The following is a 144,179-nucleotide window of genomic DNA, read 5'->3' as shown; positions in this document are numbered from 1 at the left end:
TACATTTGATAGTCTTGTGCTGCCAACAGACCATCTGTCTTTTCATTTATCTCTGTCACCTGCATAGTTATGATACAACGATACACACACATGCACACACACACACACACACACACACACACACACACACACACACACACACACACACACACACACACACACACACACACACACACACACACACACACACACACACACACACACACACACACTTTGTTTCCCATGTGAACCAAAATAAAGTGTCTTTGAATACTAATTGGAATCCATAACCATAACAAAAACCTTGACCAAAATATAATTAACTCATAAATATATTCCTCAGTTTTGGCATCGAATGTATTACTGTTTCAATAATGAGCGTATTCATTAAATGTGTAGGTTTGGAGTATAAATGGTATTCAATACTATAAAGTACTTCATTTGAAGTGAACAAACCACAACAATGAACAATAGCTGCTGTAGGGAGGGTGATTTAATCAGTATCTACCTGAGCATATTACAACACTTCAATTTGGTGTTTGAGACATTTTCAAGAGCCATTTTCAAGAGCCATTATCTCTAACCAACACCACTTTGTTGTTGCTTCTCTGCAAAATCAGTACAGGTTGCCAGCAAGCCCTCATATCTCCACCATTGCCATGCATGGAGGTGAGATGTGTGTAGATGTCAGTGGCTTTGATTCATCTTTAAGCACAATCCTTATCAGCCATTGCATTTTATGATGGATTTTGTTCCCTTAAAATCACTAAAAGTCCAGGACACTCAAGCTGAGGGGAATATACATAAGACAGAGAAAAAGACAATGGAACTTAACATTGTGTGATCTGGAAAGAGAAAATTTGAAAAATTAGTGATACTGAAACTGGAGTCTTAAGGTATTATAAGACAAAAGGGAAAATTAAATAAGGACTATTTTGAACCGCAGCACTATGCACTAAATGCATTTTTTTAGTTAAGTTAATTTAAAGTGTTTTACTTTTCAAAATATTTCTCTTATCTACATTCTGTTTTATTCAGAGTGACTTTGTCATTCCACCTCAATGTAAAATGTGGCATATAAATTGTTAAAATATTGTTTAATCATCATTTAAAAGTCAGTTACTGACTATATATGTATTTAAGTATATACTGCACTGAATAATTTACAGTGTAAGACATCATGGAGTTCTGGAACTTAGTTTGAGGAAACGTTACACTGTGTGCCAATTAAGTCTACCAGCTTTCCACGACTCTCTCTGTGTTCCTCAGTAAAGCAGTGTCACCCGGCGACATTCACACATTCGCACACGACAAATTGTTCATTTTATGTCAATACAGGCAGAGGAAACAGTCATTCTCCTCCCCTGTGTCAAAACCGACCTCAACACCACCGGGTACTGCAGTCTTCTCGTTAATGTCCTATCTTTCAAAAAAGACAATTCATCTACATCAGTATCTATACCTCATCTCGTCTCAAGGTGTCCCCCAGGGTTTAATGCTTGGTCCACTTCTATTCATTTTCTGTATCCTCCCTTTCAGCGACATAATCGGTCATCATTACCTCAATGTTCACTGCTACACCGACAACATCCAGATATAAGAAGTAGCTTTAAGTTCTCTTGCTTGCATCTTAACACAAGGTCCCAAACAACAACACCAGTTGAACAATTGATGCATTGGCCATCATCCTCTACACTGTGTAAATCCATGGCTGCATGCTCATCAATAACAATCTGTGTTTCAATATCACACATCACACAATCTCATAAATAGTCCATTGTGCAGATAATGCACTTATACAAAGTATAGCCCGCCCCCGCTGGATATATATCATGCAATTATGGTGAGCGTATGGAATAAACACATCAAGCAGGAGGCTCAATCTGACAAAACATTTCACGAGGCACCCTGACAATACATGAGGAATATGAATGAACAATTTATGTGCTTGGAAGAAAAAGGTTCTCAGGGAGATGGGTTTGATGGCTAAATGGGACTTTGTGAATGCCTTAATGCAGCTGTGACAGAGTCATATCCCATAAATAATATACAGGATAATCTCAGTTGTTACACATACAAGGCATGGTAATTTGTTCAATAGGCTCCTGTCAGAGCTGACAGTGAAACACTGTCCATAAATCTATGACTTAAAAAAAAAAAAGTTCTACAGACAACATCCAATGTTTTGAATGGAAAAGACACTATAGGATTCTGGAAGCTTTGTGAATTCTCTGGGGCCTTGTACTCAGAGTGAGGTCATGCAAAGCTGCAAGGCTTGTCCTGATTAGATGGGAAGTTGCATAAAAATTTCAGTGTGCAGAGACACAGATGTCTATTTTTAAGGGGAAAGCTTGAATTGAAAACACTATAGTGAGAGCAGGAAGGCAGAACCAGAGGCGGGCTACTGTTCTTGAATTCTTACAGCATGTTACAGTCATGCGTTTGTGCTGCATTTGGAATTATTTTGCAGAGAGTTTATTAATTTCTGAATGTCCTATGTGTAAGAATTAGCAACATATAATGCTGATAGTGCAGGTTACAAACAGAACTGAGCATCCTTAGCATACTGGAAAGCAAGCAAACACTTTTGCATCTCTCTCCGACTCTATCTGCTGTTTCCTCCTTCCTCCACATTGGGTTCATTGGTTCTTTGTTTGTGTAGCAAGCTTTCTCTTCAAAATGCAAGCAACACAGCTGATGTGTCCATTCAAACTGCTGGAGAGAGCCAGGCTCTGTAAAGCAAAACTATTCAATTTCTGCCAGTAAACCGACCTAAATGTCACGCACTGGACGTTCAGCACAGAGTTAGCATATGCTCATGTCTGGTCAGCAAGAGAGAACAAGTATTTTCACTCTGACAGAACATAATTTTTTAGACTTTATGTAAATGGGAAAGGTGTTTTTATGATGTATTCAAATGGTAAATGGAATATAATTACACTCAGAATGTGACCTTCGCCCAAAGAATCTTTGATATGCAGACTGGAAGACCCCGGGATTGAACCACAAAACACTCTACACTGTACAGTTTGTCCTGAGACACAGTCAACACACATGATACAAGATGAGCTCTAAAGCTACAGGGTACGTCATTTTGTCTAAAACTATTGATAGTTTTAGACAAAATAGCAGATTTTTAGAAATCTGAAGAAAATTCATGGTGTCTGCAATCCTGGAATAAATATGATCGACCGTTATCCATATTTGGACTATATCGGCTGATGTACTGTACTTGCCTGTCACTAACCAACCTGTGCTGACCTGCCTGTGCTCTCAGCGAATTAATTTCGCTCTGCAGACACGTCTGGCAAGGACACTGTTTTGGCTAATCTCCTAAAAAGGGAACAATCACAAATCCCTGGAGCACGAGAGTTGGGCTTAACGAGATGACGACAGAAAAGCAACACCGAGCAGCTTTTGTATACAACATGGCTTCCACCAAAGAGCATTTGGGTTTCGATTCAGCCGTCGCTCCCATTTTAAACAACTTGCTCTACGGATCTCCCTTGGGCAAAATTCCTTGCTATGCTATTACTAGATCACCATCACCCCTATAAAACTGCTACTACTACTAAACACTTGTTTTTATATGTTTCCTCATTGCTCTGCATTCGTCGTCATCCAAGTCATTGGTCTGATTGGTTGCAGGTTATTTTAATCGCATACAGAGGCATTTTCTATTATTATTATTTCTATTATCTACATCCATTTGTCACGCCTTTGTGTGAGGTGACTACACCTTTCCTTTGACTGGTCAGTGGACATAATTCCTGCCTTTTTTTCTTCCTCTACACCTACTCCTATTCCTATGGCTGCCACGTGTGCCGTTAAACATTAATACCAACCAACTGACTTCAAAATATATTTTATATCATCCTTTACGACTTCCTATTCTAGTAATTTTCAAGTTGAGAGTTGTGACATATAAGCAAACCTTCTACATTGCATGTTTAAAATGCCGCAGAGCAACATCTGTGAGAGAAATGTCCAAACCTAGATAAAAGAAAAATAGAAATGTTGATTTAGAGAATATACAAGACCTTGAAGGACTGTAAAGTAAAGCATGTGATGCAATGTTCTGAGAGGCACACACAGCAGATAACTGCAGGCACATTTAATGAAAAATGCATGATTTTACCCCCTCTGCATTATGCAGAACTCTCTGCTAAAATGAGACAAATGTTTCGTAAAATCAGTTTGCAATTTTGATGAAAGTAAGACCTGCATATCCTTTTTCTGCATTTATCAGTATCATCACTCGCATTGCTATGCCACTGTTTAATGTGTAAAAATACTACAAACAAAACATTATTTCAGGTCTCTAAAGCATTATTTCAGGTCTTACCTCATATTCACACATAAGATATAGATAACTCTTTCAACAGTCATTAATACAGCTCAAGTTTTGCATATGCACAAAAATACAGAATAAGTGAAACTTAATATTTCCATAATTAACTTCTATTTCACAGCAAAGTTCCCTGTAGGATTGAACAATTTGGGGGAACATAACCAATTGTGAGTTCTCTGACAGATATTGTAACTTTGATCAGATATGCAATTTAAAAAATCAAGACAGGGTTTAGTTTAATATTCAGTGTGCAATAAAAAAATTTTGCATACAAGATTGTTCAGAAACAGAAGAATAAAAATACGGCTTTTGCATTTTTCTAATTGTGTTGTTTCATATGAAAACAATAGGTCAGCCCTTGTTCCCCATGGATCTACTGCTATACCACATTGCTAACCTGAACCATAGTTTACCATAACATAGTTATCCATATGGCACAAAACCAGAAACATATGGTTGTTTCTCTCAGGATTGTAGGGATTTGTGAGTACAGCATGTTTACTTATGTTATGTTTTCCTTCTTCTACTGTAAAACCACTTTCCAAAAGTGGTTGCAATTATGTGTTAACTTTCTTGACAATTTAGAACGATTCTTTGTTGTGCTTTGGGAGGCTTGTGTGTTGGTTTCCTTGCAGCCTGTGGGACCTATAGAGACATTTACATGTTTACCACATTTCCATCCAAACAGTGTAAACAAAGAAGCAATTACACTGCCTGAATATGCTGAGCGACTAATGCTGAAAAAATTACAACCAAAATTATTATTTTTTAAATTGGGTATTTGTATAATGGAAATCAGGGGTCTTTTTTATTTGATTTTCGAAGAAGAAGAAGATTTAAGAATATAAATGAGGTTTAAACAGAGCAATATTTCCATCCATTGTGAGGAACAGATGAAGAACATGATGTGAACAAATGAAAATGCAGCAGGTCTAGAAGAACTTGACAGAGGAGCGGATGGTCAGCCTCAGGTGATCTGTACTGTATTATTCTGATTCCTGCAGACAGGGAGTAAGACAGATTTGTCTCTATGTCAGATCAATGGCTGCCTCTCCCGTGACACTTTCTCCCTCATTCATCTTCTTGACTTTGATTTCATTGTTGAGCCATAACGGAGGATATCTCTTCATGAACGTAGGAGCTCAGCAGTTTCAGCGCTCATCCAGCTCTGCTGGATTCCCCATTAGTTGTCTTCTTATTTACTTGCTATTGATGTTACCATTGGATGCAAAATGTGCATTTTTTTTTTTTAAGAAGGTCTTTATTTCTGCATTAACATATTCTTTGTCACACGGTTGGTATAGTGGTTAGCACTCTTGCCTTTGCAGCAAGAATCAGAATCAGCTTTATTGGCCAAGTATGAGAACACATACACAGAATTTGACTCCGTTTTTTCTTACATAACATAACATACGTTCAATTCAAAAGAACAAGGACAACAAAGAACAATACGTTAAAAAGAGTGCTTTAAAAATGAAATGAATAGGGAAATTGTACAGCGGTCAAGCCTGTGGGCCTGTGTTTGTGACCCGGTCAGAACAAGGGACTTTCTGCGTAGTTTGCATTACGTAAGAAATGTTGCTGTTTTTTGACAGGAAACATAGTGCACAAGCCCATGCACCTTCCTTTGCGATATGTCAAATGCAATTATAAAATCCACTGGGATGGGCCTTAAGTTCTTTCCAACTGCAGGGAGTGACCTGACCAAGGTAGGCACTTTACCTTTTTTGCTAATGACCAAGAGGAACTATTGTAATGACTTGTGGGCTCATTACCCTATACCAAACCCACTCTGTTACCTGCCAGCTGTTCCCAAAACAATAAAGGTCATTACGTGAGCAGGATTAAGCGTCATCCTTGAGAGGGGCTACAGCCAAGTGCTCATCTTTAATAAACCACAAGACACTGGGCTTACTGCATGGCCATTACTCTCCCACGGGGAGATGGACATAATTATAATGAATAAAGTGTTGTGTTAATGCCAGTTATGTCTTTATTAGTTGTTGCTTCACTGGTCTCACACAAACCACCGAACAGTAAGACCATCAGACTTAGTTATAATGACCTTTCGGGGGGACAGTATCAGCATGTTTCCCTGTCATTGCTCAGTTTCTGTCACCCCTTCTGAAGTCAAAAAAAGATTTCCTCTCTGTGGTGATGAAAACAATGGCTTACGGCTATGTAATTAAATGGAGCCAACGTACAGCTTTATCTCACCACACAGCACAAGGACACCCGTGGCCAAATAGTTACAATCCTCCCAATTTGATTACTGTTCTTTTCAAAATAAGCAGCAAACCAAGATGGATTCATTCATTTAGACACAAACCCTCGGAGGTAGAGCAGATGGTAAGAGAAGTCTATTTCTGAGAGGGCTATTGATCAACTTTTTTTGAAGTTACCAACAAATCAGTAAGACGGAAACACATACTGCCAAAGGGGAATCGGGCAATTACGGGCCTTGCTGTAAGATGTTCATCAGCTCATGTAATGTCAGGACAACTTATATGTAAACCAACTGCCATTTAGAGAGGTGCTGTGCTCATGGGCAGCTGCCAATCAAAGTCGCCCAGAGTCTCACACAGGCAGGGTTGATCCAACCTCTGTGTGGTTCACCACAAGATCCATCAGCTGCCCACAGCCTATAAGCCCAATGACCTTCACTCATCAGGGTTCTATAGGGTCAGGACTCTACACTCTTCAGTATCATTTCACATTTAAATGCTCATTCTGACGAGGCAACTTCAGAATTAAAAAAAATATAATCATGGATGGGCCCAATTGAGAACTGCACATGCACTACACACCTACAACCATGCAGTTTTTGGCCAGCACTCCCTGTCAATCACACACTCCAACAAGACACACCGGAATGTTCTCATGACGCACCAAATCTCAACTCTTTTGAATGCAGTGCATCATTTCATACTTCGGCCAAAGAAGGCGGTCAAACTGGTCAAACTTTACTCTGAATTAAATTTTGAACCATCTTCCAAACGAAGCTCCTGATTTAGTTGATGAATCAAACAGAAAAACTGGGGTGAAGGAAAAGCAGCATTGGCAACATCTTTTATTAAAGCTCCCATAGAACGGAAGTACCAATTTACGCTGTTTTTTTGGTGTGTATCTGCGCCAATTACCTCATTTATGAAGCCCTGAAGGTTCGAAACAAACAGTTCAGTCATTGCTGAGAACGCTGTGTTTTATTGTAATATTGGGCTCAGTGAGATCTCTGAAAAAACCCGTTCTGATTACGTAAACAACATTTCTCCTGAACAGCAGATCCTCCTGCTCCGGGCACTAGTCCGGGCACATCCGGTTACGTACATTGAACCGCTGAAGAAAAAGAATGTCCGTTGTGGAGGTGACAGTGTCTTCTGACTCTGTGTCTGTCTCCGGGTCAAAGAGGTAAAAGGGACTGCGGCGGGGAGATGCGACAAAGCCATTTTTAAACATTGTTAAAATAATGTTTTGATAATGAGGAGCAGTGCATCCACCGTTCCAGAGGGGGGAGCTGCACTTCTGAGAGCTGGTGTGCTAATAATATCACTTCCAGGTACTGGCCAATCACAAGACAGTTGGGAAAGCCCTCGCTGGCCAGCCAATCACAACACAGTCTGTCTTCTGGGTGTGAGATTTCAGTCTGAAACTGACGAGAGCTTCAGTGAGGAGAGATTACTATTGGCTCGTTTCCAGCAACTAGGAGGTTTTTGACCATAAAAACAAGTTAATGTATGTAAGTAGACCTCCATAACTCACATATATGTGCTATAGGACCACTCTATAGGAGATTTAGTTTCATTATTTTTAGTTTAGCGACTTAGTTTTTAGTGACGCTGCAGCAACTTCAGTCATATCTGCATCTCCAAGGTTTTGATTATGTATTAATGATGGAGACAACAGAACATCCTCACAAGTTTAGATGCTACATGTGAATGGCTCCTAATATGGCAATTCTGCAATAAATTTGAACTCCACAAGGTTTGTAATGTAAAGGTATTTATTTTATTCAATATCTGCTATGATACTATTATAGTGCGGGTTGATGAATCACACAGTCTCAGCCCTGTGGTTGAGATATTCCTACCAAGGAGCAACAATATCTTTAATCATATTTATTTGCAAGTCAAATCGCCCTAATGTCTTTCGTTTATTTATCTGTGCTGTATGTAATGGCAGGGAGACTTCTCTGATGTATTGGCCAAAGCTGAGTGGGCAAATCAGATCCATTACACATCCACTAATGCAGGTCTTTCTTATTTTAAGCAGCCATTTATCTCAGCCACCCTCCCTCCTCTAATGCATAACTCAACAGTTTCACCCGCAAAAAAGCCACTGCTTTGGATGGGGTAAAGGTTGGTTACACAAATGTATGTATTATTTTTTGGGATAATAAATATTCAGATGTTACTCATTGTGCCTGAAAGGCAAAAACAACACTTTTGTACAACATGTTGGGAAAAATGTCATTATGTTTTACAAAGGTTGGATGAGATGATTACATATAAGCATATACAGTAGTTAGCAGCCGATCACCCATCAAATAAACAATCCTTTAAAAGAGCTTTTAGTGTCTAAACAGCATTGGGAACATGGCCGCAGACTGGCTTTAAAAAAAAACATTGTCAATAGAGATCTTTATTAAGTTATTTCATACATACAAGTTTAATTTCCTACTGTTTAATTTTACTTTGTAAATAGCCACAGGAAGTGCAAAGTAATCAAAGTACATGCAATGTAATTACCACTTAGCAGAGGTTACATATTTTCAACAATTAATGGTAGAAAAAGGCATAGGAAAAATCCTGATCAAGGCACTCATGCATGGCTTTAAAATATGTTTTGGGTGCAGAGTAGAGCTGCAACTAACGATTATTTTCGTAATCGATTAATCTGTCCATTATTTTCTCGATTAATTGATGAATCGTTTGGTTCATAAAATCAGTGTTTGTCAAACCTGGAAATGACGATGTTCTCGAATGTCTTGTCCACAAAACAAATTGATTCAATTTTAATGATTTCTTTGTTATGTGGAGCAAAGAAACAAAAAAAATATGCACATATAAGAAGCTAAAACAATCAGAAATCTTGTTTTAATAATGAAAAAAGCTTCAAACCGATTAATTGATTATCAATATGGTTGCCGATTAATTTAGTAATCGATTAATCGTTTCAGCTCTACTGCAAAGCATTAAAAAACACACATAAATGCATTTCGACTCATGTCTTGTTGTCAGTATGGATAATTATTTTATTTTTTTATTTTACTTGTATAGCACCAAATCACAAAGGCACTTGTACATTGTGAAGCATTTCAAAATATAAATGTGACACATGTTGAGATTAAAACATTGATGTCTTCCTTTATCGATGTCAGTGTGGCACTCTGGATAACAAAGTTGCCCGACCTTGGTCTAAACCAGTAGTCTCAGACACACGGCCCGCGGGACAATATTTTGTGGCCCCCCACTTGATATCAAAGTTTAATATAAGTGACGATAAAGGAGAGCTGCGCAAGTGGCATTTTATAGTAGCAGCTGCTGATTCAAAACAAAGCAGATAGAAACACACACACACATCTATATCACAACGTCTCAGCTGTCGTCAAGTTACTATAGCAGCCTATATGTTTTCGCTTATACATGCGTCTTCTATATTGAGACCGGAGTGAAAACAATGAAAAGTGCGCTCTTGAGAATCTGTCAACACATTTTACTAAGATCTACTCGGATCTCCTGTATTTCATCGCTACTGTACTCGAACCTCGTCATAAAGATCATTATGTATGTGTCATATATGGATGTGTGGATAAAACTGCACATAGAGAAATAATCCAGTCTGCGTTGGATACAAGAACCCGCTTGGAGCGGCGCACAAAGTAGGAGCGAGAGAAGAGCAGAGTCAGCAGCGGCGGTGCGGAGAAAAGCCCAGCCCAGCCCAGCCTCACCCTGACTCATGCGGCCCCCAGGCAAATTGAGTTTGAGACCCCTGGTCGAAACCAAACCACAAATCCCTCACTTGGCGAACTATCCCATTAAAGGGCATGTGCACGGTAATTTGTGATATACATAACTAAGAACACAAATTAATTTACGTTGGACAAGATTGAGTTTCAGCCTCGAGTTTGACATTATGGCCAGTGCCCTGTTAAGTTTTTATATCAGGAAGAGAGGGTGTCAGCCAGAGTTCACACTCACCTACAATTGCAACCTTACACACATTGCATTGTATTGTCAATCACACCCTTTCCATGCCCTAATTAAAATGCAATGCTTTATTGTCTATTGTTCTCCAAACAGGACTATCATTTACTGTACGAAAGGGATGCCACCCTGTATTGAAGAGGACAGGAAAATAAGGATTGGGAGGATAAACTCCTCAGGAAGTTGCGAGAATGACTTTTTATCTGAGACACAATCTGTTTCATATTGGCTTCATTTTCCAGATACTGAGAAACATCTGCATTTGTTTATCAGAGAACAGTCATTCACAATGATCCACAGTGGCCAGAGGCAAGAGTGTGCAGACTGGAAGTGGCTAAAATCTAATTTAGAAAACCTGCTTCTCTTCTATGCCATTAGCAAGTGGCTGAAATTCAATTGCTATCCTTCACAGATGTCCGATTATCTCCTGATAATATGCTGGTATTTCTTTCAGGCAATCCACAAAGTAAAACCACGAATAAAACACTATTATTATATATTATTATCAAAATAATTGCATACTTATTAATTAATTAACAGCTGAAAGTACAACATGACACAGCAACATGCTAATGTGACGGCCCTCTGCTGTGTTATGGCCTGCGTTGTGTGTTTGTGTGTCCCTCCCTTTCTGTCTGCAGGTATCTCAGTGGGCGGGGCTTGAAACCAGGAGCACCTGGCCAGTCTCCTGCAAGTTTTAAAAGCAGACCGTCTCAGTCGTTCTCGCTCTCTCACACCAGAAGGACCTGGTTATCCTCCGTGGTCATTGTATTGTTTTGTTGGCTGCGGCCTGGTTTTTACACTTTACAACACCCTGCATTCATCACTCACACGCATCCATCGGCAGACACACTGATAACCAAACATTCACACTTCATGGCATTATTTGATTTGTGCACTTTATTTAAATAAATATTGTTAATTGTTACTTTATCCGCGTCTCACTATCTTTTGTCATGGCTTTTTGAGCCGGTTGTGACACTAATTATGACATGAGGCATTCCTTTTTTTCCTGTTTCTCATTCCATGCGTAACAATTTATTTCTTTTTTTTCTCCTACATTTCCTTCCATCCATTCACTTCATGTCTGTGACAGGAAGAGTGTTTCATTTACGTGTCAACATTCACACTTTGCTGGGGAGGACTGAGGATGATGTGTCGCCATGGCAACCCATGTATTAACTCTGCAGATGTTCACATACAGTACGCAAACACGCACAAACACACAAATGCACACACGCACCCCATCTAGTTGTGTGTATGTGTTTGCAGATTCACTTTTGTGTGATGTCCAGTCACGTCAATGGGGAAATTGGTGCCTTATGTTTTTTTTTTCAGGATGCCTCTAACTCAGCTCTCCACTTTTACAGAAACAAATAGCATATGGAATAAAAACTATATGAATTCATCATAGCATTATTTGAATTGGAACATAAAGGGTAATTGAATCTTATTTTGATGCAGCTTCAGCTGTGTTTACATTGCCAAACCCTTGGACTTAAACCAAGATAACTGGTCCACAACTTTCCAATGTTAGGTTTGCATTCTGTTGGGTACCACGTATAGTGGCCCACTGGCAACAAGATTGAGTATGAGTCTGGAACCTCCCATTTTCAAGAGTCAGGACCAATGGACATAGAGCAGTATGGCTCTGTTCACAATTGGATAAACCTACAACCAAACAGACCAATGATCCAGATGATGGATACTAGGATGGAATGGAAAATGTCTATTCAATAATGGCATCTAATGACTTCTGTCGCTTTAAATGGAAGCTACAGCCAAATCAAAAGACAGGCCACCATGTTAGATGTATACAAAAGCTGCTAGTTGTCACCTTTCTGTTGTCTTTTTTAAGCCCTCCTCTAATGTGCGAGGGGTTTGTGATTGAGCCTGGAGCCACAACCCCCCGCCGCACCGAAGCTTGGGAGCGGCTGCCATACCCGCTTCAGTGCTACAGGACGGCAGCCTCCAAAACTGAGGGAACAGTTCAAAACAGAACTCGACAGTCGAGCTATGATGCTAACGTAGCCAATTCTGCATCCGTTTTGAAATTCCTCTCAGCTTTCAACTTTCTCCACCGTTCAAAAGCATGTCCTATATAGACCCTCGCTTTGCCGCAAACTTTATCTTGGCGTTTTTGACATTCATACCGAGGTATGTTAGGTTTCCTTTCGTTTCATTTCAATTGCAGCTACGTAACTGACAACCCATGGTTGCTCAGCAGCTGAGACTCTACTGACTGCAATGATTGGTAGACGGCGGTAGGTGGCGCCTCATGCCAACACATCATTTCAAAACATAAACATACATTTTGCGGTCCGGAAAAAAATTATTTTAATGTGAATATTTTGACTGTACTGTTGTTGTTGGTGAGTTCAGTTTGTTATATGAATATTATTCCTGAGTCTCTGTGACACAGTAGGAGGATTTTATGGCCAGTTGCTTTAGATTTATTACATAATGCACCTTTAATGCTGTCCACCTGTGATTGGATCTGTCAGGACAAATGTTCAAAACAGCTCTGAACAGAGTTAGTCTCTTGTACTATTGTCTATGTAGAAAATGAACAGAAATGTTCAACATTACTGTGTGAAATACAGCCATGTTTGTTTCAGGTTTTAAAGCAACTGAATCACCCCATTTGGGACAATGATTTAGATTGAAAAAAATCCATTACACTGTGGAATTTTAATGGTTTTACAAACATTTTCCAGAGGAGTCATTATGACCTTGAAAAATTGTGTGCAAGTGCAGAAGGCTTTACAATATTTCAGACTGAAAGTATTTTAAGAGGCGAGCCATTGTGCTCAGTTGAAACTGTGATAAACTGTTGATGATGATACTCTCTTCTTCACCTCTCAGTGGCTCCTGAGGTGTCTCATCTGTCTGACACTCTCCTCCTCTTCTACTCCCTCCTCCTGTTCTCCTGCAGATTTAGCCCTAAACCACAGCTACACACACACACACAGAGACATCACATCCAGTGATATTATATAATTGTGTTGCACCAGCCTGATACACACAGGGACACACCTCCAGACCAGTACAATGCAGCTGCAGAAAATTCTTTCCACAGACGCTCAAATAGATGGTGTCCTTGACATGGCTTCTGTGTGAATACACTGAAGTTAGCACAATGTGATTCACAATGACAAATGTTAATGATCATAAAGGTCTGTGCATGAGTTTGAGTCTCCCAGAAACGCTGACTGGAATGTCAGTCTTTCTCCAGGGTCATGTATTTTTTAAAGCCTTCCTAACTTGCTTTTTTTTCACATATGTACAGAAACAGCACAGTGAGAGACAGATGGGGGAAAAAGATAGAGAGAGAGAGAGGGTGAGCTGTCAGCTGGAGGCAGCCATCTTGGACTCGGTTAAAAGCATAATACTGGTCACAGTGTATCAGCAACAGAGGAGAGATAAGGGAGCAAGGGAATGCCAAGGCTGGGAAAGCCCTCTGCAGAGAGAGAGAGAAGGGAGGGAGGGAGGGAGGGAGAGCATGGATACTGCAGATATTGTTGCAGGCAAATGAAAAGCCTGGGTAGGAGGAGAAATAGAGGACAGTCTCTGGGGCCATTCTGGGGTAATATTCACAGTCTCATTATATCTGCATCATCTTTCACACAGAAGACACGTCTAAGTAGATTAATATACAGCAGGGATGCATGGTCCCGTTCCACTACCAGACCAACCGATTGTGTATGTGCAAAGTAAAAGAGAGTTTGCGAGAGGTAAATTAATTGTATGTGAGAGGTAAAATTGTGTATGTGCAAAGTAAAAGAGAGTATGTGAGAGGTAAATTAATTGTATGTGAGAGGTAAAATTGTGTATGTGCAAAGTAAAAGAGAGTTTGTGAGAGGTAAATTAATTGTATGTGAGAGGTAAAATTGTGTATGTGCAAAGTAAAAGAGAGTATGTGAGAGGTAAATTAATTGTATGTGAGAGGTAAAATTGTGTTTGTGCAAAGTAAAAGAGAGTTTGTGAGAGGTAAAAAAAAAAAAATGTATGTAAGAGGTAAAATGTGTATGTGAGAGCTACAATTGTGTATTTGAGAGCCAAAAATAGTGAATGTGAGAGGTAATATTGTGTATGTGTGAGGTAAAAAAGGAATTATGGCCTACAAAGCCCCCCATAGAAGAGATTGCCAGGTCTAAAATATTTACTGAATTTACTGCAGTGACTTTGAGAATTAATGGTTGAGTTAATCTAGCTTCAACATCAGTTGTCCAATATAATCACTACCCTTCCTCTGCACATGACCAAACCATCTCAACCTCGACTCTCTGACTTTATTTCCCAACCGTTCGACCGGAGCAGTCCCTCAGATATGCTTCTTTCAAATCTTCTAACAAACATCATAGCAGGCCTCACTACCTTCCTGTAGACCTTCCCTTTCTATTTAAGACAACACAGTCTGTGTGAGGTCACAGTGACCTCAAGCTTCAGCGACCAAAACTGAATTCAGTGAGCATGTGTGCCAAATTTGAAGACATTTCTGACACTTTTGAGATATTGTGTTCCCAAGTATAGGATGGAGGGACTAAATGAAAACATTATGACTCCAGCCTTGGCTGTGACTGGCAGTGAGAGGAATAAAAAACGTTATTATTCACTCCATGCATCAATATGCTAAATCTGAAGCTTTACCTCACGTTGATATACATTTAGTTTCTCTGACTGTGATCTGGCAAGACTATAATTCTTCATGGATTTTGTGACATGTTCCTACTTCTTGCTTGGTTTTTTACTTCATCTTTAATTCCTCACCTTATCTAACACACCACAACACAACAACCACAGGCAGGATACAATGATTTCTCTTTTCTAATGAGCTGTTTAAGGCCAAGAAATGCCTTCTCTGGCTGATGAGCAACAAAGCGAAAATGGTTTATACTGTCAGCTACAGAGATGATGCTGGTAATGGGACATTTTTGCAGAGAAGAACTGCCCTTGGCCAGAGTCCCTGCAATGCCTAATTAGCTTGCCATTTACTCAGCGGCATCTTTGGTAAGGGTTGGTGTGTGTTGGTTGGACATCAGTTCTTGTTGTAATCAGGAGACAAAAGAAATGTGGTGTACATGTGAAAAAACACAAGGTCCCACAGAGATAAGGATATGTCTGCAGGAGCACACACACAATTGGTGTAAGCGAGTGGTAAACTACTGCTGTTGCTCTTGCATTTCCTAGACTTGTCACTACAGTAAACTGCGTGTGTGACAGAAGCAGAAGTTAGCTGTGATCGTTTTTGTTTTCCACTCCTATTTCAGGAATTCGAGGCCCATATCCTGTGTTCCATTTTTAAACCACCTTCTTCCCTCGTTCATCTTCCTGCTGCTACTTTTTACTTTTTCTCATTCAAACGATGCAGATTGCAGACCTACAACGTGATGCAAGCAGGTCAGGTTTCACGGCGATGTTTGTGTGCCTTTTTCTTCTTTTGTTTGAATAAAACCTGAAGTCTCCAGCCAGTCAGTTTGATTAATATGCTGTATGCTTCGTTTATCTGTTAGGTGCCTGACACTGACCTCTGTTGATCCCTCAACAGAGGTCAACAGTAAAGTCAGGCATATGAAGAAGTGAATTTCCTGTTTTCTTCTTAGCTCTGCATGCAGTTTGAAGTAATAAGCAATTCTTAATATCAGCAGTGCTATTGATGAGCAGAAAACTAATTACACACAATGCTACAACTCATTCCTTTAAATGTCTGACTTCAAGTTGCCGCTGCAGCTGTGTTTACACCAAGCTGTATCAGTGGATTGCATGCAGCCCACTGTTAGGTTTGGAAAGAAAGACACTGTGATCTAGCACATGATAGCTACATCAGTGTCATAAAATGGCTGACCCCAAGTTCTGCACCTACTGGCTTGTCCATGTGTCACTGAAGAGCACTGTTTGTTAAAAAAGTAACACAGAGTGTATTTGTCTAAAGTTCTTCCTGGTATAACCACATATGGATGATAAAACCATTAATATTATCGGTATGTTTGGTTGGTATGTTGTGTGATTATTTGCACAGAAGAGCAAATAATTGCTCTTCCGAAATGAACCAAACTGTTCCTCTTGCCCCCAGTAAAATTTGTTCTCCGCACATTTACAACTGTAATTTCATCTCTAATTTCTGCCAAATGAAAACGGATTTGGCCTCAATTTAATTGACATTGAATCTGCAAGAGCAAAGGAGTGAACCACAGCTGTGGTGCCGTCTGCAGCTGCAGCAAAAGCACGGACATGGCAGAGCGGCTTGTGAAAACTGAATGCTGAATAATTGATTGTGTAAGTAAAGCAGAGACTACAAGAAGAGGGCGGAATAAGAAAGGCGAAGGAGAAATAAATCCATAATCGACTACAGCGGAGAATCACTCCAGCAGCCACTTATTCATAATTTGCTTTGTCTTATCTGCACTTTTCCACCAACAAACATGATTTGGTGACTTGAATGAATTAGGGTAAATGTCATCTGGAATTTTGTTTTGGATGTAAGTAAGTACAGGTGGATGGTTTTGCCAGGTGTGATGATATTACTGGTGCAGCTATTTCTGCTGGCCATGTAGTTTCTGGATCAATACACAGCATTTGTAATGTTTTTGTTAGTTTATTTTTGGCATTAGAGGCTACAGTATGAAAAAAAAATATGATGAGATTACATTCCCCATCTTCAAATCCCATCTGAAAACCCACCTTTTTAAACAGGCCTACTCCCTCTAACTCTCTACCCGTTGTTGTTATTATTGTTATTATTATTTTGTTGTAAGGTGATCTTGAAAGCCCCAAAGCTTTCTCCTGATTTTTGGAACGCGTCGATATAAAGACTCAGGAGGCCCTACGCACGACCAAAAAGAAGTAAGATATTACTATTGTGGCTACTAGGGGGATGTCATTGGAGTGTTGTAGAGAAAATTGAAGAAAAAACTTATGGCGCCATTTATGTGGACTATCATGTCAGCATTTCAGGGCCCCAGGTCATGGCCGGCTTTGACGACCCGCTTGCAACACCATTATATATTTATGATATTACAGTACATTGACAAACCACGACTGTGCAAATATGAAGTACTGATTTAATCGCACATTATGTAAACTGTACAGTACATGTGAGAACAATGTCCAACTAAAGCATGCCAATAATGCATTTCATTTTATTTGAACTCCATGAATTCTAGGGCTGTTCAGTAAAAACAGTTTCACATCAGTGTAGTTTTATTCCATACAATTATGCAGCGAACAAACTCACTCAGTCTGTTGACCAAGTATTTGATGTTTAAAGTTTTAAACCACAATTAACTCCTGAAATAAAAGGTAAAAAAAAAAACCTGCAACCTGGTAAAAATAAGAACTGAATGTCAGATGTGGGACCAAGTCACTGTTTGGCAAGTCCCAAGTAAGTCCCAAGTCTTAGCAGTCAAGTCCAAGCCAAGTCCCAAGCTTTTTCAAGTCCTGAACAAGTCATCATGTACTCTTCACTTAATAATGGCATTATTAGACTAAGGATCATAATTTCAACATATCAATCTAATCTACATTATTTTTTTTTATAAATACAAATTAAAATTAGTGCTTTCAAGCGATGTGTGATTAATTAATTATGATCTGTAATTAATTAATCTCATTTTTAATCTCACCTAAAAATTGCTGAGAAAAGCCCTCAACTTGAGGTATTTTCATTTAAATTCATTATTACATTATTGTGGCAGATCAAAAGATTGATATATAACAAAGTCATTTATTATTTTGACAAAGCCATTTACATTCTGCTGTGTTATTGTCAAACTCTAAATAATTAGAAAATACAAATTAAAATCAAGTCCATATAATGTGCTGCAAGTAAACACGGAAAAAACAGTAAGCAGTAAGAATTTCTGAGCAATACAACACTGAACTTGCTTTTTCTCTGATTCAGATAATAAAAAAAATAAAAAACAGTCCCATCAAAGTTAGCACGTATTCGCCCTTCTCTAATCAGAACTATCTAATTTCGCTCTGGAATTATCAATCAGACCGGGATTTGTCCCCAAAGCATGCTGGGAAGTTAAGATCTTCATTAGAAACGGTTTTGTGCCGTTGGAAATAAGTTGTTTTGATTATCAGCAAAAGTAAGACATCATATCTGCTTGTATTTCTTGAAAGTCAGTTGTTGTTTTGCTCTTATTTTGTGGCTGGATCCGTGAATCTTCTGTCGTAGAGTGATAAAAAAAATGGTACCGCTGGAATCTGGGGATTCTCCGTTGCCGGGATGAGAGATTAACGCGATTAAAAAACATAACTATTCTCGGCATGGGCATCTTCATCAACTCTTCTGCAAACAGTACACGTATGATGTACAGTATATGGTAACATTTTTCTTCACAATAACAGAATGTCGAGAATACATCTATTCATGTTTGTGTTGGACTGTCGGCTCTTACCTGGCAAAAGTATTGTTCTGTTACTCCAACATCATCTCCTGCACATTGCCTCCAATAATTATGTCACAAATACATCAGAAAATGTAATTTAAAACGCAATTTTTTTTTTTTCAATTTCTGGAGATATCATGAGAAACTTCACAAAAGCTTTTGTAGCTTGAAACACGTAATTGCTGCCATCAGGATAGAACCTTTATCTTTTAGACTCAAACCATCCATCAGGTCAACTTATGGGTCAATCTCTGCACACATCCTTGTTAAAGTGAATGAAACTTGTCTGCCATGATCCAAACACAAATAAAATCTATGTCAGTCCTCCTCGACACAGCAATCAGACAAACAATCCCAGCGTTTGATTTCCCTGAGAGGCTGACCTGCGTGTCTCGTAAAAAGGAAATGCCACATAAAACTTCACTCATCGATTAAGTATAAACATAAAACAAATCTGCTCCGTATATAACTGAGCTGACACTAAGCAGAGAGCTTTTGCATCTAATGGAGTTCCGTGAGAGGGTTGTCCAAGATACTTCCCCAGAGAGGGCAATGATAGACAACAGTCCATCATTCCTGTCAGAGCTCAGGCCTGGGAATTCAAAGTAAAAGCCGCTGCATCATTTTGCAATAAACTGTATTAAAAGTGCCAGTCACTAATGGTTGTTTTTTTTAATAGCCATTTCAGGTTACTCAACAAAATAGAGCATGGTCAATATAGTATATTGTGTTTCTGTAAATTTAATCAAAGAAAACAGATCAAAATACTTTTTTTCTATAGGTTTTTCATTGTTAATTAAACTAAAGTGAAACTAAAAGCAGGGAAAGTCAGAGCATGTGAATCAGGTGAGGTAATGTGACATAAATGTCAATGCTTTAAACTCATAGTAGTGGTAGGAAACAATATATGTATTTAATTACATCACATAGGTTTAACAACATTCAGGTCAACAAGAATCTTAATTAAGATCATCATAAAACACAAGGTCCTGGAATGACTGGAAATGCACAGGCCTCTCCTTGTGGTACTTCAGGACAAATCACCACACGCATTTAATCACAATTAATGTATATTCAGCACAAACGTATGGTGAGAGTATCATGATGCACAATAATATCATCTTCCCAGACTTTATTGGCAGTATTCATTTGAGACAACCATTCAGCCTACAGAGACCATGATTAAATAACGACTAATGTTCCTTATATATTATAAATTATGGTTTTAAGCCAATTTACACACCTGAGAATTGTGATGTTTACTTTGTGCATGAACAACCTTCTGCCAAATATCACAATTTACTCCTTAGAAATGTTGCCAGAACAGCTGCTACGCTGTGTGCAGCTAAGATGATCCTGACCATGGGTGAGATTGAAGGACAACGTGTAGCTCAAGGACAATTCCTTTTCTGTTTGACATTTAAAAAACACAAACAAAAAAAAAACAGCTACAGATAAAGAATATGTACACAGGCAGCGGTTTAGGGTTCTTGGTTAAAATCCCGTTTTTGCCATAGTTTGGAGTTTCGATGTTTCTCCCAAGTGCATATAGGTTTTCTCCTGGTACTATCCAAAGACAATTAAATTCAGTGATTGCCTTTTTTGTGAATTTTGACATCAAAGATGCGCAAGAAACACAACAAATGACTGTGCCCCAGGAGCAATGGAGGTTGGATGCCTTGTTCAGGGTCATCCCAGTCTAGGATTTTAACTGGTGACCCTCCGGTTACAAGTCCAAGTCCTAACCCAGATGAATGTGCCTCATACAGAAGCACTGAGCCGGAAATGGTGCAGATGAAGAAATTACTGATGCACTGATGCCCACTGGTGCATTGCAGAGTCATTTGACCCACGTCGTGAATGTCAAACACATTCCCACTGGTGAAAAGCACCTTTAAACCAAAGATTAGATTTGATTCCAGTGGGAATGGAGTATAGACCATAGTTGTGAACATGAGGGTTAATGGTTGTTTGTCTCTGTCAGTTTGTCCCTGTGATACACTAGTAAACTATCGAGGGTCATAGCCTAGTCTTTCACACATTGTCAGCTGGTATGGCTCCACCTGCCCTCATGACTCCTATGGATGGCTGGAGGTGTCTGTATTTAGTAAATAATGCAGTTTGTACATATATATAATAGTTTTCCAGTCTTGACGAAAAGGCTGAAAGTGCTGAACACTGTGTCTAAAGGGCATAAGGAGACCTTTACCAAGGACACCAAAACATCTCATTATATATTGTTGTTCTGGATCTTGGCATTGAATATGATGGAACAATGCTTCTTCCATTCCAATCAATGCACACAGACATACACTTCATTATGCTACAAGCCCACGACTACAATGTAACCCTGGATTTTCACTGGACGCGTTACGGCGCGGTTCTGCTTCGTCCTCTGCCCAGCGTCAATCCCCACCGGGCGCGTTACGGCAGCGGTGCAGTGCCTTGGGAGCCAGCGGTATTCGGACGGACGTGAGTTCGCGAGATCCCACGATAGACTGTGTGTATAAAGGAAACAACAACAACAGCTTCTTTTCATTCTCCGACGTGGAAGAACTGTTGATCTGGTGTCATAAATGATTTTATGTTTCTCCACTTCAACAATCAGTCTCTCGTCGTACATTATGACTCTCCGAGACGCTCTGATTAATTGACTGTTGACCTGGCAGCACCGGTCACGACCTAATGTTGATGTGAAGTTGTGACAGGCTATATGACCTGCGTATTGTGTTTTATTTTGAAAGGGGCGTGGAAATGTTTTACTTTGAGTCTGTGTCGCACTTCCTGTCTGGTGCGATCTGCTCTGTTGCAATTTACGCGGTTCAGCAGCGGCAACGGCAAAAATAGAACTGCTACCTATCGCTAACGCTGCGGCGCGGCGAGCCGCTTCTGGGACGCTGCCATTCACACGCATTCATCCATCTGCGGTGCATTTTTTCTGTCACTCATCTGTCATTCCCACTCACACGCCGTCGGCAACACACACATTCCCCGGCCACTCAAGTATGTATAGCTTCTTTTAGCTGTTGCACTAAATCACACCATAATGCGCACATAGGAAAGCAAATGCATAAACAAATGCCCATTCACAAACAGTCACATGTGAACATATGTGTGCCACCGTAACACATTTTGCTCAGAGCGAGACTTTGGTCCATGCCACACAACTGCACCATTGACGTGTCACATTTTTCATAACAATCGATCTGTTGTGAGAGAGAGCCATTGTGAGAAATGATGCATGGCACGGCCTGAACACACTCACTGGGGCATATCCATGGATGTGCCAATTTTCTGCTCCACTGTGATATGTAAATCATTAAAAAAAGCACTGTGGCAGACGGGGCAATTTATTCACTCCCACTGAAATTACTTATCTGACAGTGACAAATCAGAATGAAATGTTTCGCTGTATGTGTGACAAGGGACGTACACTTATTATTTGTCCAGTTGCATGTGTTGAGGAGTAGAAAATGAGCTTGCAGGGAAAGAGATACAACAAAAAGCACATCATTGCTGTGAACCAAATAAGACACAAGTGCTATCAATGATAAAATAAGCAGTGTTTGCCATGAATGCCAAGTCAGGGTTGAGTGTTGAGGCCATGACCTCGGAAATTCGTACAAATGGAATGTATCATGTGGCCTGTTATCTGTTAAACGTCTCACTTTGTTACTCTCCACTACTACCTCATCATTCCTGTAAAAATTGCCAATGCTTCTGGCGATCCTGCCCTTGTGTACGGACCGTGTAGTCTGGTGAGGCAGAGGTTTTTTAATAATGAATTTATAATGAAAACATAAATTAAATTAGTCCACTTGTCTGTACAATACATCTGTTTTCTGTGTGAGTCCAATCATTTTGATAATCTTTATACTCCAAATCTCTAAATTTGGGTTTTAAAAATGCGTGCCTGTTGCTGTCTCTCTGTATGCTGCCAATTTAATGTTTGCAGATAACACACAAAAATGATAAGTTTCTCCATTTTGAGCAGAGTCTTGCCATTGGCAAGCATGTGATATCATCCGGAGAATCTCAATGCTGATTTTTCATTGCGTCATCGCAATTCTTTGCCATGGTTGAACATTTTCTACTCAAGCTTTGGTGCAATCGCACACGTCGCACACATCGCACAAATTGCACCCCATGGCCTGTCCAACATGACATTCACTCTACTAATGTCTGTATATTGACTTTGCGTCTGGTCCAGAGTGAACACATCATAACTTGTTTAAATCTCGATATAAATACCTGAAAATAAAAACTGAACTATCTTGGGGTGAATTCCAATTCCTAACCCTGAGGGGCAACGTGTGGGCCTCAATGTTGAGATTTTCCGAGACCACCCTTGGGAGCAAGGGCTACCCAGAATGCAACACATTAAGTATTTTCTTTGTTAATAGAGATATAAAAATGATGAAAACCATTGTATAATCTTAGTTAAAGCCCATATTATGGATTACTTACGTCATTGTTGGGTAACATTTATTGTTATTTTACGATCTTTTGTCAATAACCGGCCGGTGCGGAAAATCGATCGTTTGCTATGGTTTACTTTTCAATAAGCCGTGGTGTGTGGTAACTGTCAGCTGAATATGTCCGTGGTTGTGGTATTTGTATGAGTATCATCTTATAACTAACTGACAACCTAATAACTTGACTGACAAACGGATCGTAATAAATAATCCTGACGTAAATGTGTTCTTCTTCTTCTTTTTTGGAGTTGACAGACTGGACGCAGCTTTCGCGTTATTCTGCCCTCTACAGTCTGAAGACATATCTGCATTTAAGGGGTGTCCCATTTCTAAGTCACAAAATAATCCTCAACACTTGGTTTTGAGGGCCAGTTAAGATTAAGGGTTGGGCTTGAGGGTTAAGAGAGGAATTGGAATTGGCCCTTCGTCTTGTATTCATCTGCATCTTCATCATCATCGACAAATCTCCTCACACTTCCAATACTCTTGGAGGAGAGTGTAAATGTTTAAACAGCAGCAATAATATCTTATGTATTTTATTCACAGTCAAATAATTTTTTTTTTTTTGCTGTATTGGTAGTAAAATGAAATACTCAGTATTAAGTAGTACTGAGATTTAAGTGATCACACTTGTACTCGGTCAGAATAAAAGTGATATTGATGCATCCCTCGCTGCCACTATTGGTTTCTTCTCAGCTGTCTGTACAAATCAACAGATTTATTTCACAGCTAAGTTAAACTTGAAGTGTGCATTTACATGCATGAGCACATTCATCTCCTGGTAAGCCTGAGTAAATAAAGGAAACCTTATTTCATCACTGTTTCTCTCGAGCACACTTTCACACACCAGCAAATCCCCCACCTGCACACACTGCACACACACACTGCACTGCACTGTCATTAGTCATCCACCCGAAGACCCACCCCCACAGCTAACACACAAACATGCAGAAATGCACACACACCAAAGCACATTTAAACACAGACCACAACAGCAATCCCTCTCAAGTATTTCCCCAGGGGCCCCTATAATGTTTCAGACTAAGGTGGAAATATATATTATCTGGGCTGGTCCCTTTATAGCATGTTGCTGAGATAAGTGAACACTTAAAAACAACCTCCATTCATGTATAAATATGTCAGAAAAATGTTCTGAGCTTTACCCAACTTGGAATATATATCGACCAATAACACAAATCTTTGCTTTCCAAACATCAGGTCAGGGAGATTATGCATCATGGTTTTGCACCATACACCATGCTGCTCCAAGTGAAAGAGACAGGTGATGATGTAAATGAGAGGCTGCTCAGAGTCGCACTGTAGGTGAATGTGGAGCCAACTTCTGTGTCATGATGCGAGGAAGCTGTTTACCCGGAGCGAATGTCTGTAGAATATCCAGCTTAAAACTAACTTCACTGTGGTGCATAACCAATGCTTAAACGTAATGCTTGCACAACGTTTTGTGACAGGCTGAAATGTACCGAAATACGTTTGTTTGCCGTTGTGTATTGAACCGGACAGAGCGTACCGAACGGTTTCGGTAAAATACCGAATACCGTTGCATCCCTAGTCGCTACATCAACAAATTTGCTCTCGTCACAGTTGATATTGTGATCTTTGCATTTGTCGATTGTGATGAGTTTTCAGCAGCCATGCTCATGAAAAGTACATGTAGCCCCACAGGTGGTTTTCTTACTGGTGCGTCTCTAGGACAGTGACCCAACCCTAATACACCTGGAACAGCAGGACCTTTGTGTCCATGAAGGTCTTTGGCCTCTTTAACATCCGCTGTATTTACCCCTTAAGGATTATATTCAGGCTGACAATATGGGTCCCAAGTGGGTTTGTCTGTGGCCCTACCCATGTTACTGAAACCTGCATAAGTTTCCCACTTCAAGCCCATGCCCACTTAGTATCCAGGTATTACCCAGTTAGCCTGGAAAGGCTATTAAAGCCCCTTTTCCATCTAAGGTCCCAGCTCGCCTTGCCCGTGGGGCTGGGTATCATCTCTGTACGGCTGCACGATACTGCTGTGACTTTCATTTTTTTGGCAACGGTTTTACAAACAAAAGAGTGACTAGTGACTTGTAAAGCAGTTTTCAGTGTAATGAATCATGAGAATCAGTTAATTAAAGTATTTGTTCAGTACTTCCTCCTCGACTGGAGCACAGACATTTGCTCATGCCCCTTCCAGTGATGGAATTCTGACCAATCATCACACAGTATAGCCTCAGCTCGCTTGAAACAGTATCAGGTGCTATCGATAATGGAAACGCAAAATAACCGCGCTGTACCGAGGCACGTCGTGCTGTGCTAGTGGAAAAGGGGCTTTCGTTCCCATGTAGTACGGAAAGGCAACGAAGTGGGCATGGTCTTTAAGTAGGCAAATATGGGAGAAGCCACCAAGGAAGCTTGGGGTAAACCCACTTGAGACCTAAATTGTCAGCCCAAATATAACCCTTATGAGGACCGCATGGACATGCTGGCTGAACTACCTACTCAAAGATTAAAGGAGGAAGAGGAGAAGAAGCAAGGAAGAGAAGCCAATAATGCAATGTCCATACCCCAGTTTTTGCAAAACACCAAACCAAACCAAACAGAGGACCTACTTAAAATGCAACTGCTGAATCAAAATTCAGTATTACAGCTTCACTTATTATTCACCCTTTCCAGCTGACTTCCTCAAAAAAAAAAAAGATTTCATTTAGCAGGCGAGCAACAGGAGACTGACCTTGTTAACAAGGTAATGGGAATCTGCTTTAGGGAGAAATCTGCCATGTAACAGAATTATGAATAGGTGGTGTGAATCAAGGTGACAGTGAACAGAAATTAGGAATCGTAATGAGCAGATGGAGTAAAAGCAGCTTTACTCTGCAATGCATTATAATGCGAGTCTGTAGTTATGGTTTGCTACTGAGAGGATGACCACTCCCCAGCATATTTACAGTACACTGCATTGACAAATGAACAAGTCAAATGATCTTTGCCTGGGGTGGGTTGGAGTGCAATGCAATTGAGTGGTTATTGATTCTGGCATTACCATCTAACCCCCTGCATTTTGTCTGTGAACCCTCACACGTGTCAGCCTGGGGTCACCGGAGGTTTCTAGTGGCAACAAACAGCTTCCAAAGACATTTGGTACAACGTACCACTTCTCCGACGGAGTTCATTAAAATTGGAGAGCTGATATAGGCCAAAGATGGCAACAGAGAAATATGCAATATCTTCAGTCTTCCTCCCACACCGTTAGTCAGAGATCAAAGAGAATCAGAAAGCAGTGAAGCCAGCAGAAAAAGAAGAGATGTTGTTTTTCAACAGGCCGCGGAGATGAGATAGATACCGGTTTTCTTTAGCAGTTCATCAAAACAACATAACAACCAGCTGTGTAACCACTTCTGAAGGTGTTCAAAGTACACAGACCTCAGACTGATTTATCTTTTTATAGTATGCACTTGCATAGTCAAAGTACGAAGGCAACTAGGCAGACAAATGATAAACAACGTTGCTCTATGAATAGCAAATATGGCAGAGATGAGTCTGTGAAGGAGAAGCTGCATCTCATCCCATTTTGTAATCAAATAATTTTAACTAAACTTATAAAATATCATTTGAATATTACTAATTTGGAGAGAAACTACCTTTGAAGTATTTATGGCCTCTATTTTCATAAATTTTGGGGCAAAATCAACACTTGGCTGCATACGTCGCAGATTATGAACTCCCCGTGGCATTCGCTTCACACCAAAGGACATTCTCTCTGATTCTACTCGATCCTCGGTCATAAAGATCATTATTTGTATGTAGGGATAAAGCTGCGTGTAGAGAAATGATCCAGTCTGCGTTGGATATAGAGAGCATGCTTGGCGACAGAGAAGCGCACGGCACAGGAGAGGGAGAATAGAACAGCGCAGGGACGGTGCGCAGAAAAAAAAGGGCAGTCTGTCTGCACCAGATCAGGGGGCACTACCACTTTATTATTTATGTTGATTTGTTTTACTTTTAAATGTGACCAGCATGGCTCGTTTTAAGATTCACTGCCCGATTACTTAATTAGGATTTAACTTACTGTAAGTGAAAACAAGTGATATTATTTTTTTTAATTTCAAGAGTGTGTAATTTTTTTTACAAAAACACAGTGGGCTCCCCGCGAGGCCCTACCACCAGGCTTAACAGGGAAACCCTGGACAGGATTAACATTTACACACATCAGTGGCAACAATTAAGTTATGAAAACAGTGACGTTTGTGGAGTATTGAGGCAGCGGTGATGGTGGCATTCAAATGTATCTGAACTAATTGCAGGTCAATGTGACAGCCCCAATATCAGCTACAAACAGACACCTATTAGATCGTACAAGCTTGATCCCATTAGTGTTCACTCATATGTGCTGATGACCAAAAACTGGGATTGAGAGCATTAACTCATCAGAAGAATTGCCAGTGATTTTAAGTAAGGGGGAGGTTAATTTTTTCACAGTTCAAACATTGCAACTAGTTGAGTAGCGCCCTGGTGGCTAACTGCTACTTCCTTCCTACTTACTTGACTTGACTTTTTTTTATGTCCACTTTTTGATGGCCACACAATGTGGGACACAGCCAAAGCAATTTGCTAAACCTTTGTATTCTGCATATTCACATGCAGAATAGCTGTGAATTGATATGTGTTAATTAATATTTTATTGAGCAAAAATGTAAATGCACTAATAGAAGCATTAGAATGTATCTATTATTTTTTGTACTAAGGATGCTACAGATTTGCTCTGAACCTCCCATGATTCATCTCAGCACTTCTTTAAACAAACATTCCTCAGCTCCTTCATTAAAATGCTTCAATTCAAGCAAAGTCCAAACAAGACGTCTTAACTCATTCCATCAGACCGCCTCTGTCTGTTGTCAGGGTGCTCCCCTGCTGTGTTGACGGTCCCCGGGGTGTAGCCGACTATATTTTAGAGCTTTATGCTCTTATGAGGAGAGTTGAGACTGACACAGTGACAATTTTATAATCCAGTATGGTTAGCCTTTATGAAGAGATGACTGAAGGAAAGAGGGTGAAGGTAAAGGAGAATGTGTGACGCAGATCCTCGCAGAGATAACATATTTATTCATATAAAAATTTCAGATTGGATATTGCAACTAGAAGTTCAGAGGTGTCACCTGAAATTATGGCATTGATTGGTTTTGCCCCTCAGGTCATGCTTTGTTGTTTATTTTCCATTAAATAGAAACATAACTTAGAAAGTTCACATGTTTGAAGATGACCTTGGGAAGTGTTTACCAGCATCATGAATCAAGTGAGAAATGTTCACCTTGAACTTTCATTCAAATTGAGTTTTAGTTTTTAGGTTGTTTTTTTTTTGCAACCAGTAAAGTCGCCCCCTGGTTGCCATCTGCTACTTCCATCCTACTTCCTAAGCCTCAGTTTTCAAACCAGAGAAAATCAGTTTTCTATATTGATGATGGAATCAAAATAGCCTAATCAGTTGGACTTGTGACAAATTGATTCTTATGCTCTAACCTTTTTTTTTTTACATGCAGCAGCACATATTCTGGATTGTCTACATTTTTTGTGTGACATTTTAGTGGTCAAAAAGGCATGTGCATGCATGCATGCTTTTGGTTTATACATACTTTATTTAACAGGTTTTTTTTTGTTTTTTTGTATTCCCAATGATCTCTGCATTATGAACCTATAATCACTGACATTTATGTCATGCTATTAAGGCAATAAATAATGAATGGGGACCAACCAGCTTGTAGGCAGTTAAAAGCATGTTCAGGAACCGGCCATGCATAATATCAGTCATTAGCATTTCCATAGCAATGCTATGCTGATGAGTGTCACAGCTGTGACAGTAACTCACTTTTTTTTTAAAGACGAATTTGCTTGACTAAATTAACATCTCTTATGCTAATGCTAAGATAAAGCAGCCTTCGCATGTAACACATATGCGGCCATATAGTCACATATGGCCGCATTTGTGACTATTTAATGGAATGTTTGCTCTCAAAACGTGTTGGGTGGTGAGTTCCTATGAGTCATGTCACACAACAGAGAAGCTATGTTTAGCCTGATGGGGAGTCCACATGTTAACCACTCTTCATCTGCTCTGCATTTTAGTTTCTGTTGTTCTAAACCACAGGTGGACAAGGGATGAGCCAATAATATCCATCCATCCATCTTCTACAGCTTTATCCTCCACATGAAAGTCGCGTGGAGAAGAAGGGTTGGTAATGGGCCGTATTTATATAGAGCTTTCCTCCTCTTGATGAGCTGCTTTACACTACAGCTTTCACCCATTCACATGCTGCAACATGGGGTTAAGTGGTTTTCTCAAGGACACACATAGACGAGCAGAGCCAGGAATTCGAACAAACAACCCTCCAGTTAAAACACTGCTGAAGCCAAAGTGAAACAAACACAGTCTAAAAAATACAGTCTCTGCAGATCTGGAGAAGCACACAAAAGTTATATTTCCCTGTAGGTTCAAGACTCTCTCTGACCCCTTTTTGCACTACAATTTTTCATCCAATGTAAAGTATAAAATATTAAGAAGTGCAGTTTCAAGTAGAAGATTGAACAAATGAACCCATCACCGGTTTGGCCTTTCTTCTCAAATACCTTGTTTTCTCTGCTGTCGCCATCTCAAATCCAATTATCTGTTACTTTCTGAGACAAAATAGGAGTAGCTCTTTATTTCTTTATTTTGTTTTGCTTGAGGCAATCCTCCCTCAAGTGCTTGATAATGAGGTCATGAATGCAAGGGGGAAGTAAAATAGATCCAGATACTATACTGATACAATCAGGACTAAAAGGAAAATGTTGGATGCTTTAATATAAAACCTGCAAATGGGGGAAATAATATGTGGGATTAGAGTTCAGTCATGTAGACTGATGATAACAAGTATATGCAAAAAAGCCTAATTGAAAATCTTGATATTTGGTCACACGCCAGAGTACAAAGTACAGCACATGATGTCATCACAGTACTGGAGGTAAAAGTGGATATTTGATATTGTCTTGATGATTCCCTGACACTGGTATTTGGGATTGCTAAAATTGCTTTTTCCTTTTTTTTAATCTCACATTACTGCTGGGATCGGCAGTTCATTTGAGTGTTCTGAATCACTAAAATCTGTTCATTAAAATGATTTGTTCAAAAGATATGTTCACCGAATCATTCAGTGCTAAGCAGGAGCCCAGTGCCCTGCTACGTGACTCACGTCCTCCCTGAGTGCAGTACGTTCGAGCCGCGGGTCATAGAGTGAGTGACAGCGCGAACAAGATTCATGTCCTCAGCCACAGTTCACCAGTTCTCTGTGTGTCAGTTTGTTCGCAACGCGAACGAGATTCACGTCCACAGCCACAGTTCACTGTGTGTCAGTACGTGCGCTGGTCAGTGAGTGAGTGACAGCGCGAACGAGATTCATGTCCTCAGCCACAATTCTCCAGTTCTCTCTGTGTCAGTTCGTTCGCGAATCATGACTGAGTCAGTGACCGACGGCACGAACGAATCACAGCAGCACGGCAGACACAGTCCTTCTTACTTCTTCTTACTAGTCACTCCCTCCCCGCTCGGCGCACGTTGGCTGGCGTCGTTTGCCCGAAGATTCACAAGTGAGTGACGGCGTCGGCGAACGACTTCACAAGTGATTCACAGAACGCAGCAGTTCCACTCCCAGCCACCACACTTGCTGCTGAGCTCAACTGAACTAAGAAAGGAACGAATCAGTTCATGAAGTGATCCCAGTCAGTTCGTTCACTCAAATGATTTGTTCTTTTGAACGAATCATTCATGACCGACACAACACTATCTCACATTGCAGCATAACTTGTTACCAATGCTAGAATACAGATTTATCCACTGAAGTACACACACAAGCTGCTACTTAGTAGGACAGCCAATAGAGATGCCCTCTCACTCTGAAATGGCCCGTGATTGGTCAAAGTGTCATGTCACGGGCCAGGTTGCAGACCGCAGAGGAGGTGAAGAAGAAGAGCACTCTTTCAGGTCACTCGATTTACATAATGCTGAAAAGATAATGTGGGATTATAGATCAATAATTCCCAAAAAATATCCCCTGTTTAACACAAATACAATGACTAATTGATATGCTCTTGTATCTATGACTCTTTGAAAAATGAAGATAATATAACATAACATTCACATCACATCTCTTCATCATCATATGATCGAATTCACACACTATAATGTGTGCCAAACTGTTAGGTTTGTGTGTGTGTTGGACACTGTTCATAAGCTGAATTGTCCCTTTGCCCTTTGGGTTGAAGCTTCAGTCTCAGAAGCCGAACAAATGACAGCATTTCTCAAAAAAAAAAGAACCAAACTGGCAAGGTGAGTCAAAGTCAAACATGTCACGACAGCATTCGCCTGCAGGAGAGAAACAGACCCAAACAAATTAATCCAAAAGATAACGAGGGGCTGAGGCGCTGAGGGACGGACTGCGGGGACAAAAGCGTGAAAAAAAGGAAAGAAAACTCGAGAAAATAGGTGGAAAAAAAATCTCCCTTTTCTCTCCGTCTGTGGACACTAAAGCAGCACAACTGGCAGCAAAGGAGCTCTTAAATAAATGAACCCGATTCCCAAGTGTGCCTTTACCGGGGCAATTTGCCAAGCCTATTGTTACTGCTTTAATGTCACTTATTGATTAGCTGCACATTTACATCAAGGTGAACCTTTGGAAAGATTACAAGCTACAGTACGTTGGATAAGCCGTTACACTGTGTGCTTTTCTCCTTCTTTTTCTGGCAGTGGTGGCACGTGGCCCAGGACAGAGCTGATGTAAGGATGCTGAGTCTGCTGTCATTTTAAGTTGAATTAGGAGTAAACATTTGGCAAGAAGCCTCTCTTGAAATGATCAGTTATAAAGATAAAAACAGAGGGTAAAAAAGACAAAAGAAATACATTTGGGACGGGGAAAAGAATGAGAAAACCAAACACAATGGGCCATATCCATGGAGCATCACATATGTTCTGCTTAAATATAAGCCAGCTGCTTAACTTCCGGTCAGTTGTTGCCAAGGGGAAAGTTGGACGTAAATAATTGATTAAAACTGAATTCTGTAATTTGTCACACATGCACTTGGTAATTTCTGTACCGACTGTAAAACATCTCTGCATCTTTGACTGATGCTATAAATGGGGGCTGACTTATTTAAATCCAGGAAGTGACTGAACATATAACCAATTATAAGGAGAAAAGAGGAAAATAATAGCGATAACAATGAGGGAATTCTCCAGTTTATAGCAATAGCCCCATGTGGCCTCTTGTGAGCCTAATAACCTGAGAATAGAATGTGTTTTTCTTTTTTTCCCCTCTCTGTCTCGGGGCAAATTGCTGATGCAGCAGCCTGTGCCCTACACAGATAATCCTCAATGCTAGCTGGCACATTCAAAAAGTCACCGTGCCACTTTTTTTTGCAACTATAAGCTGCCAGCAAACAGCAAAAGTGAATCAGTGAAAGTAAATGAGAAATATGAACAAGCTCGATACAGATGTAGGGAAACTGATAAAAGCTCAGATGAGTGTATGGAACTGTTCCATCTATTCAGAGGAGGTGATTTTGCAGCAGAGCTCTTTCATTCAGGTGCTCACTTTACTGCACTGTCTCTTAAACGAATATCTTGTAATATGAGGAACATCGCAGCTAAAGCCTAACAAGGACCATGTGTTATAGCTGTACAACGATTGATAAACAGACATGGCAGGCTTTGCAAATGTAAAATACTGTTCACAAAATAATTAATTTCGATTTTCACATTCACAAAACGTGCATATCAAAACAAACACAGAAAATGACTATGAGACATCCCTTCAGGCACAAATACACCAAGTAGAGACACATGTAAATTACAAACATGATTCCATACATTTATGAATGTAACTTGGACAAAACATGTCACATAACTTTGGGCACAATTTATTCTCCGTGTTCTGTGCAACTTGTTCTCCAACTGAAATGTTGTCATTATGGTCAACCCCAAAATAACTGATGGGCACGTTTTACTGCATCTGTATATTTTCAACTCAACGAGGCACACAAGTGTTACCAAAGTACACACCGAAGTGCAATGGGGGAGCATCATCGAAGCAACTTGATGACGACACACACAAGGCACCAGATTCCTGTTATCTATACTACTGCTAGAGGAGCCTATTTTAATACAACATTGCATACGACCCATATACGTTTCGTTGGAGGACAGTTTCGTTCTGTGTCCAGGATTTTATCTCAAATACTGTAACTCAAGCTCCACAAACAACAGGGGATGCTGTAGTTCAACCTGTGTGTTTGTTGGTTAGGTTGGTCTTGATTTAACTCAATATAATATCCTTTTAACAAAATATAGTTTTGGGATAGTTTGGGAATAAAAAAAAAAAAAAAGAGTTGTATACTTATGTAACTATGCCAAATTTGAAGATGTTTTATGTATTTATGTGTGCAACTTCCATGCAGCCATTTACCACCGCTTTATCCTCTCTCACACTCACGGTCAACAATGTCCAATTTACCTAATCCCATATTGCAGATTTTTGGACTGTGGGAGGAAACCGGAGAACCTGGAGAAAACCCACGCACACACGGGGAGAAACATGCAAACTCCATGCAGAAAGGCCCCTGTTCAGACCTGAACATTTGAGTAAACGAACTGACTGGGATCACTTCATGAACTGATTCGTTCCTTTCTTAGTTCAGTTGAGCTCAGCAGCGAGCGTGGCGGCCGGGAGTGGAACTGCCGCGTTCTGTGAATCACTCGTAAAGTCGTTCGCCGACGCCGTCACTCACTCGTGAATCTTCGGCAAACGACGCCAGCCACTGTGCGCCTAGTGGGGAGGGAGTGACTAGTAAGAAGAACTGTGTCTGCTGTGCTGCTGTGATTCGTTAACGCTGTCAGTCACTGACTCAGTCGTGATTCGCGAACGAACTGACACACAGAGAACTGGTGAACTGTGGCTGAGGACATGAATCTCGTTCGCGCCGTCACTCACTCTATGACCCGCGGCGCGAACGTACTGCACTCAGGGAGGAGGTGAGTCACGTAGCAGGGCACTGGGCTCCTGCTAAGCACTGAACAATTCGGTGAACTAATCTTTTTAAAAAAAAGAATTTTAATGAACGGATTCTAGTGATTCAATACACTCAAATGAACTGCCGATCCCATCACTAGTGCCATTATTGATAATCCTACACAATGTGTTTTACCTGATGTTTGTTTTAGTCATGTGTCATTTAGTCCGCTTATGTGGGTGCAGCAACTTTAAAGATCTGCCTCCTGTATTATTAAATCCCTTTATTTTGTTATACACAGTTGTGTCCTGAAATTAAATTCACATGTCTTTTATCACAGAAATGCATAAAGACATGATAGCCGCTGCAAAATTTCACATCTTTGTATTCACATCACGCTGCATTTACTGTGTTTTTATTTACAGAAAGTGCTTTATCTTGCTATCGTGCTGGAATGTTTTTTTTCTCTTCACAACCCAAAAGCAGAGTAAAATAAACAAAAAAAAAAAAACCTGCTTTAGTGTTAGAGGTCACTGCTCCACACATTTGTGCCTGCAGCAGTGTGGGCAACCATCTGGCATCAATTTTATACAGTAGGTTAAAGCCAAAGAGGATGAGAGCGGCTGCTTCAGACAGCAGCGCATCGATCTGTGATTCATCTTAAATGTACAGGAGCGAGGAATCCTGCATGTGTGGGCTTTTCTCATGAACATGAGCCTAAAGCAGAATACGGTGCAGATGTACAGTATGTGCACAAGCTGCATTCGCAACGCTGCACACGTGAAGATCCCACTGGACACAGCTGAAAGGCAGCATAATGAGGAGACAATCTCATGATGAATCCATACAGCATGAAAACAATCAAATTAAAGACTGTCATCTAGTGGTGAAGCTGAAAGTTACATATGTGAAATTGGATGATCTGAGCCAACAGACTGTAAAGTGGATAGACAGCAATTTATTGCCTGGGTTGCATATTTTAATTAGTCTTGTGTTTTATCTAGATGAAAGGCATCTCAGATCAAGTTAATCTAAATAGTGTAAACAACCATTGCCATGAAGGAGGTGATACATCAGATGTTACACATCATTTATACTCCACTTGTCAGTAGGTTGTGGTGATAATATGATCATTGGGTATACAGCAATATCTAAAAACAACCACATTATTAATGACATAATGAAAACAAATATGCTGCACAATTTGATTTATTTGTGAGTCTCAATATTAACCTCTTCCTCCCTGCTCCTCTTTTTGGGGCCTGTGGTTGAAGTTCTTCAGTAGACATATTATACCCAATGTCTACAAGTAACCTAGTTCCCTGGCATGGGCGGAGCTACGGGCTGCCCCCCCCCCTACCTTTTGTGTTTTAAAAATTTTACTCGTCAAATCATCCGCCACTATGTCCACAAGCTTTTCAAAGTAGTGAAACAAACAATAAATTGACCAAAATCAGTAATTGTAAATATAATCTTAGGCCCCTGACTCACTTAGCTACGGCCATGCATTGTAAGAGATTAGATTTTATTAGTTTTGATTTTAGTAAAGACAACAACAGCTTCATACAATATATTAAAACCTGTCTTGTTTTAATCCATTACGTTTACACAGGGCTTTACGTTACAACACACTACACAGTTGTAGCTAGATGATATAGATTTGATTAGCTAATCGAGCTGGTTGAGTACCGACTCAATTGGATCTTTCACCCGTGTCTTTAAATTAACCCATGAGTCGTGAGTCTCTAGTATCATTAACCCAGATCAGTTGAGTCATACTACAATTTAATTTAAAATGATAAACAGCACCACACACAACACAATCTTGCAACATTAGCTACTAGTCCTAGCCATCTTAGCTGCCAAAAGTTGTATAACTTACAATTTCGAAGGCAACCACAACTCAAGACCGTTTGAATCGTTTATATTTGAATTTGAATTGCTTGAATAATTGCATTTAAAAAACTGAATTTGAATCAGATAATTTGAATTTGTATTGTTTAATTTGAACTATTGCATTGAAAAACTGAATCTGAATAGCGTCTTTTGAAATTAAAATGTTTGAATTCAACAATTCTCACAATTCAAATTCAGTTCTCAAAATTCAGATTCAGTTCTCAAAATTTAGATCCAAATTACTGTGACAGACATCCGGGTAGTTCAAGGATGAAGGAAGAACAATCGAGCGCAGATACAGGAGAATCGCCTTGGTTTTTAGCCTGAACACAGCAGCAGAGAAAACAACTAAAAAGCTGAAATAAATATTTTTCTGTGTCCCAGAACACGGTTTTAAGATCATTTCAGGCGAGAAATTAGTGATTTGGAATTCAAAAATGTGGTTTGTGTATTAAGATGTGATGTATTTATAGTTTGGCAGTGACTTTGTAGGAGGTGATCAGCTCCGTCTCTGTGGACGCTCGGTGCGCACAGTGGTCAGATGGTTTCATAACCTGGATGATTAATAATGGAAGCAGCTCTTTATCGGACTAGTTAAAGCCTCTTTGATGCTGTTTTCAGACTCATCCAGCAGGCGAAACACAAAACTATGCATTACATCTCTTTGAAGCTGGGTCACATGAAGGGACGCGAATCGACACAGATAAGTGACGGGCACTCTGACACATGGGAACGGACACATGACCTTCTTCATATTGCTTATCCTATAGCTGCACCAAAGATGTGCTGTGTATACAGTTGGTGTGCAAATAAACTCTAAATAAAGAACATTTAACATTGACAGCACATAGAAAATGTACAGTCTGTTAGCCTATAAACAAAGGGTATACAACATTGTGGCTAAATCAGTGATGAAATGGTTAAGATATGTATTCCCTTGCATGTTATTAGTGGTATGTCACATATAAACATCAGGGAAAACAAATTTTTGCTAAACTAATAACAATTAATCTTTAGCATATCAGCATAGATAGACATATGAGTGTCCAACGATAATACATAATACTGAAGTTGAAGTTTAGGTGAATAGGCAAATAGGATAATGAGATCATTCTTCATGTTTTTGTACATACACTGATTCTGTTGCCTCTAACTCAACACGCTTCGATAAGTAACCCGACAGTGACACACATGGCTAACCTTGTTACTACACATTACAATAGGTCTTAGAAACACAACTTATCGACAGCACCCATTGCAATGGTGCTCCCTTGCTATTGTTGCTATTATTTTGTATTTATTTAATGTGTTACTTTTGAGTTAGTCAGGAGAAAATGTGCACCTTTCCCAGATATCCCAAAACTTGGATACTGCCCAAACCTTCTCATCAGTGCTGTGCCTCTGTCTGCCTGCTACAAAAGGAATATTTGCATAACTAGCAATCACCATCACTGCAATTAAATCCTCAGGCTGTATTGATCAAACTGAAGTGATCAATATTGTTCTAATGTGCAGCCACAACTAGTGGGAGTCGATGTTTAATGCATTTAACAGATAAGGAAACAAGCAAGAGACTCTGGGAATCAATAATTAACTGTGGACCCTACATTACTAAAATGACTCGCTAGTAAGCTGAGCTCACCGAAGCACTAGAGAAAGGAAACGACCCAGAAACTGCAGCGAAGGAGTCAGAGCCACTGCACTTTAAATCCAGCAAGAACGAAAAAAATCAATTGGGTAATGATGGCAGTAAATTACACTTTATGCACGTTAGTGATGTTGTGATCCACCCTCACACGGGGCACCATGATGTTAGGATCAACAATAGTGGCAATAATTTGACTGATAAAAATAAAAGTAATAAACATTAATTCATTAATTTTAATGATTAATTAACTTTAGATCGGGCACCAGCCTGAAATCAGGGAAAAGACAATCAATCTATGCCTTTCAAAATCAGTCTAAATAATCACTGTTATTGACTATGATATCAAAGTTATCCCAATTGAACAGTAATGAAGGTATGAATCCGAGCACTGACTCTCTCAACCCCCCGTTTGTCACAATATTCATATACAAAAGACACAGACATACCTTTAAGTGAACAAAAGTAATTGATGCTTCACCAACATTAAATATCCAAGGCCAAATTGAATGATCTAAATCAAAGAACAATAGATCACAGCCACCTGGCTTAGGTCCCAACAGTGATACTTGCCAGGAATAAAACAACAACAACAACAATAATAATAAAACAGACAAAAGCTATTTTCAGACAACACCTATGCAAGAGCACAAGATTTCTGTGATATTTTAAGACTTTTTCAAATTCAAATTTCCATTAAAAATGTTATACATAAATGTGTATAAAAACAGGCTGATAGAAATACAACCTATGTGCCACAGTTATCCAAAGAGGCAGCAAAAGACCAGCAGCTCCAGTGTCCCTGCAAGCAAATAACATTTATTTTCAGTAAGAGTGAAGGCACTGGGCTTGGCAGCATCTTACAGAATGTTTAAGTCGTACTTCAGTCGTCTTGAGTTATTTGCCAGGAGAAAACTCCATCATCAATACCAATGTAACCACCATTTTAGAAACACTCTACATAAATATTAAAATGTTTGCCCTTAAAATCCACCATCTATGACCCACCAAACACACTCACTATGTCTAATAATAAATTCAAACCTGCAAACCAGCTTTCCGTCTCAGTTCCCCTTGCAGCTGGAGTTCACTGATGCCTGTGGTTCTGGGGTTTGAGCAGGAAGGCAGCATGACGGGTACATATTAGCTTATCTAGCAGGACCAGACTCTCTGCTTGATTGCCAGTGTCTGTAAACCTCCTATAAATATATGCAAATCTTCAGGAGGGGTTTGAATAAATGGGTGTGTGGGTTTGCATGTGTGCATGTGTGTCTTATCCATGTCTGTGGTGTCACTGATGTGGGACACAATGCATGTGGAGTTTTTTTTTTTTTTTTTTTAAGTTACAGTAGATAATGATCCTTTTTATGATATTAGATGAATCATTTCGAAAAGGACTACAAGACTTTTTCTGCCTCATTCTGACGACATGAAATGTGTGACATTTAAATGCGCGAGGCCCAGACTGTCCTCTGTGCTTCAGCAAAGACTGACTGATGAGGGAAAATGACCTCGGATGGATTTTAAGCCGTCCAGGTGCCTGTTTACAAACGCTGGACAAAAAAAACTCTGACTTTCTCCGCGTGTCTGCCATGCGTCTTCTCTCTGCCTGTTGACATTTAATGAGGTGACCTTATGGATGGCAAGAAATCCGATCTTCCTGACGGTCATGAGGAGAAATGGCGCATTCAGTCAAGAATCACAGAGGATTACCTTTGAGATATCAGCAGTACAGGGCAGATGACACATCCTGGGCAACAGTGTGATATTATATATATATAATATTATACTACTGGAAGTGGGAAATACAATTTAAACCTTAAAAATAGATACTTAAGAAATAATAATCTTAATTTTCTATCTGCTATCATTCAGCCATTTATTTATTTTTCTAATCAGGGTTCGCAGCAGCACTCGTACATACGGGGACAAGACACATTTAACCAATCAAACACACTTTTTCAAAAGCATCTAAAAAAAACGTTCATGATTTCATTGTCCTGGCTTTCCTGGTGCAAGGTCTATCTGTCTTGATATAAAAAGAATCACTTCATGTGCGCAGTGCGGGAATGTCATCAGGCATCACGAGAGAGAGAGTCATGTAGAACTGTTTTTATATATAGGGCACACCGGATTATAAGGCGCATAAAATAGAAGATATTGCAGTCAAACGTTTGACTGGGGTTGCGTTATGCATCCACTAGATGGAGCTGTGCTATAGGGAATGTCAACAAAACAGATAAAGTCAAACTTTACCAATTAATCCTTATATAAGGCGCTCCGGATTATAAGGCGCACTGTTGTTTTTTGAGAAAATTAAAGGCTTTTAAGTGAGCCTTATATTGCGGAAAATATGGTACGTATGCCATGCAGGTCATAAACTACATAAAATCATTTTATTTCATTTCAAAGTCTATTGAAGAGTTTTCTTTTTGTAGTTCTAAAATGTCATAAATGGGACAAACTGTAGTTCTTTAAATATAGTGTATGTGTAAAACTTTATTCATGATATTAACTTAATTTTAAGATTCAAAGTTTTTTGTGGCTCCAGATTAATTGTATTTGGGTGGAGAAGTGATAAAATGGCTCTTTTCATTCTAAAGGTTGCAAACCCCTGACCTAAGGCTAGCTTTAGTTAGTTTAGTTAGTTTTTATAAAACTAAGAAAAAAACTGGAGCTATGTAAGGAAAGGATGTATCAGTGTTTAACTGTCCTAAATCAAGTTGGAACCATTAGCCTGATAAAAGTATTGATGCAGCTTTGTGTTTAAAATAAAATAGTGTACGAGTATATGAGGAAAAACAATCATCACAGTTAATTAGTCTAAATCGAGTACTAGATATAATCGAGTAATATAGGAATCACTGAACATTAAAGCTTATATAACCAGTATCTTACTCTTGAACTCTTGTCAAAGCTCTGCCCTAAAAACACGAGAGAGCACTGGAACGACAGCTTCAATCACGACTGACCTTATTCACAGAAGACATGTTGATGTATTTCAGCAGGAAAGTGCTCAGGTGTTACGGATAAAAATAAAAAAATAAGGATCTGTTACGTTCATGTTTGTCAGGATACCTTGATACCTTGAAGCCGAGGAAGCTGAATGGAACTCAGCCACCATTCATTTAACTGATGTGAGTTTTCTATTGTGAAAAAGGCCCATGATGACATCATGTCTGAATGACTTATACAACATAAAATGTTAAACATGTGATGATAATGACTGTATTTTTTTTTTTTATATTTTGAGATAAAATAAAATAACATAAGATAAAATAATCTCAGAAAGCATTTGCAGACTCAAGCTTTAAAGGTCCAGTGCGTGAACATTTGGCTTTTATTGGCTTTTATTGGGAGTTTTCAAAGCCTCAACATAAGCTGTTTATATGTAGTTTAGGAAAAGGGTCTTGCTTTATGGCGATACAAACTGGACTTCTCTACAGTACAGAAGCTTACTACGCAAAGGAAGAAGAATGATACTCATCGGATATGCAAAGGTCATTGGAGTTCCCTGAAGTGCTACCACAGTCTACAGTCGAATTCATTCTAATACACTGGACCTTTATTTGTGGTATTTGAGGTAATAGTTTTGAGGAAAATGCAGAGTTTCACTTCTATCTATTATGCTAATGTAAGATAGATATTGTAATTTGTGTTAAATATTCTTATATACATTACCTGCTGTTAGTTTTTGGAGCCATGGCAGATACCAGTTTTTTTTTAATGACTTTAAACCAGTAGCTGATTCACCTAAAACTGTTGACTCCAGGAAGGTAACAGCAAAGCAGCAGCACCATATCTGATATTGAAGCAGTAATTCTGTTTTATTTCAGTGGCTTGAGAGCCTTGGGGCATATTGATTAAATCATTAAGGCTGATCTGTCCGCATCACAGGAATGGCCAGCACAGCATCTGGGCAGCTCTGCTATAACCATTCACAACTTAAGAAGACTTGAATCATTAGCCTGTAAAGAGTTAAACGATTTTCAAGGCAAGGAATTTTAAATTAACGACATTGAGCTCTGATTAAACTCAGCCTAAAAAGACAAGGTGTCCCTTTGGGTTGGATATATTTGCTGCATCATATAGTATTTACGGGGTCGTATGTTAAGTGTGTACTGTAATAATTGCCAGTTGTTAACCATTAACAATAACATTAACCTTTACAATTGGTTTTAAAACTCAAATTCCCAATTCTAACTCTGGATATATGCCATTTTGGATTTAAAAAAAACAGTGTTCAACACTTTAAAGTCTTTGACTTTGTCATCCCACACACATCCTACTATCCTAACCTTGCCAAATGTAAAAGTTGCTCAATGTTTAATTATTATCATTTGGGTGATGACAGGTTTCTCACCTGTAGCTGCAGATCCACCTTCTGGAACCTTTAGTTTGTCCAAACCATTGGTTCTCAAAGTGCGGCCCGGGTACCAATGGCGGCCCACAGAAACATTTCTGGTGGCCCGCAATGAATTACAGTTGATAGTTTTAATCCAGGAGGTACTAAGCTTGTTAAATGTTTATTGGACATTACTGGATACAGACCAATAAGTGTAAACAAAAATACTGGGTATTTACCTGGTTTCTATATGGTGAATTTTAGTGTATTATTGGGTTATAAGCTGGTAATAAGCAGGTAGCTACAGCCCCCAATTACTAACTATTTACCCAGTAAATATATGGTAACAGAAATGTGTTACTTGGTATTAACCTGTAATTAGAAGGTAAGAACAATGGCCAAAATACTGGGTAATTACCCAGTAAATTATAAAGCTTTATTATATTAATGCTTAAATTACATTATTTTAACGCTTATATTACTTAACGCTAAACTGTAGAACTGCAATCTGGTCATTAAAATTATTAGAAATGAGATTTCGTTCTGTTTTTTTTTCCTTTGGCGGCCCTCAGTCCAATGTTGGGTTCCTAAATTGGCCCTCAGGTATCAAAACTTTGAGAATCCCTGGTCCAAACACTTCTTCTTCTGTGTTGTGCTTCACTGTTGATGAAACAGTCAGTTTATCAACTCAACAGACAAAACCGCTGAAATGCTGCTCACCCCATACATGTTTAAAGTAATACAGTATATTGCTGTTGTCAGCTGCAGTCACTGATAAAAAGTTAAATTGTGCCATCTGCTGGTCAAACAGCTACACTACATCTTTATACAGTGAAAAAAAAATGTGTGACACTGCTGCACTGAGGTAAATGAGACAGATCAATGCTAATGTTGCCCCCATAGGACGTTTTTTTTTTATTTCAAGAAAAAGAAAAGAAAAAAAAATTGGTCAAAAAATCTAAAGTAATTTTAATACATGCAGTTATCACAACCCCCTTAACTGTTACACCACTGCATAATGATACATACATACATAATACATAATGATTTTAAAATAAGGAGAAAAAAAATGTTTACAAAATCATACAAAATGGATTACAGGTTGCCGTGCAACTCCATATTAAATCCCTGCTGGAAACTGAGCACATTATGGCTTTGGCACATTTCCAAACAAGAAATTAGACGCTGCCATATTCACTGCTGCCTCATTATCTGGGATATTTTGGGTTCAATTATTTTTACAGTATGACGAAGTGGAGACATAATCGTCCTGAGTGTGTGCGAAAGTCTGTATGTGATTGAAATCTGATTGAAAACTACTAACGCTCCCATACCAGTGTCCGTATCTCAATTGTTACCTAACAGACATTTGGGAGTTGTTGTTCTACTGCCGCCTCCTTTCATAATCATAACATATATCTATCTATCTATAAAGCAAGTGTTCATCACATTTAACAGTAACTTCATGAAGTTACTGATAAATGTGTCGAACACGCAAATTAGAATTGAATATTGTAGTGACGGGAGCAGTACCGGTTGCGGACAGTGAGCGCCGATGGCGCAGAGACTCATGGGAGTTGGTTCTTATGTGTTGACAGAAGTGTAATTGTTGTGATGTGTTGCAGTTTGATGTTTGGTCTGCATGTTCTGAGTGTTGTCGTTATGCCCTGCTGTGTTCTCGGGATGTTTGCTGTTGAATTGGTGATAGACAGTGATTTTGTGGTGTGGCACCATGACTGATTGTGATGGGGCGGGGGATCATGTCCATCAAATGTTCATGTCTTTAGATGTTAATAAAGTTACAGACTTACTCGCTGCTGAGAATATAGCGCGAGAGCCGTGTTGAACTACCGATGTCTCTCGAGACTTCATTCTGCTTGAGAACATATTGAATGAAAGAATCGGTAGTTATAGAACTACTTAAACACGTTTTTAGTATTCCTAATAATAATGTGTATATTGATTAGTGTATAATTAATAATTTAACTAGTAATCACGGTCCTAATCGCCGTATTTTCAAAATCTGTTTTCCGTTCACTTCCGTTGTAGGTCACTTCCGTTGTGGCCTTTGCATTTGTGTTGTGGCTTTTGTGTTTGTGTTGTGGCTTTTTTATTTGGCCTGACACCTCTGGGCCACCGTAGTTTTCACTTAAAGGGACAATGTGTAGTATTTATGGGTTTATATGACCCAAAATCCACTTTTTTATACATATAATGTGCTCCTGCATTGTCTCGTCGCTGTATAATAGTTTTTGTTTCATTTTCGTAGTGTTTCAAAAAGTCATGTAAAATAACATGGTCGCGGACCGCGGTTGCATAGCCACTGTTAGCAGCGAGACGCCATATTTCTACCGGAGCCTGTAAGGACAAACGCGAGAGAACAAATCAAGCGTCTCTTTACTTGTAGCGGAAGTCCCGCCTCCACTCTCTCCGCTTCGTCTGCTACGGCCGCGGTAGCTCGCCCTCTCCCTCGCCTCACGAACCTCATCTGCTGACACGGAGAAAGACGACGAGGACGACATTTGACCAGCTGAGGATACCGTAGCGCTCAGGGAAGGGAGGGGGTGAGCAGAGGAGCAGTTCTTTGTTGTGAATTTCAGCCTCTCCTCTAGACGGCACTATAAACTACATAGTTCACCTTTAAGTCAACACTAAATTTCCAAAATAATACATTTAAATTTACTGATGTGGATTTCAAATGTGCTGCGTGAAGTGATGTAAAATTGCAGATTTTCTCAATGAGCGGTTTCCAAATCGAAATTAAAAATCAGTTTCCGATTCAAAAAGGCAGGAAATGGTGAGATGAGCAACAAACATGATGTCATGGCCTTAAGATTATTTTGGTTGACACTTTGTTAGGTTGCTAACTTTTGTCCTTTGTGTCCACGCTGACAGCTACGTCTCAGGATAGTTAGGCACAGAGGGTAATAAATGTGTCAGTAACACTACAGGAGGCCTGATAGTCACAAACTCTCTAGATGGCAGTTCAGTGTTGAGTCTGCCTCTTTTTTAATATTACTGGCAATATGATGCGCTTTGTCTCACTGTGAAGGAAAGTGAGAAGAAATGACCATTAAATTAATTGTAAAAAGGCTTTTTGCTTTTTGGAATATTTTTTTTTCCACTATCTGCCCGGGCAGAAAGATATCCTTTAAGGCCTCAGCACAGACTTAAATGTGGGTGTGTAGTTCTTTCATTCATTCATTCATCATCTAACACTTCATACTCCACATGTGGGCCATGGGGCCACCAATCCCAGCTAACATAGGGTGAAAGGTGGGGTACAGCCTGGACAGCTTTTACAAGATGTTGATGTATGACTAATGTTTAGTTCTTGGTGATCATGGTTGTATCACCCAATAATTAGTGTTTTATATTGGAATTAATTATAGCATCAGTCAAAATCATCAGCCATGGCCATGTGGTAGATGTTACATCCCAGTATCTGCGAGTATTGACCAGCTGTTGTCTTGGTGATGATGTGGGAAGAAGACATTTGATGGGACTTCATGTTGGTCATAATGAGCACATAGAATGAAAGATGATGGCCATCATCTTTCATACTTTAATACTTTAATATTATTATAAATCCATGGTTAGCCATCGTTTACATTAGAAAACTGTTTACTTACAAACATGGAAAGTGGCTCACATTGTTTATTGCATCAAATTAAAAGAAAACACACCTCTCGAAAGACTACTATTTCATGCAATTCAGCTGGATTGTCCTGCATACACTTCTTTACAGTACAGTAAAGTTGAGGTTCCTGCTCTAATTTAAGTTGCTGACAATTTATAAAAAGAGTCAGAGGGTGGCGCCAGCCCCACAAATAAATTGTATGCCTATCTGATATGGCAGATAGTTCAGTTTAGCAAGTGCAATGTTTTTCCTTTACTTGTAGAAAATGTATTAATTAAATCAATATTTTTATTCATTTATTTATTCAGCGTTTCCTATTGAAATTATCCCTCTCTATTTTCAGGGTAGGTGGTCAGATCTGTGTATTTGTATTTCAACATAATGAGACTTAATGGTGATTTGAGATACTTCAACCTGGCCTCCAGGAAGTACACATGAAAATATACATAAAATGTAATATAAAATGAAGCGTTCATTATCATGTCCATGCAACAGCAGACTTTTGTGACTTCAAAAGTCAGAAATGTAGGCTGACTTCTCAAAAGTTGCAAGCACAAAAACAGAAAACATTTGGTTTCAGTCAAGCTTTAGACCTGAAAACAGAAAACATACAGAAAACTGTATGATTAATATAATCTAATACTTACACACACACACATATATATATATATATATAATAGAGTTAAATATGATATGTTGAAAATTACGCCTGTAACAACAAGTTTAGTTGGGATTTAAAGATTCTAATTGCTGCAGGTAAACAGTTGCAGTGGATTGTTTGACCATTCATGCATGCATGTATGCATCCATGTGGTGTTTGCTGATTCTCCTCTTCATGGTGTGTTAGATCTCAACTGTACACCATTAAATTAACGGTCGATCACTTAAAACCCATTTTGTTATAGACAGGCATTCTTATCTAGCTGAACCTTTATATTGACAGTTGTTATTATCTGTGTTATCAAGTGCTTTATTTTTGTTCAATCCTTTAGAACCATTATTATTGTACATTTATTCCCTTGTTGTTACTTTTTTCATTGAGGTCATTGTGTGTGTCTGTGACAGGCATATCTCGCTGACTGTTTGCTAGATTGCTCTAAAACTTTGAATATGGATTGAGCATGGCCCAATGGTGTGCATCCTTGATTTTCACATGTTTTCGCTGATTTATCACCCTTAGTTTGGCTTCCATTGATCTGGTCTTTAAAATGGGCCAATATAATTGTTGTTGTTTTTTTTAATATGAAGTTGCAACTTGAAGTCGACGTCTTCATAAAAAATAAAATAAAATACATGAATGGGAAATATACTGGAGATTTGGACACACGCGCACGCACCACGCAGGAAACACAGGCGCAGGCACCGCGCGCGCTGCGCTTTTTAAATCCACCTGTTCACGCGCTGCGCTCCCCGCTTATACTGCAGCTGATTTTTCAGGGGGAGAGAGAGGGAGAGAGGGAGAGAGGAGAGAGAGAGAAGGTGGTGGAGCTCTAGTCAGAGTCAGCAACAGTAGCACTGACTGACTGACTGACTGACTCACTGACTGCTCCTGCCGCCGCTGAATGGATCACCGACGCGTTCACCTTTCCCCGGTGCTTTTGCGCGTCACTCTCCTCCTCTCACCAGGTCCGTGAACGAAACTGCCGCCTCACATCCTGCGGTTCACATGAGCATCTCTCTGACGCCGCGGCCGCTGAGCGCTGATCACGCCAAGTGCGCTGATTTGAGAGCAGCTCTGACTTCAGTCACATCGGCGCTGCTGCTGCTGCTGGTGGGAGGACGCGCGGCGGCTCCTCATCACCATCACCATCATCATCACCATCATCAACACTACCATCATCATCATCTGAGGAGGTTTCCTGCAACAATTTGTTGCGAAGGGCGAAGCCATGGTGCCGGTACCGTCTCGGCTCTCCCTGGCACCGTGAGAACTTTCCTCATCTTGGCTTCTCTTTCCCCACCTTGACTCTTTTTTTTTTGTAGATGTTTGTCAGTGGGATTGTGCTCCTCTGGGAAATTCTTCATCGTTTCCCTTTTCAATTATGTTCACTTTTGCTGCCTTCTGCTACATGCTGTCTCTGGTCCTCTGTGTGTCCCTGATCTTCTTCGCAATATGGCACGTAAGTACCTGAACATTGGCTTTATTCTGAGATTCATTTTCCATCACAGTAGATGCAGATGTGTCTGCTGGACACAGGTGTGTGAGGTGTACACTGCTCGCAATCCTTGTGCAAACGGACCCCACTGTGTGTGAAGCTAGTGCACAGTTTAAAGCTGCAGGATTTTTTCATTTCCACAGAAGGACAGGTGTGCACCTGTATTCCCAAAAAATCAAAATCTCAATTTAAAAACACAATTCCTTTACGAGTAATCGCCTACTAATCAGTTTGTCAGACAGTTTTTTTCTTTCTTTTTTGTCAGCATCTTAAATGGGAATGTTTTCAAATAATTGATTAAAACAAAACAAGGTTGGTTTGTGGACAAAACAAGACATTTGAGAGCATCATCATTTTGTTTTTCAACATTTTCAGACATTTTATGGACCGCACAACTACGCGATTAATCGCGGAAATATCGAAAGAAATATCGAAACATTATGAAAATAATCGTTAGTGTCAGCACTACTGCAAAGACAGAAACTAATGTTGTATAAATCTACAGTCCAACTACATTCAAGTTTTCAACCTCGCATTCCAATATCGAGTTAATATTTTGATGGAGTCTCGTACAGTGAATAAAGTTTGAATGTAATGAAGTCATATCTCAGATAAATCACAATATTTTCCTCAAATTAATTAGCTGTAGTGATGACCCAGTTTGATATCCATGAATGCCCGCACTCACGTGCAGAATCCGAGATCAATGAAACCCTCGTGCTTCCACATCAGTGAGGAAATCTTGTATCTTGAGCCTGATCTCCCTCTCATCTCATCTCTCTCCTCTCTTCCTCTGCCTCTAATCAAACCCCAAAGCTCATACACCAGTGCCAATATGACAGACTGCATCATGATATGTGAATTATCTCATTATTTGCTCCCTGAGCAACCATCTCCATCATGCAGGGGCCTTATGTAAAGACATATTTGGGTCAGGTCTTCCAGGCTACAGCCACAGGGCTGCCTCTTTTTTTTTTTTGTACTGGAAACATCAACAGACCTGATGATTGATGCTGAGGCAATTACAGCTAATAATCCGTCCGCGCGTCCGTCAGACACTGACCCATGTGTCGGCTCACGGAGCAGAAATCGAACAACGGCGACAGTGACAGTGCAGACTCTGACAGAAGGAGTGATTATGTAAAAACATAAGGACAAATCATGTGACAAACATCTTAAAGAATCCTGATTCATACTCCAGAGCTAAAGGCGGCAAGCGCTTTCCTTCAGTTCTGTCTGATGTGAATTCCAACAGCGGTGGAAGGAAACACAATGGAAGGCAAACATTCTGTAGCTTCAGCAATAATCCCCACGTTGCATCGGGCTTTATCTCGCATTCTGCTTAACACGGCAGAAAACAGTAGGGAAAGCCTCCTCCACCGATTTCCCCCATTCACGGCGACATACAGACACGCAGCAACAATACTAAGCTGTGGGGTTCCATACTGCGAGGGAACATAATTAGGAAGAGGCTGCGAGCTGGGAAATATGTGGAGCTGTGAAAAGAAGAGAGCAGAGCCAAGGCTGCACATTAAGGGTGAATTCCAATTCCTTTGCTTAATCCTCAATCTTAACCCTCAATCTCAAAAATGTGCGCTCCCGTTAGTGCAAGTGCTGTCCAGATTCTCAGAAAAAATAAGTTGAGGGGCAAGTTTAAGGGCTGTATCGCCCTCAATATTGAGATTTTCCGAGACCACCCTTGGGAGCAAGGGCTACCCAGAATGCATTGCGTGTTTTGTCATAACAAAGATGGCGTCGAAAGCAGCTAAATGAGTACGCTACAATTTAAGTATTTTCTTTGTTAATAGATATATAGAAATTACGAAAACCATTGTATTATCTTAGCTTAGGCCCATATTATGGATTACTTACATTATTGTTGCGTAACATTTATTTTACGATCTTTTGTCAATAGTCGGCCGGTGCGGACAAGCGATCGTTTGCTATGGTTTACTTTTCAATAAGCCGTGGTGTGTGGTAACTGTCAGCTGAATATGTCCATGGTTGTGATATTTGTATGAGTATCATCTTATAACTAACTGACAACCTAATAACTTGACTGACAAACGGATCGTAATAAATAATCGTGACGTAAATGTGTTCTTCTTCTTCTTTTTTGGAGTTGACAGACTGGACGCAGCTTTCGCGTTATTCTGCCCCCTACAGTCTGAAGACGTATCTGCATTTAAGGGGTGTCCCATTTCTAAGTGACAAAATAACCCTCAACACTTGGTTTTGAGGGCCAGTTAAGATTAAGGGTTGAGCTTGAGGGTTAAAATAGGAATTGGAATTGGCCCCATCACCAGCCACCTGCCAAATGCGGGGATTTTATTTTTTGATTTATTTTGGCTGCAACTGTTACATTTTATGTTATTGACATAATCTGCTTAAAAATAGGAGTCAAGTTACTTTAACCCCCTGAGCAAGCAGCGCATTGGTAACAAAGAGCGCGCGTGCTGAGTCAAACCTACCCTGGGAACAATCAGCCTATAAATAAAATGAACATGAACAGAGAAGAGGCTGTATGAAACAGAAACAGGCCATGTAGAAGGAAAAAAAAACACACACACAGAAATAAAACAATGGGAATAAAGTGAGAAATGAAGTGCTCTGACTCAGACTTTTCACCAGTCCTGTCAGCAGGTAGCATGTGCTTCTGAGTCACTGAGTTACAGAATGACAAACGACTGCACAAAGGTGGACTTCTGTCAGTAATTGACCTTAATCCATCAAATCATCCGCTGCTGGGTGAAGTAGCTCATTAGCTTGTCTTCTCTATGTATTTTCAGGTGCTGATGAATGTTTCATTAACACTCACTGGGAGTAACCGATACTTCTGCCAATCAAACTGTGCTGTTAAAGTCTGGGTTAAAAAAAAAAAAAAAAAATCATGAAAAAAGTGAGAAAGGCATGTTTGCTATCTTTAGAAAATCTATTATCATTAATCACTTGACTCTATGTGGTTTGAGGTCTTCATTATAAGTGGGTCAGACAATGAAACAGGGCCAGAACAAGACTGTGGTGCTGTAACGGTTCACTGACGTAACACAATGTAGGATTTCCTCCTGATAAGTTGATTCCGACCAGGTACAGTAGTCTATGTTATAGCATTTTATTAAAAAAAAAAAATTATATATATATATATAGCTTGATTTATCAAGATATTTGAAATGAATTTAACCTAGATAAAATTGACAAAAGAACAATAGTACATTTATGAATGAATAATGGTTAAGACGACTTCAATAACATGTGGCACACAGGAAGCTCAATGCCATTGGGCAGTGCCAGTACAGGCGTTGCAGACCTGCTCAGAGGTGTCAGTCACTCTGTTGCAAGTCGATGTATCATCAAATAATCTCGGAGACATTGACATCCTTGACTGTGTCACTTTAACAATCACTGAAAAATAACCAATGCTTCTGCCAATAATCTTCACCATAAGTGGGTCAGGTAATAAAGCAGCACCAGAACTGACTGTGGTGCTGTAAAAGTTCACAGCATGATTGACTGGATTACAGCATTAATGATATACTTATAAATTGTGTCCGTCTTTTAATCGCATAACTGTCCAATCAGCCACTAACAGACTTCACTCTTGGCAGGTGACTTACTAAGGACACCAGTTTGTGCAGTGCTGACTTTGTATACCACTGCAGGAGCTCAGTGCTTTCACACAGCGCACCAACAGATTTTCTGTTTCGCAAAACTGTTTGATTGACAGCCTTCAGTCTTGGCAGATGACTTACTATGAGCATCAGTGTGCACAGTGCCCACTTTATCATTGTTTGGATGAGAAATACAAGAGATGCTTCATTATGCATCACGTGACACATGACTCCAGGCAATTTTTTATTTTCCAGGTTTCTTTGCAGAGTAGAAAGTACATCGAAGATTCTATAAGTAGAGATGTAATAAAACAGCCACAGGGAGCACTGGCTTTTTCTGCCATTTGACTGTACAAAGTCTTCCATGACGGGATGGATTACGTTATAAGGCTGTAAACACAACTCATAGACGGTGCTGAAATGTTATCCTTTTATTATGGACTTTCAGATCAACTACAACAAAACAAAATACTCAATCAGCATCAGTTACCAAACTCCCACACATGTCTCCCACTATCTCCTCTATATTCTCCGATCTGCCCCAGTGAATGCTTTCTAATACGATTTTGGCAACCTACCAAGACGTGTGCCCAGTTGGACTAAAAACAATATTAAAGCAAATGTCTTATTTAATTACCCCGCAAATGTCTCATTTCCGACCACTTGCGGGGGCAGGACCAGTCTGCTCATCACTTAAGATACAAGATCACATCACAGTCCCCCATGGGAGTACTTGCTGAAGCGACTTGGAAGCCATTTTAATTATGATAGAGGGTGAACTGCGACCTCCCCTGAGCTCCACGGTTCAGTGCTTTCGCAGCTCCTCTGCTTGAGTGATCCCCCTCCCTTGTACCCACCGTCCCTAATGTGCTCTAAGTGTCATTAAAGTCGAGAGCGAGTCAGACGCTCCTTTTGGTGCACATTTGATAGATGTGGTGAGCCTGGTGGTGCAGTTATGATGTAAAGGCTGTCCTCGCAAGCGTGGCAGAGGGTAAAATGTCAAACTGATAAAATGTACTCACCCAGTTGGGGTTTCCATTATGTTATGGTACTTTTTGTTGTGTTTATTATGTGGAAGATGCTGTGAGGTATGAAAGCATGGACCAGTTCCGCTGACCAAATTGCCATAATTTGACTAATATCACTATTAATAAAGAAGTACTGTGTATCTCTTGCTGATCAACGATGTCAGTCGTCATATATCACACAACTCCATTATCTTTTGATTATGTTTTTCATGTAACACCAATATTATAGGAGAGGTGAAGGGGACTGTGCTGGTACATAACAAAGTCAGCAATTGTGAGAAATCTGTAAGGCTGGGAGATTTTTATTGCTTTATTTTAATCAGGGCCACATGGTTGTTGTCGTGGTTAACGCTTTGTCAGCTGAGATTGGCACAGCTCCCGCTGCAACCCTCATGTGGCGGATAAAGTAGTAGAATTGTATGAATGGATGGATGATTAAAATGAATCACCCCCCCCCCCACCCCCAGTAGCTAACTCTGCCAAATAATTGATTTTGAAGAAAAACAATGCCAAGAAGTGGGCTGAGAGCTGAGGAAGGCAGGGTGGGGAGCGGGGGTGTGGTCTGGTAGTGAGTTTAACAGCAGTTGCAGGTGAGTGAAAAATCCCCCCCCCAGTGAGATTTCCAAGCAGTGGAGATAAAAAAAAATAAAAAAAAGGGAAGGCTCTGGGACAAGAAACCTCACACTGATTAGACGAAATGTGGAACAAACCTTGTGCCAGTGAAACAAGTGGACTAAGAAAATGGCAACATGTAAAGGCAGTAGCTGGCGTTTGACCAGAGGCAGAAGAAACAGTGACAATTTGCACCTGGATGAACAATTAACATTAGCAGATACACACATACACTTGGAGTGTATGTTGAAACTGTAAAAGTTTTTTTTATGGGTTTAGTTACACTTAAAATCAAATTATTTTTAACTTACACTGCCACTTGCCTTGGGTTTCTGTAATCCATATCAGTGCAGCAGCACTATAGCTCATTCACCCGCAGCATTTCCTCAGAGAGACTAACAAGAGAGCAGTGAGTTTGTTCCTAAAAAGTCTCCTCAGTTGCACTGAACTAGTTCTGTTTTGCAGCATCAGACACGGAGCAAACCACCTCCTGCTGTTAACTTTGTTTAGATGCAATTGTAACTAAAGCAGCAGGCAGAATTGGTTTTGGCTGCACTTTAACCTCGAGGAGGAATTTGTGTTTATAATTTTATATTAGCAACAGATGTTTTCTGGCGTGACAATTCACCCTCAAATTGACTTAGATTCTTGTTATGTTTAAACCTTGAAATTTCTGTTAATTTTTAACCACGTTATAGTCCATAAAATGTAAACAATTGGGTTAAATCAATATTTAAACCTCAAAATATTCCAAGAAATATTGTGTGTGTATATATATATATGACCATCGTCGCATCGCATGAATTTTTGAGGGACTACTTTCTCAGCACTATACTTCCGGCAGCGGAATTAGTCCGCCGCTGCCGGAAGTATGACCGCGCTGCTGCTGAGACATAAATCCTTCAAATTGCAAGGTTGGTTTTATTTCAAACATTCTATCAACACAGATATGTACATCGATAGTCTGCCGTTACAATCGATTTGCCTCGGGTGCACTATGGAGTCGGTATGAGTGTTTTTAATGCCATGCTAACTTGTATCATTGACTTGCGCTAGCCATAGCATCAGCGACTCGGCAACTAGAAGAACTGAATGAAATTTCTTGAAAACGTCTCCAGACGTCTCCATCACACCGGCTGAGTTGGAAAATAGGTCTTATGTCCAAAATTCCGAACTATCACTTTAAAGATGTCAGGACACTGCAGGCCTGGAATAATCTCCTCACTGGCTGTTTCCAAACTCATTAAAAAGCATGCTGGGGTAAGGATCAGATACTGTATATTCAGTCTGTCAAGTTTTGTTATATATCGGTCGATCTTCATGGATTTAAAATGCGCAGTGAACTCCAATAGGTTGAACGCAGTATCCATCCCGTTTATTTCTGCTGCATATTAAGCGGCCAGCATGGTGGTTCATAGAAACAATAAAAATAATGACTGTAGAAGAGTTTAAACTTAATTAAATTAGAAGGGTAAGGATCTTATGATACATGGTCATGCTTATATGCATGACTTACATAATGTAAAAGCTAATGTGATGTTTTTTTATGCCATTTCAAGAGGAACTGTATAACAATTCAAGACCTTTTTCTCTTGTATTCAAGTATACGTGTGATGGATAATTAGCAAGTAGTGTAAAACGTGAACACGTGTACATAATAATTCAAATAATGTAATTACGTCTTTATTTAATCCACCCTGTCCCTTCCACTTGCCTTAACTGAGCTCACACAAAGCGACACTACACATCAGGATTGCATACAAACTGTAGCATGGTATTTTAAAGGGCACCAGCTAACGTTGCTGTCAGCATCACTTCCTTGCTGAGCACGTTCTGCGTCACACTGAGATTTTGACAAGTACACAAGGCATTCACGGGTTTAACAGAGGTGTCGTGAATAATCGTTCGCACAGAACAACCATAACACTCCCTCATCTGTTCCTGTCTCTACGGTGTTCTGATGGTGGAGCAAAACAAGTTGTTGCAATGTGCAAGTTTTAGAGAGAAGTTGGCAGAAGAGAAAGTGCATTGAGCGAATGCACCTTCTCTAGGACGACTTTCCCTTGATGAGATACAGCAAGTTTTAAAGTAGTTTTATGTATTTGCAGGTTTAAACACTTTATTATTGGTACATTCTGCTGAGTCAATAAAACAAGTTGTTTTTGGAGGAAGTTTAAGTTTTTCAGATGACCTGTTTTATGGTTAAATGTTTAGTTAATACATACATTTTTATTTAAACTGCAGCGCACGAACAAAAGTGCAGATTGGAGAGACAGAGAGTGTTTAGTCAATACATGATTTGGTAGAAGTGCTTGTAAAGCGATAACAGTACTATCTGTTGTCACTTTGCAGGAAATTGTGTTCTTAGCCAACATGCCAAATATGAAAGATAAAAAAAATGAAAAGCCATATTGGTTTACCTCTATATGAAAATGAGGAATCAATACTGAAATTATATTTAACCAAACATGGCTTTAGGTCTTTTCAAAGTCTATGCTTGCTCCTTTGCTGTGAAACACCACAGACATCCACCGTAATGGTCCTCCGAGGACAGAGTGGACAAGACCCACAGGAAAGGAGCAGAGTAAGTCACAGGAAGATGAATGGAGGAAGGATGAAGGAGACATGCATGACAGGAGCTGCAGTGACGATGGTATGATGGAGAAGAAAAGGGGGAAAAGGCCTCAGAGACTACAGATTTCATGCACTCCGGGTTCAGCCTTGGGTGGACTGGACTGGACGGATAGATGAGTGCTGCAGAATAAAATCAATCAATCAATCAATCATGTAAAAGAAGGAAAGGGGGACAATGCAAGGAGAGAACAAAGTAACACAGGGACGATTTATCAAAGAAAAGTTTCTCCGAGTTGAATGTCTAATCTTTAACTCAGACGGGATCAGACCAAAGCAATTGAAAATGTGCTGGTGAGGGCGTTCAAACTTTGCACTGTCTCCACCTGGATTATTCATGTCTTAATAACAGCGTGAAATAAAGATGTGGCCGCAACTTAATATTTTTGATTCAATTGTTGGCTATGTCTTAAAGAATTCACTCATTCAATATTTACTTCAATGCTGCATAGGGAATTCTATATGATACATAATTTAGTTGGTCCAATAATATTTAATCCAGAGTCACTTAATGTAGACTGTAAATCTGAAATGTACAGTATGTGATTTCTGCTGCTGGTTGTCCTTCAGCCAATACAATCACAAAAGACAAAGTTTGATAGAGTCTGGTACCATAGTGGGATCACAGAAATTGTTGTCTTGTTTGATTACCTTTCTTTACAGTAGGGCTGCAACTAACAATTATTTTTGTTGTCGACTAATCTATAGATTATTTGTTCGAATAGTCGACTAATCATGGTTAGCACCTATTTTAGACTTGTGTTTAACCTACATACAGTGGACTCACGTATGTGCTTTAATTACACGACATTTATCACAGTTAAATTACCTAAAATAAATGATCACAGATTTCTTGCAGCTTAAATATCAAATTAATATGCTCGAAATCACACAGTTGATAAGTGAAAGAGGTTTACAATTCATTATCAGTGAAGTTAAGTCAAAACAGCTTCGCCTGTAATTCGCAGATTACTGCCGTAAAGTAGGCATTAACGTAAGTGGACAAGCGTTCACCAAGCTAGCTTCGTCCATGATTTTCCGACGGATAGACGTACGACACAGACGTATTATGTACTTGCATCATAGGTCGATGGGAAATTCATAAATGAGCATTAAAATATCTACGAGGAATCAACTTCATTTGTGAACTCACTTCTCTGCGGAACGTGATGATACAGCGGCTCCAGGGTGTTGACGTTTAAGGTGTTTGTGCACCGCTGTAGTGCTACCATGGAATGAGAGTTGCGCTTCACAGAGATTGCATTTAATGTGTTTCGGTCTATTTTCAGTGAAATGTTCCCAAACTTTGGAAACTTTGGTTCGGAGTTTTCAAGCCTCTTCTGTTTCCGCCATAATTTGTGCGTTTTTCTTCTCTGCTTCCTTGTGGGATGTAAACAGCGAGGAATACTTGCCCCAGCACTTCCTGTAGCTAGTTCTGGATATCGCGAGTGTGCGTTTGTTTACACTGCAGTTACAGCTGAGTATGAATCGGCCGGTGTGTGATTTACAACAACAATAACATGACGCGTTGACGCTTAAATTTTATCATCAACAAATTTTTGTACTCGACTTAATCGATTACGTCGACTAATCGTTGCAGCCCTACTTTAGAGGGGAAGCTTTGACAGGAGAATTGAATATTCATGATCCATTTGGTAAAAAAGAAATAAACACAGTGATATAAAAACCCAATATGGATATAAACCTAATGGATATTATTCTTTCCTCCACAACAACTCAAAATAAACCCCACTGTGGTTGGATTATAGTTATCAGTGGTTACAGGAGTTATTTAAGAAGAACTGATTGTCGTAAATGATGAGTCTGAAATTCTATTATACTCATAATAGTGTTGGTGATGACACATAAAGTGTATCTGTATGTGCGGATGTGTTCATCATGGGGCTATTAGTTGCTTCTTCCTGGATGGAACAATAGCTTTTTGGCATAACTATAAATAAAGGCTACAACCAAAATACACATGTGGGGTTTGGGTCAGGTTCTGACAGAAAAATGGAGCCTGAGCTGCAGTCTGCTCCAAAAGCAATGATATCCATGGGCATGGACTTTTCAAAACAAAATAATCATTAATTTTCATTAATCCCACTGTCATCAATTGACACTGTGTGGAGAGGTCTTTTGTGGATTACAAATACCACTACTCTGGCTAAAAAGGGACAGCAGAGCTGGTATTTCTTCCATTTCAACTTGGCTAAGAAGCTCCTTGTGTCTTTTTATCACTGCACTATCAAAAGTGCTGGGTTATTGCGTCTCAGAGCGGTTTGCCAGCTGCTCCTCAGCACAAAAGAACATACTCCAGAGGGCTGTTTCCACAGTCCCACAGAAAACCATCAGCTCCACTCGCTCCTCTCTGGAGGTCATTTACCACACAAATTGCTTCAGGAGAGCACATAACATTCTTAAAGACTCGTTTCACCCTGAACATCAACTTTTGAGAACCTTTGTCTTATGGGAAGCATTTCAGAAGCATGGAAGCACAGACTAACAGGCTAAAAAGTCATAATTGCACTTAAAAGAACATTTGAAATCAGTTATCTGTTAATGTGAGAATGGAAATGTTATATTGTTCTTTTGTTTTGCAGTGTTCTCTTGCTATTTGAGGCATTTATTTGGTCTTCAAATTCTATTAATACCAATTGGTTTGCATCCTTGTTGTTTTGCAGCAGTAGGGGCAGCTATGATTTCATTATACAGCACTTGTGCAATAAAAAAATATAGGTCAGGAACATTCTAACTAAGTAACAATCAACCACACACAATGTTTCCCATTTCATTAAAGGAACTTCTATGGCTTGGAACCAGTTACTGGCATTCACAGTGTCCCAGTGGCCAGTGAAGAATTTTTTATTTTTTTTTTTTAGTCTTTTGTGTGTACGCAACGTTTATAAATGAGGCCCCTGAACAGTCATTCCTCGCTTTCCACAGTTATGGAATGTTGAGACATTCTTTGCATGAAAGTCGCACAGATCCACACGAATGTGCAGATTGTGATCCACAAATAAAAAAAAACAAACCCAATTTGTATATTTATTTTTACAAATGAAGATGTGCATTTGTAAATCACGTGACATTTGTAAAACTGAAAATCGCATTTGTCAATTCACAATTCACAATTCCACACGTGGATCTACGCGGATTGTCACACACGCATTTGTGGATCGTACATCAGTGTGTGGATCGCCAAAACACACATTGGAATGCATGGATATTTGTCTCAGTAATGCCCTCCTTCATCAGCATGTGGCAGTGTTTTATAAGTAGAATCTAGCTTCAATCCGTGATCAAGACGTTCATTCGTTTTTCAAAATAAAACCAGAAAAAAAACGAAAAAACTACTTGTTTTCTCGGATTCTCGTTTACAAAATCAAAATGAAAAAACGGATAACGACTCGTTTTTCCATTTTCCGAATTTGTGCTGAAATTAAAAATGGAAAAAATAGATAACGAGCGTTTCCCGTTTAATCCACGTGTAATCTAATAGGACTCGGGCACGTGACATCATAACTTGGCGCGGCCGCCATGTTGGAGGCTTCCTTTACTTCCTGTACTTCACTACGTGTCTTAGTTTTCTTAATTTGCTGTTACTTACCATCTCAACCATGCTAAACCGTTGCTGTGTCGTGGGGTGTAACAGTGCAACACACAATCAGACTATGGGGGAAAGATCGGCGGCAATGGATTCACTTGGAAATAGTTAATGTGGAAGTGTTTTGGGGTCACAGGAGATTTCTTTTGTAAATTTTACCAACCTTTTAGTTCAGTGTATATGTATATAGGTTTTGAATAACATGAACATAAAACATAAAATCAAATTTGATTTTGGTCACGATAGTTTGGAACACTGCCCTACACTGTAGATGGCAAAGTAACAAACAAACAAGCTACCTTAACTTGTGCATGTCAAACTTTTTGGAAAAAGTGATATCCCTAGATCACAGTCCCACTGATTTTCCACTAAATTACCTGGAATTGCAAAGAAAGTAGCTTGCGCTCAAGTTGCCCTAGTAAGACATCAAGTGAAAGAAATGCATAGGTGATGCAGCCGATTGTAATCTCAATGAGGCAGATTGTCAACAGGGCTTTCTGGCACCAGCCGCTGGAAGCTAATGGAGGTGGCATTCACTATATAGCTTGGTTGGTCCGGCATCGATCCATGTGTTCATTAACCCCCACGGTCTCCTCATCCATCATCCTGACTCCACTGTTTCTATTGTTTTCACTGCACAGTGCATACACTGGGGGATTATATGGGTAATCCTTGTCCTCTCCTTTTCTTTCTGTTCCACTTTTTTATTTCTTTCCTTTCACAATACAGCATCATCACCTGCTGCAACACCCAATCATCATAGCTGAACAATAACAGATTATTGTCAGCATTAATGTTGACAAATGCGCAGTTTAAACAGCTTTGCTTCCTATTTTTCATTAGCTTTTTTAGTGATAATGTCACGTAGGACTCATGGCAATTTTAGTCTTATCGCAGTGCATTTTCAGAAGCCCTGCCCATTAAGCCGCTCCATCACTGATACAATACTTGCAACATTAGACAAATTGCTATCCCAGTGTTTTCTTTGTGGCTATGTTTAGTCTGTGACAATGTATCTGGGCCATGTGATCTCGAGTGAAAAGGTGAGGCTTATGTGGACTTGAGGAATTACACTCAACAAGATTTGCATACATTGTCCTGTAGTGTATAACAGTCAGTGTGACAGGCGGCACAGTTAATGATTAGCAGAAACAAATAAAGGTTGGAGTCTTTAAGTTTGAAAAACAACCTTACTTTGTTCCAGAGCTTGATTAATAAGTAGCCATGTAAACATCATATACCTTCCACTTGCAAACTGGAGAAAAAAACCGTTTGGTACATTTGGTAAATGTCTGTTGTTGAATACACATTATTCCAACATTCACGGTGAAATGTCCGCACTGTCGTCACTTGGTCGGGAGGTGTAAACATCGGGACTGGTATGGCCCCCTGAGTCCCAAAAAGTTGATTTTGCACAATAGGTGACCTTTAAGAAATCAAAGTACAAGACTGTACCTAAAAAGGTACATATGCTTTGTCGCTCCAGATGTACCCTATTAGGGCACAAGCACTGTGCCTTTAAAACCTGCTTGTTTGTAAACCTAAAGAAACATTTGCACCCCTAGTGACAAAAATGTACCTGTACACACTGAGAAAGGTACAGTGCGTGTACACCGATAGGGAACAACTGGAGCGACAGCAAAAGGTACAGTCTTCTTTCTGTAGTGTGTATGTCGTTCTATATCATAGTTGCTAAATATTCTCACAAGTGTTACTGCTAAATCTTAATGGAGTGGCAATATACATTGAAGCTCATTTAGCCCACCTCTACAGAACATGTTTTTCACTTCACTGACCCCCTCCTGACCAGAATTGAAGCTCATGTGGCCCCCAGCTCATTTGAGTGTGAGAACCATGATTTAAGTCTTTGTGTTGGCCAATCTGACTGCAAGGAGATACATTAATCTTTACATACATTAATCGAAGGTCTAAGGACAGAGGATGTTACCAACCCTGTGAAGTCCCGTAAGACAATCTAGGTTTTGTAAACTGTGGGCTATACAAATCAAGGTTGATTGATTGATTGATGATTACTCAAATGTTGTTTATAATTTTATATATGCAATTATATGTTACACATCAAATATTCAAACACACTGCTGGCACAGCTGCCAGGAGAAAATTAGGGTCAAGTGTCTTGCCCAGGGACACATCAGTCTGTAAAGCATGTAAAAGATGAGCCACCCTCACACTTATTCACAGCTGCTCACAAATTAGAGGCCATCTATGTGTGAGACTTAATGTATAAGTTTTTTGTTTTATGTGTGTGGACTTGGGAACGTCATTATCATGCTCATCAAATTGCTGTTAACTGTGATGGCTACAGGTATGGTTGTAAAGGTATTAGCAGCTAACTACTTGTGTTTTGATATATTAAATTATGCCTTTTTATGTATTTGGCACAAATACTTGAGGATGGGACTTGAGAATGAACCGATTAGATTTGGGTCACCAGGACAAGGTCACTGGAACCTCAAAACAATCCATTAGGCGACATTTATGTGGTCAAAGGTCACATTGGCCTCACGAGACATGCATTTTGACTTTTGGAATTCATTATTAAATGTAATTCCTCAAAGTAAATATATACACATGCAATATGAGACTGCAAAACAAATGTATAGATGGACACTGTTGGTCAGCAGAGGCACAACAAATACTGGACAGTAATTCTAGCTTGATATTATTGCTAGGAAACTGCATTTTCTCTGTGCAGGCAACAAGCTTTGTTGTAATAGAGCTGCTGTTTCAACATTAGCAGCTTTGGTTTGGTATCATTTAGCAATGACAAAACACTGCCAGGCCATGGAAAATATACTCTTTAAGAGATGGAGACATGTTGTTACATCTGTGGCATAAGTAATTGTATTTTATCAAGGCTTTGTGGGTTTATTCAAATGTCTTTGATTGGCACGCCCCACACTCCTCTGTTAGTTTTGTCGCACCTTGTCGGGATAAATTGTATGATATAATAGACCAGATTTTCTTAAAGGGATACTTCACTGATTTGAATGTGGCTTTTTATTGCTAGAATAGCAGTAGTATTTTTTAGAAAATGTGCTTCCCTCCCTCAGTTTTTCCCGGACTTTTAAAAAAAAATCTGTTTTCCCTTATCCAAATGTGCCCTACTGTGAGTCAAATGACGCGTTTTGCATCACAGTAGGGCAAATTTTGAAAATGGAAAACAGATTTTTTTACAACTCAGTGAAAAACTGAGGGAGGGAAGCACATTTTCTAAAAAAAATACTACTGCTTTTCTAGCAATACAAAGCCACATTCAAATCAGTGAAGTATCCCTTTAATATTTAATCTGACATGAATTAAGTCGATAGTCGATTTACCACACTGTCAAATCAACACATGACTGTTAAAAATATCTGTTCTTATTGGTGCATGATGTTGTTTGACCTCGTGTCAAAGCTTAAGCAAAACAGAACCGGAGCAGAGGCCAAAGGCCAAAGATTACTCAAGGGTTCGTAGAAAAAGCTGGAAACCAACTTAAATACCCAGAAATCTAAGTGGAAATCCCCCCCTTTTTTACATTCCACATAGTTTTGCAACCCAATTACAAAAACATTGACCAGCATGCTATCATATAACAACCTAAATAAAATATGTCTGATTCCAAAACCTGCTTAATCATGAGCACAAGAGGAGAAGCAAAATTTGATTAACTGGAAGAAAAAATATGCAGACTATAATGTACTGTTATGAACACAACTAGAAGGCTGTCAAAAATACTGTTTTAAGTTGGTTTAATACTTAAAGGACTTCTAGTTGTTATTATTGTTGTTATTATTATTATTGTACAAAATAAAACTTCAGCAACATTATCTTGCTAACAGCCTATTAAAGTTAAGGAAACAACTATAGCGAGCAGTTTCCATGGTAATGTAACTCTCTCAATGTAAGCTCTCAATATAAATATTTATATCAGAAGTTTTAGTCACAACAGACTGTTAAATGTAAACTTTATGTGTTGAACAGGCTCAGTTGATGCTAACCAGTGTTGTTTTTGACAACCATCTTAGATTTGGTCTTAGTCTTAGTCTTTTAGACGAAAATGCTTATTAGTTTTAGTCACATTTTAGTCACTTCTATATGTGATAGTTTTAGTCGAGTTTTAGTCGACGAAAACTCAAAAAGGATTTAGTCTAGTTTTAGTCGAAAAAAGAAGTATAGTCTTTTAACAAATGTATTTAGGTCAATAAGTATTGGAGATTGTTAGGCAGTGTCGCACATAAGTTGTGAAAATAGCAGCAGATCTATAAGTTCAACACAGTGAGCTTGCAGATTGGCTATTATTACACACAAAGAGATCACCACATTGTCACTGAATGTAAACATGGCTAAACATGCTGCTAAAGAAACACACACATAATGAATTGACGTTAGCGTAACAAAAGCTAACTTTAGCCACTACTACTAACAACTGTGACCAGTTATTGTCATGTCCCTAAATAATCCACCTGTCTGTTGTTTGCTAACACGTTAGCATAAAGATCGCTAGCTTAAAATGCTAACGACTCCACTTACATAAGTGTCGGGTTAGAAGAAGTACAGCCGCAGTTCAGTCCCTCTGTGGGATTCTTATCCATCCTTATTCAACGGTGAACACACACACACACACACTGCAGAAGCAGTAGCGGGGGACGTGCATATTAAGTAGCCATGTGCTTTCTCCGTGACCGTCAGGTGATTGGCCGAAAAAACGAAATGTCATGCGTTTTACGGAATTTTCGTCCATTCTCGTCTCGTCAACGAAAACTCACACACATCTCGTCATGTTTTCGTCATCAAAGAGTCATGTTTATCTCGTCACCGTCTCGTTATCGCCATGAAAAAAAGTGGCGTCAACGAAAAGATTTCGTCAGCGTCATCATTGACGAAAACAACACTGATGCTAACCCAGTCACTTAGCATGTTTGCACGATATTAGAAGAAGAGAACTATTTTGTCAAACCCTAACCCTTTAATATATGTATATATATATGTCATTGCTCAAACTTTGACCAACATATGCAATTTGACTATAAACTTCCACAGTTCCTGTCCCTGGACTTTGAGAATGTGTGTGTATGTTACAAATTCATGCTCATGAGTTAAATATTTTGAAGTGAATGGATGGTAGAATTAGATTAAATTCAAAACTATCCACCGAAAGTTGCTTTTGAGTTGGGACGTAATGTGAACAGGGACGCACCCAATACGATGAAGCTGAAAGGGTGCATATCGCCACCTAGTTCTGTGAAGTCAGACAGTCTTTGTTCTGGTACTGGGACAAGGACAAAAGTCCAATTAAATGGCATTCTGAAGCTAACAATGTATGGTATAGAAAGTAGTTGCATTATGTGCTTGCCTTTGTTGCTGCTCTGGAAGTCCCGACAGCTGAATAATGCAGACTGATATAATGCTGATATGATTTTTTTTTCCCCCTTTGGTAGGGAGTTGTGGGCTGATGTGCTTTGTTTCTTTCGATCCCATGGGTTCGACTGTGCCAAGAGACACTGTTCAGGGAGTTAGGGAAACCTTTTACAGCTGTCTCTTCCTGGCAAGGTGTTCAGCACAGATACTGTTACCCAGGTGTTTTCGGCACAGATACGAGGCCTATACGCTGACATGCTAGTGATTAAAGAAACAAGCCAGCTCCTAGCACACGGCCAGTCGCTGACCTTTCGGAAGTGTATAGCACAGTTCCTTCCCTTTGCCATATCATTTCAAGTTTGTGGGCCAGTTGGAGCCATTCTGCCTGACAACTGACAGAAAGTGGGGTGAACCCTGTAGAGACAATCTACCCTTCACGCTCATAATTACACCTACAAGCTATTCAGAGTTTCCATTTAATCTGCTTAAGGTAGAGTAACAAGAGAAAAGCCCAACACAACATCAGCATGTCAAGCAGGTGAGAATCCTCATAATTTTGGCATCCAAGCTGTGCTGGAGCATCGTCAGTCATTTTGAGTCTCTCGTTGTTTACCCATCATTTCATAAAAACCAAGCTACAAAGACCAAAAACACACTGACTGACATCAGACCTCTGTCTCTTGCTTTAGCGACTTTACTCTCTGCTTGGAGACAGGATGAAAATTTAATGTTGCTCATGGGGAGATTGCCTGTTTTCTAATCTTTGCATCATGTCTAGTGCAAAGATTTCACCCATTAAGACCAGCATTTGTTCACTTCTCATCCGGTTGCATGCGTTGAAGACGCTGCTGTTTAGCTGCAGCTTTATCGGGTGATAAATTGTGCATCAGAGGTTGGTGAGAAGTGGCTGTGCAGAAAATTAACCCACCCTGAGTGGATTTAAAATCCCCAATAAATAATTAAGGCCACACTTTGAATAATTTAAATGGACCATGTCGTTGTTCGCATTAGAGTGGAGGTTCTGCTGATTGCTGTTGTTGTTCTTAATCTTGTTATTTCTGCGTGAATTCTTTGACGGCAGCACTGAGGGAAAAACGGTCTTTGGTCGGCGGTAGTTTCCAACAACCGATAGACAATGAAAATAAACATTGAATTTACCATTATGGACTTAAACACAACAAATTAGGCGACAATCCGTCTTTCTGTTCCACTCTCTCATTGCAGACGCACACAAACACAGCAAGGCATCAGTCCACAGTCTGCTCTGAGACACAGAATTGAGGCCGCCAAGAGAGAGGAGAGCGGGGGGATGCCAGTGTGCTGGCTGTTTGTAGCAGCCAACCTTGACTTCAAAGCAGCCTGGTAAATTAAACATCCACATGAAAAACAGAACTGGATTTGCAAAAAAAAAAAAAAAAATACTTAATCATTGCCAGGAATCTCACCCTCAGAGCATGTCACATATTCTAGATTTGGTCCTCTGGTTTACAGTATAACTCTAGTATATGCAGTTATTATTACATTGACAATGACATTACATTGCATTACATGTAATACATAGGTATGTACTATACCACTGAGCTATACCAGCTACAATGTATGGTTCCTTACATATTGTGAGGCTGAATCTGTAAAAGGGTAGAGCACAAGTAGCAAGAAGGCTGCAATTTAATAAAAAAAATCTTTCTACATTGAGATCATATCTCAAGTGATGATGCGCCATCACATAATAAATCTGAATGAAAAGAAACAGAAATCTAAGAACACTATTATCACAAATCGCAATTGCAAAATCTGCAGTAAAAGCACACCTAGATATTTTTCATCAAATCTTTAAGCCCTACTCTCTATCTTTAGTGTTTAAAACACTTAATTACTCATTGATAACAGGGATTGCTGTGCCTTTGCTTCAATTGATTTTGAGGGGCAAACACATGAGTAATCAGGTAATTAAAGTGGCAGTAATGGAACTCAGGCTGCAAATAATCATTCTTTTATTGTAGATTAATCAGCTGCTTATTTTTTTTTAATTAATGTTTTAGTTGTTTGGTGCATGCAATGTCAGAAAATGCAGATTGGTGTTTCCCAAACCATCAACATTATGATGAAATTATGAATTCTTAATGCTTTATTGATGTATGAAGCATACAAACTAGAAAATATGCACATTAAAGAAGCTGAAAACCTTGATTTAATTATTTAAGAAAACATTCAAACCATTATTTAATAGGTTGCAATTAAGTTAGTACAGTAATGCTCGATTAATAGTTATCACTATGAGGAACCATCAGGAATGACCTGTTTAAAATCCAAAGCAACATACTACATGTATTTCATCTTTATAATATGGTCATTTTGGTACATTTCCAAGCACTTTGATGTGAAAGTGTTACAATGATTGGAGCCTATCACCAAGATGTTACATGTGATATTATGTGAGAAAGCACAAAATATTACCTCGCTGTACCTCTACTATTATAATGTTATTGCCGAAGTGTATGTCAGTATTTACAAAAACTGACGACCCAAATACAGGTTGAAAAACTTTATCAAAATCAGACACAGGTGAAACACATTTGGGCAGGGCAGGCAATCAAGAGGGAAGACTGGACAGGAAGTAAATATTTGACAAGGTATGCAGAAGGAAAAGCTACAAAATAAAACAGGAAACAAAGAACAGACACAAAAAAACTAAAAACTCAAGGTAAAAGAAACCAGAACAATACAAATGAAAAATTGCTTCAAGAACCCAGTGGGGTCATGACACTGTAATGTAAAGAGTTAGTGAAGAAAGTCAGAATTGCTCTGTACAAATTGGCTCATATTAAGACTTGATTTGGATTTGTCATCTCTCAAAAGTCAGTCCATATGAGAACGTTTGCAAAACAGTGATTGAGAGAATGTCCATGTCGTCATGTTTTGCACGTGAGGAGGTGTTGGCAGTTTGCAGTATGTTTTTTCTGCACTTTGACGCTCTGCATGTGTCGCTTTTGAAAAGTGAGTCGGTATGGGTGGATTTATGCACCATGAAGACTTTTGTGGGTGTGTGTTTCTCTGTGTGTGTGTGTGTGTGTGTGTGCGTGTGTGTGTATTCCCATAGCCCATGAGGAACAGCCTGGGGGAAGCTAGCACACTGTAACACAGAGAGGCAATGAGCCAGGATCACTGCTGGAGTCCACTGGGAAATAACATGTAAAGAGAGATGTGTGTTAGCGCGGGGGCGAGCCCAGGGAAATAACCCGCGAATGGTGTGAACCTCTGCTGTCTCTCTGATGTTAATTCCCCATACTAGACACTAACACGTTCACATGTACAAGTACACACACACACACACCACTGCCTCATCTGTGTCTTCATCATATTCCCTTGTATGCGTAGATGCATGGACTTTTGCATGCACACACACACGTGCCATTGCTGCTGTGACATGTTATGCAGATACTGTGATTGATTGACACACTCATGTTTTCCCTCGCACGCACGCACACGCACACACACACAGAATCTGATACTCATAGACATAATGCATTCCCTAGTCACTTACCCTAACCTTGACCATTACAACCACATACCTAACCATTAACCCAAACCTAACCCAATTCTAACCCTAACCCTAAAACCAAGACTTAATCCACAACATGGCCTCACTCCTTATGGTTTAGAGTCACAAATGCTAGACCAAACCTCATCCTAACCATACATCATGTCTTTGCCTTAAAATGTAATAATTTATATTATGGAGACTGGTTCTAAGTCCCCATAAAGTGAGAGTGTGAACAGATTGAGGTCCCCACAACATGAGTAATATCTGGAACACACACACACACACTTTCCTCCTGAGGCTCAGCTCAGTAACATCTGTCTTTTGTCGAGCAACTGTCTCCATTGCAACACCAATAGCGCCTTTATATGTATTTTTCCACGGCTCATCATTACTCCATGTTGTTATTAAGAGCCATCACACAATGTGGCAGCGAGTGGGCGGCAGTGACACCAATTCAAGGCGTGCTATAAGCTTACATGGAAATGTCGCCCCCTCTGGGCAGATGTGAGCAAATCATTTCACTGGAATAGATTATATTAGTAGTGATGATCATTATAATGATGATAATTATGAAATACATGCTTTTTTTTTATATATATATATATATATATATATATATATATATATATATATATATATATATATATAATGTATTCTGTGGTCAAGTATAACAAATCATAGTAACAAATTGTACACAACATTGGTAAATAAGTATTGTACAAACATAACAGTGAAAAAGTCTAAACATTACTTATGCATGAGTGAAATATACAGTATTTGTTCATTTAATTGTTGGATATTTTCTGATTTTTGTTCTCATTTCTGGGGAAAGTTTAGGGCTAATACTTGAATTGTGTTTCGATTAAGGTTAGGGTTAAGCATTAATGAGGTCATCGTTAATGATACCACTTTGTTTAGACGGATGTCGGTGCAGTGTTTCCAAAATTATTCTATCACAATATTTTGGAACAATCAATGTCTGGTTACAAGAATTAGTCCATCAGATTTAATCTAGAATGAATGATTATAAGAATAATATTCATGGAGCGCTGAAGTAAAGAGGGCTACTAGCATTTTTGGGTTTTGGCCAAAAGAGCCATAATCGTTTTGAAAAAACAGATGACGCGCAGCGAAAATATGACATTCATTGCCCTGGTGTCAGCTTTCCACGTGAAAAAAAACGACACTTTTGGAGAGCTTTTGACTCAAAGTCATGTTGGCCACATTGTCATCACACAAATGTATGAATATACATATTCATACATGTACACATGTACATACACATATCCTCAACAAGAACTGGTATTTGATTAGCACCCCTACTAATTTAGATATATATTTAGGGTGAATTCCAATTCCTTGCTTAACCCTCAATCTTAGCAAGGGCTACCCAGAATGCATTGCGTGTTTTCACATAAGAAAGATGGCGTCGAAAAGCAGTGAAGCGAGTGCGATACAAATTAAGTATTTTCTTTGTTAATAGAGATATAAAAATGATGAAAACCATTGTATTATCTTAGTTTAGGCCCATATTATGGATTACTGACGTCAATGTTGCGTAACATTTATTTTTATTTTACGATCTTTTGTCAATAGCCGGCCGGTGCGGACAAGCGATCGTTTGCTATGGTTTACTTTACTGTGGTAACTGTCAGCTTTATATTTGTATGAGTATCATCTTATAACTAACTGACAACCTAATAACTTGACTGAAAAACGGATCGTAATAAATAATCGTGACGTAAATGTGTTCTTCTTCTGCTTTTTTGGAGTCGACAGACTGGACGCAGCTTTCTCGTTATTCTGCCCCCTACAGTCTGAAGACGTATCTGCATTTAATGGGTGTCCGATTTCTAAGTGACAAAATAACCCTCAACACTTGGTTTTGAGGGCCAGTTAAGATTAAGGGTTGAGCTTGAGGGTTAAGATTGAGGGTTAAGATAGGAATTGGAATTGGCCCTTAGTCTCATTAAGCATAAAGTGAGGTTTTAATGTTTTACAAACTCTATTCTGCAACTCACCCTATCTGAATTCATTAAGTGTTACATTTTGCATGCTGGTGCTGAGACACACTGGGCTTTCCTTGGCAATAATATGTGCTTTTCCCCCCGATGTTGTCCATCTGTTCTACTCACGATATAGTAATCACTTCTGATCCCCCCTCTTCATCTCGCTGTCTCTCTCAGATAACGGCTTTTGATGAGCTCCAGGCTGACTTCAAGGTGCCGATTGATCAGGGGAATCCACTCCATGCGGTATGTTTCATCTCCCCACTTAATTAAACTGTACATTTCTACCACTACACACACTGCCTCCATGTTTTGTCTGAAGGAAGTGACCAAAATCCATTTGTGCTGGAGATATTGACACCCTTGTCTTCTGCATTCTCGAGCTGTCTCTCACCAGTTACACACTGGTACTTTCATGTTTCATTTTCTCTCTCCATTAATTTTAAATCAGGCAGCTGGCGACGTGCTGACGTCTTAAGCTTCTTCTCTCGCCACTTCCTAGCTGACAAGCAGAGCTTTTTAAGACACGAGGGCAAAGCGTCATGTATGAATGAATCAACATGACAAATACTCCTTTATTTCAGACATAAATAAAACAAACGAGTCAAGCCAATGAACAGAGATAAACATGACAACTGAAACCGCTTTAGATCTCATAACAGCAGCTAGAACTTCAGCCTAAAATAATCCCAGTTTTTGCAAGACAACCATACACTATTGGATAGTGTGTCCAACAGTGTCCAATAAACCTCTGCATGTTTTTTGGGCTGTGGGAGGACAGGAATTACCCGGAGAAAACCTATATATGCACATGGGGAGAACATGCAAACTCCATGCAGAGTGGCACTCAGTTGCCTGTTTCTGTTGACGCCCAGGGATATGATAGATGGATCGATAGAAATTTGCTTCAAAACAAACAACAAGCTAAAGTTCTGTCTCGTCCAGATGCGCGCACGGTTTACAGTCACAAGCACGAGACAACACACTCACCACGGCAGAAGCACCGGGCCCGAGTCTGTCACGGCGGCGGCGTCGTCGTCAGTGGCTCCGCTAACTTTGCTCTAAAAACCAAACTCCAAAAGTCACATTTGGAACTATTTTGGCTTTAAACAAGGCACAGACAGTAAAGGAATAGTCGATGGCCGTCCACTGTGCAGGCGCTGCCATCAAGCTGTATGAGCCAAAGGAGGGAACACCTCCAGCCTCATAAAACACCTGCAGTGTCTCACCCAGATTTATATGTGAAATACCAGGTTCGTATGTCCTGTTTATTTTCTCATTGGCTAATATTAGACTATAGGCTCCGTGTACAGGCTGAAGAATGAAGAGTAAAACGATGTCAAAGTATAAAGCACACAGAAAATGCATAAAAATATAGTTTTCACAGGGAATCAGGTCCTGTTTATTGTATGTTGTCCTCTATGGTTTATTATGTTGGAGAAGAAGCATTATCGTCAAATAGATTTTTTTATAAAGATAATGGATTTGATTATCTATATCAGTTAAAGGTGCATTATGTAATAAATCTAAAGCAACTGGCTATAAAATCCTCCTAATATGTCACAGAGACACAGGAATAATGTTCATATAACAAACTGAACTCACCAACAACAACAGTAGAGCCAACATATTTGTATTAAAAAAATATTTTGCAGACTGCAAATCATGTTTATGTTTTGAAATCATGTTTTGGCATGTGGCGCCATCTACCAATCATTGCAGTCAGTAGAGTCTCAGCTGCCGAGCAACCACGGATTGCCAGTTACGTCAGAATACGAAACCTAAAAGACCTCGGTATTTTGAATTTGACTGTAGTAACCGTTTTTGGCCACATTCTAACATATGGCACCTTTAAACATAAATGATTGTATGTGCAAAGGAAACTGAATAATTATTTAATTTCAACCATATACACTCTAACTTCATTTATTTGTTTTTATTGCTAATATGCTTTTGTTCATGTACTTTTGTTGACCCAGTTATGAACTAAAACCATTCAGTCTAATTCTTACTTCACCAGTATTATGTTTATCACGCACCAAATAACATTACAAGTAATTAATACGTATTTATAACTTGTACAAAATACATTGCAGTTCATAAAAATAATAATAATAAAAAAAGGATGCAGTATCGCGATACTACCTGGAACCGTGATACTTTGTCTGGTATAGTACCGTGGTTACTCATTTTGGTATCGTGACAACTCTATGTATATATATATCAGGGATGCAGAGGTACAGTTTCTCCTCGGTATAGGTACGGTTTCAATATCTTAATATCTCTTAAAACTGCTCAGACTAGCAAAGGCAATATTACATTGTAAATAAAATTAAACACAAACTTTATTTAAACAATAGTGCACTATCAGATCAAATGAAACGGCAAACATGAAACCACACAAATTAAAAATAAATACAGTTTAGTGTTATCTAACAAAAAATGAACAGAATTGTATCTCACTCACAGAAACTACAACTACAAATACACCATGCTGCTCCAAGTGAAAGAGACGGGTGATGGCGATGTAAATGAGAGGCTTGCGCTGGGTGGCGCTGTAGAGCGAGTGTCTGTCCAATATCCAACTTCAAACCAACATCACTGCGCTGCATAACAGATGCTTGCACACACCGTGGTTTGTTTGTTGACATTTATTGACATTTTTTTTCAGAGTCTTGTTCACTGGCGCTGATTGACGCTGAAGGGCGGCATGAGCAGAGCAGCGCTGAGTCATGTCTCTGCTCCTGAATGGATCTAATCATGCAGCGTTGTGTATTTTAATACATTTTGATGGACTGAAACGTACCGAAATACCGTTGTTTGCCGTTGCGTATTGAACCGAACGGGGATGTACCGATCGGTAAAAATACCGATATATTTACATATATAAGTGACCCACTTTTACACATCACACATTGCTCGCACGGGATCAGCACACCAGCAATTGTGAAAAGCTGTGGACAAAGATATACATTAGTGTTGGCCAGCACAGCAAAGCTGCCCCAAGCAAAGTTGTTTTAGGATGAATTCCAGCTCGCTAAACCCTCTTCCCATGAGCCCTTTGGGCTTCCACTAACACAGCTGGCTCTTAATAATACATGGTGCTACAGTTGCAGCACAAACAGTTAGTCTGTAGGTGACTTTGACTTAAGAGCACTGGACTGGTGTGGCTCCCTGAAATATTGACTTATATTGTTCCTCAGGGATGAGCTGAAAGACAGGGGAGAAATGTTGGAGAAGAAGAGAGAAATGGATAAACAAATAACTTGCAAACTGGGGAAAAAAGAGAAGCGATGGAGGCAGATAGACGGGAGATGCAGAGATGGAATGAAAAGAGTTCTTCAGCTTTGAAAGGGATTTTTCCAAGAGTCTAAAAACAGTGCATTGGACCAGATTTCCCCCACTCATCATAGCCACTTTCATACTTTGTCATATTTGCATATCATTATGCAACACCGAGCGTATCAAAGAGTTCAGCAGAGGAACGGGCACAAAAAAATCCATCTCATTTTCACTTCACTCTTCTCCTCACACTCTCTCTCATGTTTTCTAAATGCAGCCTTTCCCTTGGCCTCCTGCTTCTTGTATGAAATGCGTCACTGCTAACAATTTTCACATAAAATGGAGTGGCCCTGAATGGTTTCTCTTATATAACATTTAATCCGTTTAATATATTAAGTTTAATGTTTTCTAATGAGCTCCCATAGGCTCCCCGAAGCCCTGGAAAGTTTGGGATCTGAGAAAATAACTTGAAACGGCAGTGTTGATATGTACTTTTACTCATTTTCATTATTTTATGCATAATAATAAATTATTATTATTATTATTATTACATTATATGATGGTACTTATAGCAGTGACTTGCTGCCGGGGTTCGATGCTGAACGTTTAATCTCTCCCATGACGATCTATTTGTTTACTTGTCCGTTAAAGCTGCTGCTAATTTGTTTATTCTTACTGCTATCATTCTACATTTGACAATGATAAGTTTAACAGAAGAAGTTATAACACATATTTCAGTGATATGTACTTTTGAAGTTATTAACTTAAGAATTTAAAAAAGTTTTTATTCAGTAATTTTACGTGAAACTGACTGGCTGTACGAGATAATGACGCATTTAAGTAATTTAAATTTGCGTGAATCTCGCGAACGCACTGACACACTGAACTGCAAGACTGAGGACGTGAATCTTGCATACGTACTGAATCACTGAACTGCGAGACTGAGGATGTGAATCTCCCGGACGTACTGAATCACTGAACTGCAAGACTGCGGACGTGAATCTCGTGGACGTACTGACACACTGAACTGCGAGACTGAGGACGTGAATCTCGCATACGTACTGAAGCACTGAACTGCGAGACTGAGGACGTGAATCTCGTGGTCGTACTGAATCACTGAACTGCAAGACTGAGGATGTGAAAGTAGATGACTGTAATCATTAGTCAGAAACCCTGACATTCTTTTAAATCTTCATATCAAATCAAATGTTATCAGTGAGTGTGTTCTGAAGTTCAGTTGTCAGTTCGATGCTCATTTGAGTAGCTGCAAAGTGAACACTCTTCACTTTCATGTCTGAAAAGAAGAAAGGGCTCAAACAAGTAAACAGGCCAGTGAAAGGACTGTAGTTCACACACTAGCTCGGCAAGTCATCATCAAACATGTTACGCCACTTATTCTACAAGAATGCATGAATCGACTTTGAAGTGCTGCTTTCTGATGTGACTGGACCTTTTTCTCACAGCGAGAACCAAACTGTGAACATGTTACAGGACGCAGAGCGCGTGCGCACACTCGCATGCATGTGACAACAACATGCAGTATTGTCTCCCACATCAACGCGGCTCGAGAAAACACAGCTTGCTTCGCATGTTTGTCGTAATTTCACACCCGTCTCTCCCTCACGGGCACACATGCACAAACATACTGTAGATGCCCTGTGACCAAAATACATTTCAGCTTTAATTGCATTGTTTCCTACTGTGCTAAGAGCTTAATGTCTCCACTGCTCAAGGCATCTGTTACTTGTGCGAGTGTCACACACAAACACATGGAGAGTGCACACACACACGTATGTTCCCATGCACATTTTATGATGAAGAGATAAAGCTCTCGCCAGGAGAAATGACAATTATGAGATAAAAACAGAATTAAAACTGAAGGGGAAGATTAAGAAAACCATTTCTTTCCCACATGGTTTTTGATATGAAGAATATCTTCATCACTTCTGCACCAAGGCCATGAACACAAGTGATGACAGCTTCTGTGGCCTCTTCACTCATTTAAATGACCGGTCTGTCCCATCTCCCTTGCTGTTTCACGCTTGTCTCCCCTGCTTTACTTCGGGGTCCGTCTCGGGTCACAGGAGAAATTTATTCCACAACATTAATGACAAAAAGTTCACTCATATGTTGTGATTTAGAGCAGGAACTCATTATTGTTTTAATTTTCACAAAAAAAAGGTATCTATGATAATCTGTCAACAAAATAAACTGCCCAAAAATCTGTCAAAAATTAACGAGTTAACGCAGGATGTTTAATTTGTGGAATTAACGCGTTCATTTTTTTTAACGCACTTTCTCACTTTCACCGCGCTACGAGTAGACGTGTAGTTTATGAACAGGCAAGACAGGCAACTGCTTGGGGCCCCGAGTCGATAGGGGGGCTCCCGACACTCGGACCTTAATGCATCAGTGAGCAGCTGCATCCCCGTCTCCCTTAAACAACAATGGTTGATTTGCAAAGACATCTCCGTCGGAAACCTCCCTAAAGGGGCCCCACGTCTCCTCACGTTAACCTGTGTGAAGCTGAAGGAAACTGAAGAGGAGTTATTGATCAGGTAGTTAGAAGAGGAAGAAAAAAGAGAGGAGGAAGAAAAAAGAAAGAAAGACACACAGTTGTAAGTGGCACTACTGGTGCAGATAATGATATAATCATAACATTAACAGTCACTGTCTAACTAACGGGGACACAGACAGCAGCTAACATTAGAGTCAGAATGCTAGCTGACGCTAACGCTAACTAGTAGAAGCAGTGCTTCTCCTGCTGTGGGTTTAGTTCCCCCAAGAAAACTATTTAACTTCTATACTTTAAATTTTGTTTATAATGTGAGTTATTTAAAGTGCAATGTGCAGTTTTTTTTTTAACGTTTTTTCAAAGTTATTTACAGTACTTATTTTTTCTATTTATTTATATTGTCTTATAATGTGTGTTCTTTACAATGTAATGTTTATTTTTTACTAAGTTTGTATAGGTTTTTACAAGTTATTTACTTTTTAATTTTTATTATTTTATTGTTATTTACATTTATATTTTCACATACTTTATTTATCTCTCCGTTCCTACAACAATATAAAGAGAAAATTTTAATTTTTCTGGCATATTTACGAATGGTAATTAATGGTAATTAATCGTGATTAATCCACAGCTACCCTGTGATTAATCTGATTAAAAATTGTAATCTTTTGACAGCCCTACTTTTGTCATTTGTTAAATAATTGCTGTCTTGATATTGCACCACTGAATAATGTGATTATGATATTTTTGTTCAGCCCAAGTTTACACCAGCAGTACATTATTATTAACTACCTTGTCCACTTCCTCTGTAGAGGTTCTTTGCATAAGTAAGGCTACATACTACTCATATACTACATACTACTTTTAATTTAAAAACATCCATTTTGCACAAGATACACCTGTTGTCATTGTTACCCCAGTGTTTTAGAGTCAAGAAAAAGCTGCAGGTTTTTTTTGTTGTCGTTTTTTTGTTTGTTTTTTAACTCGGGGGCTGTGTCTTCTTCTTCGTGATGTCACCAGTGATGGGTAATAAAAAAAATAATTAAAATAAATGGTTTTACTAACGGCATTATTGTTTTCAGTAACAGGGCAATCTAATTACTGTTTCAGTCGTACAATGTTTTCTATTAAGTGTCCATTTCATTTCATTAAACATCATGTGTTAAATGTAATGAAAATATTATTTAAGTTGTATTAAAGAAAAAAAATGTAACACAGTTGAATTTAAGGTTTCATTAAGGTCGGCAAATCCAAATTATTTGACATTTTTGAACATTTAAAAAAGTAACACAATAGTTACTTTTTCCCCCCTGGTAACTAGTTATTTTTACAATGCAGCAACTAATAACTACACGTAATTACTTGTTTAAAGTAACCTGCCCAACACAGGATCTCACCCATAAGAATCTAAACTCCCATTTCGTAGAATCTAGAAGTTCACGTTGTCCTCTGCTATGTTGATTTTTTGCAACCAAAGGTGAAAGTCAACTCACAAACTTTTTTATTTATAGAGCACATTTTAAACAGTCAAGGTTGACCAAAGTGCTGTATAGAACTGCATCAATAAAATAGCAAAACACAAAACAATGCAGTGCATAATAGCAGCAAACAATAAGGAATCATTTTTTAACCACTTGCTATACATAACACAAGAAACACACAAAAACCTGCAACCAGGCTGATATTACAACACCAGCTGTCAGGTGTCTACTATGTGTCATATAGTGTCCTATATTTTTCTCAATAACTGAATATAATTTACAAAATGTACATAATGTGCTACTGAAGATCTGAGACTATTAATTGAGACCATTATCTCCACCGGAAAAACTTTACTTAAATCAAGTTTAAGGTACGAACCCCATAGACTTCCATTAAACTAACTTCTTTTTACTGCTAGCAGATGAGCTATATAGCCATTATATGCACATTTTCACTTACTCATTTACTTCACAGAGGAAACCAGAAGACTCATTTATTTTTCGTACACAGTCTGTGACCTGGACAGGTGAATGGAGACCTTATATTACCAGTATTCAAATGAAAAGCTCCAATAAAATGGGAACTCACATCATAGTTTGTCCTCGTTACTAACCCTCTCTCAAAATGAGCAAAACATTTCAGAGGAGAGACACAACTTCCTGTTTACACCAGCATGCACATGCTCAGTGTATCTGAATGGTCACAACACATTCTTTCAGGTCCAATGAGTATGGACACAGCTTACTTCTTTGTGCGAAAATATGGTTACAAATATGGATGCACACTCTTAGAAATAAGGGTTCCAAAAGTGTCCTTCTACAAGGACTGAGGTTCTACCTGAAACCATTTGCTTCTGAAAAACCCGTTCCTGAAGCTACACTAACACTAATGGTTCCATGAAGACCCATTTTGATCCAGAGAACCGTTTAAAACCCCTTTCCTGAATAAAAGGTTTTAAAAGGGTTATTGGTGGAACCAAAAAGGGTTCTCCTATGAGGACAAGCCGAAGAACCCTTTTATGGTTCTACTTGGCACTTTTATTTCTAAGAGTGTATCCTAACGGTTTGCTCCCAACTACCCCTCCTTCCCTTCTGATGACTCTTGTTGATACTGTTCTCCCGCACCCACTCCCCTCACTTGTCAAGCTAATTCTCACCGAGTAACATTCCAAAGAGCCATCAACCTAATTGCTTGCTAATGAGTAGACAGCTGCAAAAGACATGCATACACACACACACACACACACACACACACAGTGCTGTTTGGAGTGGAATATATTTGTGTGTCCTCGTTCAAACCCTCCACAGCAGATGAAGGCGAGAGGAGATGGAGTCTCTTGCAAGAGTGAACTGCATGTTTTGATGATATGCATGATCTCAGCTCCTGTAGATAATTGGCCTTGCATGGCTGTTATGCTGTACTTTTGTGGGAAATGAGTGTTTGTGTGCAGAAGTAACACATTAAATGAACAGCTCTACATTTACTGTATAAGAACAGTAGTGAAGTGTTCCTGTACATGTGCGCAGCGGAATGTAATCCACTTTTAGCCTGACCACAGTTTTCTGCCGTTCCTTCTCCCAAACATAGATCCTTTCATTTGCTCATCATTCCAATCCCATATACTGCAATTCACAGTCAAACTTTCTTTTGCTAAACTGACTTTTCTTTTTACTTCAAAACATTTTAAATGACGGACAAAACAGAGGCATAAAACGAGTTAAAGCTATAAACAGTAAGGTATTTGGGGGAGATAAGAGAGTGAAAGTTGGGATACGGATGGCCAGTATCAAGACACAATCTCAGGCACACACAAGACAAGAATAAATGTAACACAATGACAGAAATGCACACACACACACAGCAAAACAAGCTTCCCAGAACACCATGAAGTGTTGGAGCTATGAAAAGTCAATTGAATTAATAAATGAATCACTGTTTGCATTTGTATTACAGGCAAATGAAGAATATTTGTTTTGCAAGATATCTTTATAATTGTGGGCTAGGCCTCGATCTCTGAATGGGCAAACATTACTATGACAACAAGACTTCAGAAAGCTTCACAGAGTCAATGTTGCAGAGTCCAAAAATAATCAACCAGTTCTCTTCACTGTAAAAACCAAATCTCATTAAAAACATGTCCAAGAGTTCAGATATCAAGACACTAGAGGGTAGCTCCAGATAAAGGACCACAACCTGAATTACTTATCTCATAGAAACTCACCATGACTTAAGGATAAAACTATCAATATGGCCTATATACACTGATTTTCACCAGAAAAAAAGTGGTTTGGGGGTTTAGTCAACCTTTAAAACAAAAATATGGCCTTATCTCCATGTTTTAACCAATATGTTCTTCAAAAAAGAACTTGATATCATAGTGTTAGATACAGATACACGCATATGCACACATTCCAGGAAAGAGCTGAAGGAAATTGGAGGTGTTAAAAGTGAACCAAATGAATCACAGCAACACATTCAGAAGTGAAATGTAATATTTCATTTCATATGCAACAATAAACAGACGACCGAGGCAAAGCAGAAGAACAGCAGGGCCTTGGTTCTGCCTCATTACGGTGTCATCTGGTACCCAAGAGGCCTACTGGCCCTGATGAGGTCAGTGTTTACAATGGAAATGGTCCTAAAGATAAAACAAAATGGACTCACACACACTAAACACACATCTTTCCCACAATCAATATAAATGATGTGCAGGTAAGTTGTATGTAGGCCACAGTATATGCTGATACTTCCTCATAGCAAAGTCATAGTAGCCAGACCATTGAATACAATATGTATTATTCAGTCATTTCAACACATTTTCCACACATCTTATTCTTGATTTTTACTTGTACGGTTGCTAAATATCAGTTTAGCTTTAGAGATTCTAGTTTTGATAGAGGGACACAGTCTTTACTTACTCAAGATGTTCAGGTCCTTCAGCGTCTACAAAAAGAATATCCAGGTGTATAACAGTCTAACAGTTATTTTGAAAAAGCCAAGGACATCAACAGACTTAATGAACATTACTAATACCGGGTCTGTGGTTAGGTCCAGGCTTACCACTGGAGAAGGTGGCTGAGGATACATTGTGGACCTCGACACCTTTCATCCAACACTGGAAAAACCCAAGAGCACCTTCAGTCAAAGGCTGCTCCTTCCTTGCTGAGCGAGCGCTTGGTATTAATTCTTATCTACCACATTGTCTCCATAACTCCTCTACCTCTACCACATGAAGGCTAAAGTCTGGCCCGAGTGCCGTACTACATGTTTACCCCCTTTGTCTCCCCTTGTATTTGAATCTTGAGCCAACCGATAATATTCCCACGTTGTCGTGACTGACAGCTACATGGCACGAGTAAAGCTAAGTGTCAGTGATCGGAGTATGGCAGAAAAGTGGCAATGAAAAGTGTCAGAATCAACACCGTTGTCCACTTGTTGTCCTTCATTGCTCAGGGGTTAAATGATGCATTTGCAGCCACATTTGGAGATCCCTTTGTAATGGGTCAGCCTTCAAATGCAGACTCTAAGGGCCCTGAATCAAGTCAAACAGACTTTCCACAAAAACAAACAGTGTGAGATCAATTTATGATTCATAAGCAGCCAAAGTTCTGCATTGCCCCCTGTGTAATGCATTGCACTGCCACTCAAGTCCAGATTGCATTTCTGTTTGAATTGTGTTAATATTTGATGATGATGTTAAAAGCTTTGGTGAAACGGTGGCTCAGCGTTGTCGCAATTGCTGATTTTTTGCATTTTACAGCTGAATACACACACAAAGACCATGGAAATGATAAAACTTACTGACTGTTCGGGTGGTGAATACACTGCTTGGATCCGAATGCACGAGACAGAAGGCAAGACGAATGATTCAAGAGCCTTGTATTGTTCCTCTTGCAAGAAACAAACAAGGCCACAGAAGCTCTGTGTCTTCGAACTTTGAAGATAAAACAAAACTTGGCACTGAGCTAATAAAGATCAGAATGACCGAGACAGACTTGGATACAATGTTTTCTTTAGATAGCACAAACGATGCACTGGCACATGACAGAGGGACTGGGAAGACTATATAGAGGAAGAGGGAATCAAGGGCAGGTGCAAGTGATTACTTAAGGATCACCAGGTGAAGTGCATGAGGGAATTAGGGGAGATGTGTCAAGACAGATGAAGTGCCAGCGCTACAGGAAGACTTGAACATTTACCAAAATAAAAGGGGAAGTGAAAAATCAAATCCAACAATATAATGACTTTAAACATAAACACAAGAACTGACTAAGCAAAGCAAAAACACTAACAGATCTGGCGCCTCTTGAAACTGACTCATAACCACTAGGGCAGCTGTGGCCTAGTGGTTAGGGCTTCGAGCTCGAGACCAGAAGGTAGCCGGTTCAATCCCCGACCAGTCCGCAGCTGAAGTGCTGTTGAGCAAGGCACCTAACCCCCTCACTGCTCCCCGAGCGCCGCTCACTGGCATGGCAGCTCACTGCGCTGGGTTAGCATGTTCTCCACCTCACTGTGTGCTGTGTGTGTTCACTAACTCACTGCAGAATTAAATTTTAAGATTAAAAACCCTTAAAGGGTTTTTAATCTTTAATCTTTAATCTAAACATAATGACAATTGTACTGCTAATGGTGACCCTTTTTGGTAACCTTTCCTTTTAGAGTCCCCTCATTACGAGGTAAATATCTGGTAAATTCATGGGAACACAACAGTGTTACTATGTAATTACCAATGGAAATAAGACAGCAAATACAATGAAATTATGCCCGAAATGTTGGATATTTACCTGGTTATACTATATGGTAAAGTTTAGTGTAGTATTTGGTTATAAGCTGGTAATAAGCAGGTCGCTACAGTCCCCTGGTTTCGGCTGGTTTGGTTTGGTAAAATTTCAACCACCACTGCCAGGAAAATTGTAAGGGATGCAAAGAAAACCCCACAAATAAAGATGAAATATAGGACTCTGAAAAAATGTGGTGTGGCTGTTTCAAGATGCATATTAAGGAGGCACTTGAACTAAGATGGGCTGCATGGTCGAGTCGCCAGAAGAAAGTCATTACTACGCAAATGCCACAAAGTATCCTGCTAATAATACGCCAAACAGTACAGAGACAAGCCTCAAACCATCTGGCACAAAGTCATTTAGAGTGATGAGACCAAAATTGAACTTTTTGGCCACAACCATAAACACTACATTTAGAGAGGAGTCAACAAGGCCTATGATGAAAGGTGCACCATTCCTCCTGTGAAACACGAGGGTGGATCGCTGATTTTTTGGGGATGTGTGAGCTACAAAGGCACAGGAAATTTGGTCAGAACTGACAAAGATAAATAGCCTCATCCACAACTACCTCAAAAAACTCCAAGCTGTCATTGATCATTGGGGTCAATACACAGTATTAACAGGGTAATATGGGTAGTTTCTGTTGTCATTATGATTTAAAAAGAGTAAACACACTTGTTTGACAATAAATGGCTTCAGCCAACCACTAACCATGAGTGAAAGTAAAGTTGTTGTGTTTGTGTATTCATATTCTCTGAAAAATGGTTAAGAAATCAGAAATACCGCCAGTGTATGTAAACGTATAAGCACAACTGTAGTGTGCAATGGACTGGGCACAGTATGTGTGTTAATTCATGTTTGACATTCTCAATCTCTTACATTTTCTGCTTCATTAACTGACATGCTGCATAATCTATGCTGATATTCCACCCAGAGCTGACACTCATACAGTAAGACATATAGCAACACACTGGTAACCTACCAAACTCATTTACATTGAAATGTGAAACAAATCTCCATCCATTTATTGATTATCTACACTGTGGGGGAGCTGGAGAAGGGTACACAACCTGGACAGGTCACAAGCTTATTACAAGACCAACATACATAGACGACAAATAATTCACCTCCACGATCACACCTAGTATGGGTACTTTAGGGTCTCCGATCTGCATATATTTGGGAGTAACCCAAACTCGCACATGGGGAGAATATGTCAATTCTGCAAACTGGCCATAATTTGCATCATAAAGAACAAAAGATTGTGCTTTCAAGTGGAGTCTAGCGAGTGTGAAATGATAATTTTTACTATAACCCATGAAAAGTGGTTTGAAGCTGAATTCATACACATTTATTTGGCTGTTATATTCTTAGTCTGTTGGCTCTGACAGATGTTTGCAGCTTTCATTAATACCCTATCCTTCAACTACCTTTCCTCCAAATACAGAATAAGGGCAAACGTATTTCTTTTCTGCTCCCTCTTTGATCACAAGTCAGCATACTCAGCCATCATAAAAAAAGTGTGTGTCATCAAACTTACACTTTCCTTCTGTTCGCTGTCTTGCAGAGGGAGAGACTGCGGAACATTGAGAGGATCTGTAACCTGCTGAGGAAGGTAAGCAGCGGAGGACAGATTATATCTCACTTGTGTTGAATGGGTCACGTCAAAGGGATTAAATGAAAAAAAAGTATGAAAAGACTGATCCCAAACTGAAAACTCAATCATTTTGCTGTTGACGCATTACTGATTTTGAAGTATATCAAAAGTCTTTCCAGCTTATTTAATGAGAATTTTATATTCAGTTTTTGTTAAGTATTTTTATTTTAGTTAGTCAGCAAGTGTTTTGATTTGCAGTGGTGCTTTTCATCTCATCTTGCGTGATGCTGAACTGACATGAAAAAGGAGATTGTGCTGCAGATGCCTGCTCTTTCTCTATTTCCTCTTATCGCTCGCTCCAAGTCTGTCTACATGCAGTTTGCCTTAAGGTATCACTATGAGGAAGAGAAGGGGCCTCCTCTCAGCTTCAGTATGACATCTGTTTCTCCCTCCACCTCTCTGAAACTCAAGCTGTGTCTGCATGCTTCACGTGTGTTTACGCTGGAGGTTCATCAGTCAAACAGCTGATCTTGGTTATCAATGTTGTCAACTCGAGCCCCTGGAGCACAGAGCAACACACAGTCCTTGCAGCACAGCAGGGATGCAGAGAATACCGCTCAATTTAGGTACTGATCAAATGCAGTTTAATCCCATATTGGTTTGTGACAACATGTCCAAAGCCTGGAGTCCAGCTTCTAGAATTGTGATGCAATCAGTTTAGATGCTGTGTATTTTTGTGTACCCTTTACTGTCAATTTAAAGTGAGAAATAAACAGTCATATTCTGTGGCCATATGCTATTTAAGCATAGCAGGACCCCTGCATGCTACAGGACCTTTGTTCATTGGACATTTGACATTGTTCAGCTTTGTAAACTGGTCATCTGTCCAGGATGTAACCTGGTATTGGTTCTTGCTCTTCTATGCCTTTCTAAGTTGAGTAGTATGGCTAATGGATGTAATCAAGACAAAGACAATGGAGCCATTGCTCCTATGGCACGGTTGGTCTATTAATTGGACAGATATGAAAAGGTGGTCACAAGGAATCAATTACATTTAGGCTACTGTCAAATTAATTACCAACATTTAGACCTGTTTCATATAGAATCCTTTGCGCAGACAAATACATCCATTTCAGTGGAGAAGCACATCAGATAAGCGTACAGACAAGAGCGATGTGGTCTCAATGTGCATCCATTGCGATGCACCTGTTTTTCAGAGATAATACTATCGCACGTATTTTTGAATGCAGCAATCACTTACAATGCATCTCTTGATACTAGGGACAAAAAAGTATTGTAGGTCAAACTGGTCTTTGCTGATGCTGAAATAAGTTTGGTATCCTCATCATATGAAGCTCCTGAATCAGTTGGTGAGTGATAGGATTAATTACACATGAATCATACAGCAAAGGTGAGGTGAGGGATATTGGCACTGTTAATGCATAGTCTTTCTATTTTTTTAATGTGTTTATTAATTTAATGAGGCTGCAGCAACTTCAGTCACCTCTGCAACTCCCAGGTGTTGGTTGCTTATTAACAATGGATGCAGCAGAAGTACAACCACAACCACCTTGGTTTAAAAAAAAAATCTCGATCTCCCCTGCATTTCAAATGCAGCATGTGAACAGCTCCTTACAGTGCCATACATGTTGTATTTCCTCTGAGGAAATCTCAGCTGAATTATGTATTGTCGATACGTGTCATCTATTAGACCACTATAGCTCGTGTCCACATTACAAATCAGTACACCCTCAGCTGTGGTGGGCTCATGTGCACTTCTGTGTCACTGTAGCTAGAGTAATTAGTAGAGCCGTAAAAGCAGAGCTAGTTAACCTAACTGATTGAGGAAGCGCGTAGCTGTGATTATAATGGTAGCCCTGGGATGGCATAGCTTTGCTCATTGGTGTTCGTTTTGCTTTTTAATACTGGCTCTAACACCAGTCCCCCAGACCATGTCACGCAGCAAATTGTGCACTTTGATGTGACCATGTTGCTGAACTCCTGTGGTGTACTGGCAACACATCTGTTACCCCCCCACCACCCCCTCCCCCGGTTCAAATCCCATGTATCTCAACACAGCACAGCATTCATCGTAGCCGTAACCATAGCAACACGGATTTAACCAGAAATGCATGAGCTCAATAACTACAGCATCAATCAGCACAGAGAGGCTGTAAAGTGTCACCGTTTGGTCTTTCAAAAGCAGGAATGAGTATTCAGATTAAAGTTCCACGGAACTCCATGGATACGGCACTGCAAAACAATTTATTTTGAAATGTATTGTGAGAATGCACAATAGAGGCAATATTTGACTTTGAGGACTGTTTTACCTGTCACATCGTGAATTCATGATAGCAGGTGTGACCATATACTCAAGTTAGTAAACAACCCACGAATAATCACCAGTTTGAAGTACAGCTGAAACAAGTAATTGATGAATCTATTAATAATCGATTACTAAATTAATTGCCAACTATTTTGATAATCTAGCTTTTTTCATTATTAAAACAAGATTTCTGATCATTTTAGCTTCTTAAAAATTTCTTCGCTCCACATAAATAAATCATTAAAACTGAATTATTTTGGTTAGTGAACAAAACAAGACTCGAGGAACATCAACATTTCCAGCTTTGACAAACACTGATCATCGTTTTTTCTGACATTTTATGAATCAAAAAATTAATCGATTAATCGAGAAAATAATCGACAGATTAATTGATTACGAAAATAATCGTCGGTTGCAGCTCTTGTTTGAAGTGGGTATTTTTTGCACCATTTCTGTCCGAATCTCCACTTGTTGACTGGCTTTTTCAATAAAATAAATTAACATGCAAACATGGCAGATTACAGCCAATTAACAGCTGTAAGCCCAACAGGTGCGATGATTGGATGAATGTAAAACACTGAAGTACATAAACTTCATCTTTTATGACACCAATCAACGCTATTATTTAATATTACCTGCCTGTTTTTACCTTGTACCTTTCTGTTTTATATGTTCGTGTTCACAGTCTTCCTGTATTGTAATTTGACTATGAGTTTGTGCAGTATTTGGTTTTCATCAAGACATGGTTTTTTCTCCATTTTTTTTTTTAATGGTTATCAGAGATTCAGGACTTGTAACCAGACTTGTAATCTGGGGGTTACTGTTTTGAGTCCCTGCCAGGTCAAGGGCTGGGCTTGAACACCCTAATGATATTTTCATCATCGATTAATCTGTTGAATATTTTCTCTATTAATCGATTACTTGCATCAAATACAATGCTAGAAAATGTTGATCAGTGTTGACAAAAGAGTTAGAGAGTTAGAGGGAGTAGGCCTGTTTAGAAATGTGTGTTTTCAGATGGGATTTGAAGATGGGGAATGAGACAATGTAATGTAATGTAATAGATTCAATGAATAATAGAATAATAAAATGAACAACCGACTGTAATCCTTGTCTATGTACTAGTGAGGACCTTGTATGACGTGGCTGCCATCTTGTGCTTCCATGTTTCCACAGCAGCCCAAACTTTGCATTTTGGTACACATTTTGAAGCAGAAGTTTATTATACCCTACATTGATGGGTCACAGCCATTGTCCTCCTAGAACTGGTCCCAAGCCTGGATGTATGGGAGGGCTGGCTCAAGAAAGGCATATACCATAAAAATACATAATAATAATAATAATAATAATAATAATAATAATAATAATAATAAAAAAAAGAAAATCTGTGAAATTGTGAAATCAAATAAGTGGATTACCCACTGTGGTGACCTGTAGAGAGGGAGAAGTGGAACGAAAAAAAAGATATATATCTATAGCTAGCTATAGATATATATCTATCAGAAAAAAAGAAATATGTGGCACATGAGCTCCAGTATATGCACACAGTCTAGGAAGTGCCAGTGTATTTTTACTCTGTTGCACACTGTGCTTGTCAGTGCAGGTGCCTGAGGTCTCAATGCAGGAGGATCTGCTGTATTGTGACGGTTTTTCCCGTGGTTGTCCACGTCTCCTCTCTAGCCCTCTAAAATGCCACATGTCGCTCCAGCTGGCACAGTCACACCATGGTAGTCCTGATCGATTTGGTTCAAAGCTTTTGGCTGCGTTTCTCTACACTGGCATACCTACTTGATGTTTTTCACTATGGAAATGGACAGGAGCCATTTTTGGTGTCACTGCTGTGTGTATTGTGTTCTCCTGGGATTTAGGTGGCTGCAATCCCATGGAAATGACAAAAGCTTGAGGGATATATGCTGTCCTTTACTCTCTACTATCTCTCTCTCTCTCTCTCTCTCTGTCTGTCTGTGTGTGTGTGTGTTTTGTTCATTAGCCGTGCACTCTCATGGCTTGAGCTGCTGCGTTGTCACAGCAACTGAGAAAACCTGAGTGTACTCATTAACACTCTTCCTTCCTTTATTTTTGGGTCCGTCTCTCCTTCTTTTTCCTGCATCTCCTCTTCTATCTCTCCTCCCTCCCACTCTCTCCCCTCTTACATAGTGAAGTAATGAGTAGGGTTGATGGGGGATGAGCACAGCATGTAATAGAATGTTTGTTTTTAAGGTCCCAGGAGTATTTCTGTTATCACCACTGTGATGTCTTTGAGACACTCACATTTGGCTGCTTCCCACTTGTGGCACGAGGTTACTATCAAAATCAGTGAATTTAAAATAAGGCCTGAATCCCTGTGGAGTGCAATATGCACCAGCTGTCAAAGACAGAACAGGGATGTTGGGTTGGTTGCTTTATGGTAACTATGTCAAAGCTCTGTTACAGACATAAGAAAACCTCTGAAAAAATCCTGCTGACTTTTGCAACACCACTCATTTTTGAATTCCCAGTGTCAGCTCTGCTCTGAAATGCTTATCTCTATGAAGCTAATGCATGTTTACATTCAGCAGACACCAGCTATAACTTTATTTTGAGGTTGTAAAAGTAGGTAGTGGACTGCACTCTATTGAAAAGTGGTTCATTTAAATGTTTGCATACAGATCAGACAGCCCACTAACTTGTCTACCTCCTCTGAACAGCTCCTCTGGTCTGTCTTCCTCTCACTTCTACACCACATCTAATAGATCCCCTGGTGATAAACATTGTTCATGGTTGGTTAAGGGTAATATATGTGAAAATGCCTTTCGTACACTGCTACTAGCTGGAAGTGGAGGTGCACTGTGATCCTGTCCGTCTGAAATAAAGCACTTTATGCTGATGCTAACAAATGTCAGAAGTAACTGATTTAAGGCAGAGTGCAATAGGTGCTGGCACTTTTGGGGAAACCATGCATCTTCAATAAACAGATTGTTGATGGAGTCATGGTATTAAGTAACTGACCGTATCTTGTCTCAAGAGTGTCTAGCGTGCAAAAACTTCTCGGTAGATAAAAAAAAAAAAAAAAAAAAGGCTGAATCATCATGTCTGATTTCCTACAGACAGCAATCTTGGGTTTATCTTTCACTGTGGAGAAACTCCACTCTGATCAATTTGCCACAAAGCCCAGATCAGCTCTGTGAAAGCTGCAGTGATGGTAAGACCATGTGGAAGGTTTCCACATCTTGACACAGGATATTTGAAGCTCAGCCATAGTGACAATTGAGTTCATGGGTTCAGTTACAAAGTCCCCTATCTCCTGAGTGCTTGGTTTGGTCAGGCAGCCACCAAGGGTCAAGCTTAATTCAAACACTGTTGTTGCCACTGTGGCTGTCAAGAACATTCAATGCAGCAGTTTTGTTGTAGCCTCCACCAGATCTGTAACCTGACATTGATTTTTCAGAGTTCTGAATACCCTTGACCTCATGTCTTCAGTCTTCCTCCGACATGAATCATTAGCTATGAGACCTTACATAGAAGATGTGTGTCCAGTCAATTACACTTACAATGTGACATTAACTTTGACCTGTGCTGCTACTGCCTTTCTTGGCCAGGTCATCCTTGTGAAAGATATCTTGATCTCAATGGGTCTTTTATCTGGTTAAATAAAGGTTAAATAAAAATAAACATTTTGTTTATTCTGTTTTCTTTACCAAAAGGAAAAATTAAAAAATCAGTTTTACTTTTACAGCTGGGAAAATTTGTTTTCTGGAATTCATGCTTCAACATTGGAAGATTCTATTAATCAATTGCACTGTCAACTATTTGCCTCAAAGTGGCAACATAATTCACAAAACTGACAACTTCCACTGCTGCAGAAGACCCACAATTAGGCTGCTAATTCCTGAGAAAAATACAGTATTTACTGACATTAGAAATCAAGTAAGAAGTAGATTTATTTTTCTCTACGCTTCCATTCAAACAGAGCGTAGTTGCCTAAATGTTTACATACAGACTGACGTTTTCAGATCACAGTTGTCTAGACTGTGCATGCTCCAGGTGGAACAATAATATATAATGGAATGTGCTGCGATGCAGGGATATGTTCACTTACATGGAACACCAAACTTATGCATACCATCATTTGAATATTAATGGAAATGGCGGCATGTAAGTGTGACAAGAAACCTTGAAGATACATCTTCAACTGGACCACTCTCTTCCACCTGCATATATGGCAATAACACATTAGTGCATTATCTCACTGCAGAACCTCTGAATATTTAAAGAAAGATTTCAATAATAATGAGGTCCCTAATAATAATTTCTGGAATAATAGTGACTGGATATTGCATCATACCTGAGCTGAACAACACTTCTGCACCTCCTAGGGATTCTTTTTTTACAGCCTTTGCAAATTCTCTTCCATCATTACAGGGCAGTTCACAATGACACTGCCGGACATCATCTTCCATGAATGAAACAAGTGGTTGTGTGGGCTCATCTGATGGAGAAGCTCAGTTCAGATCCCTAAGCCTTAAGGTGAAACTCAACAATCAACTGATTTTTAAACAATCCTGCCCACATTTTCAATTCAAATGAGGTGGTAAAAGCATATTATTTATGCCCGACTGATGAAACACCCATGTACCTAATAATATAACATATTTATTAGGTACATGGGTACATTCGACGACGACTGCTTTGATGACAATCACGCTTTAATTTCACACTGCACACGCTCAATAACTGTTAGAAAGTTCCAGACACTCTCTCTCTACCCCCTTCCCTCCCTCTCTCGCTCTCTGTGTGTGTGTGCATATTAATTAGCCATGTGTATTCTCCGTGACTGTCAGCTGATTGGCTTAAAAAAACAACAAAAGCTCTGGAATGTGAGATCACCACACCCAAACTAGGAATGATTCACGGTGATCAAACAACCTTAATTCAAATACAAAGTTTATGGTTTTAAGACCCACAATACTGTGATTTGAAGCATGTAGTGGCTTCTTAAAAACTTCAAGTTGAACAATTTCAACAATCATGCGCCCCCTTTGTCCGTGGCAGGTCACATATAGTATATAGTAAACATCCACATCTTCAATCCTATTACTATCAACAGCATGTGTTATTCATTGACGGTTCATTCATTACCCATCGCCTTGGTGAAGTGTGAAGCAGAAGAAAACTGTGCACACATGTATGAAAAGGTTTGAAGCAGTGTACACTCATCTGCCAACAGATGGCTGATCTTACATGAGCATGTTGTCAGTAAATAGACAACACAGTCTGTAATAAAAGACAACATATGCAAAGCAGGTGATACAGGGCAGCAGTTTGCACGAGTCGGATACAAGTTTGCTCACAATCGCGGCGAGTAAAATATGACGAGCAGTAATCATTCACAACATTGTACAACTATACTCCATGAGGTGCCAACTCCATCCATCTGTCCATCCAGATGCTGATTTTACATTCCTCCATATTTACATGTTTCTGCCATCATACTGACTGCATCGAATACAGTATTTGCAAGTCGAAGCATGCACTGCAGTGTCACGGTATAAACTCTCTCCAACAATTTAAATTCAGTCGGTCAGCCTACCTGCTCAAAGTGAACTCAGATATAAGCCCAGGGCAAAATAGCAAAGTTACCTGAGCACTTCATAAATATTCACCATTCACTGCTTGGTAAAACACTTAATTAGCATGTGGTGAGGTAACTCTGACAGTTATGTGTTCTGCATGACACAGTCAGTAAATCTATAGTTCTCCCACAGTGCGAGTGTCCTGTTTGCTGTAACTCAATAAATGAATAAATATAAATTGTACTCACCACTTTCATTATCACATTTACACCAACAATAACACATTTCTAATACATGAGTTAGACATAGACATGTATAGTAAGTTAGTAGATAAATGTCTGTAGATTGTGTTGCATTAACTTACATACTCTATCTGTGCTTTTTTTATTATTATTAATACATGAAAATTTATATAATATTATATACAATATATAGCATGTATAATTTTTTTTAAGTGAAAGGGCTAAAATCCAACTTAAATTGAAATTGTATGTCAATTAAAGTTTGGCAATAATTAATTAACTATAAATATTGCAGTAATATTGTCTTCTATGAATGTAAGAAAGGTTCAATATACACTTAATATAATCTACATGCAAACACACTTTGTTACAGATTTGTGGGGTTTGGTCTTTTTGCCCATTGAGAATTTTAAAACTGCAATTTCTTCAACTTGCGCTCGGAGGCAAAACTTAATTTTTAATGATCTTACATTTTATTGGGACAATTACTGATATTATAATTATTTTTATTGAGATAGCATGTGTGGCCACATCACCCACATCACAGGATCCAGACACTGGAATAAAAACATCTTCATTGTGTTTGCTTTATTCTCCGCTCTTGTTTCCAGCCACAGCGGGAAATGCTCTCAGTAAACACTGATTCAAAAACCCTCTGTAACCTGACCTGCATCAAACAACAATAACACATCAATGTAGCACCAATTTGTTTCATCTCAGTTTCACTCCTCACTTCAGGTTGTCACAGCTGCTATTGAACACAAGCGTTCCCCAATGCCAACAAGGAAAGAGTAAAATAAGGGCTACACTTCCTGGTGTACCACAGCTGTTCATGTGCTCATCTGTGCAAGGGAGTATCATTAATGCCTCAGTGCATGCAAACATAGTGGAGCATTTAGCAGCTAATGAGCCACTGATCGTCTACAGGAGTTGTTCGAGATCAAAATCAGAGCAGGAAGAAAATCTAATGTCCAGAATAAAGTTTAATATCAACACATTGACTTTAATCTCGTCACAGCAAAAAATAATTTTTTTCTTCATGTGTGGCCCTAATACTCTGTCGTAGTAAAGGGACTGCGGCGGGGAGTGACAGCCATTTTTTAAACATTGTTAAAACAATGTTTTGATAATGAATAGCAGTGCATCCACTGTTCCAGAAGGGGGGGCTGTGCTGATTACTTCCAGTTATTGGCCAATCACAACACAGTATGTCTTCTGGGTGTGAGATTTCAGTCTGAAACACCCCGGCTTACGAGAGCTACGGTGAGGAGAGATCTGCTCGTTTCCAGCAACTAGGAGGTTTTTGACCATAAAAACAAGTTAATGTATGTAAGCAGACCTCCACATTCTTACATATGGCACATTTAAAAACTTACAATCAAAAATGTTTTTTTCAAGTTATACATGCCACATATAACAATTATGCACGGGGGGTATTCATTCTTATTCACAAAACGATTCCTTTTCAACTTACTAATACTATTCGGGACCCCCAAAGAAGGTTTGTAATCACTCAGGGTAAGATCCTGTCTCTTGCATTGAAGCTTATATTACAGCTTATATGGACCTAATGAAGACAACACAAGATGTTTTGAAGATTTCTTCTTAACTTTGTCTTTAATGTGTGGCCTAAATATTATTGGTGGGGACTTCAATTGCACTTTGAAACCATTGGTAGATCACTCTACAAAATGTGATCCTCATAAAAAACTATCTAGAAAAACAATAACATTTTACAATACATCACAGACTTAAACTTGTATGAAATCTGGAGAAAACTTAACCCAGATAAATTGGAATACTCATGCTACTCAGGAATATATATAAGTATAGTATAAGTCCAGATCTGGTATTGATTATTTTTTAGTATCACAAGAACTGGTATCTGAAGTTGCTGGTATGATTGTATTGGCGTCTGCAAGTGAGGTGGCTTAAAATCCAGAATTTGTTAAATATGTAGAAGATGAAATTGACTTTTACCTTCAGACCAATTTTAAGAACAGAATACAATAAATTAACATCTGATAAGGCAGCAAAAAGGTTGAACCAGGCCTTTTATGATCAGGGAGAAAAAGCTGGCAAATGATTAGCTTGGAGAATTAAAACATTACGATCTGAAAGAGCCATTAATGGCATAACTACTCAGTCAGGGGAGATCATCAAATGAGCCTCAAGATATTAATAATACATTTAAGGAATTGTATTAATCACTGTATGTGAGGCGGAAGCTTACAAAGGAAATCAAGAAGAATAACATCCTTTTTGGCATGTAAAGGACACCGTAGATCCCTGTGCATGGGAGCTGGTGAGGAGAGCAAAGGAGACTTTCTGTTTGTTACAATCTGCAGTCAAACCATAAGACACAATGCATAAAAGTCTGTGGAGTTTGTCAACATGCAGGGACACAAAGGAAAAGTGACCGCACTGCACAGATGGTGGTTGTTTATTGAGGGATTAAGATTTTAACTGTGTATTTGTGTGTGCTTTTTATCTGTTACCACTTTAGTGTCAGGAGTCCTAATGAGGCAGAACCTCATTTCTGAGGAACTGAGTTTGGGGCTCAGATTTAAATTGTGGTGAGGTTAACGTAACCTCACCATGTGCGTTGTGGTGAAGTTTAAATGAATTGACTTTCAAATGAACACAAGTCAATAAAGCGTGTTTAACTTGACAATTGTCTTTGTGTGAAACAATCACTGGCAGCAATCAGACAAATACTCCTCTCAAATAATGTAGTCAGTGCATATAATTTTAAAACAGCCCATAATGACAGAGATACATTTAGATTGGATGAAAACATCAACTGATTGAAAGGATTGAATGTCCTGCCACTAAAAGACATCTTTACAGACCTGGGTCACCGTTTACACGACTTTTAAACAGATTGGATCAGCATTGCTGTTACATGTGATAAGTGAGATCGGTTTTATCTGCAATTAGTGATTTGCATGAGGGGCTGGGATTAATTCTGCATGTGGTTGCCAGCACAGCAGCACCACTTCATAAAATAGTTAAATGTCCATGAATTCACTGGATTGAACCTTGTATACATTCCTTTTTCCTCTTCTGCTGCATTAACTGCATTATTTTATAAATATGACAAGTATGAAAACAAGAACTGCATTTTTTTTATAAATATGACAAGTATGAAAACAAGAACTGCATTTTTTTGTTGTACAAACTAGCAGTTGTTTTCTGGGATACCAGGTTGTCAAGCTGCATCTGTAACCACATCTGAGCTTCTGCTTCATGAACAGTACTCTACCACAGTGGATGACAGTGACAGTGGATGTAAAATTCGCACTGCAAATTGATCCTGTATGAACGTAAATCTGGGGTATTAACAGTGAAATGTGAGTGCAGGGAAAGAGGTGTATAATCCAAATTCCTCACATTCATAATGTTACTCCAGTTACTCCTGCAGCATTTGCCCTTGCATGGTATGTGTCTGTTGTTGTTTTCTAGAAAGGGCACGTCATGGATTCATGCATCACGTCTCTGTGTCAAATATTTGTGTGCATGCACAAGAATAACAGCTGTGTGCTGTCACCTTTCCACCGCTTCTCAGGGCCACAGCTGCTGTTTTGTTTAGTTTGGATATAATGAAGAATCAGGTTGGATTCACATTCATTGTGCTTAATAAACAGAAGTGATATGCCTCTACAACAAGTTATGCATCCAAATATTTGTGTGTTTACATGTTTCAAAAAGTGTGTTCCTGTGAACCAATGCCTCCCTTCTGCAGCTGTGTAATGGCCACCGACTCTCGAAAGGGGAGAAGATCCTCCCTTCACTGATCTAAGTGTACCACATTACAATTATATGGCTCTAGATTTATTTACTGTCAATTTGTTCTCATAAGGATAATTAACAAATGCATTAGCATAAGACGATGGCTGTGTTGGTGTCTCAGCTCGGGGTGAGGATGCTCAAGGATGGAGGGATGACTCCATTCCTGCTGCATCACTGCTCCATTCCCAAAGCAATTGTGTGGAAAATTTTAACAGCGCTCTGTTCCGAGTCATTCACACTCACAAGCAGGGCCAGTGTTGGGATATGTGGGTTCTTTGAATCGATTTGTTACTTGAGGGCTCCTCTTAATCTTTGTTACACTTTCTACCTGGTTAGCAACAACACTGAGTGAACAGGAGTGGCAACATAATTATGCAAGAGGTTCTTAGGTTCTTTGCCTTTTGTATAGCACATATCTAAACAGGGAAACTACAACATTGAGTTTTCCCCACGGGTCCTGATGTGGGAGATGCTGTTACCATGGCACATTCTCATTAAGATGAGATAATTTTATTGCCATATAAGAGATTTTCTCCTACACATAATAATTTCCCTGAACCAGCTCCACACATGGTGTGACTCAGTTTACTAACACGGCCATGTTAGACGGGTGGTGCAAGATCATACATCATGTGGAGAGGCCTGCAGTGTTTTGGTAATTACTCATAATTCCTCATGGGGTCAATATAAGTTTGGCAAGTCGGCCCAGCGCAAAACGAGTAAAACATGAAAAAATATATATTTTTGTTTTTCAAAATGAGGGATTTTTGTTTTTTCAAAATTGTTCAACTTGAAGTTTGTAAGAAGCCACTACATGCTTCAAATCACAGTATTGTGGGTCTTAAAACCATAAACTTTGTATTTGAATTAAGGTTGTTTGATCGCTGGCAATCGATTCTTAGTTTGGGTGTGGCGATCTCACATTCCAGAGCTTTTGCTGTTTTTTCGGCCAGCTGACGGTCACGGAGAATACACATGGCTACTTAATATGCACAGAGCCACACTGGCTCGTGTGTGTGTGTGTGTGTGTGAGAGAGAGAGAGAGTGTGAGAGTGTGTGTGTGTTCACCATTGAATGAAGATAAGGAATAAGATAAGACAAGGAAAAACAGAAGAATAACTAAACTGTGGCTGAACTTCTTAACAAAGACAGAGACAGACACTCTCACTTCTGCTATGTGGGTGGACTTGTTAGCATTTTAAGCTGGCGATCTTTATGCTGACATGTTAGACTTCATCGTCACCAAAACAACAATCAGATGGATTATTCAGCGGCCGAAAGACGGCAGGACAGACACAGCAGTTGTCCGAGATGATGACGTGACGCCAGCACCGCTCTATCTTCTTATGGGGTGAGTTTTCATTAACGTCGTTAATCTACGTAACGTTAGTGTTCAGTCATATACGGGGACATTTTTTCTTGTAATAATCCACAGTGCGTTTCAGAATGTTATGTGGCTGCATTGTTATTAACTAGCTTCAGGGCCGGCACAAAAGTGCTGATGTGCTTGAATCATGTGTAAATGACACAGCTTGAGTGTTGGGAAAAACCAATTCACAATTTCTTGACTAATTGAATGATTGGGAAAACGTTCTGAAAACGAGGGTTTTTCTTTTGTGTGGTAAAACCGCTCTACTCCTACATTATGGCACATCTCACATGGTTAACTCTGTCTTCCAAAACAGAACAGGGTATAATCACATTGAACTGCCAGAGGCTGCAGGGGAAAGAGTGGGAGAGGAGGTTTCATTAGCTTGTCAGGAAGCCTGAGAATCTCTGCTCTTAGATACCAGGCAGAATATAAAGGGGGGAGGCAGAGAGAAAGCAAGTGATAGACAGAAGAAATTATACCACAAGGCACAACAACATATTCAGCCCAGTGAAATCTCAGAGGACAATTCTGCATGTAATCATTTGCGTTCCAATGTGGGACAGGATGAGATTGTGACAGTATGATAACCTTAAGCAAAAGTATCATGGACTATCATGTCACCTGCTTTCCCATCATGCCATCGAAAACACAGCTGACCGACTGCTCTCACCAACTCAGAGAGAGAGAGGGGATGTTTTACTAGAAACCAAATACAACCTGACTGTAGCGGTTTTGATGCCTTAATTTTTAATACTGTGGTTTACCTTGAAAAAAGTTATTGGCCCATGCCTATACCTCCAATGCCAGTGTTTCTTATAGTGTGAGCCCATTTCAAGGAAGGTGGAAGTTAATGGAGTGGAGGTCGGAGTGTGAAATGGGAGCAACTCTGGTTGCTTTTTTATGTCTAAATCTATCTATAAAGCAAGTTGTGTCTGTGTGTGTCTGTGACGGGCATATCCCACTGACCGTTAGTCAGATCGACCTAAGATTTTGGATAAAGGTGGATCATGGCCCGATGGTGTGCATCCTTGATTGTGGAGTCATTTTAATTTTCACTGTTTTATCACGCTACACCAGGCAGGGGTGCTGTCAGGATTGTTTTTCATAGCACAGTCCCCACCAGGCTACTTTTAAAACAATGCATCTGCAAACAGTGTCAAAATAATATGTGTTTGTTGTACAGACATCGTGTACAAGCTCATAACTTTGAGGACTGATGAGTATTTTATTGTGACAAAACTTAGTTTTACCGTGAGTGAGTGTTTTAAAAATGCATTGATGTGGCCACAATGGACGCGGTTCTACAGGTCTCGAATAGCCTACTGCTCTCTTCATATTGGTGAAATACCCTGCGATAATGTAGACAATAGCCTACTGGTAACAAACAATATTTGTCAATGTATTGATGCGTGTCATAGCCTAGCCCGACAGTTTTCGTTAGCCGAAATAGTATATGTGCTGGTGGTGTGCGTACCTTATGAACGTGTACATGTTTTATTTTGAATTGTCGGGTTTAAATCGGGCTCAGGCTCGTAATTACAGTTACGCGATGCGACGTGCACAGGCTCAGGTAGGGTCGGGCTTGATGTTTCGGGCCCGATCTAAGCTCTACTGTGAAGGACTGGCGACCTGTCCAAGGGTGTACCCCGCCTTTTGACCTATGTGAGCTGGGATTGGCCAGTGCCCCTCATAAATGGTTTGTATTTAGTGTAGTGTTATATAGTGTTTTTCTAGTCTTGATGACCACTCAAAGCTGCTTTACACTACAGTTGTTGCCTTTCACCCATTCATACCCATTCACTCACAGTGCATCCATGTGCAGCACATTTTCTATCACAAATTTGTCATACTCATTGGCCCTTTCTCAATACCCAAGTATGCCAGTACGTATTTGCATACTTGGGAAGTACATACTTGAGAAGTACTGCTGGAGTACATACTCGCCAAGTACGGGAGTACACGAGTACCATCTCTTCAATTGGAACAGCAGTGTACTTCCTTGTTCTACTGTTTGAATGGTGGGTGGCGCCGTCTTCATTTGTGTAGCGCTTGTGTCATGTCCCCCACCCCCATCCTAAACTTAAGTGCAACCTCGTTCGCACTGCACGCACACACACACACACGCTTGGATGCGCACAGCCACTCGAGAGAACGAGCCGGTGACGTGTGCACCATCATGCGCAGAGCGCAGGCTCCCTGCAGGATCACCTTTCCGTGCACAGCTTCCTCAACCTCCGTGGTTGTGAACTTTACGTGTTTGTGACACTTCGAATTTTTTTACCCGTAATATTTTTGTCGAGGTGCGCACGTGTCGATTGTCGATCGATTTGTCGACAAAAAAGTCCCATCCCTAATGAGAACCGTACTCGCTGCTCGTGTTCTTGAGAATTGGAACAGAACTTGGACTGAGGCTGATGATGTTTTCAAAAGTACGGGAGTACGCAAGTACGCACAACTATGGATATTGAGAAACGGCCCTTCACACTCTGCCGACACAGTCGTCAGGAGCAACGTGGAGTTAAGTGTCTTGCCCAAGGACACAACGGCATGTAGACCTGTGGAACCACAACCTTTGAGTTGAAAGACGACTCGCTCTACCAAAGAGCTACTGTCACCCCTCATGTGGGGGATAAAGCAGTATGTGAATAAATGAACTTGACATTGAAAAATATATATATATATTTCAAAATAAATTACCGGGTTATTGCAGTTAGTCAATTACTTGCTGTGAAGGCTCACTTTTGACCAGAGATGGCACCAAACCATCCAAAGAAGAATAGGCCACTATGTGCCTCCACACCCACCCTGGCTGATGGAAGATGGATGAGAACAATGGAAAACATTATATGCATTGGCGTAACCAACTACAAAATGTTAAATTTGTGATGCATTACTAGAACTCCGAAAGATAAATGGCAAGCACGTCAACTAGAAGCCACATGTCACAGGGTCAAGGTTGGCTCAGGTCGGGTGTCCATGCTCTAATCAGAGTTCCTAAATATTTTTCATTTCAAAATCCATACTTTTCCAGATTCAAATGTCCAGACTTCTTGTAGGATTTTTCAGTCAATATTAAACATCTGAATATCAATTGTTAGATGCTTATTATTTAAATACATATTTTTTCAAATCCTTCACTCATTTTTCATGAGGCCAGCCAAAAGGTGGCTGGCTCGACGACATGTATGGAAAATAATAAATAAATGAGAATCGCAGTCAGTGACAGTAACCATGGTAACTCAACACCATTCTGCAGCCAGCTTGATTAGTTTCATATCATCTACAGGTAGGCTATGTTGCATTAGTAACTTGTTCTGATTTGTATGGAAAGAATTTTGTTCCTTTATTCAATCAAATAGAATAGATTTGAAGATTGAACACGTTGCAATTGAAAAAAAAATATGAGAGAACATATTTCTTCAAATTCAATCAAAACTAATGTTTGTAAGTAAAAACATACAACCATTTTGCTTATAAATCTGTCCTCTTTGCTTTCAAGTTAAAAAAAAAACTTTGCTTGCAAATCAGTCCTCCGCTTGCGTGTTACAAAGTTTTGTTTGAGAATCAGTCCTCTCTGTTTGCAACTTCAAAAGTTTTGGTTGCGAATTCAACAGCACTTGATGGGCGGGGCCTACGGTGGTGGATGGGAGAAGAGTTTATTTTACGTTAACCTGCGGAACCTTCTGTTCGGATCTCATTTTTTTTTGATTGCAACTTACTGTTTTTTGCTCTCAAATCTCATTTTTGGTTTCAAATCTATCTCTTTTATTGACCAAGTATCCAATATATATAAAAAAGAAACAGCTTAGTTAAACTACTTTTGCCATGTTGCTGTAGCTTAGCCTGCTACATTTCTCTGGGGGGTAGCTTTGGTGTAGTGAAGCTTAATTCATTCTAGAGTAACTGTTAGCTTAACTCACTACATTTTCCAAATAGCTTGCCCAACACTACTTATTTTACTGTATGTTGGAGCCAAATTTTACCTGCCATTTAGATACTCTAATCAGGTTGAAACAATGATTCCATAGGTTGTTAGCTGGCAACATAAACACCCAAGTAAAGCTCATACTGACTGGTCTCAATTGGCCCTTTGTACAGCCATTTTGACAACTCACTCATTTAATGAATCTAATTAGTGAAGGCTGAGTTCCATTTAGCATGGTCAGTTTTAGTGTGCATGCTGGTTCACTGCTGTACTTTCATGCAGTGAATAGAGCCATAGCAAACATGATCAGTGACACCTGCAGAATTTCTCAAGTTAATTTACTTTTTAGTAAACAGAAACTTCTCCATATATTTGTGTGTGAGACTTTCGACACATAGACATTGAATCTGTGTTGAAAGATCTTTTTTTTGCAGTTTTTTTTGCTGTGAACTAAAAGTGGCTCGTTGAGAAAACAGGTAAGATTTGCACTCTGAAGAAGAGCAGTGCAGTTCGACAGCACTAATATGGGTGCTGAAAGGAAAAGCAAGATTTACTATGACAGTGACGAACTGCCCACACATCCACTGTGGCCGAGCCATAAAACCTACCCTGAGATTACAAAGCAGCAAGCAAGTCAAAGATGACATATACATTTTCATCATTACACGAGGAAAAATAAGTCGGTGTTTGATGTTCTAATTGTGAATGTCAGCCCTTCAACAATATGACATGATTTTCAATGAGATCATGACCCTGTCACATGATTTCAGTAGATCATAATGTGTGTCTATTTTTCACTTCTTGGTAATCCCAACATGGACACCCAGCTGAAGACCTTTATTACAAAATGCCACTTGGATTTTCAATCTGTGCTCTATGCTTATAAATGTGGGTTTCAATTCTACTGCTATCAAACATGGCAATGTGACCCTATAGTAACTACATACGTACACAGGGTGTGATTTGTCAGAAAAACATAAGGGGGGATGTTTAAAAAAAAAATAAAAAAAAATGAAATAAATAAATAATAATATATCATATATATATATAATATAAAATATATATATATATGGGTATATTAAAAATGTTTATATTGTTTTCACTCTACGATGTGTTCAAAACAACCCAAAGGCAGCGGTTCTACTGCTTCCTGGAGCCTGGCAGCAGTAGAACCGGAGAAGCCGGGCACTGCTCCTCGGCAGTGGCAGCACACTATGCCTCTCGTCATTGCAACCCCCCCCCCCCCCCCCTCGTTTTTCAGCTGTCCCCCATTCTGTACTGAGCCGGCACTGGGACTGCCCCTCAGAAACGTTCAGAAACATATGTGCTGTCTGTCAGTCTTGAATAGCCTACTCTGATTGACCCTGTTTGAAGATTGTTTGATTCTAAGTGTTTATGTAACCAGTTGAGTTGCATCCATCGCTATCAAGGGGGGAAGTCCTTGTCCCCACCGGAGACAAAATTAATTCAGCAGAGATAGGGATAGGAAAACCATAGGGGGGAAATCCAAACCAAACCCCCCTACAAATTGCATCCTGTACACATAAAACCAACTGACTTGCATTGATTTTACTGCACATAACCATTGAAACAAACTTGCCGATCTAATCTTATAACAAAAACCACAATGTTCCACCATCCATCCAATGTGGCTAGGACTAAGTGTCACAGCTACTTTGCACTGATGAGATCTGAATAGTACTTGTAAGTAGATTAGTTTGGGCACCAATGGCTATCGTGTAATCCTATGGAGCAACTGCAACATTATACATTATGTCCGTGAAAAGTTATTGTTTTCATTAATATATGGCTTAAATCGTTATGGCAAGAATCTAAGAACTTGAGAGTTCTTGAGATACTATTCCGCTGCACTCCCACAATTAAAAACACATGTTAAAAAAATGACAAAATGTCAGTTGACATCTCACAAGTAAAGCACTGGGTGGCAGATGTTTCACTTTAAAGTTATTCTGCTCCCTTTTTTCTTCACAGAATGATACAGAATGATACAACTCCAGAGTAACTCTCTAAATGAATTCCTCCACTTTCTTCCAGCTAAAGGCCATATATCACATATGTCCCAAAACTCCACCCGAGTGTGCGAGGGCCTTTAGAATATGCCAACACCCGAGGCAGCTGTCCTGAACTGACTCATGCAGAAAGAGAATTTTATTAACTCCATTGCAAAAAAAAAACAAGACTCTTCCAAATTAATGCCTATCTGTCCAGCCTGAGGGTGAAAGGGCAGCAGCTACAGCACAAAGACTGAATGCTGTAGTGCGCTCAGCCCATTTGAGCTGAAGAAGAGAAGCCTTTGCTGTTTCAACTCAAGGGAAAGAAGCCACTCAACTGCTTGACAATCAATTAAAGTAGCCTTTGACGAATGTACAGTTACCACAACTGCTATTATCCTTATATCTTCAAGTGTTGATACCTATTTTTAATCTGATTTTAATGTGAAAAATCTCAGCTGTAATCCGTAAACACAACATCTTTGAGCTACAGAGCTATACAGCTTTATAAAATGGTGGAGAGTGCACCTGATATTAGCTAATTTTCAATAATTTGTCTCTGTGTCTATAGACGTGTTTAGATCTCGTTACAATCCTGATTTTTTTTTGGTGAAGACGGACGGAGGCGACATTGCGTTAGTAAAGCGAGATGACAGCAAACGGATTGGGACATGACTGAAAACACAAAGAAAGAATGTCTTTAGTATGTGTTATGTGTGTTGGTCCAGTACCTGTTCTACCTGTTCAGATAATGTAAGGATGTCCATGCTTTCTTAAATTGCAAACTTCGTTTACAGTCGGCTACCAATAAAGTAACCTGAACCTGAAAGAAGCATTCACACAAAAATTTCACACAAAAAACCTGGCCATTCAGACGTTTGACAGTAGTCAGTTAGTTTTCACACCTAATGGTCAACAGTCGTACTTGGTATGATTGGGAAATCTGGTTCCGTTGGGGGTTGCAACATTTAGCTGGTCCGAATTTTCTTTCACACTGCTCTTTAGTTAAAAAAAACGAACCTTTTGAATAACGTATTCCCCTCCTCGCCTGATTTGGCACTGTATCTAGAATTACTGAAGGAGAAGACAAGACAAACAATCAATGACATCTCGCTCATCTGTTTGTTAATGCAGGACAACTTCTGTTTCCACCATATAAGAGCAAAATATGGAGCTGCATCAAATCCTATCGCTTTATGTGAACATAGGACACATATACACTGCAACAATGGGCTCAGCCATTTCTCCCAGCTACCGTCACTGTCAGGCTTATTACAAAAAGGCAGGCGCGAACCCAATAGCACGACAGACCAGATGGAGACAAAAGTTTCGACAAAGTTCAAACCAGGAACTCAGTCCGCGTGGCAAACAAATCAGGCAAGGAGACAACAGGCAGGGAAAAAAAACAGGAAATCAGTCAACGAGGCAAACAAATCCGACAAGGGGGGCAGGCAAACGGGAAGGTCTCAGGTCGAAGGCAGGTTCAAGCAATAATCAGGCAGAGAGAATATAACGCTGGACTACTAGGGTTTGAAGCTAGACAATCTGGCAGAGGACAAGGGGAAATGGGCTGGTAAATAAAGGGGGCAGAGTGATTAGCTAATGGGAGACGGGTGTGTGACAGGGGCGGAGCAGATCAGGTGACTGGTAGTGGAGAGTTAGTAAACGGCATGAGACAGATAATGAAAAATGTACTGATTCAAGTTGAAACTATGACAATCACACATATGTCTTGGTTGTATTGTACCCACAATGCCCTGCGTTGTAGTCTGCTTTCTGTGTTTCATTCACTTGAAATGAACTGAGACCTGAGATGTTTTTAGGCGGACCAGAGTTCGCTTCTTTGGTGTGGATCAGAGTTCGGTTGCACATTCATACCTTCCCAAATGAATCAGACTTTCGACAATAGTACTAAACAGGACAGCTTTCATCCATGGGCTGTCAGGCTGCTAAACTTGCGCAATATTCCTTTAGTTTTCACTTAGTAATCCTTGTTGTTATTTTAGTCTTTTTTCAGAATATGATTGTTAATGTTATCAGTTCTATAGCTTGTGTTATTGTTGTCCAGTTGATATTTTGTTAACTTGTAGCAACCGTATAACTTCTAAACCTTTCAAAATGTTGCCTGTGCTCCAAAATTGTCTGAACATGTACTTTTTAAAAAGTAGAATATCAAGCGCAGATAGTGGCTTTTTATTTTTCAGGCAATTGTGAACTTAAAATACGATAATAGCCAATACAAAACAAATGTATTTAAATAAAAATACCTTCATATAAGTCTATATTTAGTGTTGCCATTTGTCTTTTTTGAATATAACTATGTTTGCATTATATCCTGATTTGTGTATGAGTTGGGGTTTGGAATTCAAATTCACAGTTGGCATGTGAGTGCTTTTACTTTGAAACAGGAACAGGAGGTGTTGTGGTCTTGGCATAATATTTGACGGATATAGACCTTGTAAATGTGCTGAAAGTCACTTATTTCGCCTCGAGCTATCATGCTGCCAGTAAAACTAGGCAAGAGGTCATTTCACAAAAAAGGAGCAGCAATGTCACCAATCGAATGTGATAATGTGCTAGAAATTAAACTCAGGATGTTCCACAAATCCAGTGTGTCACAGCCACTCTCCACTGTTGAGATCCATGCTTTCCTCCATGCTGCTGCTGTGCAGGCTGCACAAGCAGGTGGCTGACAAACAGTTAGTGTGACCAGGCTGAGATGATGAGTGGAGAAATTAAACTGTGAAACTGGTGTGCTCTTCATGGCCACACAATTATCACATCTCATCTTCTTTTTTTTTGCACATCTCTTCTATTTCATCTTTTTTATTTCCTATTTATTTATTTCCCTCATTAGCGGTGAGTGTGACCTAATGTTCTTTCCATGCGTGCCTCCAAGCGAGGCTGCGTGGAAAGTCACATTTGAAAAGCCCTCATGCCTCCGTTCAGCTGCGAGTGTGCACACTCCATGGCGGGTGGCCTCACTAATTGGACTTGGAGAGGTTGAGAGGCCGAGACCAGCCAGGCTTCCACTCGGGCACTAAAGAAACGTGGGCTGAGGCGCTCAATTACCATGTTGGACGGCGATTTGCAGTAAGAGGTCTGAGAGCCGTTTGCTTCAGTGCAGGGGTAATGAGAGGGAAAGAGCACGTGAAAGTGAACAAGCAGAGATGCTGTTTGGGGAGAATAATGTGAAAGTTGCCAAAGTCAGACAGTGCAATGTATTTTTAAGTATTTTCTAAGTAATGTGAGTCAGAAGCTATCATTAGAGGTAGATAATTTAGTCAGGACAATTTGTTGATATATTTTTTGATTAGCCAGTTAATATTTAATGAACTAGCTGATCATGTAAGTTTACACATTACGTTCTCAGAAATTTGATAAATACTGGAAAGTGATCTTAAAGACTATTTTCTTGTTCAGGCATTAGCTATGACATGGATTTAGCTTAGGGCTGGGCGGTATGACCAAAAATATATATCACGGTATTTTTCAAAATTCTAACGGTTTCACTACTGGTAAACAACATAATTACTGCAGTAGATTAACTTAGGAAGGTATATTTTACTGTCATGAAAACTGTAGAATAACTCCACACTAGTACATGGCCCCAGAAAATGATGCTGTTTACAAAGAAGAGCTACTCATGATTCTAATGAAGTGAGGAATCGGAATGCAACGACAATTACAGTCAAAATACAGAACTTTGACTGTGCAAATCAACATCTTTTATAAAAAAAAAAATCCCTGTGTTACCTGATGATGTGGAGGGTACTGACCTTAACTTCATGCATTCTTGATATTCCAAGACATGCTTACTTGGGCTGTCAAAATTGCTCAAAAATGATACTCGAATATTCCCTCTTAAAAACACAGCTATTCGAATATATTCTCATAGTATTTGCATCGCGCATCTGGGGTGCGTTGCATCCGCTGCATCTGGGTGCTTTCAATCAGCCAGACTGAGTCAGTCAGGTGATGACAGCATGACGTCAATAACAGGACAAACGAATACAACGAGACATAACTACCTGTAGATGTAGTTTATTTAAGTTTAAACATATTTCACAACATATTACCTACACAAAAATGAGTAAATGAACTAATGAAGAAGAGCACAGACCTCTCTTTCTCTCTGTCTCTCTCTCTCTCTCCCGCCCCGTGCCAACAATGCCTCGCGCTCTCTGCGCTCACTGGTTTAAATGACAAACAAATAAAAGCTGAGTGCTGATCAAAAGTTTTGTGCAAGTGATTTAAGGTCCTGACACTTGTCCCAAATATGACAAGCTTTGTTCAGTGACTGAAACAAATATCTAAATATTAATGAAACGTTTACATGCAGAGCGCGGCCACTCGCCAAGCAGACAGCAGCGCCGCGGCTGCACGGATGTTGTGTAATCAAATACACCGGTATGGCGGTATATTAAAAATTCATATCGTAACGGAAAAAAAAACGGTATTCGGTATGAACCGGTATACCGCCCAGCCCTTAATTTAGCTGATGCTTTAATTATGCAAAGCTCCACAAACTGGTTTCCTGAGTAAGTTGCTTGCCAAGTTTGAAGCCTCTCAAGCTAACTTATAGATAGACTGATGTTCCTTGCAAACATGCCAGATTGCTGCCAGCAACAAAACATTTGGAAGACTTTTTTTCTTGTGACAGCCCCACCTGCATGTGGGCAGCACAAGGGTTATATTCGGGCTGACAATATGGGTCCTAAGGGGGTCTGTGGTTTCATGTGCTTCCCATGTTAGTGAAACCATATGGGACCAGCTTAATTTACCCACTTTAAGCCTGTATACTTAGTGGGCATGAGTGAACACGGATGGGGCCACCATGGAAACTGCAGACAAACCCACCTTGGACCCATATTGTCAGCCCAAATATAACCCTTATGGGGCCTACATGGACATGCTGGCGGAGAGAAAACGGCACACAAGTGCACAAAAAACCTATTTGCATGTGTCATCAACAACAACAACAGACACCATCATATTTGTGAGACCACTTAGTGATAAAGCCAGATGTACCTTTATTGATCCCCATAGGCCAAATTCAGAAATGGAAGTTATCACAGGGAATTCGAGGACGACACTTCACTTGCTGGGCTTCCATGGCACACATCAACAACACAACATATATTGTTATATTATGACCATACTCATTCATGTTGCTTTGCCATGTATCAAATATACACAGCGTTTTCAAGGACTTTCCAGGACCAGTTCCCTCAAATTCAAGGGGATTGGAGGGCAATTTGTATAAGAGCCGCTTTACCCACGGCGTCCATTTTGTTGATTTGCAGCGCACTCTGCATCTGGAAAAGTCATCGTCCTTGGGATCTTGGTCAAAGTCAGTGTTTGTAAAAAAAATTTGTTGAGACAGATCTTGGAATTTACATTTCCCAGGCATCAAATAACTTGCTGTCGCTTGCTTAGCGTTACTCGCCCATTGTTCTGCATGGAATCTGATGTCAATGACGGAGAGAGACAGTGAACAGTATCCACAACACTGCTGGTAATTGTGACTTAATATTAGTTCTGTGTAGGTCTACTTACATCAAGCTATGCAGGACGCATGAAACAGTAGGTATATGGTGTCATAACAAACCAAACTTCAGCCTATAATGTAAGGGCCAATTCCAATTCCTATCTTAACCCTCAAGCTCAACCCTTAATCTTAACTGGCCCTCAAAACCAAGTGTTGAGGGTTATTTTGTCACTTAAAAATGGGACACCCCTTAAATGCAGATACGTCTTCAGACTGTGGGGGGCAGAATAACGCGAAGCTGCGTCCAGTCTGTTAACTCCAAAAAAGAAGAAAAAAAACACATACACGTCACAATTATTTATTACGATTCGTTTGTCAGTCAAGTTATTAGTTATAACAACCACGGACATATTCAGCTGACAGTTACCACACATCACGGCTTATTGAAAAGTAAACGATCGCTTGTCCACACCGGCCGGCTATTGACAAAAGATCGTAAAATTAAAATAAATGTTACGCAACAATGACGTCAGTAATCCATAATATGGGCCTAAATTAAGATAATACAATGGTTTTCATCATTTTTATATCTCTATTAACAAAGAAAATACTTTATTTGTAGCATACTCGTTTCGCTGCTTTCCGCACCATCTTTGTTATGGCAAAACACACAATGCATTCTGGGTAGCCCAAGGGTGGTCTCGGAAAATCTTAATATTGAGGGCAATACAGCCCTTAAACTTGCCCCTCAACTTAATTTTTCTGAGAATCGGGACAGCACTTGCACTAGAGGGAGCGCGCATTTTTGAGATTGAGGGTTAAGCAAGGAATTGGAATTCACCCTTAATATAGCCTTAATCCCTCGTCCCCTCATGACTTCTGCTGTCATGAGCTGAACTCTCACTCCAGGCTGCAAGGAAGCACATCACTAGACTCTGTGCCTGCTCACATTTTGCCCACACATTTATTTTAAACATAAGGCATCAATATTGTGATGAAAGTGTGATTTAAATAAATAAATAAATAAAAGCCAGTGGGAAAGTGATAAAATGGACACAAAAGCAGTATATTTGAAATTTGCAAACTTGTACAGGGTTGATGACATCATTTTCAGAGGCTACAGTGTTTACCATTTTGGTCTCTTGACAGAAATTCAGGGGGCAAAATCTCTCTTTCCACCATCTCCCTCCATCTTATTGCCCCCTTCTCACTGTGTGCATAATACAAAGTTCATACATAATTCATGCACAAATCTGCGATTTTTCACGCGTCTAAGCAGATTTATGGGAGTTTATTCCAAATGAACATTGGAGATAATGATATCCACGGGAAGTGTAAGTCAAACTGAATCATAAAATATGTGTTTCATATCTGTTTGAATTGTGTAAGTTGAAATACTCCATATTTGGCAAATTGGAAGTGACTAATTATTAAGATTTAGTTGTTTGTAATTCCCTCACTAAAGATTGAATATCTTGTATTTTGATTCAGTATTGTTTTTCTTTGCATTTTTAACAGTTTATCCTGTTGTTAGGGTGCAAAATAAGATGACCAACTCACATTATTATGCAGTTCAATATTGAATCCTTTGTTTATGAAACTGAAAATGCAAATTTTCTGTTGAGGCTGTGCCGAAAAGAGGTTGGGGGGTAATTTCAGCTGTCATGGTTCAGCTACAGTCATATATTATAAATGATTTGTTCCTGCGTGTGTGAACACACAGGTCACACAGCAAGTGTTTCCAACTTGAACAGTCGCTTTGCATCATGGGACACTCGTTGTGAGTGACTGCAGTGTAGCTTCCCACATGAATGAAGTGTCGCCAGTGTTGCTGCGGGGTGGATCAGATGGGTATAAGGGATGTCCTCCGGCACTGTAGCCAGAGAAACAGAGCTACAGTCCCAGCCAGCCACAGTCCCAGATGAGGCCCTCAGTCAAAACACACACACGTACACTTGCATGGACACACACACACATGCACGCATGCACGCACTCACACACACACACACACGCATGCACGCACGCACACACACACACACACACACACACACACACAATGTTATTGAAGGATGAAAACAGTTTGTTACCCATTAGCATGGAAATGAATACATATGCTCCAACAAGCACGAATATAGCCCTGCATTGTGAGCATATATTCAATGACTATAAAGGACATACTAAATGTTATCATTTCAATTTTATGCACATATTCATATGAGCATGTAAATGCACAGCTGCCCATGCAAATAGTTGTGACCTTGACAGAGCGGTTAGTTGCCTGTTTTGTTTGGATTCTGGGTGAAAATGGTAAATAACTCCACAGTAGCCCATGCACCAGAATGAATATCTGCATTTGCAAAAGAAAAGGAAACATTGTTTCAGGTTGTATTTAATTGTAAAAAAAAAGGTTCCATATTTATCGCAACTGTTGTGTTTTAGCCTATGCACCTTGACTTTTTAGTGTGTTCCATTCACAAATCTAAATATATATATATATATATATTTTTTTTTTTTTTTACTTGGTTTCTACTGAATTAATGAGATTATAATTTTTTTTTTTTTCAAGTGAATGCAATAGGCTTCCACAATTTGCCTTTTCTTGCTTTCGAGCTATCTTTTCCAAATACTTCAGTAAAATTAGATAATAATGTGGCTTGATCTGGAGATAAATTAAATGTTGACAGAGGCACACAGATTTGACTCCCTCTTTCTGTGGTGTTCACACCAAACTCAATTAAGATCTGTTGCGTGACCAGAATGAGCAGCAGCAGCAGCAGCGTGACAGACGCAATGCAACATACCTGTTGTTGTGCAAGTTTGAATATTTCACCCTTTCACAAGAAAACTGGGTGATGTTTTGTATTAACCTATCATCCCAATGTTGAAGCGATGTTTCAGGAATGGAGGACAACATTTTAGTTCCGGCCATGGTTCTCAAACTGTGGTATACCACTGAACTTGGTTGTAGGAAAATCAGAAATACCGTTTTACTGTGTTTACCAGTGTATGTGATCGGAGTGGAGCTGAGGATTTTTTGACCGGAGTGCGCAGAAAAAGAAACAAGGAACAAAACAAATATAACAAATACAATTACAATAATTAGAGTCAGAGAACCCGGATCAGTTGAGTCCTACTACAATTCAATTTAAAATGATAAACAGCGCCACACACAAACATCTTGCAACATTAGCTACCAGTCCCAGCCATTTTAGCTGCCAAAAGTTGTATAACTTACAATTTCGTAGGCAACCACAACGCCACAAGTCAACTCAAGTCCGAGATAGGAACTTCCTGCAGAGCCGGAAACAGAGCTCTTGAGTTAGTCGAGTCGCCCGAATCAGCCAGTTAGGTTGTCATGAGTGGAACTGTTTCCTAGTAGGGGGGGGGGGTGGGCTATTTCTCCACGAGTCAGTTTGAACAGCAAATCCACAACAAAAGCCATACTTTCAGTTGTGAAATAGCATGCTTATAGGTTATAGGTTATAGGTATATGTATATATATAAATATATGCTTATAGGTATAGGTTTGGTGTAAAAATGTAGCATATAAAAACAACTTGGTCGAGTTGTTAAATAGCCTAATAATAACAATAGGCTAATGATAATAATAATAATAATGAAGCACTACTTGTAATGTTAATAGTTCTTTAGTTTTTTTCTTAGCATTTATTATTTGCACATTGTGCATGCTTGTTCCAATTGATTGTTGTTTTTGTATTTAACATATTTAATTGTTATAGTTTATTGTTGTTGTTCTAATGTTCTAGTAATTTGCACATTTTGCATTTTTATTGCTTTTTTTGTATTACTGATTTTTGTATGCTTGGTCTATCTTAAATTGGTTTGCACATTTTGAATTTTTTTGCATTCTTGGTCACTGCCTATGCATGGCTAAATGTGTTTTTTTTTTCATGTGTGCCACTTTAAAATAAATGTGTGTTACTACACTGGTAGCCAAAGTCTGGGCCCATCATCATTTACTAACTCCACTTTCATCGAAGGGAAACACTGCAGAAAACTCTGCTCTTATAATAAAGCCAGTAACATTGCAGATTCAAAAATACCAGATGTGAAATAGTGAGTCCGCACTTTCTACTATGTTAGTGGTTAGAGACAATGGGGCTAGGACTGAGTTTTCTTGGCGATTTAGCAATACTGACTCAAGTGACTCGCATAACCCGGATCAGTTGAGTGAGTGACTCAGAATCCTTAAAAAGAATCGAGTTTGCCAGGCCTATTTGAGAGCTCAATATTTTCTCAGATGGTACTTGGTAAAAAAAAGTCTGAGAACCACTGAGTTACAGTAAGTCACCTAGAACTAAACACAATCCTTGTATAATTTCAGCCATGATTGATGCTGAAAATAAACAGGAGCTCCAGGACTTTGCACAAAAAGTACCCTGTAGTCTGAACACAGTAGTTTAGAAATGTCATATTAAATTTGCAGTATTTATTTTAATGGCACAAAACAACTAACCCATGGTTCACTGATGTGATAGATTGGTCAGATTGGTCCACAGCCTATTGCGTTGGCAGTGAAGCTGTAACTTCAGGGAGTTAGATTGCCTCATTATGCACACATCAGTGGATGTAGATAATGTTTTCACACATCTGTGAGGCTTTAACTGTAATTTGTCAAATGTAAAATATATAGGAGCTGGTGTTTTTAAAGAAAGAAATATAAAGTTTTGTTGCAGCTTGATTTTTACCCATAAAACCATGCATACTGCAGAATAGTGTTATCTCACTTTTGTATTAAATGCTTGTGACTTTGTAGTTTCTCGACATTCTCTAACAAGGCCACTTGGAGTGCTCTTTTCATCACATCCCATTCTTATGTTGCTATCTTTAAAGTTTTATGTACACCTCAGTGTCCTGTAGGGACTTCTGTGACATAATCTGGATGCTGTCAGCCAATATATTGATTATTAGGGACATAAAGCTCATTGTGACCTTTTTTATATTATAAACAAGCTTTTAATTGTGTAGTTGTGTACATGTACTGCATCCACGTTGCAGCAACTCGCGTGCATGCAACTTCTCTGCTGTATGTGTGAAAGCAAATGGATATACAGTATATAGGTTTTGTCTTAGCAGCAGTTTCCTGGTCTTCCGCTACTCAAAAGCTCCTGAGTGGAAACATGGTGTTCCATTATAAGGAGATGTAGCCATTTGAATAATGTATCTTGAACACTGCCTTGTCATGGCGTTTGCATACAGCAGTGGCATAGAATAGTGCCATAATGTGTGGCCCTGTAGATGAAATATACATGAGTGCTGAAGTGGCTTTCGTGAATAACATTAACAGTGATGGTGAAAGGCTGCTGAAGATTTTAGTTGACTGAATTGAGTTGAATCGATATTGTTTGTTTTCGAAATTTTGCATGACACTAAGCCTTACCCTGGATTTCCACTGGACGCGGAACGGCATCGGCGCAGTTCTGCTTCGTCCTCTGCCCGGCGTCAATCCCCACCGGGCGCGTTACGGCATCGGCGCGGTGCCTTGGGAGACAGCGGTATTCACGGAAGATCGCACGATAATCTTGAGCGGACGCGAGTTCGCAAGATCCAGCGATAGACTGTGTATAAAGTAAACAACAACAACACAGCTTCTTTTCATTCTCCGACGTGGAAGAACTGTTGATCTGGTGTCATAAATGATTTTATGTTTCTCCACTTCAACAATCAGTCTCTCGTCGTACATTATGACTCTCCGAGACGCTCTGATTAATTGACTGTTGACTTGGCAGCATTGGTCACGACATAATGTTGATGTGAAGTTGTGACAGGCTATATGACCTGCGTATTGTGTTTTATTATGAAAGGGGGGCGGAAGTGTTTTACTTTGATTCTGTGTCGCTTTTCCTGTCTGGTGCGAACTGCTCTGTTGGAATTTACGAGGTTCAGCAGCGACAGCGGCAAAAATAGAACTGCTACCTATCCATAGCGCTGCGGCGCGGCGAGCCGCTTCTGGGACGCTGCTGAGACGCACCGCATCGCTTCTGGTGGAAATGCTCTCATTCATTAGAATGGAAGCGATTTGCAACTGCAACCGCGCAGCTGCCGTTCCGCGGCCGTTCTGCGTCCAGTGGAAATCCAGGGTTATTGGTTGCACGCCAATTCTTGTTGCTTCCCTACAGTGTGAAATGTAATCTGAAGTTGTCATCTGCGACATTGTCAGTACTTAAAGTGCACCAATGGCTTTGGACTATGTGCAACAAACAGTTAGCTCATCATTTTGAAGGATTTCAAGCAACCAGGCAGCTTAAAAACTCAGCACAACCAAAATCGAATCATGGGTCCCTTCCCTGCATCAAAACCTTATTCCCAAGAACATTTAATCAAAATACATTCTTTAGTTTCCATAATTTCGAGTGAATGCAGAAAAGAAACACTTTAATTTAAAATGTCCCTTTAAAACTAAATTAGCTTAATAGCATATGTTTGTGTTGATTCAGTAATTAAAAATGCAGTAAAGGGTAGCGCTTCTAGCGATCCCAATACTTCATGCAACACCCACCACGGCGTTCAACTCAATATCTCATCACTGGAAAAAATATCAGATGCCCTCAAAGAGTGTCGTGACTCATGAGAATAAACAGGCTAGTGTAATCCCAAGAGAGTCTTTTATTCGACCATGAATTAAAGCGGACTTAGACCGGAAGTTCCAATTAACGTTTTTTTTTTTAGTGTGTATCTTAATCATTACCTTGTTTAAGAAGCCCTGAAGGTTCAAAACAAACAGTTCAGCCACTGCTGAGAACGCTGTGTTTTATTGTAGTCTCGGGCTCAGCGAGATCTCTGAAAAAACCCGGTCCGGTTACGTTAACAACAGTTCCGGAACAGCAGATCCTCCTGCTCCGGGCACTAGTCCGGGCACTTCCGGTTGCATACATGAACCTCAGAAGAAGAATAACGTCCGTTGTGGAGGTGTTTCATGAGCGACAGTGTCTTCTGACTCTGGGTCTGACTCCGGGTCAAAGTCATAAAAGGGACTGCGGCGGGGAGACTTGACGAAACTATTTTTAAACATTGTTAAAACAATGTTTTGCTAATGAGTAGCAGTGCATCCACCGTTCCAGAGGGGGGAGCTGCGCTTCTGAGAGCAGGTGTGCTGAATATGTCACTTCCGGGTACTGGCCAATCACAAGACAGTTGGGAAGCCAGGGTGAGAGTTGAGTCTGAAATCTCGCGGCTGGGAAACATTGTCAGAAAAGAGGATTTCTATCGGCTCGTTTACAGCAACTAGGAGGTTTTGACCATACAGACAAGTTAATGTATGTAAGTAGACCTCCATAACTAATATATATGTGCAATAGGACCAATCTATGTGAGCTTTAACATCAAAAGTACAAAAGTACAATATAAAAATACATTAACACTGAGACTATATAAAAAAGTTAAATAGAGTTAAATTGAATGGAATGTATAGTGTACATAATAGATTTCTTACTCAATTTCCAGAATATATACAGTATGGACTAGATATTTACTTTATAGACAGATATTGAGCATGCGATATTATATGATTATATTGCACTTTTGTAAAAAGACAGTCTATTGCACATGTGATGAGGAGTCTGGTTATGTGTGGTCTACTGAGAGCAGTGCTTGTTGTACAGTCTAACAGCTGCAGGGAGGAATGACCTGCGATAAAGCTCCTTCAGACAATTAGGATGTTTCAGCCTGTTACTGAAGGAGCTGCCCAGTGCTGTGATGGTGTTCTGCAGGGGGTAGGAGAGATTGTCTATCAGAGATGATGACTTGGTAGCTATTCTCCTCTCTCCCACCACCTCAACTGGGTCAAGGGGACATCCAATCAATCAATCAATCAATCAATCAATCAATCTTTATTTGTATAGCCCACAGTTTACAAAACATAGTTTGTCTCACGGGACTTCACAGGACAGAGCGGGCTTATTTAATCAGTCTGTCCACCCTGTTCCTGTCCGCAGCTGTGATACCACTGCCCCAGCAGACCAATCCATAAAAGATGGCTGATGCCACTACTGAGTCGTGGAAGGTCTTCATGAGTTCATCCCATACTCCAAACGACCTTTGTCTCCTCAACAGGTAGAGTCTGCTCTGACCCTTCCTGTAGAGCACAGCAGCATGATCAATCCAGTCCAGTTTATTACTAATGTGAACACCCAGGTATTTATAAGATGTTAATTTCCTGGATGTTCATGGGTGATGGAGGAAAGTGTTATCTCCTGCAGAAGTCCACCCCCAGTTCCTTAGTTTCCCCCACATTGATCTGGAGGTGGTTCCGCAGGGACATCCACAAAGTCCTGTATAAGTTCTCTGTTCTCTTTGTCATCGTCATCTGTGATGAGGCCGACAATTACAGATTCATCAGAGAACTTCTGCAGGTGACAGGAGGGGGAGCTGTAGGACAAGTCTGTAGTGTCAGTCACAAAATCCCGAATCCTTACATACTAAGGTCGATCAGTCAGATAATCCACAATCCAGGATGTGAGGTGAGGATCCACACCTGCATGTTCCAGCGTGTCCTTCAGAAATGCTGGGTGTATGGTGTTGTTCCAGACTTCTCCAGGTGAGAAAGAGCTTTGTCCTGCAGGTAGATGAGAGCGTCATCCACCCCGATGCTCGGCTGGTAGGGGGATTGCGGCGGGTCCATTGCTGGTCTCAACCCAGGGCGAAGATGAAACGGCACCAGCTGCTCCAGGATCTTCATCAGGTGGAATGTTAGTGCCACCGCCCTTTAACTGTTGAAGGTGCAATGCTTTTGGCACTGGTACCACACACTTCCAGAACTGTGGTACTCTCCCCAGTTTCAGGTTCATATTGAAGATGATCCCCATAATCCCACACAGTTGAGCCGCACAGGATTTGAGGAGCCTGGAGCTGATGCTATCAGGACCTGCAGCCTTCTTCAGCTTGATCTTCTTGAGCTCTTTTCTCACCTGGTTAGGTGTGAAGGACAAAGTGGAGCAGGAAGGTTGTGTGATGAAAAGAGTTTAGCTAGTGGAAGGTGAGCTGGGAAGTGTAGGGAGGGTGTTGGAGGTTGGGCAGTGTACCGGAGATGCAGATGAAAGGGGTTGCAGCAGGGCTGGCTGGGTCAGGGGAGGGGTCGGAGGCTGATCAAACCTATTTAAGAATAAGTTTAGGTCATTAGCCACCTCTGGTCCCCTACAGTCTGGGAGTCCAGCTTCTTGTGGCCAGAGATGGTTTTCAGGCCTCTCCAGACTCCACTGACATTATTCTGCTGCAGCCGATCCTCCATCTTCCTCCTGTAGCTGTCCTTCCCCTCCCTGATCTTTCTCCTCAGCTCATTCTGTACCGTCGTTAGCTCCTCCTTGTTTCCTGACCTAAAAGCTCTCCTTTTCTCCTTAATGAGAGCCTTTATGTCAGGATTAACCCAGGGTTTGTTGTTAGAGAAACGCCATACTCTCCTGGTGGGTACAGTGCTCTCTACACAGAAGTTGATGCAGTCTGTTATTATGTGTGTGAGACTGTCGATGTCCTCCCCATGTCCCTCACAGGGAGTTCTTCCCACACAGTAGACTCAAAACAGTCCATCAGAGCCTCATCAGTCTCCTCAGACCAGGCTTTCACTGTGTGGGTCACAGCTGGCTGTCTGTGTACCAGAGGTTTGTACAAAGGAAGTAGATGAACCAGGTTGTGATCAGATCTTCCGAGGGGTGGAGGGGGGATGAGCTGTATGCCTCCTTGGTGTTGGCATAGGAAAGGTCCAGTATTTTATTGTCTCTGGTGTGGCAGGTGACATACTGAGAGAGTGTAGGCAGAGAGGAGGAAGGAGAGGCATGATTAAAATCCCTAGAGATCAGGAGGAGAGCCTGTGGATGCTGTGTCTGCAGCCTGCTCACCACTGCGTACAGAGCATCATAGGCTGCACCAGCGTTAGCAGAGGGGGGAACATACGCAGCTACCACAATAACATGCGAAAAATCCTGCGGCAGATAGTTAGGTCTCATGTGAACCACTAACAGATCCAAGACCTTACAGCAGTGTTGTTCTTTATTAGTGATGTGTCCAGCGTCCAGCGCGGTTACCGTGTGAACAGCATGATGCTACTTATTTGGGAGATATCTTACCCAAAATAATGGACAGGAGAACCGGGCTGAAGCATCTCCTTCTCGCCCGGCGCTGGGCTCCAGCCCACGGGGACATCGGGTCGCTCCTCCGGCAGCACAGCTGTAACGCGGAGCGCTAACATGCTAAGAAGCGCTGATGCCCGCAATTAAATAATGAAGCACCCAAAAAAGAAAGTAGGGAAAAAATTTAAAAGTACAAGTTTTTATCGAACAAGAGCTAAAAAGTAGCGAGAGCTGACAGCACGATGTGTGCAACAAAATACTGTAGCTTCAGTTAGATCCACTGGTAAAGCTGTCATTTCAGTTGCTCTGCGCTATAGTCTCCACGATTAACTTTGATTTAATTATTTTAATTATATCAGTAACTTTGCAGCAAATGAGAACATGATACACTCCATTACTTTTCCCCTCTGTCTTCCCCAACTCAGCAGATGGTGCACAGCTACAACATATTGCTCACAGAATCGTATAGCTTATCTATATTATTATTTACAGTATTGGGTTAGAATCATACTCTGTTGTTTAATGGCTGAACTTTCTTATTTTATATGTTTATATGGTTATGTGTATTAGGCTACACTTGGGTTATCAAGGGAAATTAATCAGTGACCATGGTTACGACTGTGTGTCAGGGAAACAGTGCAGCTTATGATTATTATTATTTTTATCTGCATATTTTTGGATTGAATACAAAGAAAGTACGTCATGTTCAGGGTGGTCACCATTTTTTTTTCTGGCTGCGCTTTAGCCCACAGCTAGAGGCAAAGCAGTCAGATATTCTCTGTGGCTCCTGAAGCCGATTGAATAAGGTAAAAAGCTGTTTATATACTTGTAATTCCTTTATAGCACCTAAATGGCAATGACATCGATGTGAACACTAACTGTAATTGCCTACTTTCACATTAAGCAAGCATTACACTTTTTACATACATTTTTTCCCCCACCTTTTGATTTGATGTCCAATATTAACATCCCTTTAATTTGTTCCATTGTTTTCAGGAGTGAGTCACTGACATTGCTTTGTTGTTTGGTCCCCTAATGATTGGGAAATTAAAGTTTCACTGCTGCAGTGATGTTGAGGCAGATTTGTTTTGATTTGTGAGAGGGATCTTTACATATATTTGTATCCTCACTGTATGTTAGTAGGTGGTCTTGCCTTAATGTATATAATGTGATAATGATAGCAACCTGTCATCAATGTGTGCTGCCTAAGCTCTCCATAACCTAGATGGAGGCATTATCCATTTGGAATGCATGCAGATAGACAGATTTCAATGTCTAAAATTAGGTTTAGGCTTAGTATTGAAATGTTAATGATGCTTGATGTGTTATGTTTTGCCTATGGGGATTACAATTATAAAGGAATCTGTTTAGAAACTGCCCTTTCATTGACAGTTCCAGTTTAAGTTATATCTGCATTGACCTACAGAGTAAAAGTATTTGGAGAAAAAGAAGGGATGCACAATATTACTTTTTGCCGATATCCAATATGTCGAAAAATTCAGGGTGCTTGGGTCTACATCCAATACCAATATAAGTTGTAGGCCTGTGCCCAGTTGCAGAGGTCATTTGGTCTTGTCTGTAGTGAAAATAGGATGATATTGTGTGTATTCCTGTCTCAGGAATAAACAGTAAAATTGGAGAGGGCACCAGCATTGTCCAGAATTTTACTGGCTGCTTCTAACAACTCAATAAACTACCCTCTGGGAAGGGCGATCAGAACAAGTACGGTGGACAGCTGGAGTGTCTTTAAGAGGTTTTATTCTACACACAACGTAATACACTATTTAATAGGTTGTAAACCAACAAAGCATACGCGTGCTGATGATCAGTTGCAGATGATGACAAACAAATAAAAGCATTAGCTATATACAAGAAGTGCTTTGGTCAACAAAGCTCACTGCTTTGATGACAATCACCCTTTGATTTCCCACTGCACATGCTAGAAAGTTCTACAAGCATAGAAGTCAAGGTCACTAATACAAATATTGTGCTGATTATGTGCATTCTACCCTTCAGCACACTATGAGTGATTCATATCATGTATTCATATCAGTGACAGTACCTGCTGACCAAGGACAATGATTCACCAGTACCAAAATTGGAAATTAATGCATTCATCCAGGCCTTGCACTACCACGAATGCCAATCAAAATTAACTGATTAAACTGCATGCATTGCAGTGTTATTTAACCTGGGAATGAATGTCGATTAAGACAACATTCTTCTGGTAACCTTTGTCTTTACTTAAGTCCCTTTAACCCAGGGAACTATTTCCAGGTCAAGCTTATTTCTGAAGAATTGCTATTGCCATTGCCATTGCCTATGGTTTCCCAATCCTGGTCCAGGCACCCATTGCCATGTACAATCTCCTGCTCCAAAACATCTGATTCACATGATAGGGTTGTTACCAGGCTTTTGTAGAGCTTGTTCATGAGCTGACCATTTGAATCAGGTGTGAGCAGGGAAACATCTAAAACAGACATGGCAGTGGGTCCCCAAGACCAGGATTGAGTCTGCCCTTGTGGATGGTGATTCCCCAGTTTTGACATAACACTTTGTCTGGTGACATGAAGACTACTCCAGATCTAATCCTTCTCTTCTTCTTCTTGCTCTGTATTTTTCTCTTGTAGTTGGTGCTACCAGAGTATTCCATCCATGTTCTCTTCTGCATCATGTTCCTCTGTGCACAGGAGTGGCTAACTGTGGGTCTCAACATCCCACTGCTCTTCTACAACACATGGAGGTAACTATCCAATCTATCATGGCAGCCATATGTGTGTGTGTGTGTGTGTGTGTGTGTGTGTGTGTGTGTGTGTGTGTGTGTGTGTGTGTGTGTGTGTTTGTTACCTATCTGCTATAAACACTCACCTCATCAGGACCAGAAGTCCTCATGGAGACCGGAACCTGGAGTTCTGAGGAACTGGTTAAGTTTAGGACTCAGATGTTGTGGTTGGTGAAGGCTCAGGTTTTACTTTATGTTGATATCATTATAAAATCATAAGAAAAGTTTGTGATGAAGAAAAAATAAACATCACCCAGATGATATGTAATAACTAGAATTCTCATATGAGCCACAAGGGAAAATCAAAACAAGAATGAACCTGGTTAGTATCAGTTGTTCTCTGACTGTACTTAATTAATAAAGCATTGCAACAGTTCCAGTTCTTATCAGTGGAGACTCTCGTATGTTGTATTAAGTCCCCAAGTGTGTAGGTGGCTGAAGAGTTGATGCAAATAATTAAATTCTTATTACATGATTTTACACCTCATTATTTATATCCACTGCTAAAATGAAATCCCTAAACTATAGTCATGCTCTCATGTCATCATTAAACGTATGAACCTTTACAGAGAAAGGAACTATTGAACTTAAATAAAGTATCTATCAAAATGACCACAGCAGAAAACACAGAAGTTGTGATGAGCACAGTTTGTCCGGACTCTTCAGCTGACCTTTTTTCACACCATGATGTAGCCCCACTGACAATATGCAGTATCCTTATAGGTTTCAATAATCCAGCCCAACTATTTCTGCTAAGCTATCAGCCAACAATGCAGAGACATTCTTCTGTCTGTAGAAGTTACCAAGACTATTCAGGGACAAATTATAGAATTTAGTAGAGGCTGTTCACAGACGGATGCAGCAGTGCTCTGCTGTTGCACCTCCATGACACTAAAATTTAAACACCTTTTAATTTTAGGCCATGTTGAATCCCTCAGGGCTAACTACTAAAACAACTAATAAAAACAATGCAAATGTACCATAAAAACTCCAAGTTTCCCCTTCATGATGACTGACCGGAGGTTAAGGAGCTGGCTTACATTTTATCGGGGGTTGTAAGTGACAATTCATGAGTCGATTCACACCTTTAATTGCATCTTGGGGATGTGCAGCATTTCTGAGGACAGACACTCTAATAGACTGAAAGAAATCTGTGTCTTAAAAAGTAGATACCACTCAGTGATCTTCAGATTTCCTTTGCTGCTCCTTCAGTGTCTGTTTTTGTCTTTGTTGCTGCTCTTACTGCCGGTTGTGGGTTAGTTAGAGACTGCTAGCAGCCTGATTGGTTTACGCTGATGTGCTCAGCTGGTTGAAGTAAGAGAGTGAGCACAGAGAAGAGGAGAGGACAGCCAAAGAAAGAAAAAAAAAAAAAAACATCTTGCCGTCTCATTAATCGGAGACTGTGCCAGATGCCCAGCAGCTACAGATAGTGCGTCCCACACAGCTGAGAGAGAACGAGTGATGAGATGAGAAGGCAAAGAACAGGTAGAGAGCATAAGAGAGGTGGAGGAGGGTGGATGGTGATGGAGGGAGTAGCAGGAGGTAGGGATGTGAGGCCAGAGAGGAGAAGAATGAGTGATAGCAGAGAGATGTAATATAGACAAGGTGATACAGAGGGGAGTGAGAGAAGGAGGCGCTGTTATTGGAGCAATATGAACACACAGTTCATGGATACATGCAGTGTCTATGTATCACTGAAACAAATAGCTTTGTGTGTATGAATGTGAACACACGTAGCTTCACTTGTTGATGTTTTCGGCAGCAAGATTCTCACAGGTATCACTGATTTCCGCGAGCTTGTCATTACAAACTTGTATTGAAGGATGTTATCATTACGGCTCATTGTAAATGACTCACTGGCAGTCTGAGAGCATGGAAGCCAGGATTATCTGCCGTGATGAGACAATAAGTTGACAGGAACAACAAATTCTTCTCACACAAGCAGCGTAGCTGCTGTAGCTCTCGCTGTGTTTTAATGAATGAATTCAGGGAACGGAAAAAACCTGGAGTGTGTTTACTTTTGAACAAGTGCAGGACGTGTTGTGCTTGTGACATAAGCGACAGAGAGACTTTGAAAATGTGGGGAACATGTCTGGCTCATGGAAAAAAAATTAAAAGGTCCATCCCTCAAGAAGAAGAAGTTGTTTCAGATGCATCCCATGGGCACATGGACAGATTCGATTTTGAATTAGTGATAGTGATTTATATTCTGCATAGTTAACATACACAAGCCAGGAGCTTATCTGTGTCTGGGCAGCAATAGGGGGTTGGGTTCCTTCCTCAAAGGGCACCATAGACCTTGACCCATCACAGAATTTAAACCGGGGACAATCCGGTTACATGCCCAATTCCTTGTAGCCATTGTGAACTGAAAGTAGCAGTAGCAACTGGACGCACGTTTTCTTCATACAAGTTTGTGGTGAAACCCAGGACTTGTAAAATATGTGCATGACACATTGATTGATGCACAGCTTCATATACAGCGCTATGCAAAAGCGCGGGCACCCCTGTACATGTTCATGATTTTCCTTTATAAATCATTGGTTGTTTGAATAAGAAATGTCAGTTAAATATATCATATAGGAGACAAACACAGTGATATTTGAGAAGTGAAATAAAGTTTATATGATTTACAGAAAATGTGAAATAATTATTTAAACAAAATGAGGCATGTGCATATATGTAGGCACCAAAAAAGAAAAATTAACTCAATATTTTGTGCATCCTCCTTTTGCAGAAATAACAGCCTCTAAACGCTTCCTATAGATTCCCATTTGTCTGGAGTCTGGATTGATAGTTTCCGAGCATGGACAGCCCGCTTTAAATCACACCACAAATTTTCAATAATATTCAGGTCTGGGACTGAGATGGCTATTCCAGAACATTGTATTTGTTCCTCTGCATGAATGACTTAGTAGATTTTGAAAAGTGTTTAGGGTCGAGCCCCGGCACAACTTCAGTCCCTGCACTGGTCTCACAGCCCCACAGCATGATGGAAACGCCACCAAATTTTACTTTAGGTAGCAATTGTTTTTCTAGGAATGCTGTGTTCTTTTTCCACCATGCATAACGCCCCTTGTTTTGCCCAAATAACTCTATTTTAGTTTTATCAGTCCACAGCACCTTATTTCAAAATGAAGCTGGCTTGTCCAAATGTGTTTTAGCATACCTCAAGCCACACTGTTTTTGGCAGGTGCAGAGAAAAGGCTTTTTCTGCATTACTCTTCCATACAGCATCTCCTTGTGTAAAGTGCGCTGAATAGTTGGACGATGCACAGTGACACCATCTGCAGCAAGATGATGATGTAGGTCTTTGGAGCTGGTCTGTGGGTTGACTGTGACTGTTCTCACCATCCTTCGCCTCTGCTTGTCTGGTCTGCCACTTCGGGCCTTAACTAGAACTGTGCCTGATGTCCTCCAATTCCTCACAATGTTCCTCATAGTTGAAACTGAGAGCTTAAATCTCTGAGATAGCTTTCTGAGGAGCGAGCAATTGAAAACATGGCAGAAAGGCAGCCTTTGGTTGCAAAGAAAGGTAGGACAACATGTTGGCTTCAATTTGACGGATGTCGAGCACAAGGAAATTGTTTGCAAAGTTTCTTGCGCTGTTGTGTCTGCTCCCCAAGGCAACATGACCAACTTATTCAGTCACTTAAAGTTCAGTCATAAAGTGGTCTATGACCAGGCGATAAAGCTAGTCAGCCAGTGCCACCGCAACACAGTCCTTTATTAAGGACACTTTACAATGCCGCCCCATAATATCCCACCATGTCCCGCAGACCTCAGGAGATAGCAGAGGCTGTGACATTTATGTAAGCGAAGGACATATAAGCGTCAGTACAATAAGCAAGCAACCCAGGATTCAAGACATTTGCTAAGACTTTGGACAAGCGTCACGTGTTGCCCTCACGTGTTGCAGTCATGTTAATATTTAAACAGAGTTGCAGCCCTGTCTGATAAATGTTGTGCCGAAGTTGCAAAAGATGGGCTGAGGGAGTATGGCACCATTTTGTTTTTTGAAAAAGAAGATTGATTTTGCCTGTGTTATTTCAGTTTTTTGCAAGTTGTGCAGCAGTGCAAGTAGATTAGTTATTTATTATTATTTATTCTTTCTATTGCTATCATTATTTTAATTTACTGTTGTTATTTTTATTACTGTACTTGTTTACTTGTGACTAATGTATTTCTGGCTGTTCTTTTAAGTATTTTATATATATTTAAAGTTGAGTTTTGGTGGTTCAATAAATACTCAAGTTCCGGAATCAATGAATAATCATGTTTATGAATCGTGATTTCAAAATCAATCAATATAATAATAATTGTGATTATAATTTTTGCCATAATCCCGCAGCCCTATTAATGACCCCGGGAACATGCCATTTTGCTGTACTAGAATAAAGTGTAATTGCACATCCACAAATTGATGAGACAGATAAAAACAATGTTAATAAAGCTATTATTTGGTGTAAATGTATCTATATTTTGTTTTCTTTAATGTTAATAAGCATACAATGTTATACAGAGGTGTACGTATAACAATTTTATAGACAAAAATAGACAACTTATACTACTAGCCGCGGGGGAGAGCGGCAGGGCATAAAATCTTGTCTTCATCCTGAGGGGGGCATGACAGAAAATAATTGAGAAGCACTGCCTTAAACCATGATGTTGAACAATCGTTGTTTTCAAGTCATTTGAGAGTTGTTTTGACGCTCCCGTGTTGCCACTCTTCAGAGAAGATGCAAAGAGGAAAAACACTTATAATTGGCCTCCTTAAATACCCTTTCTCATGATTGGATTCACCTGTGTATAGAGGTCAAGGGTCACTGAGGTTACCAAACCAAATTTGAGTTCCAATAATTAGTGCTAAATGTATTGAAATCAATAAAATGACATGGGTGCCTACATTTATGCACATGCCTAATTTTGTTTAAATAATTATTGCACACTTTCTGTAAATCATATAAACTCATGAAAAATCATGAACATTTACTGGGATGCCCAAGCTTTTGCATACCACTGTAGAAGAGTCCAGGCGTCTAAACAATCCTCTGTACTAATCAAGAGTATTTAAAAGTATGTTTTTAAGGATTTTCTAAGACAAAAGCAGATCTGCACTGCAGCCATTGTCACACACTGCACACTCATCCAGTGTGAAAACTGGCCTGATAAACTCATGGGCTACTGGAGAAGCATCACACTAAGAGGATAGAGGGATACAGTGAGAATGTCTCAGGGACATAGAGACTGGTCACAACTGAGGATATACAGTATGTAGTCAAGATTAAGAGGTTTGTGAAAATATTGCTCCAGGCTTCACGTGACCTGCGACTGGCAATGGTTCACCTTTCAGTATGAGAATGGCCTCAAGTACAAATCTGTGCCAATGCTGAAAGTGTTTCCAGGACAGGTTTTGAACAACCAAAAGCCTGGACCTATAGCACTATAAGACTGTCAGAGGAGAGACACACTGCTCATAGATACACATTCAGGAAGAAAGTCGGTGCGTAAAGACTGTACCCATGAAAAGTCAAGCACCAATTCCATTCTAAATACAAAATAGCAGTGGATGATCAACTAATGTTTGAACTTCAGTGCAGGAAAGTGAGCAACACTTGACATGACATACACTTAACCTGGTGCACATTTTAATCAGGACAGCTCTTTCTAAAAGTCTTTAGAATTGTTTCTTCTTCTTTTTTCTTTTTTTTTTACCGTCAGCAATGGTAGCCATGTTTTCACTAAACAGGAGATACACATGAGATATGGCTGGAAAATGTGTATCTTGGCGATTTCCTGATCCAGAATGATTCACTTCTGCTGCAGTGTTCAGCATTTTCCCATGTCAACTGTCAATCAGCCTCAAGAGAGAGAAGAGGTATGGATATGGAGAAACATGAGGTGGAATGTATTGTGTGAGATGAAAGGGTCAGGACATTCCTGATTAGATTCTTTGCAGCCCCCAGGTTATAGCAATGCCATTTTACACTCAATTCTATCTGCTGGACCTGCCATTGTTTCTTGATGGCAATAAAATGTGTGTACATTGTTGTATGGTGTAGTTCTTTTCCCACTCGGCTTTGTGGTGCATTTCAGCTCACGATTGGTACAGTTTGGACCATTAAACTCTGATCTGGCTAGGCACAAAGGAGACCACTGTGTCAAATAAATAAATAGTGTGACATCGTACCAGCGCGATGTACTGTAACCTGCCAAGAAAATACTTGACACGGTAAACACTAACGGAGACATGAAAAGCTTTGACTCTCTGTCATCATGTCAGATGGTATGGAGCTGTTATTTTGGTACCCATTCTGACTTTTGACGATCAAAATTGTGAATGACTGTGAAACAAATTGCATTGCACTGCTTGGTTGCTGGCAATGGAACGTATATGATGCTGTGCCTTCATTGGCCTCCGGTCTAAGGGATGTTACTTTGGATAGTGATGATAATCACATATACTTATCACAACATATAATTATCACAACAGCTCTGCGGTGATGTAACTAATCAATGCGAGTGTTTCCATCGGGCAAGCCGCGGCTTCTTATGTGAATACGGCTGGCTCGCAAAGGCTGTGCTGACGCAGTCGTAATGCGCCCGGTGGGGATTGAAGCTGGGCAGCTCCGCTGAGGTTCGGAGGCACTGTTGCGCCCAGTGGAAAGCCAGGGTTATCCCGTATCTAATACCCATAATGCGTTAAACTAGACTGTTTCGTCCCACCAAATGCTGTAGGTGTGAACAGCACCCTTAGTCACCAACTTTATTATCAAGGTGTGTGTGTGTGTGTGTGTGTGTGTGTGTGTGTGTGTGTGTGTGTGTGTGTGTGTGTGTGTGTGTGTGTGTGTGTGTGTGTGTGTGTGTGTGTGTGTGTGTGTGTGTGTGTGTGTGTGTGTGTGTGTGTGTGGGTGTGTGTGTGTGTGTGTGTTGTGTTGATTGTGGAGGATTTTATTCATTCATCTAACGTTTGGTTCCCTCTCGTCACTTGTTCCTTTGTTCAGGCGAACAGTGTGGCAAATGTTTTTTGTAGCATATATTGTGTTTTTATGTTACCTTCTTGTACCTCAGCATTAAGTCATTTGTGCACGTGAATGTCGAAACAACAACAAGTGTTGCCACGTCACTTGGACGACATCAAGATGCATTAATGATTATTTCCCATGTGCATGAGTCATATTTATCATCAAAAAAATGAATTATTGAATGTACATTGTAATTCATTTGTGAGTACAGAATGTACATGGTTTTACGTTCAATATCGACCAGTGGACATGAATAAACATCCAGTATGGACATGCATTAACCATTTGTTCACCTGGGTTATGACATAACATAACTACATGCATTAATTATGATGGCAGCTTCCTGGTTCACAGACTTCATTACCCATCAAGCCCCAGAACATTTGAATGTGAAAATTAATTTGCTATATTGGCTATATCACTGAAACTGAAGCTGACTATCCTAATGCAAGTGGTCTGTTGTGTTAATAAAGTGAATCCATTATGACAGAAATCTTTCCATTAAAGGGAATTTCCACCCTATAAAAGCAGCAATGAGGTCATTCAGCACCATCATACAAACGGCTTTCTCTCAAGGCAACAGTTAGCAGTTGCAATCATTAGAGTGACTCAATTTCATAATTAGAACAGCCTTAGGGAAGCGTCTCACTGGAATATAAAGCTCCTGGAAACGGACAACAATTATCCAACCCTAGACAACCCTTAATCACCAATAGTGATACCAATACCACAGCCTTAAGAGAGAAAGGCAGACAATTGTTTGTGCACAAATATTGATTATGTTAAACGCCTAGAAATATTAAATACAGTCTCTTCTATGGTGGAATTTCTCAGTTATAAATCAGTCAGCAGTTTGTTAGTTAGTATGTTTTTTGTTTTTTTTTCTGGATAAAATGTTCTGATAGAATTCATTGTGAAAATGACTTAATCATTTTTCTTATAATTCACCAACTAAGCTGACAGGATTTAGAAACCCAAGAACCACACAACAGAACTGGGTCAAAATATATTTGATTATCTACCAATATATTAAACATATTTTGTTTATCTTGTTACAAACTAACAGTTTGTGCCACAACATGAGACACACTATTTCACATATCAGGTGGTGTGTTTGCTGCTCCCTTTTTGGTGCATATGTCAAGCTTTTCATTTTAGTATAACACACACACACACACAGTGAAAGATTGACCATTTAAAATTCACAGTAATGTGATTTTTATGCGGCAAATCAAAATGCTCATTCCTAGATGGTGCCTGTGGATGTTCAACCTTGCACAGCTGCAAAGCAATAATCTTGTCAGCCTACCCACAGAGCTCCAGGTGTCACATGACTCAGTTTGTTTACACTGCCACGTTAGCAGGAAAAGCAAAATGAATGGTCGCCAGTGCCAGTTTCAAGCTGTCAGAGTTCACCGCACACATTAAACCCATGGGGATAGAGCAATATATCCAGCAACGTGACAGACTGAATATATCTGACCCTATAATGCTTTTCACAAGTATGGAAATGGCAAGAATGGATATTTTTCCAGACCCACCATATTCCAACATTTTTTACTTTCGCCCATAGATCCATCTTCTATACTCACATTATGTGCATGCTGGAATTGCATGACATCAGCTCCCAGAGCTCTATGTACTTGACATTAAACCTCAGCAGTGTGGACCATCCACATCCCTGGAGAGCTGCTCTATCATCAGTTTAGTCATGTGTTTCAGAAGAACACTGAATGGCACCAAAGCCTTTCCTCTATTTAATATTTTCCTTAAGACTGGCATCGACAACCAAAACCAACCGATCAGTCAATCACCGGCCAGGTGTTATTAAAGGCAGCTTCCAGACCGTTCTGTGGAACAAACCATCTCGTGTATCAAGTTCAGCCAGCTGAAATGACAACCGATGACAACTTTTACTGAATAATTTCAGTTCAAAAGCTAATTTGTGCTACAATGAGGACTCTGTCTTCTTTGTAAAAGAAAACCCTTTAAAAGTTGCTTATATAGTGATACACAAAATTTAAAACCATAATTCTAAAGGCATAGAGGCTTAACTATGCCGTTGTTAAAAAGTCAACATCCCTAGCAGCTGATGAATTGTGTTGACATGGCAGCTCTTGTGAAGATGATTTTGGTTAAGACAAACATCTAGACATTTTCCTTCACGTTTCAAGGCAAAGGTTTTGACTGAATAGCCTGAACAAGCAAGATGCTGGTAATTTCTTCTACCTTTTCAACAACTTCTTAATACAAATATCTAATACACCAATCACATGGCAGCAAGTCACCGTATTTATACAAGGTGACATGTTGAAGATCACCTGCTGAAATTAAAAGGGAGAAGAATGTTGATTCATGACATGCCACGTGGTTGTTGATGCCAGAAGGGATAATCCAAAATTTTCATACACAAACATTTCTAGGATATCTAGAAAATGTTCCAAAAAAACACCTCGTTGAGGAGAATGGCCAAACTGGTTCTAGATGATGATAGAAGGGCCACATTAAATCAAAGGGCAATGCAATCAAGGTTTGCAGAACAAGAAGTGGCACATGTTGATGTGCTTCTAAGCCTTTGTCAGCCTAAATCCCAAGCTTGACAGACAGCAAAAGAGGTTTAGCAAACAGTCAATTACCATATTGAGTTACTCTTCCACCCATGCCTGCTGCATGATGGTGCCTGCCTAACTCATCATGCCATCTTTGTCCATACCATCTTCTTTCCTATTTCCTCCCGTCATCTGCCCCGCCTCCCTCCCTCCCCCCTCGCTCCCCCCTGGGTTCTGGAACGGGTCAACTACCCGCGGTGTGGTCTTTGCCTTGTGTGGTAGGTACTTTCATTCCCCAACGGACACCAAGGAGCTGCTTTACGACCCAGCGTCTGTGATGAACGGCGACACGCTCAAGTTCTGCCTGAAGGAGGCCTGGTGCAAGCTGTCCTTCTTCGTCCTCTCCTTCTTCTACTATCTCTACTGGTAAGCGCATGGGCACATTGTGTGGGAGATGATTGGATTACATGTAAAGAGTTTACATTTCATCTGATTACAACAGCTGGAGTTTAGGGCAACGTGAGCTGAACATAACCACGCATTAGACCCGTTTTTGAAGGGAAACAGTGAGGATTTAAAACAAGGGCACTGAAAATGACCACTCACATTTGATTCTAACAGTTTCTATCACATTGTTTGATTTCACAGTTTCGATGAAGCGATGTGAGTGCAAATCACTGAATAAAGCAACCATTTCTCTGGCAATCACATGCAAGTTCCCATTGAGTACTGTAGGTCAGTTAGGCTTATAGTTAGTCAGGGCCACTACTGCTAATGCATGTGATGTTAAGAGAATTTGATTCTTTACTTCATTGACAAGCACCACCACCATGCTAATGGACAGCAGAAGGAGAGCCTTGCTTCTTGTACAGATATTTAACTGCTCATTTAATGAATGCGTGTGATGCTAACCAGTGCTTTTGCTTGATGTTTTTTTTAAAAAATGCACTAAATGTTGTCTAATAACATTGTTATTAATCACTCCGGATTCCTGTTCCATGTGTCATGTGGGTGCTGCAGTGTGTGGAACCTGGATATATCCCTCTAATAGGTCATATCAATGGAAACACTTAAAGGTACACTTCTTATGTTGTTGTTTTTTACCTTTTATGCTGATATCGTAAGCACTGAAGAAAAAGAATTACCCTAACTGTCCTCCATATGGCCACCAGTGTTACATGTAGTATTATCCAATGATATATGGCATATAGCCAACCTATACATGGCAAGTGATTCTGTGGAGCCAATATCTGTTTTTGGTGGACCGCTAAAAACAGCAGTGATAGCACAGGAAGATGTGTTTTGATGAAGAATTATTCAAGGATTGCAACTTTAACATGGAGTTGCTCTTGTGGGTGTGCGACAATGCTTTGATTGAACTTTAAACACATGCTGCTCGGTCCACTGTGCTGATATGCATTTTTTCAAATGTATTTATTTATGTATTATATTGTTATTTAAAAAAAAAAATTTAAAGTTGCAGGATGTTGTTAATCGTATGCTGTAAATATGTTTATCACAGCAATACCACACAGGTAGAAAAGCAACATCAAGACCTGACAGTTTTGGTCTGTACTCAAAATATATATTGTTATAGTGTTCTACAGATATGGCAGTGCTTAATATTATGATGTATAAGTTAAGTTCTCATTTCACAGCGACGTTTACATGCAAAAAAAGAAGGACATATTGAATAATATTTTCTTAATTATTATGTTATTGTGTCTTTTTAGAATGTTTAGCAAACAAACGATCAGTTTTTAATGCATTTGCTTTCCGATGACAGCTATGATGTTCTTCAAATGTCAGTTATAGATCCTAAATTCTAGCTCTTATTGTTAGCTACAGTTTATGCTTTGCTACAAAACATTTAGATGACAGCATGCTCCCTCCTGGCATGAAAGTGACAAAAAATAACTGCAAGATAGTGGGTAAATAATTTATACCAATTGATTAATGCTCACATCTCATCCATTTTCATACCAGTGATCTCATCAGTCAGTGGATAAAGTTGTGTCCACTATGACAAAGGTTGAACAAACATGACACTTTTATTGTATAAGCCTCTACAAAACATATTTATATGCATTTGCCTACTTGTGTTTTGCACTGATTTGTGCACCGTCTTCATCAAACTACATATGCACTTACATATGTAATTACGTGTGGTTTAGTCCCTAAAACGTCAGAAAACTGTGAGGAAACTCCCTCCTGTATTGTTTCTTTGTCATAGAGTAACAAATAAATCATATGGAAGAAGCTAAAAAAAAAATCTGATAACGTGTTTGCTCAAAACCCATCAAAATAGTTGTCAAAGTATTCAGTAATCAAGCAACTGTTTACTTGTGTGACCGTCCACAGCTATAAACAAGAGCATTCATCATGATATTTAATTATCTTGCTTCTCCATCTCACTCCATCCTATCCTGCTCTATAGCTCATGTTGGATTGATCGGATGTTTTAGTGACCACTGACAGCAGCAGCAGCCGCAGCAGTAGATGTGAGGTATTCAGTGTTCTTCACTCAAAAGCAGGTTGATGGCCCTTTCACTTTAAAATCCATCAAGTTCAAGATAATTGGTTCGGACAGTTTGTATTCATAACTGAGATATAATCTAGACTTCAGGATGGCATCAGTCTGGGAGCCGGACATTTCAGCAGGTTGTCTGTTTCATCTCAATCTTATTTTGCCATATAACCTTATGTCAGTCACACCAAATTAAGCTGCAGGATGTGATTTTCAGATGTACAGACACCTAAAAAAAAACTTGGTAGCATAACCAATCTTCTGCAGACTTCATGATTGGGGGAAAAATCCTAATTGGTGACATTTTGCGCAGATATTTTGATTGTGATTTGTGATCATTTTAAGTCGATTTCAGCACATTATTCTTTGTAATATATTTAAAAAACATGGATGACCAGCACATCAAAATATTAAAGTGCATGTAAGTGGTGCTTTTCCATAGTTTTTCCAAAGTGACTTTGTTTGTCCATTAGTGATAGTACCTTTCTTAGCACCTGCTCTGGTGAGGCTCCAAGCGAACTGAGCCGATACTAAAAAGTGTGTTAATCTCCAACATTTAGCAGGAACATGTCTAAAATCTGATTCTAATGATTCAGTATTCTGAAAAGAACTGCTTTGCTCGTCACTATTTACGTATAAAACATCATCACAGCATTTTCATGCAGCTGTGCTATGACAACACAGCCCACTTTGAAGAGGTACTATGAAGTAATGGAATAAGAACCAAAGCCGTGCTACAGTTGTATAGTGCCATACTTGATTCTTGACTCTTGACCAATCAGATCTAAGCGTTAATCGTCTGAAATATCCTCCTGAGCAATTTGACCACCAAGGATGTTGGTGACAACTTGTCAATGTGGTTTAATTATTGCACACACAGACAGACAGTGAAGAAACAATAAACTGATTCCCTATAATATAGGGATATGCCACCATGTGCCACAATTATTCGTTATCATGAACATATAAAGCTGGTTTGATTTGGAAGTGAAGAAGCCTGAAACCTGCTTTGTGATGCTTCATTTTCTCTTGCCCTATCTCTTGACACTGACCCTTCTTTTTATTCTCCACCGCATCCTGAAACAAAACACACCCGAGCACACTTGTCTGCATCTGGGAACTTAGCCTTCATGGATGCAAAAATCCTCACACCTACAGTATATTCACCTATAAAGAAACTGTTTTCGTCGAGGCATCTTTAGGGTGCATGCACCAGTGTGCGAAATACCCATTAATAATTGGGGGGGGGGTCCCATCTCCCAATTGTTGTGCAATACCGTGTCACCACCCCAGGTGCAACCCTGGAGTATTGGCCATCTTCCCTGTCAGGTGTGGGCTTGTGTGGGCCTTTTCCACAGCACAATTTGGAAAGCAATTAATTAAAACATTAAAATCCAAAATTACAGATACAATAATTTACATGTATGTAGATCATATGTAAAAACGGAAATTACAGAAATCTTTAGGAAAAAACGTTTTCCAGTTACATTGCAACATGGTTAGACCCCCCTCAAATGTTGCATTTGAGGCTTTCAGGGAGTCTTGAATATTAATCAGGGTCTAGCCCCCCCAGACCCCCCTGTATTTCGCACAGTGGGATGCACAAAGTCTGTGCCTGAGCGTTAAGGCTCCACACACCTGGATGACAGGTGATTTAAAATCCTTTGTGGTTGGTCAGTGGAGCGTATCCAGTGCAGATGACCCATGGAATTACTCTAAACTCCTGGTATGGTCCATGTGGGCAACAGGAGGGGCAAAGAAGATCAAAAGGGAATCAAACATATAAACTGGGATATGCTAATGTACTGTATACTATTTAGATAAATAATTCAAGAATTACAAGCTGGTACAAACATATTATGATTCACAATGATATATAATGCATGTATGTATGCATGTATGTATGTAACACTCCTCAGCTATAGCCCTTCCTGACACTGGATGATAATGCCTCACTGCCTGACTGACAAAGTCCCTCACTGAATGTGACCTTTGACCTTTAACCCTCCAGCCTCTCTTTTTTTCCCTTTTCTCCTCAGTTGATTCTGTGTGTAATGTGGTTTATAATCACTGTTTTATTCTTTTGGAAGAGGAAACACAGGATTCCTGTATTTTCTCTTGACTTCACGCACTAGCATGTGATCGGGTGCTTTCGATCTCTCAAATGGATTATCATTATTATTATTATTATTATTATTATTATTATTATTATTATTAGTATTATTATTATTATTAATAATTACATTTCTAGAGCGCTTTTCTAGACACCCACGCGCTTTACAAATTACCCATTATTAATGAACACATTCTCACTGGTGGTGGTAAGCTACGCGTAGTCACAGCTGCTCTGGAGCAGACTGACGGAAGTGTGGCTGCCAATGTGCGCCGAACGGCCCCTCCGACCACCACGATCCTAGCATGTCCCCTATTGTTATTTGATTTAGCAACACTTTCATGGCACAGGTTGATGATGTCAACACTCAGCATATGCTAAAAGGCAAAAAAACAGATGTGGATTTTGAGATGCCAAATGGTCACATATTGGATATAAATCTGATCTGGGACATCATCGGAAGTAGCAGTATCTGGCAACTTAATGTCTGTATCCACACAGCCCTGAAAGAAAAGATCCATAGTGGAAAAATAAAATATGATAGTCGTCAATTTAGCCTGGTAATCTGAACATAAAACAACTCACACCATACTAGACAAACAATTTATGCCAAATGATTGTAAAATGTATTCATTTTAGCCGACCTGGTCGTCTTCTTTCAGTCAAACATGGAACAACCTTCCGTGTGTTCAGCGTCAGCCTATCGAAAATAACACAGACGGGCACACACTCGCATACTTCTTTGGGGAATGAGCTGTGTGAAACGTCTGTCAAGTGACAGCCAATCATGAGCACTTTTAGACCTTGGGCAGCTCATAGATTTTGATACCGAATGACAACACATTTTTTTTTAAATATACAGAGGCAGTTCAAATAGTATTGCGTGACTGAGCCCGTTTTCAGATGAGGGACACGACACACAAATGACATTACGATTTTTTTGTTAACAAGGCCAGAAATGCAAATTAGATGACTAAGGATAGTATTTCCAATTGAATTCCAATTCCTTGCTTAACCCTCAATCTTAACCCTCAATGTCAAAAATGCGCGCTACCTCTAGTGCAAGTGCTGTCCTGATTCTCAGAAAAATGAAGTTGAGGGACAAGTTTAAGGGCTGTAACGCCCTCAATATTGAGATTTTCCGAGACCACCCTTGGGAGCAAGGGCTACCGAGAATGCTTTGTGTGTTTTCACATAACAAAGATGGCGTTGAAAGCAGCGAAACGAGTACACTACAAATTAAGTATTTTCTTTGTCAATAGAGACATAAAAATTATGAAAACCATTGTATCATCTTAGTTTAGGCCCATATTATGGATAACTGACGTCATTGTTGCGTAACATTTATTTTTATTTTACGATCTTTTGTCGGCCGGTGCGGACACGCGATCGTTTGCTATGGTTTACTTTTCAATAAGTCGTGGTGTGTGGTAACTGTCAGCTGAATATGTCTGTGGTTGTGGTATTTGTATGAGTATCATCTTATAACTAACTGACAACCTAATAACTTGACTGACAAACGGATCGTAATAAATAATCGTGACGTAAATGTGTTCTTCTTCTTCTTTTTTGGAGTTGACAGACTGGACGCAGCTTTCGCGTTATTCTGCCCCCTACAGTCTGAAGACGTATCTGCATTTAAGGGGTGTCCCATTTCTAACACTTGGTTTTGAGGGCCAGTTAAGATTAAGGGTTGAGCTTGAGGGTTAAGATAGGAATTGGCCCTTAGTGTAACAACTCTGAATATGTGAATAGCAAATTTAATGCATTTACTTTCCCCAAAATAATAATCACATATGTGAAGAGAATCAGGAGCCTGCTGACGTTCTACTATAAAGTAGTATTGTTGCAGTGAACAGGCGATGCTGCACTACAATTAGCAACAGGATGTTACCTCATTAGCACATGTTGTTCATGTGTAGTAAGGTGTCATGTGAGGAGCCTGCATTCAGCACTAATTCACCTCACATTTGCTTTAATGACAGTGGGACTTAATTGCACATTGGCTACATTCACGATATGGTTCCTGGTCTCATGACTGCTAGCGCTTGCACAGCTGCACTTTGAGCATTCAAAGAACTAAGTTTATATTGCTCAATTATCTATAAATGGAAACAGCACAGCGTTGAATGATAGTTTTTATTTCAGGCTTTCATATTTAAGGGTGGCCAACAAAACTGATATCATTTTCAGAAAAAGCAATTCAAAAAACATTAATATGTTTATAAATTGCACTTCTGATTTGGAGATTTTCTTCATGTGACTATAAAGACGTTTACAACCAACAGTTAACTGCCTTCTTCAATGTTCACTCTTAGGAGGAAGAAACAATATTTAACTCTGACATTTATTACTGGGAAATGTTTTATTGTAATAAACATTTTGGCTGTGTTGCCCAGTACCAATTATTTTTTATATAGCTGACATTTAATAAGGCTGGGACAGTGAAGGAGCTGGAATTTCAACAGCTACAAGTTTCAAACAATAACGATGCAGTTTAGGACACAGAAGTGCTGAACTTTGACCCAGAGCGGCCGAACACATGCAGCATACAAACACGACACACTCCCAAGGCACATAGTTGTCACCATATACCTGACATACAGAAATGGGAGCATGTTAGCTTTTGCTTAGCGACATTATCTGTGATGAGCAGCTCAGCATTTAAAGCATGAACCACTGACTCCAGGCCGTTTAATTAATAAAGCATTTCCGATACTACAGCATACAAACAAGCAACTTTAAATCATCAACATTATAACGTTGGTCAATCCAAATAGCATTTTATCACATTTAAAGACAAGAATCACTCTTTATTATCATTACGTGTTGTTACTTAGTTTGACAATTTGCTTTCATTACATCCACACAGGTAAGACAATGAGGTCGTACTAATGAGAATCTGCTTCATTTGAATTCTGAATGATACAAAGCTGCTCATGAAAACGACAACAAAAAAGAGGTTTTAAAGGAGAAATGATTAAATCCCACTCTGTTTTTGCTCAGCTCACAGTGAATTCATAACCGTGGGATCAAGAGTTGCTGTCAATGAGATGCAAATCTGTTCTTGTAAAGTCACAGATCTGTGAAACAAGTACAGACTTCCGCAATGTGTGATTACTTGCTGCTGTTGCTGTTCATGGGATTCCTAATTAACCCATTTTTTTCCAGGTTTAAATCTTATGTAGACTTAATATGTGTGAAAAAAAAAAACATCATGTTGCTGGAATCATCATGCACTTTTCATCTATGTTGTATTTTAACAGCTTATTTTACACATGGTCATTGCATTATACGATACTCATCAGGATTTGCTTTATTAATTTATTTTCCATTCAGTGGTTTTAAGCAGCTGTTTAATGAAATATGAAATCAGCACAAACATGCCAGGAAGGATTGTTGCTTAGTGTTTTTTTTTTTATGTTAAATCATCATTTCATTGTAGTTTTCTATATTTAAAAACAGTACTTTAACAGGTCTGCCATATCATTTTCCAATGATTAATATTTCCCTTCTAAAGTAAAATAAAATAAAATAAAATAATAAGTTTGGTACAGATTCAGGTTTACATGACTATAAGATCTAACAGCAGTGTGATTTTGAAATGACAAAATTACAGCTATTAACAAAAATGTTAACACGGGTAAAGCAAAGCTTTAGGTCTGATGACAACACTTCTCATTAAACATAAATAAACAATGATCATTTTCATGTAGTTTTCTCCTGTGAATAGTTGTCAGGAACATGCATTGCTCCCGTTTTTGATTGGTTATAATAATTTCATTATTTGTTTTCTCTGCATACAACTTGATCCCTCATCTTTGATGAGAAATACATCTTTAAGTTTTGTAAAAAAATATGTAGCATTTTAAGATGTCACATGGATTTCAGTCCCTAGTATTATGCGCTGGCTACACTCATAGCACCTTAGCCACACAGTATATCACTATGTAGCTTCCAACTGTTATGCCTTTAGACCCAACACTGCTGAGGATGTAAAAGAAAACAAGGTGAAAACATGTTTAATAATTGACAATGGATAATTTTTTACATGTAGCAGCTGAAATTTGCAGCATAGTTTGGAGCATTAATTACAGTAGGCCCCACACAGAGTAGTGGATCTAGAATTATTAAGGTCACTTGTGATATTATAATGACAACAGTTATTTCTCATGCTGCCCCGTTGTGTGAGCTCCCACTCAGATGAGTAAAGAGGCTGCCTCTTTTTTTTTTTTCCACACAGTGCTTGAATGCGTTAGTGTGGACACAGCTGTACCTCTGCACAGGCAGCAGATGAGGGTATGATTCTGTTTGCACTACACTGGACATCTGTGTAGACACAGATGTGTTCTGTGTGAACTTGAACACAAACAGATGCTGAAACAAAGCGACGCACAATATGTCAGTTTTACTGCTTTAGCCTGTTTACCACAATTAGCCAACCTAAGCTATTAAGTCATACTAGATCTAATTTGCTGACCAGAGCAAGAGGATAGTTCATTGCACAGGGTTAGCGCCAGCTTTGGTGGTTTGACAAGGATGACGATTGTGTCTCATTTTAACACCACCAAATATTATTGAACCATGACCGATGTGGAGCATTGAGGTTAACAGCAGGATCCCTGACACAGCATCTCGGTGACAAAGCAAAAGAATAATGTAGATTGTGACAAGAGAGGTTTCAAAATGAATGTCACATATTAACGTTTTCTGCCAGATACAAAGATAAATAAGTCAGAGATGAAGCTAAGTAGACAACAGAGCGACTCCCTATTTATTCTGCAAGCAGCTGAGGCAGCACTTGAGATCAGTCACCAAGAAAACCAACTATGGATCAATGAAATGTTGAACACAGAGGCAAAAAGATATTGAAAGCTGTATAGCATTGACTTAAACAGGCCTTTAGATTAATTGTTAGAATTATGTCACTTTTCTGTCACCTTCTCTCTCAACTCACTTCCTTCTCTCTCTTCTTCTCTTGTGTTGCAGTATGATCTACTCCTTGGTTACCTCATAACTGATTTTATACAGCAGTGAAATAGCTCTGGATACACAGACTGCCCCTTTGTGTCATGCTAGAATTAAATATGACAGGAAATGTAAATGTAAAGAAGATAAGAGAGACACGGAGCACTGAACACAATGCATCGTGGCTGAAGCTTATTCACTGCTTCCTTCTCTCCCTCTCCGCCCCAAAGAAGAAAGGACATATTTTATGCTCTTCTCTGTATAAAAACTAAAGGCTAAATCTGCTGTTTACAGTGTGATTAGTCAAGACCCAAGTTAATCACTGCCTGGCCAATGTTTGTATCGCACACACACACACACGTATCCTCTGGAGTGGTACCATACTAACTGAACAGTACTAGTGCCGGTAGCCCAGAGGACAAAGAGCACAGTAGCGTTTGCACAGTTTGTCTCAGGCACAGCACATGGTGAAGCACTGTCCAGCCCCGGCACCACTCGCCAACCCTCAGTCATTCCTCGCTGACGCGTCTCGCCAACCGTAGCTTCCTCGGGCGAGTCAGAAATCGGGGGGGGGGGGGGGGGATGGATGGAAGAGTGGATGGACGGATCACACTGTACAGAAAAGGAAGAGATGCTCTGGAGGAAGTGTCGGAGCTACGGAGCTCTCTGTACTTCCCCCCACAGACGACACTGAACAGTCCACGGCCTGTGAATTTTCTTTCTGACGTTATGTGAATGGCTTTTGTGACGTGTGCATTCTTTTGGTGTGTTCTTTAAGAAAACGTGTTCCTAATTGATCTACAGCAAAGGTGTTCTATACAGTAGAAGCCTTCTTTGTGTTGTCCTCATGTTTGGTCTATTGTGGGAAACTTTTCTAAAACTCAAACTGACAAAGAAAAACAAAAAAAACATCTAGACCCTGTCAAAGCTTTTTAGTAAAAGGAGTACATATTCTTTGCACAAATGATCTTGATCTTGCACAATATTCGCAATATTTGGCTATATATTAGAAATTATTTATGATAGTCTAGCCACACAGGTGAAGGTCTTCCAACATGTAAAGAACTACCCAACCCTGTTTGAAGATGGGGGGGTGATGTGAACCTTTTCTAGCTCTATTTACACCATGGACCAAAATGTTGTCTTTTCAGTATTTTAATTATTTATTTATATATCTATCTGTGAGATACTGATGGCTTGCCTCCATGCTTAAAGAAACCATGAATATGAAGGGAACCGTGTCTTTGTCACTTCTTGATTTGCATTAAAACAAAAAGTAGCCTCAGATTCTATGAAAACACAGCACATAAATAGTGTTAATATTATTTCCCAGACATGGAGTTCACTTCCATATGCAGGTTCAAGTTCAGTCACATCATCCCGCGACAGTAGCAAGGAATTCAGTGTCTCGCGTGCAGACGCTTTAGCAACAGTGATTGAATCTCCGCCCTCCACATGTAGCACAGTCTGTGAACCAACAAAGCCACTCTTCTCGATATTCACCATCATCCCTCACTTTGTACACGGAGACAGACAGGAAAGCCCACTTCTTGTTTTTTTTCTCTCCTCGCATCAAGTCATTTTCTTTCCTTACTGTGTATGTGACCAACCAAGTTAAATTTAGATATTGTTTATGAAATAAAAAGTATTTTAAAAATCAAAGATGCGGCGCTGGTATTTTCTTCTTTCATTCAGCAGACTTTACTTAATTCCCTCATATGTCAAATACTTGATGGGCAGAAGTATAAGAATATTTGTCCACATTTCACTTTGTGAGACACCACTGAATTTAATTATTAAATGTCAAATTATTGAAAATTTTTATTGGATTTTTTTTGCTTTTCAATAATCAATATAGTAAGGGATAGAGTAGCACACAATGTTTTCAGGTGCCCATTAGGAGGATTACTTCAAATATGTAGTTGGAATTAAACTTTTTTTTGGATCAGTGTTTTTCAGCAAACCTAACGCAATATACTAAAACGTGTTGTATGCCAGAAAATAATTGTATGTACTTATACAATCGTTGTGATATGTCAGAGTTATATGTCTATTCACAATTTAAATGTTCATTTACAGCCTACTATTTCTGTTAATGTTTACATCTTCGTAATGGGGTATAGTGTAAGTGCAGCTCATCAGATCTGGATCAGATCTTTGCTTCTTGGCGATTGGTTTCAGGATTTATTTACTGCAAGTCGCACGGTCACGTTGATACCCGGCAATGTTATTGCAGACATGGTGCAGAATCATCACAAGTGCATATTAAATCCGTCATTCACTGCCAAAACAACCACATGTTTTCATTTTTCTCCCACACATACGGCTCTCAGGCTACTGAACAGGATATTTGTATTGATGTTTTTGTACATGGTACCATGATATCGATCTGGTCTCTGCAGGTTGGCACACTGACACAAATCCTATTATCTTAATGTTTATAGACAGTCGCACTTCACTCCTTCACGGCAGGTAAATCAATCAAAAGACACGCTGTGCCTCAGTGACCTTAAAGCTTGAAATAGACAACTCATTGGCTTAAACTTTTCAGTTTCATGTTGAAACTGATTACACAGCGTAATTATATCATATCTGTCCTCTGTAACCTTTGTTTCCATCATGTAAATACCCTAAGCAACTGTTTACCACAAATTAAGTGCATTATTCTGTATCCAACAAAATGAAGAGGAGTATTCACCAGTTATCTACCAAGTCTGTTATAAACACAGGTGTTGATGATGACTCAGCACAACACACTTCTAATGAGGACAAGTATCTCACATCTTACTACAGCTGTGACTTTACAACACATGATAATAGGAACCTAGAGGGACACAGAAGGTGTCTGTTGCCCTCCATGTAATTTCCCTTTAAGAACTGGTTCAGAGTTACTCACATGTTCAGTCCTCATGTGTTCCTCCAGTCAATGAGCTCCATTGCTGAGTCTGTGGAAAAGTATTCAAAGTTTAACAGTATTAATGGGTCAAAGCGGGAGCAGTGTTTCCCCTACGTGCACCACGGCTGCTTCATTACTGAGCACAGCTGCTGAAATTCCTCAAAACCATTAATATCAATGAGCCACTAATGACTGTCACTCATAACTTGCACAAATGAGCACCAAAAGCGTCAAATTAATATGTAAAAGACATCTGTGATTAGGCCATGACATTTACAATACTTTGAGTTTTAAGTCAAATTGGAAGAAAAGTATCCTGCAATAGAAAAATTAAATGCTGATATAAAATAA

The 144,179-nt window shown here is 39.7% G+C and overlaps 1 protein-coding gene across 2 annotated transcripts; it reads left to right on the top strand.

The window, feature by feature from the left end:
- Positions 1–48,000: 48,000 nt before the first annotated feature.
- On the top strand, positions 48,001–140,981 carry cnih3 (cornichon family AMPA receptor auxiliary protein 3; the record flags this gene model as incomplete). 2 transcript variants are annotated; one of them, XM_083899052.1, is made up of 6 exons in its annotated part: positions 48,001–48,078; positions 70,695–70,763; positions 84,145–84,192; positions 121,599–121,711; positions 131,607–131,750; positions 140,954–140,981. In XM_083899052.1, the coding sequence occupies 6 exons, from the start codon at positions 48,001–48,003 to the stop codon at positions 140,979–140,981; spliced, it is 480 nt and encodes a 159-aa protein (XP_083755178.1). The 2 variants fall into 2 exon arrangements, with proteins under 2 accessions (XP_083755178.1, XP_083755179.1); XM_083899053.1 differs by lacking the exon at positions 140,954–140,981 and adding an exon at positions 132,345–132,372.
- Positions 140,982–144,179: the final 3,198 nt, after the last annotated feature.

This window comes from Microchirus variegatus, assembly GCF_963457635.1.
Source record: "Microchirus variegatus genome assembly, chromosome: 12".
Classification (NCBI taxonomy): Eukaryota; Metazoa; Chordata; class Actinopteri; order Pleuronectiformes; family Soleidae; genus Microchirus; species Microchirus variegatus.
This window is presented reverse-complemented; position numbering and strand designations above follow the sequence as displayed.